The 144,179-nt window shown below is 42.5% G+C and overlaps 4 protein-coding genes across 14 annotated transcripts; 3 read left to right on the top strand and 1 right to left on the bottom strand.

The window, feature by feature from the left end:
* Positions 1–72,078: 72,078 nt before the first annotated feature.
* Positions 72,079–85,890, top strand: LOC115140272 (rab-like protein 6). Of its 3 annotated transcripts, none has more exons than XM_029678553.2 (17): positions 72,079–72,364; positions 72,981–73,474; positions 75,606–75,740; positions 76,284–76,331; positions 76,562–76,591; positions 77,398–77,450; positions 77,608–77,696; positions 78,122–78,262; positions 78,489–78,594; positions 78,801–78,904; positions 79,125–79,528; positions 80,341–80,488; positions 81,546–81,755; positions 82,260–82,575; positions 82,841–83,045; positions 83,332–83,387; positions 83,525–85,890. In XM_029678553.2, exons 2-17 carry the CDS (start codon positions 73,345–73,347, stop codon positions 83,723–83,725), a joined length of 2,376 nt encoding a protein of 791 aa, XP_029534413.1. In that variant the 5' UTR covers positions 72,079–72,364; positions 72,981–73,344; the 3' UTR covers positions 83,726–85,890. The 3 variants fall into 3 exon arrangements, with proteins under 3 accessions (XP_029534413.1, XP_029534414.1, XP_064882839.1); XM_065026767.1 differs by lacking the exon at positions 72,079–72,364 and adding an exon at positions 72,431–72,528; XM_029678554.2 differs by lacking the exon at positions 76,562–76,591.
* Positions 85,891–109,565: 23,675 nt separating this feature from the next.
* LOC115140271 (U3 small nucleolar ribonucleoprotein protein IMP4) lies at positions 109,566–112,735 on the top strand. The gene is made up of 9 exons (XM_029678550.2): positions 109,566–109,586; positions 109,951–110,059; positions 110,219–110,302; positions 110,454–110,563; positions 110,828–110,960; positions 111,275–111,429; positions 111,528–111,622; positions 111,733–111,806; positions 112,022–112,735. Exons 1-9 carry the CDS (start codon positions 109,581–109,583, stop codon positions 112,132–112,134), a joined length of 879 nt encoding a protein of 292 aa, XP_029534410.1. The 5' UTR covers positions 109,566–109,580; the 3' UTR covers positions 112,135–112,735.
* Positions 112,736–113,069: 334 nt separating this feature from the next.
* Positions 113,070–130,515, top strand: LOC115140270 (serine/threonine-protein kinase A-Raf-like). 4 transcript variants are annotated; one of them, XM_029678546.2, is made up of 16 exons: positions 113,070–113,172; positions 114,139–114,343; positions 114,703–114,806; positions 115,089–115,191; positions 115,408–115,562; positions 117,843–117,947; positions 118,859–119,003; positions 119,192–119,222; positions 119,329–119,453; positions 119,684–119,886; positions 120,086–120,262; positions 122,129–122,175; positions 124,028–124,146; positions 126,231–126,362; positions 126,603–126,737; positions 126,886–130,515. In XM_029678546.2, exons 2-16 carry the CDS (start codon positions 114,233–114,235, stop codon positions 127,024–127,026), a joined length of 1,833 nt encoding a protein of 610 aa, XP_029534406.2. In that variant the 5' UTR covers positions 113,070–113,172; positions 114,139–114,232; the 3' UTR covers positions 127,027–130,515. The 4 variants fall into 4 exon arrangements, with proteins under 4 accessions (XP_029534406.2, XP_029534409.2, XP_029534407.2 ...); XM_029678547.2 differs by lacking the exon at positions 113,070–113,172 and adding an exon at positions 113,180–113,200; XM_029678548.2 differs by lacking the exon at positions 113,070–113,172 and adding an exon at positions 113,880–113,901.
* A 3,715-nt stretch (positions 130,516–134,230) lies between these two features.
* On the bottom strand, positions 134,231–143,225 carry LOC115140269 (leukocyte surface antigen CD53-like). 6 transcript variants are annotated; one of them, XR_003865212.2, is made up of 9 exons: positions 143,087–143,225; positions 142,203–142,340; positions 141,395–141,478; positions 138,309–138,497; positions 137,846–137,920; positions 137,495–137,608; positions 137,124–137,263; positions 134,999–135,082; positions 134,231–134,661 (listed from the first exon to the last, which is right to left on the bottom strand). XR_003865212.2 is itself a non-coding variant. In XM_029678543.2 (9 exons), exons 3-9 carry the CDS (start codon positions 141,455–141,457, stop codon positions 134,593–134,595), a joined length of 687 nt encoding a protein of 228 aa, XP_029534403.1. In that variant the 5' UTR covers positions 141,458–141,478; positions 142,203–142,361; positions 143,087–143,220; the 3' UTR covers positions 134,231–134,592. The 6 variants fall into 6 exon arrangements, 5 of the variants coding, with proteins under 5 accessions (XP_029534403.1, XP_029534401.1, XP_064882838.1 ...); XM_029678543.2 differs by having other exon boundaries at positions 137,171–137,263; positions 142,203–142,361; positions 143,087–143,220; XM_029678541.2 differs by having other exon boundaries at positions 137,171–137,263; positions 143,087–143,220.
* Positions 143,226–144,179: the final 954 nt, after the last annotated feature.

Here is a 144,179-nt window from a genome sequence, read left to right as displayed (position 1 = left end):
TGCCCACAAATCTTCTATAAGATTGAGGTCAGGGCTTTGTGATGGCCACTCCAATACCTTGAGTTTGTTGTTCTTAAGCCATTTTGCCACAACTTTGGAAGTATGCTTGGGGTCATTGTTCATTTGGAAGACCCATTTGCGACCAAGCTTTAACTTCCTGAGTGATCTCTTGAGATATTGCTTCAATATATCCACATAATTTTCCTTCCTCATAAGGCCATCTATTTTGTGAAGTGCACCAGTCCCTCCTACAGCAAAGCGCCCCCACAACATGATGCTGCCACCCCCATGCTTCACGGTTGGGATGGTGTTCTTCGGCTTTCAAGCGTCCCCCTTTCTCCTCCAAACGTAACGATGGTCATTATGGCCAAACAGTTCTATTTTTGTTTCATCAGACCAGAGGACATTTCTCCCAAAAGTACGATCTTTGTCCCCCCCACATGCAATTGCAAACCGTAGTCTGGCTTTTTTTATGGCAGTTTTGGAGCAGTGACTTCTTCCTTTCTGAGCGGTCTTTCAGGTTATGTCGATATAGGACTCGTTTTACTGTGGATACTATTGTTTGTACAGATGAACGTGGTACCTTCAGCCGTTTGGAAATTGCTCACAAGGATGAACCAGACTTGTGAAGGTGTACAATGTTTTTCTGAGGTCTGGGCTGATTTCTTTTGATTTTCCTATGTCAAGCAAAGAGGCCCTGAGTTTGAAGGTAGGCCTTGAAATACATCCACAGGTACACCTCAAATTGACTCAAGTTATGTCAATTAGCCTATCAGAAGTTTCTAAAGCCATGACATAATTTTCTGGAATTTTCCAAGCTGTTTAAAGGCACAGTCAATTTAGTGTATGTAAACTTCTGACCCACTGGAATTGTGATATAGTTAATTATAAGTGAAATAATCTGTCTGTAAACACTTGTTGTAAAAATGACTTGTGTCATGCACAAAGTAGATGTCCTAACCGACTTGCAAAACTATAGTTTGTTAACAAGAAATTTGTGGAGTGGCTGAAAAACGAGTTTTAATGACTCCAAAGTGTATGTAAACTTCCGACTTCAACTGTATATCTTGAAAACTTCATTGATGAAATGCAAAACATGTTGGTACTGTACCAGCAGTGGACTAATGAAACAAATACCAAAAGATAGTTATTGAGTGGTATTGTCCTTTCATAATATCAGGGAGTATATTAAATACAGTACACTCAAAAAATTATGGGTTCAAAAGAGTTCTTCTAGGATCCTTAAAGTTCTTTGAAAACCTTCTGGTTCTTGGCACTGAAAATGGCCCCAAAAAGGTTCTTCCGAGAATCCCATAGGAGGTGGGGTTCGTCGAGGAACCTCATCAGTTGGTTGGGTTCTTGCAGGAACCTAACTGCCCAAACTGAAACATTTGGATTTGAATTTGAAAAGACACAAGTGCCAGCACCCAACTGAACAATGTAAAGATCTCCTCAATTTAAGGTATGGTTTGTCCCTTGATTGATCTAAATTCATATTGTTTTATGATGATACCATCCATCTTTTCATTTTTGTGCAAATCTTTCTAAAACAGAAAATGGACACAATTCAAGGGACTAAACTGCTCACTTTTGTGTCTATGTCTACAGGTATACAGACAAGGAGCCATACGAAGGTATGTCAATTGGTATTTGTATGTTATGCAGATCACATTTACCATCCTCCTTTTTTACCTTGTCAATGAATATCCCATAGGCCTCTAGATTTTGGACAGGGTTTGTGTATGAAAACCATTATCAAAACAGATTTTTTTTTCATTCACATTCACCACAGAAACAAGGTAAGAATACCGTTGTGTGCATATTTTGTTAATCATCTGTATAATTAAAATTATTTGGATTCACAGGCTTCACCCTCTCTACACCTCTGATGAATAAAATAGGAAACCTGTTCAATCACCATGCACTGCTAAATCATTCTGGCTATGGATACAGAGAACATCAACACATTAACATCAACACGCCAGAGGATATACCCTTTGGAGTTGGGGCTCTGCTGGGAGAACTCATATTTAGATTTTTTAAATTCTGCTTTGCCACTAAAATCATAATAAACACTGAAAACTAAAATATTGTGTTATTGTTATCCTTATTGTTATTATTATTATTAAGGTCCTTCGGGGACCCAATTAAGGAACCTTTAATTTTTAGTCTACATTTAAACGTCATTATATTATATCAAATTAAATCATTTTTATCCAATGTCCTTTTTGTACCTGTATGAGTTAGTGTTCTTTAAAGGTAAAGCAAAGACAGACCACACTGTTGGTTAGAGTTTTCTCATAAAGGGCCCACCCTATAAATGAATACCCCAGCTTGCTATGGTCCAGACAGAGCCAACATGCTGCACTGTAAGTACAGTACTGTATCTGAATTGAGGGAGGGTTCAGAGGGTTGGGAGGGTTGACAGGCAAGGCAGGGGAGAGGATTTACAAAGCTCTAGTCTCTGTGTTGGTTCTAATCTCTGAACCAGACCTCCAGCGGGCCACGGGTCAGGCACCTCCCACAGGCTGGGAGAACAGCCAGTATAGTTACAAAGTGGAACCTCTGGGTCTGAGTGTGTGTGTATGTGTATGTGGCGCCGGAAGAAATGGCACCAGTTTTACGGGCGCCCAACCGATTGTGCTATTATTACTATTGGTTAGAGCCTGTAAGCAAGCATTTCACTGTTGTATTCTGCGCACGTGACAAATAAACTTTAATTTGTCTGTCTGTCTGTCTGTCTGTCTGTCTGTCTGTCTGTCTGTCTGTCTGTCTGTCTGTCTGTCTGTCTGTCTGTCTGTCTGTCTGTCTGTCTGTCTGTCTGTCTGTCTGTCTGTCTGTCTGTCTGTCTGTGCATGTGTACGTGTAGGGATATCAGTGGGACATCCATTTAGGAGCCCTTGGAGCTCGTAATATCAAGATGATCTATGAGGGGATTTTCCTTCTCATGCAGTATAATCCCAAGGTCCCAGTGGAAATTGCTACTGGAGGTGCCTTTAATCCCATGCCTATTGGTCCCTGACAAACACATGTAAATAAGGAGATGCAACCCTCTGACCCCCCACACACACACACACATACACACACCCATACACACACACACCTCCTCCTGCCCCTTTCACTCCAGCAGGATGAAAGGATGAATGCATGTTTGACCGGCCATAATGAGATTGTGGCCGGAAGCATTGCAGAGAGAGGCTATAGCAGAACAGAGTGCAGTAATCCTGGTCATGCAAGGCTATGGTAGCATACCAAATGGCACCCTATTCCGTATACAGTGCACTACTTTGACCAGAGCCCTATGGGGCAAGGTAGGGAATAGAGTGCCATTTGGGACTTAGCCTATGAGAGTTAAAGTTAAAGGAGGTCTCGGTACAGTGGCACTGGGACAATGGGACTCCCTATTCCAGACAGCTGCCAACCCCCCCAACACTGCCACTGCTTTGTTCCACAGGCTTACACCCTGCTAGCCAGGACAGGGCTTCCCCAATCCAGTGATATCATCACACAGCTGATTGAAAACACAAAGGGCCTGCAAAAACATAGTGGCATCTGCGTCCTTGACTACAGTCAAGACGCCCATACACTACAATAAAGACGCCCATAGACTACAATAAAGATGCCAGAAGACTACAATAAAGACGCCAGAAGACTACAATAAAGATCCCTATAGACTACAGTAAAGACGCCAATAGAATACAATAAAGACGCCAGAAGACTACAATAAAGATGTCAATAGACTACAATAAAGACGCCAGAAGAATACAATAAAGACGCCAGAAGACTACAATAAAGACCCCCATAGACTACAGTAAAGACGCCAATAGACTACAATAACGACGCCAATAGAATACAATAAAGACGCCAGAAGACTACAATAAAGATGTCAATAGACTACAATAAAGACGCCAATAGACTACAATAAAGATGGCAATAGACTACAATAAAGATGGCAATAGACTACAATAAAGACGCCAATAGACTACAATAAAGACGCCAGAAGACTACAATAAAGATGCCAATAGACTACAATAAAGACGCCAATAGACTACAATAAAGACGTCAATAGACTACAATAAAGACGTCAATAGACTACAATAAAGACGCCAATAGACTACAATAAAGACATCAATAGACTACAATAAATACGTCAATAGACTACAATAAAGACGCCAATAGACTACAATAAAGACATCAATAGACTACAATAAAGATGCCAGAAGACTACAATAAAGACGCCAATACACTACAATAAAGACGCCAATAGACTACAATAAATTAGCCAGAAGACTACAATAAAGACGCCAGAAGACTACAATAAAGACACCAATAGACTACAATAAAAACGCCAATAGACTACAATTAAGACGCCAAAGATTACAATAAAGATTTCAATAGACTACAATAAAGACGCCAATAGACTACAATAAAGACGCCAATAGACTACAATAAATTAGCCAGAAGACTACAATAAAGATTTCAATAGACTACAATAAAGACGCCAATAGACTACAATAAGGATGCCAATAGACTACAATTAAGACGCCAGAAGATTACAATAAAGACGCCAATAGACTACAATAAAAATGCCAGAAGAATACAATAAAGACGCAAATAGACTACATTAAAGATGCCAAAAGACTACAATAAAGACGCTGATAGACTACAATATAGACGTCAACAGACTAGAATAAAGATGCCAATAGACTACAATAAAGACGTCAATAGACTACAATAAAGACGCCAATAGACTACAATAAATATGCCAGAAGACTACAATAAAGACGCCAGAAGATTACAATAAAGATTTCAATATACTACAATAAAGACGCCAATAGACTACAATAAAGACGCCAATAGACTACAATAAAGACGTCAATAGACTACAATAAAGACGCCAATAGACTACAATAAAAATGCCAGAAGAATACAATAAAGACGCAAATAGACTACATTAAAGATGCCAAAAGACTACAATAAAGACGCCAATAGACTACAATAAAGATGCCAGAAGACTACAATACAGACACCTGAAGACTACAATAAAGACGCCAGAAGACTACAATAAAGACGCCAGAATACTACAATAAAGATGCCAGAAAACTACAATAAACACGTCAGATATGAGATCTTGTAAAAGATCCTGCTTGGAGCCACGTCCCTTCAAAATACAGTGTGTCTCAAATGACACACTACCCCCTATATAGTGCACTACCCTTAACCAGGGCCTATACTTTGTATACTTATAGTGCACTTTTTTTGACCCAGGGCTCTGGTCAAAAGTAGTGCACTATATAACAGGTAGGGTGCCATTTGGGATGCGTGAATGAACTCCCCTCCTAAAAAGAGTATGGGATAGTAACTACAGGGCCAGATGGAAAAGGAATGGTGCTCAGCCTCAATTAGGTTGAGAGAGAGAGAGAGAGTCTCTCAGAGCCTTCACAGTCAGCCCAGTAACACCTCTCTCAGACCACAGTAAAATCACAGTGTATCTGAGAAGAGCAGAACCCAACCATGAAGCATCACGGCCCAATAAATTACATGGTACTAAACAGGCCTTTAGATGAAGTGCAAACAGTACAGACATCTATCAAAAAGCAATTAGTAGCCAAAAAATACAATCACTCCTGGACAACTTTTTAGACTTAACATTCTCCTTCAGCAATGAAGGTGTAAATTTGGCCTTTTGGAACATAAACTTTATATTTGACAAATGAGCCTCCTTGGCTAATCTAAAGAAGCATAAGAGCAAACCAGATATAACAGATAATGAAACATGATTTGATAATGATTGCAAAAATCTAAGAAAGTCATTGAGAAATACTGTATATCTAATCAAAAACACAGAGAACCAGACAACAAAAATCTACGCCTTCAATATGGGGAAACATTGAAGCAATACAAAAGGCCAAATTTACACCTACACTCGATCCCTCCGATGTCAACAACTACAGACCAGTATCCCTTCTTTCTTTTCTCTCCAAAACTCTTGAACGTGCCGTCCTTGGCCAGCTCTCCCGCTATCTCTCTCAGAATGACCTTCTTGATCCAAATCAGTCAGGTTTCAAGACTAGTCATTCAACTGAGACTGCTCTTCTCTGTATCACGGAGGCGCTCCGCACTGCTAAAGCTAACTCTCTCTCCTCTGCTCTCATCCTTCTAGACCTATCGGCTGCCTTCGATACTGTGAACCATCAGATCCTCCTCTCCACCCTCTCCGAGTTGGGCATCTCCGGCGCGGCCCACGCTTGGATTGCGTCCTACCTGACAGGTCGCTCCTACCAGGTGGCGTGGCGAGAATCCGTCTCCACACCACGTGCTCTCACCACTGGTGTCCCCCAGGGCTCTGTTCTAGGCCCTCTCCTATTCTCGCTATACACCAAGTCACTTGGCTCTGTCATAACCTCACATGGTCTCTCCTATCATTGCTATGCAGACGACACACAATTAATCTTCTCCTTTCCCCCTTCTGATGACCAGGTGGCGAATCGCATCTCTGCATGTCTGGCAGACATATCAGTGTGGATGACGGATCACCACCTCAAGCTGAACCTCGGCAAGACGGAGCTGCTCTTCCTCCCGGGAAGGACTGCCCGTTCCATGATCTCGCCATCACGGTTGACAACTCCATTGTGTCCTCCTCCCAGAGCGCTAAGAACCTTGGCGTGATCCTGGACAACACCCTGTCGTTCTCAACTAACATCAAGGCGGTGGCCCGTTCCTGTAGGTTCATGCTCTACAACATCCGCAGAGTACGACCCTGCCTCACACAGGAAGCGGCGCAGGTCCTAATCCAGGCACTTGTCATCTCCCGTCTGGATTACTGCAACTCGCTGTTGGCTGGGCTCCCTGCCTGTGCCATTAAACCCCTACAACTCATCCAGAACGCCGCAGCCCGTCTGGTGTTCAACCTTCCCAAGTTCTCTCACGTCACCCCGCTCCTCCGCTCTCTCCACTGGCTTCCAGTTGAAGCTCGCATCCGCTACAAGACCATGGTGCTTGCCTACGGAGCTGTGAGGGGAACGGCACCTCAGTACCTCCAGGCTCTGATCAGGCCCTCCACCCAAACAAGGGCACTGCGTTCATCCACCTCTGGCCTGCTCGCCTCCCTACCACTGAGGAAGTACAGTTCCCGCTCAGCCCAGTCAAAACTGTTCGCTGCTCTGGCCCCCCAATGGTGGAACAAACTCCCTCACGACGCCAGGACAGCGGAGTCAATCACCACCTTCCGGAGACACCTGAAACCCCACCTCTTTAAGGAATACCTAGGATAGGATAAAGTAATCCCTCTCACCCCCCCCCCCCCTTAAAATATTTAGATGCACTACTGTTCCACTGGATGTCATAAGGTGAATGCACCAATTTGTAAGTCGCTCTGGATAAGAGCGTCTGCTAAATGACTTAAATGTAAATGTACAAACACACCCTAATAACAAAAAAGGAACAGCACATTAGAAATCAGCTAGATGGAATTGATGAATCCATAGAATCAAACCATTTCTGGGAGAATTGGAATAAATTAAACAAACCTCATCCTGAGGAACTGGCTATCCAACATGGGGATATGTGGCGAAATCACTTTGCAAACCTCTACAGCAATATAACAAAGAGCCCAGAACAAAAATATATACAAGAAAAATTACAAATCCTTGAATCAGCAGTCAAAGACTATCAGAATCCTGTGGATACACCAATTACAGAATAATAATTATTGGGAAAAACTATGCACTCTCCAACCCAAAAATGCCTGTGGTGCTGATGGTATTTTAAATGAAATGATCAAATATACAGACCACAAATTCAAATTGGCTATACTCAAACTCTTCAACATCATCCTCACTGCAGGTATTTTCCCCGATATTTGGAACCAGGGATTTTAAAAAATGTGACAAATTTGACCCAAATAATTACAGAGAGAGAGGAGAGAGAGAGAGGAGAGAGAGAGAGAGAGAGAGAGAGAGGAGAGAGAGAGAGAGAGAGAGGGGAGAGAGGGGAGAGGAGAGAAAGAGAGAGAGAGGAGAGAGGAGAGAGAGAGAGAGAGAGAGAGAGAGAGAGAGAGAGAGAGAGAGAGAGAGAGAGAGAGAGAGAGAGGGAAAGGGAGAGGAGAGAGAGGGGGAGAGAGAGAGAGAGAGAGAGAGAGAGGAGAGGAGAGAGAGAGGAGAGAGAGAGAGAGAGAGAGAGAGAGAGAGAGAGAGAGGAGAGAGAGAGGGGTGAGAGAGAGAGGAGAGAGAGAGAGAGAGAGGAGAGAGAGAGAGGGTGAGAGAGAGGGGGGGAGAGAGGGGGAGAGGGGTGAGAGAGAGAGAGAGAGAGAGAGAGAGAGAGAGAGAGAGAGAGAGGGGAGAGAGAGAGAGAGAGAGAGAGAGAGAGGGGGTGAGAGAGGGGAGAGAGAGAGAGGGGTGAGAGAGAGAGAGAGAGAGAGAGAGAGAGGGGTGAGAGAGAGAGAGAGAGAGAGGGGGGGGTGGGGGGGGGAGAGAGAGAGAGAGAGAGAGAGAGAGAGATGATGGCGGGGGGGAGAGGAGAGGAGAGAGAGAGAGAGAGAGAGAGAGAGGAGAGAGAGGAGAGTGAGAGAGAAGAGAGAGGAGCGAGAGAGAGAGAGAGAGAGAGAGAGAGAGAGAGAGAGAGGTGAAGGTTGATCAGCAAAACTGATCTCCAAGTTCTCCAAGAGGTGCAGTACAGCAGGCAGCTGGTCTAATGATGTCCTCTGGGCCTTGGTCAAAAGTAGTGCACTATATAGGGTGCCATTTGAGATACAACCATTGCTTTCCTGTAGGATTTCTTCAATTTGCATAATATCTTATATAATATTGGCTTCCACTGCTGCTCGGTAGCGCAGGAGATGTAGGCTAACTATTTAAAGGCTAGAGAAGCCCGGCACACATCGAGTAATGATTTTGTTTAAGTATCAATCGTTCTGGGAACACAGGACAACATTTTCCCAAGACCTTTCCAAATAATTGGGCTCAAGTGCACATGGCAGATATGAGAAATTGGAGAACCAATAGCATTATGTCCAAATAGGGATCCAATCGATTGAGCAAATTTTCTCTGCAGAAAAAGTAAACTAGCTCATGGGAAAATCTATTTGATTTATTAGGATCCCCATTAGCCGACTCCAATGGCGACAGCTAGTCTAACTGGGGTCCAACATATAACCAAAAAGGACTTTACAGTGGATAGGTTACAGTATCTTCCAACTAAACCTGTTCAAGGACATATTACAAAATAAATACATATTGCAAAAGAGAAAGAGAGCTGGATTGCTGGTTATAGTTGTAGACAGAGCCATTCAATCACTGGCTTAGCAGATCTGTTTCTCAATGGAATCTTGCATTCATGAAGATGATTTGTGAACTGTTGATTGAACATTGTGCTTTTTTTGGATTCATTTTGACAAGATCGGCATATTATGACAACCTCACCATAACACTAGAAACAAATCTTACAAACACCTCCTGATCCTACCATATTGGATTTAAAGTTGAGATCCAACAGAGCATATACTTTGGGAAATAACCCTGGATTTCAATTCCCTGTCAGTACTATTCGTTTTCAAGAATTCTCCTTAATCCCAGAGGATTGGAACACAAAACCCCCACACTATCCTAGACCTAAGACATGAAAGGGAATGCAGGGAGGCAGATCAGGTTGCACCAGAGACCCAGACATTCAAGACTTTAAGACCTCCACATCAAGACAGGGTTGACCTCTGGAAGCAGGGAAAACACATGACATCATTCGTAATTACTCTTCCAGATTACAGTCCCGTTAAAACAGTTATCTGACCATTAGCAGTTTCAGATAATGTTGTCCGAGGGTAATAATACAGATAGGTACATTACCTGAGAGGGGGAGTTGATCCACAACCTGGTATCCCCACAGTATCAAAAGACTAGGGTATGTTGAACAGGCTTCATATACGCTTCCCACATTTTTTTCAACTGGTACCGGGGGACCTACAGATGGATTTTGTGAGGCCTGTGGGTGTCCTAGAGCAAAACAACCAACATGTACATGTTCGTGAGAGTCTCCCCTTTGCACATGGCGTGTAGCCCAAAAGGTTGGGATGCTACAGACAGAAGTTGGCAGATGGGCTGTACCAACTTCCGACAAGTCTGACACTTGTGGAGGTTGTAAAGCAAAACGGAGAACATCATTGTGTTTGTGAGAGTCTCGTCTTTCCATAGAGGTGATTTTCGGGATGTCTCATGGTCTGACAAACACCACTCTAGCTCTGTCACCTTTCACTGCAGATGCGGAAGTGCGATATAGGCATATGTGGTGGTTTGAGACACATCCAATGCAAAAAAACTCATTTCTGTAGCTTAAACGGACAGATTTTATGGGGATTGTTTTATTATGCTAATTAGATTTCCGTGGGGGCGCGGACATCAACCTTAGGGGGTTCATGTACAGTGTACCTGAACAGTGCTGAATGACACGGGTTGCTTCCCAAACGGCACCCTAATTCCTATATAGTGCCCTACTTTGGACCAGAGCCTTATAGAACCTGGTCAAAAGAAGTGCACGAAGAAAGGGAATCGGGTTCATTTGGGACGCATCGAGGGAACTGCCCCAGCCAGCCACTGGCCAGTCAGCCATAGAAGTTTGCGCTTAAGTTTGATAAATGGTAGCAATTAAACAGTCTAAGAGCACTGCAGATGTAATGAACACATTGGCCTAGGGTTCAAATTCATGGCACAGGGGAAGCTTTGAAAGTGGCCCCAGTTTTTGACAGTTCCTAATTCATATAAAGTATAAATGAGTATAAATGACTTGAAGGGCCAGACATTCAAATGGAGCTTTAATACTATTACTCCACCGTTTGACTCTAATAGTTGATGCAACACCATCAACATAGCCCAATTAGTATAACCATTATTAATGTGGCACTTTTATGTTGACACAGACTAGCCTGCACTTCATTAGCACGAATCAACTCTGGAATTACATGAATAAACATTCACAGATTCTATTCAATTATTCATCTTATGAAACTTTTGAGGCGTTAGCTGTTTTGTTGATAACAAATATATTCCAAAAAATAATTAAGCAGGTCTGACAATGATGGAAAAAAGGCCCTGGCACATAAATACTGAGGACCAACGAAGCAAAGTGTTTATAGAATCCTCTGTCATAATATGTGTAAGCAGTTGTCCTTACTCTTCAATAACACAGACCCCAAAGCAAATCAGGGGGAGAAAAATAGATTCATTCAAAGAGGAGATGTTATGCTGAGAGGTCCTCAGTGATTCTCCCCAGTGATTCTCTCCAGTAATTCTCTCCAGTGATTCTATCCAGTGATTCTATCCAGTGATTCTCTCCACAGAACAACCTGTGGTTGACCAATTAGAATTCCTTGCAATAAAACTGGGACAATGGCCAAATAGCAAGTATACGATTTCAGGTTCAATGTATAAACAATTTGGACCAATGAGAACTTAGCATGAAGCTATGAGTCCCGGACTGAAATTCCTCCCTTGTCTCTGACATCATCAATCCCCTATTACAGAAAAAACACTATTTCCATTGACCGTTAATACTCTATTGACTTTTAGTCCTCTTGACCTTTAGTACTCTGGAAGCACAAGCATTTCGCTACACTCGCATTAACTGCTAACCATGTGTATGTGACCAATAAAATGTGATTTGATTTGACCTCGTGTCCTCTGCGTTGTGTACATATCTTTGAAATATTCTTACACTCCCCCCCAAGACCATTTAAAAAAGTAATATACACTGCTCAAAGAAATAAAGGGAACACTAAAATAACACATCCTAGATCTGAATGAATGAAATAATCTTATTAAATACTTTTTTCTTTACATAGTTGAATGTGCTGACAACAAAATCACACAAAAAATATCAATGGAAATCAAATTTATCAACCCATGGAGGTCTGGATTTGGAGTCACACTCAAAATTAAAGTGGAAAACCACACTACAGGCTGATGCAACTTTGATGAAATGTCCTTAAAACAAGTATAAATGAGGCTCAGTAGTGTGTGTGGCCTCCACGTGCCTGTATGACCTCCCTACAACGCTTGGGCATGCTCCTGATGAGGTGGCGGATGGTCTCCTGAGGGATCTCTTCCCAGACCTGGACTAAAGCATCCGCCAACTCCTGGACAGTCTGTGGTGCAACATTGGTGGATGGAGTGAGACATGATGTCCCAGATGTGCTCAATTGAATTCAGTTCTGGGGAACGGGCGGGCCAGTCCATAGCATCAATGCCTTCCTCTTGCAGGAACTGCTGACACACTCCAGCCACATGAGGTCTAGCATTGTCTTGCATTAGGAGGAACCCAGGGCCAACCACACCCGCATATGATCTCACAAGGGGTCTGAGGATCTCATCTCGGTACCTAATGGCAGTCAGGCTACCTCTGGCGAGCACATAGAGGGCTGTGCGGCCCCCCAAAGAAATGCTACCCCACACCATGACTGACCCACCGCCAAACTGGTCATGCTGGAGGATGTTACAGGCAGCAGAACGTTCTCCATGGCGTCTCCAGACTGTCACGTCTGTCACATGTGCTCAGTGTGAACCTGCTTTCATCTGTGAAGAGCACAGGGCGCTAGTGGCGAATTTGTCAATCTTGGTGTTCTCTGGCAAATGCCAAACGTCGTGCACGGTGTTGGGCTGTAAGCACAACTCCCACCTGTGGACGTCGGGCCCTCATACCGCCCTCATGGAGTCTGTTTCTGACCGTTTGAGCAGACACATGCACATTTGTGGCCTGCTGGAGGTCATTTTGCAGGGCTCTAGCAGTGCTCCTCCTTGCACAAAGGCGGAGGTAGAGGTCCTGCTGCTGGGTTGTTGCCCTCCTACGGCCTCCTCCACGTCTTCTGATGTACTGGCCTGTCTCCTGGTAGCGCCTCCATGCTCTGGACACTACACTGACAGACACAGCAAACCTTGTTTCCACATCTCGCATTGATGTGCCATCCTGGATGAGCTGCACTACCTGAGCCACTTGTGTGGGTTGTAGACTCCATCTCATGCTACCACTAGAGTGAAAGCACCACCAGCATTCAAAAGTGACCAAAACATCAGCCAGGAAGCATAGGAACTGAGAAGTGGTCTGTGGTCCCCATCTGCAGAACCACTCCTTTATTGGGGGTGTCTTGCTAAATGCCTATAATTTCCACCTGTTGTCTATTCCATTTGCACAACAGCATGTGACATTTATTGTCAATCAGTGTTACTTCCTAAGTGGACAGTTTGATTTCACAGAAGTGTGATTGACTTGGAGTTATATTGTGTTGTTTAAGTGTCCCCTTTATTTTTTTGAGCAGTGTACTTAAAATCTATTTTTAGAAAACAATAAAAATAGACAGTATAAAAAACATTAGCAGTAACCAACAAATTATTTACATTAAACACCTTGCATATCTATAAAACACAAAGGGCATATTGTACTTGCTGTTAATATAATAATAAATAAGTATTAACAGGCATAATGATGATGTCCCTTACAATTCCTACCACATCCTGTATTAGGAGGAAACTCACAAAAGAAATTGTAGGTAGGCAGCCACCTCTCTGTGCTAGTGGTGGCTGTTTAGCAATCTGATGACCTTGAGAAAGAAACTGTTCTTCAATCTCTCTGTCTCAGCTCTCATGCACCTACTGTATACTGACCTCGCCTTCTGGATGGAAGCGGGGTGAACAGGTAGTGGCTCGGGTGGATATTGTCCTTGATGATATTTTTTGTCTTCCTGTGACATCGGTGTTATAGGTGTCCTGGAGGGCATGTAGTTTGCCCCCGGTGATGCGTTGTGTAGACCGTACCATCCTCTGGGTTTTCGATGACAAGCCAATTTTTTTCAGCCTCCTGAGGTTGAAGAGGCACTGTTGCTCCTTCTTCATCACACTGTCTGTGTGCGTGTACCATTTCAGTTTGTCGGTGATATGTGCACCGAGGAACTTAAAACTCTCCACGTTCTCCACTGCTGTCCCGTCAATGTGGATAGAGAGGGTGCTCCCTTTGCTGTTTCCTGAAGTCCACGATCATCTCTTTAGTTTTGCTGACATTGAGTGAGAGGTTATTTTCCTGACATCACACCCCGAGGGCCCTCACCTCCTCCCTGTAGGCTGTATTGTTGTTGTTGGTAATCAAGCCTACCGCTGTAGTGTCGTCCACAAACTTGATGATTCAGTTGGCCACGCAGTCATGGGTAAACAGGGAGTACAGGAGAGGGCTGAGAACGCACCCTTGTGGGGCCCCAGCGTTGAGGATCAGCGGTGTGGAGATGTTGTTTCCTACCTTCACCACTTGGGGGGGGGGGGGGGGGGCGGCCTGTCAGGAAATTCAGGACCCGGTTGCACAGGGCAGGGTTGATACCCAGGGTCTCAATCTTAATGATGAGTTTGGAGGGTACTATGGTGTTGAATGCTGAGCTGTAGTCAATGAACAGCATTCTTAAATAGGTATTCCTATGGGACAGGGCAGTGTAGGATAGGGCAGTGTGCAGTGTGATGGTGATTGCATCGTCTGTGGACCTATTGGGGCGGTAAGCAAATTGGAGTGGGTCTAGGGTAACAGGTAGGGTGGAGGTGATATGATCCTTGACTCGTCCCTCAAAGCACTTCATGATGACAGAAGTGAGTGCTACAGGGCAATAGTAATTGTGGAGACAGCAGACTGGGATAGGGATTGATTGAATGTCTGTAAAAAAAAACAGCCAGCTGGTCTGTGCATGCTCTGAGGACACGGCTAGGGATGCCATCTGTGCCGGCAGCCTTGCGAAGGTTAACAAGTTTAAATATTTTACTCACATCAGCCACGAACAAGGAGAGCCCACAGTCTTTGGTAGCGGGCCGTGTCGGTGGCACTGTATTGTCCTCAAAGCGCACAAAAAAGTTGTTTCATTTGTCTGGGAGCAAGACGTCCTATTGGCAAGGAAATAATTCACCAAGTCCTTTAAAAGTGACCAGCTCTTCCACACAAGTATCAAACCCATGTAGATAACTATTAGAACTTATGCTCTGGCACATAAATACTGAGAACAAACTCAGCAAAGTGTTAATAAAAACCTCTGTCATACCATGTAACACTTGGATGCATACAACATTACCATCACACATCATACAGTTATTTTAGCTAGATGTTCTGTAGAATTCAAACTGAGACTAGATTGAATAACATCCATTGGTATCTTATTGCAAGTGTTTGCAACGTACTACCCAGTGTGAGTTCCATCATCAATAACTCAGTCAGTTTCTGATTCAGAAAAAAATAGGAAATATCAGAAGACAGAGGGGATAACTTTGGTAATGATTGGAGTCATATTCATCTTCTCTCAGAAACTATTATGTTACACTCTCTCTCTCAACTGTGGGACAGACTATGTTTGTTCCCAGACTTTGGACTCTGACTCTTGCCGGCTTATAGTCATGTTACCTGATGAAAATGCTGTACAATACGATCTTACTGCCAGCTCTCCCAGTCCTCTGCCATGCCCTGATTCTATTATTACTGATGATATCTGGAAATGTGCATGTACACCCTGGCCCATCTACTGTTGCTAGCCCCAATTCTGACTTGTGCTCTGATATCTGCTTCACTAATTTCTGCTCTCGTAAAAGCCTGGGTTTTCTGCACGTTAACACTAGAAGCTTATTACATCAAATGTATCAATTGAAAGTGTGGGTTCACAGCTCCTATCCAGATGTGTTGGTCATTACTGAGACTTGGTTAAGAAAGAGCATTTTGAACACTGATGTTAACTTTTCTGGTTATAACCTTTTTCGGCAAGACAGATCTTCCAAAGGTGGTGGAGTGGCAATCTTTACCAAGGAACACCTTCAGTGCTCGGTTGTCTCCGCCAAGTCTGTCCCCAAACAATTTGATTTTCTGGATTTAATAAATCTTGTTGGGGATAGGGGGCAGTATTTTCACTTTGGATGAATTGCGTGCCCATAGTGAACTGCATCCTACTCTGTCCTAGATTGTGAATATATGCATATTATTATTACTATTGGATAGAAAACACTGAAGTTTCTAAAACTGTTTGAATTATGTCTGTGAGTATAACAGAGCTCATAGGGCAGGCAATCTTTCAAACAGGAAGTGAAATTCTGAATACATGTCTAATTTCTAGTCATCGCCTATCCACTTCCAAATAAGAAGTGGATAGGCCTTCCACTAGATGTCCTCATTCAGTAGAATGTGGAATGGAGCTTCTGGTGTGAACTTTGACCGAATGGAAGGGGAATAGTCACTGTCCCGACAGAATGCCATTTTCCTGTGGCGCATTTGTCTGTGGGTGTTACCATTGTTCCATTTGGCTGCAGATGAAAACGTATGCTCCGGTTGGAACGTTATTGGATATATATGAAAATAACATCCTGAAGATTGATGCTCTACTTAGTTTGACCAGTTTATTCGACCTGGAATATATCTTTTTGAAGTTTTCGTCCGAGTTTGCCTGGACCAGTGTCAGCTTTTGGGCACGGAGCTGAAAGTGCTAGCAAATGCAGCTAATTGGACACTAGTATTGGACATTATGGAACAAAACAACGATTTATTGTGGAACTAGGACTCCGTGCACTGCATTCTGATGAAAGATCATCAAAGGTAAGGGAATATTTATGATGTAATTTCGTATTTCTGTTGACTCCAACATGGTGGAGAAATACTTTTACGTCTGAGCGCTGTCTCAGATTATTGCATGGTAGGCTTTTTTCGTAACGTTTTAAAAAAATCTGACACAGCGGTTGCATTAAGAACCAGTGTATCTTTAATTATATGGAGAACATGTATCTTTAGTCAAAGTTTATGATGAGTATTTCTGTTATCTGGCGTAGCTTTCTATAATTCCTCCAGATATTTTGGAGGCATTTCTGAACATGGCGTCAATGTAAACCGAGATTTGCGGATATAAATATGCATATTATCGAACAAAACATTAATGTATTGTGTAACATGTCATATGAGTGTCATCTGATGAAGATTTTCAAAAGGTTAGTGATTCATTTTATCTCTAATCCTGCTTTTGTGACTCTATCTTTGGCTGGAAAAAATGGCTGTGTTTTTCCTTTGATTTGGTGGTGGTCTAACATAAATATATGTTGTGTTTTCGCTGTAAAACATTTCAAAAATCGGACATGATGGGTAGATGAACAAGATGTTTATCTTTCATTTGCTGTATTGGACTTGTTAATGTGTGAAAGTGAAATATTGCTAAAGAATATTTTTGAATTCCCTGCGCCACCTTTTCAGCTGAATGGGGGGGTGGAGTTCCCCTCGGGGATCGCATTGCCATAACAGGTTTTAAGCATTAAACTTTAAAATATCTCTTTGTTGACTGTCGCTGGGTGTTATCATCTACCATCAGCACCGGCCTGTACCCTAAATGCCCTGAGCTCTCTCCTGGCTCCTTACTCTAAGCCTTTGTCCTGTTAGGTGAATTAAACTGGGACATGTTTAAACCACCTGACCAAGTCCTAAAGCAATGGGACTTCCTAAATCTTTCGGAAGATTATTACCAATTACCAAGGTATGACTCCAAAAAGGCTACTCTCCTTGATGTTATCCTCGCAAACAATCCTGATAGGTATCAGTCTGGTGTTTTCTATAATGACCTTAGTGATCACTGTTTTACAGCCTGTGTTCGTAGTGGCTGCTCAAGTGAAACGTCCTGTCCTGATTTGTCATAGACGCTTGCTTAAAAACTTTAATGAGCAAGCCTTCCTTCATGACCTGGCCTCTGTAAATCGGTACAGTGGCTTGCGAAACTATTCACCCTCCTTGGCATTTTTACTATTTTGTTTCCTTACAACCTGGAATTAGAATAGATTTTTAGGGGGATTGTATCATTTGATTTACACAACATGCCTACCACTTTGAAAATGCAAAATCTTTTTTTTAATTGTGAAACAAACAACAAACAAGACAAATAACACAGAAAACTATTCCCCCCCGCCCCAAAGTCAATACTTTGTAGAGCCACCTTTTGCAGCAATTACAGCTTTAAGTATCTTGGGGTATGTCTCTATAAATTTGGCACATCTAGCAACTGGGATTTTTGCCCATTCTTCAAGGCAAAACTGCTTCAGCTCCTTCAAGTTGGATGGGTTCCGCTGGTGTTACAGCAATCTTTAAGTCATACCACAGATTCTCAATTGGATTGAGGTCTGGGCTTTGACTAGGCCATTCCAATACATTTAAATGTATCCCCTTAAATCACTCGAGTGTTGATTTAGCAGTATGCTTAGGGTCATTGTCCTGCTGGAAGGTGAACCTCCGTCCCAGTCTCAAATCTCTGGAAGACTGAAACAGGTTTCCCTCAAGAATTTCCCTGTATTTTGCGCCATCCATCATTCCTTCAATTCTGACCAGTTACCCAGTCCCTGCCAATGAAAAACATCCCCACAGCATGATACTGCCACGACCATGCTGGTGTTGGGTTTGCACCAGACATAGCTTTTTTCTTGATGGCCAAAAAGCTACATTTTAGTCTCATCTGACCAGAGTACCTTCTTCCATATGTTTGAAAAGTCTCCCACATACCTTTCTGCGAACACCAAACGTGTTTGCTTATTTTTTTATTTTAGCAATGGTTTTTCTGGCCACTCTTCCATAAAGCCCAGCTCTGTAGAGTATACAGCTTAAAGTGGTCCTATGGACAGATACTCCAATCTCCACTGTGGAGGTTTGCAGCTCCTTCAGGGTTATCTTTGGTCACTTTGTTGCCTCTCTGATTAATGTCCTCCTTGCCCGGCCCTCTCTTGGCAGGTTTGTTGTGGTGCCATATTTTCAATTTTTAAATAATGGATTTAATGGTGCTCCGTGGGATGTTCAAAGTTTCAGATATATTTTTATAACTCAACCCTGATCTGTACCTCTCCACAACTTTGTCCCTGACCTGTTTGGAGAGCTCCTTTGTCTTCATGGTGCCGCTTGCTTGGTGGTGCCCCTTGCTTAGTAGTGTTGCAGACTCTGGGGCTTTTCAGAACAGGTGTGTATATACTGAGATCATGTGACACTTAGATTGCACACAGGTGGGCTTTATTTAACTAATTATGTGACTTCTGAAGGTAATTGGTTGCACCAGATCTTATTTAGGGGCTTCATAGCAAATGGGGTGAATACATATGCACGCACCACTTTTCAGTTTTACATTTTTTTTAAACAAGTTATTTTTTTCATTTCACTTCACCAATTTGGAATATTTTGTGTATGTCCATTATATGAAATCCAAATAAAAATCAATTTATATTACAGGTTGTAATGCAACAAAATAGGAAAAACACCAAGGGGGTGAATACTTTTGCAAGGCACTGTATAGAATCAGCTTGATCCCCTCTGTCGAAGACGCTTGGACCATCTTTTTTGATATTTTCAGTGGTATTGTTATCAAACACGCCCCTATAAAGAAAATGAGGTTAAAATGTTTAAGCTGTCTCTCCTCTCTGGGGAGGTTCCCATTGCTTGGAAGGCAGCCAAGGGGGATATTTATTTTAAGGGGGAGATCAAGCTGATTCTAACTGTTATAGGCCAACTGACTGGCTTTCTTGATGTCTATAATATTCTCTCGGGTATGCAATCTGGTTTCTGCTCAGTTTATGGATGTGTCACTGCAACCTTATAGATCGTCAATGATGTAACCATTGCCCTTGATTCTAAGCAATGTTGTGCTGCTATCGTTAAAAAAAATTGATATGGTAGACCATTTCGTTCTTGTGGGCCGGCAAAGGATTATTTGTGTCTCTGGGGGTTTTTTGGCCTGGTTTGCTAACTACCTCTTTCAAAGAGTGCAGTGTATAAAATCAGAACATCTGCTGTCTCAGCCACTGCCTGTCACAAAGGGAGTACCCCAAGGCTTGATCCTAGGCCCCACGCCAATTTACATCAACAACATAGCTCAGGCAGTATGAAGCTCTCTCATTCATTCATATGCAGATGATACAGTCTTATACCCAGCTGGATTTTGTGTTAAACGCTCTACAACAAAGCTACATAGTGTCCAACAAGCTTTCTCTACCCTTAACCTTGTTCTGAACAACTCCAAAACAAAGGTAATGTGGTTTGGTAAGAAGAATGCCCATCTCCCCACTGGTATGATTACCATTTCTGAGGGTTTAGAGCTTGAGGTAGTCACCTCATACAAGTACTTGGGAGTATGGCTAGACAGTACACTGTCCTTCTCTCAGCACATATCAAAGCTGCAGGCTAAGGTTAAATCTAGACTTGGTTTCCTCTATCGTAATCGCTCCACTTTCACCCCTGCTGCCAAACTAACCCTGATTCAGATGACCATCCTACCAATGCTAGATTATGGAGACGTAATTTATAGAACAGCAGGTAAGGGTACTGTCGAGCGGCTAGATGTTCTTTACCATTCGGCCATAACATTTGCCACCAATGCTCCTTATAGGACACATCATTTCACTCTATACTCCTCTGTATACCCGTCGAAAGACCCACTGGTTAATGCTTATTTATGAAACCCTCTTAGGCCTCACTCCCCCCTATCTGATATACCTACTGCAACCCTCATCCTCCACATACAACACCCATTCTGCCAGTCACATTCTGTCAAATTTCCCCAAAACCCACACATCCCTGGATCGGTCCTCTTTTCAGTTCGCTGCAACTAGTGATTGGAAAGAGCTGTAAAAACACTCAAACTTGACAGTTTTATCTCCATCTTATCATTCAAAGACTCAATCATGGACAGTCTTCCTGACAGTTGTGGCTGCTTTGTGTGATGTATTGTTGTCTCTACCTTTTGCCATTTGTGCTGTTGTCTGTGCCCAATAATGTTTGTACCATGTTTTGTGCTGCTACCATGTTGTGTGGCTACCATGTTGTTGGCATGCTGTGTTGTTACCATGCTGTGTTGCATTGTGTTGCTGCCATGCTATGTTGTAATGTGTTGCTGCCATGCTGTGTTGTTGTCTTAAGTCTCTCTTTATGTAGTAGTATTGATGTGTCTCTCTTGCTGTGATGTGTGTTTTGTCCTATATTTATCCTATATTTTTTTATTTTAAATTTTAAAATCAAATCCAATCAAATTTGTTTTAGTCACATGCGCCGAATACAACAGGTGTAGAATTTACAGCGAAATGCTTACTTACGAGCCCCTAACCAACAATGCTGTAAAAAATAATACAAATAAGCATAAGAAATAAAAGTAACAAGTAATTAAAGAGCAGGAGGAAAATAACAATAAGATAGCGCCGACAGAGATGGTTGCCTAGCTTCAAGTCCTTAGGAAACTATGCAGTAAATAATTTTTATGTATTATTTCTTACATTGTTAGCCCAGAAAATCTTAAGTGTTATTACATACAGCTGGGAAGGACTATTTGATATAAGAACAGCGTCAACTTACCAACATTACGACCAGGAATACGACTTCCCTGAAGCAGATCCTTTGTTCGGACCTCCACCCTGGACATTGGATCTAATCCCAGAGGCCGACCCAAAACAACATCGTCGCCACAGGAGAGGCAGACGGAGAGGCCTCCTGGTCAGACTTAGAAGGTGAGCACACCATCCACCACTTCCGAGTATATTACTCCCCAATGTCCAGTCTCTAAACAACAAAGTGGATGAAATTAGGGCATGAGTTGCCTTCCAGAGAGACATCAGAGATTGTAACGTTCTCTGTTTCATGGAAACATGGCTCACTCGGGATATGTTGTCAGAGTCGGTACAGCCATCGGGTTTCTTCAAGCGTTACGCCGACAGAAACAAACATCTCTCTGGTAAGAAGAAGGGCGGGGGGTGTATGCCTCATGATTAACGACTCATGGTGTAATCATAACAACATACAGGAACTCAAGTCATTTTGTTCTCCCAAGATAATTCTCTTCGATTACAGTCACAGCAGTGTATATGCTGCTGTGTCTTGCTACCAGACAAATTAAACATCTTCTTTGCACTCTTTGAGGACAATATGTGCCACTGACACAGCCCACTGCCAAAGACTGGGCTCTCCTTCTACGTGGCCGATATGAGTAAAACATTTAAACTTGTTAACCTTTGCAAGGCTGTCTGCCCAGACGGCATCCCTAGCCGTGTCCTCAGAGCATGCCCAGACCAAATGGCTGGTGTGTTTATGGACATATTCAATCAATCCCTATCCCAGTCTGCTGTCCCCACATGCTTCAAGATGGCCACTACTATTCCTGTTCCCAAGAAAGTTAAGATAACTGAACTAAATTACTATCTCCCCGTAGCACTCACTTCTGTCATCATGAAGTGCTTTGAGAGACTAGTCAAGGATCATATCAACTCCACCCTACCTGATACCCTAGAATGCTGTTCATTGACTACAGCTCAGCATTCAACAACATAGTACCCTCCAAACTCATCATTAAGCTTGAGACCCTCGGTCTTGACCCCGCCCTGTGCAACTGGGACCTGGACTTTCTGATTTTTATTTTTTTTTTTTTATTTCACCTTTATTTAACCAGGTAGGCTAGTTGAGAACAAGTTCTCATTTGCAACTGCGACCTGGCCAAGATAAAGCATAGCAGTGTGAACAGACAACACAGAGTTACACATGGAATAAACAATTAACAAGTCAATAACACAGTAGAAAAAAAATGGGCAGTCTATATACAATGTGTGCAAAAGGCATGAGGAGGTAGGCGAATAATACAATTTTGCAGATTAACACTGGGGTGATAAATGATCAGATGGTCATGTACAGGTAGAGATATTGGTGTGCAAAAGAGCAGAAAAGTAAATAAATAAATAAATAAAAACAGTATAAAAACAGTATGGGAATGAGGTAGGTGAAAATGGGTGGGCTATTTACCAATAGACTATGTACAGCTGCAGCGATCGGTTAGCTGCTCGGATAGCTGATGTTTGAAGTTGGTGAGGGAGATAAAAGTCTCCAACTTCAGCGATTTTTGCAGTTCGTTCCAGTCACAGGCAGCAGAGTACTGGAACGAAAGGCGGCCAAATGAGGTGTTGGCTTTAGGGATGATCAGTGAGATACACCTGCTGGAGCGTGTGCTACGGATGGGTGTTGCCATCGTGACCAGTGAACTGAGATAAGGCGGAGCTTTACCTAGCATGGACTTGTAGATGACCTGGAGCCAGTGGGTCTGGCGACGAATATGTAGCGAGGGCCAGCCGACTAGAGCATACAAGTCGCAGTGGTGGGTGGTTTAAGGTGCTTTGGTGACAAAACGGATGGCACTATGATAGACTGCATCCAGTTTGCTGAGTAGAGTGTTGGAAGCCATTTTGTAGATGACATCGCCGAAATCGAGGATCGGTAGGATAGTCAGTTTTACTAGGGTAAGCTTGGCGGCGTGAGTGAAGGAGGCTTTGTTGCGGAATAGAAAGCCGACTCTTGATTTGATTTTCGATTGGAGATGTTTGATGTGAGTCTGGAAGGAGAGTTTGCAGTCTAGCCAGACACCTAGGTACTTATAGATGTCCACATATTCAAGGTCGGAACCATCCAGGGTGGTGATGCTAGTCGGGCATGCGGGTGCAGGCAGCGATCGGTTGAAAAGCATGCATTTGGTTTTACTCGCGTTTAAGAGCAGTTGGAGGCCACGGAAGGAGTGCTGTATGGCATTGAAGCTCGTTTGGAGGTTAGATAGCACAGTGTCCAATGACGGGCCGAAAGTATATAGAATGGTGTCGTCTGCGTAGAGGTGGATCAGGGAATCGCCCGCAGCAAGAGCAACATCATTGATATATACAGAGAAAAGAGTCGGCCCGAGAATTGAACCCTGTGGCACCCCCATAGAGACTGCCAGAGGACCGGACAGCATGCCCTCCGATTTGACACACTGAACTCTGTCTGCAAAGTAATTGGTGAACCAGGCAAGGCAGTCATCCGAGAAACCGAGGCTATTGAGTCTGCCGATAAGAATATGATGATTGACATAGTCGAAAGCCTTGGCGAGGTCGATGAAGACGGCTGCACAGTACTGTCTTTTATCGATGGCGGTTATGATATCGTTTAGTACCTTGAGCGTGGCTGAGGTGCACCCGTGACCGGCTCGGAAACCAGATTGCACAGCGGAGAAGGTACGGTGGGATTCGAGATGGTCAGTGACCTGTTTGTTGACTTGGCTTTCGAAGACCTTAGATAGGCAGGGCAGGATGGATATAGGTCTATAGCAGTTTGGGTCCAGGGGTCTCCCCCTTTGAAGAGGGGGATGACTGCGGCAGCTTTCAATCCTTGGGGATCTCAGACGATATGAAAGAGAGGTTGAACAGGCTGGTAATAGGGGTTGCGACAATGGCGGCAGATAGTTTCAGAAATAGAGGGTCCAGATTGTCAAGCCCAGCTGATTTGTACGGGTCTAGGTTTTGCAGCTCTTTCAGAACATCTGCTATCTGGATTTGGGTAAAGGAGAACCTGGAGAGGCTTGGGCGAGGAGCTGCGGGGGGGCGGAGCTGTTGGCCGAGGTTGGAGTAGCCAGGCGGAAGGCATGGCCAGCCGTTGAGAAGTGCTTATTGAAGCTTTCGATAATCATGGATTTATCGGTGGAGACAGTGTTACCTAGCCTCAGTGCAGTGGGCAGCTGGGAGGAGGTGCTCTTGTTCTCCATGGACTTCACAGTGTCCCAGAACTTTTGGAGTTGGAGCTACAGGATGCAAACTTCTGCCTGAAGAAGCTGGCCTTAGCTTTCCTGACTGACTGCGTGTATTGGTTCCTGACTTCCCTGAACAGTTGCATATCACGGGGGCCATTTGATGCTATTGCAGTCCGCCACAGGATGTTTTTGTGCTGGTCGAGGGCAGTCAGGTCTGGAGTGAACCAAGGGCTGTATCTGTTCTTGGTTCTGCATTTTTTGAACGGAGCATGCTTATCTAAAATGGTGAGGAAGTTACTTTTAAAGAATGACCAGGCATCCTCAACTGACGGGATGAGGTCAATGTCCTTCCAGGATACCCGGGCCAGGTCGATTAGAAAGGCCTGCTCACAGAAGTGTTTTAGGGAGCGTTTGACAGTGATGAGGGGTGGTCGTTTGACTGCGGCTCCGTGGCGGATACAGGCAATGAGGCAGTGATCGCTGAGATCCTGGTTGAAGACAGCGGAGGTGTATTTGGAGGGCCAGTTGGTCAGGATGACGGATGATGGGCCACCCCAGGTGATGAAGGTAGGACACAACATCTTCACCCCGCTGATCCTCAACACTGGGGCCCCACAAAGGTGCGTTCTCAGCCCTCTCCTGTACTCTCTGTTCACCAATGACTGCGTGGCCATGCACACCTCCAATTTAATCATCAAGTTTGCAGACGACACTACAGTGGTAGGCTTGACTACAGACAACGACAAGACAGCCTACAGTAGGAGGTGAGGGCCTTCAGAGGGTGGTGTCAGGAAAATGACCTCTGACTCAATGTCAACATAACAAAAGAGATGATCATGGACTTCAGCAAACAGTAGAGGGAGCACCCCCACATTGACGGGACAGTAGTGGAGAACGTGGAAAGTTTCAAGTTCCTCGGCGTACACATCACGGAGGTCATGCTGTAGGTCCACCCACCTACAGCATGGTGAAGATGATGCAACAGCGCCTCTTCATCCTCAGGAGGCTGAATAATTTTGGCTTGTCAGCTAAAACCCTCACAAACTTCTACAGATGCACAATTGAGAGCATCCTGTTGGGCTGTATCACCGCCTGGTACGGCAACTGCACCACTCTCAACCGCAAGGCTCTCCAGAGGGTAGTGCATCACCGGGGCAAACGACCTGTCCTCCAGGACACCTATAGCACCCGATGTCACAGGAAGGCCAAAAAGATCATCAAGGACATCAACCACCTGAGCAACTGCCTGTTCACCCCGCTATCATCCAGAAGGCGAGGTCAGTACAGGTGCATTAAAGCTGGGACCGAGAGACTGAAAAACAGCTTCTGTCTCAAGGCCATCAGACTATTAAGCAGTCATCACTAACATAGAGAGGCTGCTGCCAACATACAGACTCAAATCACTAGTCACTTTAAGTAATGCCACTTTAATAATGTTTACATATCCTACATTACTCATCTCATATGTATATACTGCGTTTTATAACATCTATTGCATCTTGCCTATGCCACACGGCCATCGCGCATCCATATATTTATATGTACATATTCTTATTCTATTCCCTTACATTTGTCTGTTTAAGGTAGTCGTTGTAAATTTGTTAGATTACTTGTTAGATATTCAAATCAAATCAAATTGTATTTGTCACATGAATACAACAGGTGTAGATCTTACAGTGAAATGCTTACTTACGAGCCCCTAACCAACAGTGCAGTTTTAAAAAATATGGATAAGAATATGAGATAAAAGTCTCAAGTAATTACAGAGCAGCAGTAAAAATTACAATTTATACAGGGGGGTGCCGGTACAGAGTCAATGTGTGGGGGCACATGTTAGTTGAGATAGTATGTACATGTTGGTGGTGTTATTAAAGTGACTATGCATAGATGACAACAGAGAGTGGCAGTAGTGTGGAGGCGGGGGCAACGCAAATAGTCTGGGTAGCCATTTGACTAGATGTTCAGGAGTCTTACGGCTTGGGGGTAGAATCTGTTCAGAAGCCTCTTGGACCTAGACTTGGCGCTCCGGTACCGCTTGCCCTGCAGTAGCAGAGAAAACAGTCCATGACTAGTGAGGCTGGAGTATATGACAATTTTTAGGGCTTCCTCCGACACCACTTGGTATAGAGTTCCTGGATGGCAGGAAGCTTTGCCCCATTGATGTACTGTGCTGTTTGCACTACTCTCTGTAGTGCCTTGCGGTCGGAGGCTGAGCAGTTGCCATACCAGGCAGTGAAGCAACCAGTCATGCTCTCGATGGTGCAGCAATAGAACCTTTTGAGGATCTGAGGATGCTTGCAACATCCTTTCAGTCTCCTGAGAGGGAATAGGTTCTGTCATTCCCTCTTCACGACTTGGTGTGCTTGGACCATGTTAGTTTGTTGGAGATGTGGACACCAAGGAACTTGAAGCTCTCAACATGCTCCACTACAGGCCCGTCGATGAGAGTGGGGCCATGCTCGTTCCTCTTTTTCCTGTAGTCCACAATCATCTCCTCTGTCTTGATCACGTTGAGGGAGAGGTTGTTGACCTTGAACCACACGGCCAGGTCTCTGACCTCCCTATAGGCTATCTCGTCGTTGTCGGTGATCAGGCCTACCACTGTTGTGCCATCGGCAAACTTATTGATGGTGTTGGACACGTGCCTGGCCGTGCAGTCATAAGCGAACAGGGAATACAGGAGGGGGCTGGGCACGCACCCCTGAGGAGCCTCTGTGTTGAGGATCAGCGTGGCGGATGTGTTGTTACATACCCTCACCACCTGGGGGCAGCCCGTCAGGAGGTCCAGGATCCAGTTGCAGAGGGATGTGTTTTGTCCCAGGGTCCTTAGCTTATTGATGAGCTATGAGGGCACTATGGTGTTGAACGCTGAGCTGTAGTCAATGAATAGCATTCTCACATAGGTGTTAATTTTGTCCAGGTGGGAAAGGGCAGTGTGGAGTGCAATAGAGTGGTATGCAAATTGGAGTGGGACTAGGGTTTCTGGTATGATGGTGTTAATGTGAGCCATGACCAGCCTTTCAGAGCACTTCATGGCTACAGACTGTGTGCTACGAGTCAGTAGTCATTTAGACAGGTTACCTTAGTGTTATTGGGCACAGGCACTATGGTGGTCTGCTTAAAACATGTTGGTATTACAGACTCAGACAAGGAGAGGTTGAAAATGTCAGTGAAGACACTTGGCAGTTGGTCAGCGCATGCTCGCAGTACACGTCCTGGTAATCCGTCTGGCCCTGCGGCCTGTTAACCTATTTAAAGGTCTTACTCACAACGGCTGCCGGAGAGCACGATCACACAGTCTTCCGAAACAGCTGGTGCTCTCATGCATATTTCAGTGATATTTGCCTCGAAGCGAGCATAGAAGTAGTTTAGCTCGTCCGGTGGGCTCATGTCACTGGGTAGCTCTCGGCTGTGCTTCCCTTTGTAGTCTGTAATGGTTTGCAAGCCCTGCCACATCCGACGAGCATCAGAGCAGGTGTAGAATGATTCGAGCTTAGTCCTGTATTGATGCTTTGCCTGTTTGATGGTTTGTCAGAGGGTGTAGCAGGATTTCTTATAAGCTCCCGGGTTAGAGTCCTGCTCCTTGAAAGCAGTAGGTCTAGCCTTTAGCTCAGTGCAGATATTGCCTGTAATCCATGGCTTCTGGATGGGGTATGTACGTACAGTCACTGTGGGGACGATATCATCGATGCACTTATTGATGAAGCCAATGACTGATGTGGTGTACCCCTCAATGCCATCGGGGGAATCCCTGAACATATTCCAGTCTGTGCTAGCAAAACAGTCCTGTAGCTTAGCATCTGTTTCATTTGACCACTTTTTTATTGATCGAGTCATTGGTGCTTCCTGCTTAAATTTTTGCTTGTAAGAGGGAATCAGGAGGATAGAATTGTGGTCAGATTTGTCAAATGGAGGGCAAGAGAGAGCTTTGTATGCATCTGTGTGTGGAATAAAGGTGGTCCAACGATTCTTTCCCTCTGGTTGCACATTTAACATTTGGTAAGATGGATTTAATTTACCCTGCATTAAAGTCCCCGGCCACTAGGAGCGCCACTTCTGGGTGAGCATTTTCCTGTTTGCTTATGGCGGAATACAGCTCATTGAGTGCGGACTTAGTGCCATCATCAGTCTGTGGTGGTATGTAGACAGCTACAAAAAATACAAATGAAAACTCTCTAGGTAGATAGTGTGGTCTACAGCTTATCATGAGATACTCTACCTCAGGTGAGCAAAATCTCAAGACTTCCGTGCACCAGCTGTTGTTTACAAAAATACATAGTCCACCGCCACTTGTCTTACCAGACACCGCTGTTCTATCCTGCCGATACAGTGTATAACCAGCCAGCTGTATGTTGGTAATGTCGTTGTTCAGCCACGACTCCGTGAAGCATTAAATATTACAGTTTTGAATGTCCCGTTGGTAGTTTAATCTGCCACGTAGGTCATCGATTTTATTTTTCAAAGATTGTACGTTTGATAGCAGAATGGAAGGTAGTGGGGGTTTATTAGATCGACTAGGAATTCTCAGAAGGCAGCCCTCACTCCGGACCCTTTTTCTCTGTCATCTCTTTACGCAAATGACGGGGATCTGGGCCTGTTCCCGGGAAAGCAGTATGTCATTCACGTTGGGCTCGTTAAAGTAAAAAAAGGATTCTGCCAGTTTGTGGTGAGTAATATCAGTTCTGATGTCCAGAAGTTATTTTCGGTCATAAGAGACGGTAGCAGCAACATTATGTACAAAATTAGTACAAAATAAGTTACAAAATAAGTTACAAACAACGCAAAGAAACAACAACCAAAATCCTGACCTTGAATCCGCAGGAATCCTTTTGCCTTTTGGTAGGCTGTCATTGTAAATAAGAATGTGTTCTTAACTGACTTGCCTTGTTAAATAAAGGTTAAATAATAAAAGTAAAAAATATAAAAACTCTCTCTCAAAGTAATGCCAGAAATAAGGACCTTAAAAGAATGTGTCAGCAGGAGAAATCTATCATGTCTGTATGTGTTTTTCTGCTCCATGTTGTACCATTACCAGCCTAAACAGAAGGCTGCTGTTGCTAAGAGTCACTTCACCACGCAACATTAAAGTTCAGAAAAAGGACAACAGAACGAGGCAATGGTGCGTTGTACTGAGTAGGTTCTAAATGACAACCTATTCCCCATTTGGCGCACTACCTCTGTCCAGGGCCAAATAGGTCACTCTGTAGGGAATAGGGTGCCATTTGGGACGCAATGATTGACTCGCCTCCTAAAAATAGTATGGGAGAGTAAGTAAGTAGCCTTGTCCCAGCCAGAATGGCAGGAGCCTAACTCCTGTTTCTGTAGCGTGAGGCAGCTTTAATATACAAGTACACCTCCTAGATACACTAGTCTATCACAGGGCCTTACCCGCAATCTATGTCCTTAATGCTGAGTGCCAAGCAGAGATACATCAGGTCCTAATTTTCTGGTATGCAATCTCAGAGCAAACGCTCTAACCACAAGGCCACTGTGTCAATCTTGTAAGTACAGTGCCAGTTGGAAAAGCGACGGCGTTCAGCCTCTGAAAGTTAAATTAATGACACAAGCGGATAACTGCTGTGTGTTGACATAATGAGATGCATCCTGAAGACGTCTCTTGGACTCTGCCCCTGACTGAAGTGTGGACTGTAAGATGTAATTACTGTCCACCATACAATCTTGGCCACTGGCGTCCTCAAAGAGCAATAGTCTCTTCTTTAGTTGCACTAGGAAAAGCCAAGAGCAAAATACAAAATAACTGCAATTTTACATATATAGCCACATTTTAGTTCTGACCTGAACTGTTCATGCTTCCCCAATGAGCTGTGGGTAATAATTCACCCAATTAAACCCCAGCTACTTTTCAGGACTTGTTCACATTGTTCACATTGACCCTTTGACCCTTGTCCCTCAGAGCTCCTTAGACCCATTGTTTCAGGGTGCCTGTAGGTTACCAGGGGTCAGTGACAGTTATGGTCACAGTTATATGGTTATGGGCAGGAGGAGCATGACTTTACTGACCTAACAAAAACTCCCCCTGTCCCAGCTTGGGCTTGTATGTATATGTGTGCAGAGCACTGCATGCAGACTTGAGACATAATGGTCTGTGTCCCAAATGGCACCCTATTCCCTACATAATGCACTGCTTTTGACCAGGACCCATAGGGCTCTGGTCAAAAGTTATGCACTATACAGGGAACAACATGCCATTTGGAACAGGCCCATCATGGTCTCCAACAGGAGCTGGAGGTTCCCTCAGCTGTAACCAGAGTGGATCCTGAGGATCCTCTGCAACAGGCCAGTCTTTGTGTGCTCACTGCTCGCCACAGTCTTGACCCTCTGACCTCTGGCCTGCCGGAAATCACCGGTATTAACTTGAGATGAGCTCACCCTCACTGTATGTTTGTTTAGAGCAATGTGCCATGCCACTGCACCTTTCAATCCCTTCTTTGTCCATCACTGTAATCCTGTACCGCTTTGTTCATTAGACTGATTGACCTAACAAGACCATAAAAAGTGGCTTTTCTCAATTAAAGTGAGGAAAATGACCATCTGAAGCTGTGGGAAAAAAACAGAACAAATAGAAATAGTCTCAGGAGCATAAAAGTGAAGCAGAAAATCTGTAGGTAAAGCATGTACTTTGATGTATCCTGATGTATGTGCTCACTTGTCTCAAATGACATCCTATTCCCTATATAGTGCACTATTTTTGACCATGGTCTATATGACTCTGGTCAAAAATAGTGTACTATATAGGGAATGGGGTGCTTTTTGGGACACAACCCGTGACTCTCTGATGTGCGCTAGTCTAGACTGACCATAATGTCCATAACTTCTCTGCCAAAGAGGATTTACCATTGTATAACTAGCTAAAGGGTTTTGGTGAAGCCATCAAAGCATATTTCATCCTCAGGGCTGGAAGCTAAACTGCTTAAAGTGAAGTGATATCTGTATGTTTTGTTCCCGACAGCACCCTGGAACAGAGAGAGAGGAATGACCACCTTGTCAGAGATTAAATATTCTGTGTGTGGAGCTCTCATTCCTTTATCATGTTCTGCCTCCTTTCTCCACCTCTCCTTGAGCCATCACTGGACTCCTGAGTCTGACATGGCACTGCTAGTGCTCTGTTCTGCATCCACACATTATGGCACCTAACCAAATCAAATGTGATTTGTCACATGCTTCGTAAACAAGGTGTAGACTAACAGTGAAATGCTTCCCAACAATGCAGAGAGAAAAATATGTAATAAATACACACTGAGTACTGATAACATGGCTATATACACAGGGTACCAGTACCAAGTCCATGTCCAGGGGTACGAGGTCATTGAGGTAGATATGTACATATAACTAGGAATAAAGTGACTAGGCAACAGGATTGATGCTAAACAGTAACAGCAGTGTGTGTGATGAGTCAAAAACAATGTTCAGAAGTGCCCATTCCATTTTAACACCCACACCCAGTGGAGTCAAAAACGTGATTTCCCTGTGTTTTATATACACTCACTGGCCAGTTTATTAGGTACCCACATCTAGTTCCGGGTCGGACCCTCCTTTGCCTCCAGAACAGTTGGAAACGTTCCACAGGAATGTTGGTCCAAGCTGACGCAACGGCATCACGCAGTTGCTGCAGATTGGACGACGGTGCATTCATGCTGCGAACAGCCCGTCCCATCTCATCCCAACCATGCGAACAGCCTGTTCCATCTCATCCAAAAGATATTGGGTTGAGGTCTGGGGACTGACCAGGCCACTCAAGTAAACTGAACTCGACGTCATGTTCCAGGCAACGTTTTCCCCTCCTCAATTGTCCAGTGTTGGTGATCGCATGCCCACTGGAGACGCTTCTTCCTGTTTTAGCTGATAGGAGTGGAACCCGGTGTGGGCGTCAGCTGCAATAGCCTAACCGTTAAAAGGATTGACGAGCTGTGCATTCCGAGATGGAGTTCTGCGCCATTAATTGTCTGTTTGTGGCATACCTGTTAGATTGCACGATTCTTGTCATTCTCCTTCGACCTCTCTCATCAACGAGCTGTTGTCGCCCACAGGACTGCGCTGACTGAATATTTTTGGTTTGTCGCACCATTCTCAGTAAATCCTAGACACTGTCGTGCGTGAAAAGCAGAGGAGGGTATCCTTTTCTGAGATACCGGATCTGGCGTGCCTGGCACCAACGATCATACCACGTTCAAAGTTGCTTAGGTCACTCATTTTGCCCATGTTAACGTTCAATTAAACAGTAACTGAATGCCTTGATGCAGGTCTGCCTGCTTTATATAGCAAGCCACGGCCACGTGACTCAATGTTGTAGGAGCGGTGTTGTACCTAATAAACTGGCTGGCGAGTGCATATTTCCACATTATGAGGTTGGAATAATACTATGAAATTGTGAAAATTAAAATAATGCCCCTTTAGTGTAAGAACTAAAGGTACTTAATTGTTACCCAGAAATTAATTAATATAGAGATAAAAATGGCTGCATTGGACCTTTAAGGACATGTGTGTTCATTTTGAAATACAAACACACATCTGTAGGGTGTAAAACACACAGGGTGCCTGCTGGAGAACAGCCACAGAGAAGGCAAAGGCCACATTAGATGACTAAACCCATATAACATGTTTAACATACCACTACATCAGAGTCAATAGGCCAGAATCCACTCAATGGAGCACCCATAGATATCCTATTAAATTACATATTCTAATTCTATGGAAACACCAACATCTGTGGTGCAGTCATCAGCTCCAAGCCGACCAGAGCAGAGTCCAGCAGACACGACGTCAATTGATGTTTAAAATGTGTAATAATGAGAATCCTACATGGGTTCGTCTGTATGCCTTTTTGAGGCCTAGGTTCTGCAGATGTTGGGAGGGAAACTCTTCATTTAGTTCCGTGGCGCTCCACATCAGCGCAGCCCTATCATCGAGAACATAAGCCCTCAAAAGAAAACAGTAGCCACTGACAAGAAAAACATGACCCTCGCGAGAGACCCTTATGCTTCGCAGGAGCACTGCTCCTGGAATGAAAATAAAGCCTGCATGTCAGAAAGTTTCAACTGTTCTGCCTGCGGCTAGAGAACCTGCTGTTTTCGACTCTCTCTCTCTCTCTCTCTCTCTCTCTACCAGACCTGCTGTCTCAACCTCTAAATGCTTGGCTATGAAAAGCCAACTGACATTTACTCCTGAGGTACTGACCTGTTGCACGCTCTACAACCACTTTGATTATTGTTTGACCCTGCTGGTCATCTATGAACGTTTGAACATCTTGAAGAACAATCTGGCCTAGAATGGCCATGTTCTCTTATAATCTCCACCCGGTACAGCCAGAAGACCATTGTCCACCCCTCAGAGCCTAGTTCCTCTCTAGGTTTTTTCCTAGATTCCTGCATTTCTAGGGAGTTTTTCCTAGCCACTGTGCTTCTACATCTGCATTGCTTACTGTTTGGGGTTTTAGGCTGTGTTTCTGTATAGCACTTTGTGAATACATTTGATTGATTGATTCTTTACAATGCCCCATTCATATTTTACCTTTGAACTGCGGCCGCATATTGCAAGCACCTTGAACACTTCTGCTTTCACACATTTCAGGTTAACTTCAATAAATCTTTGAGTAAATCTATACTCGAACAGGACAAAATTGGTCTCTGCATGCCAGTTGCAATCATGCCCATTGGAGCGTGTAGGAGCGTATCCCTGGGGTTTAAGTAATGATTCAAATCTTTCCTCAGGTATCAGCTACACGTAGTCACCGATTACTGCATGGTCGGAACTAGAAGCACAAGCATTTCACTACACTCGCATTAACATTTGCTAACCATGTGCATGTGACCAATCAAATTTGATTTGATTTGATACTTGTCCTGCAAATACCTCTTGTTTTGTTTTTGAACAGACAGAGAGGAGACACACACTGTCCCCTATTAATCATATTGTGGTATTCCTGTCAAACAGGTGTGTTCCCAAAGGACCAAGAGATAATTGGACGGGTCATTTCATATTTCATGTTAGCATGTCAGTTTTACTGTCCATGACACATGCCAAGCTCAACCATGTTCTGTTTTCAGCACATCTCCTCAAAGCCTTTGACCTGCGTACCATCTTCTTTCCCAACTTCAAACGAAACCTAGCTTAGGTTCAACAGCACAATCTAAAGTGGTCAGATTCATAAATCCGATGTGGCAGTCAGTGACTTCCTAATTCTGTCCTAAAAAGAATGTTCACTTGAAGAACATTAGCATTCCTCAAAGCCCATCCAAGACCCATACATTTTTCTAACAAAAATTGTCCATAATTCACCATCATTATTTTTCATTCACCGTGTTCATTTTACAGAGTAGCCTGTTCCACCTCTGGGCAGCTGAACTAACACATGCGCAGTACATTTGTTCAGCTATCGGAAAGAGGTGTCCAGAGAATCCAGTCACGCAGCCACTTTTATGACCATGTTGGCATGTGGTAGGTACCATTACAACTTTTTATTCATCCATATCTATTTACAGAAATAACAAACAATACCCAAACAAGGGAACACATTGTCTATTCGAATAAAATAACATTAATTCAAACCCCCTTTATTGAGAGACTATTTATTGTAGAGAAACATACATTTGCATAGCTACTAGTAACAGCAGGATCCATTTGGGATGTTGCCGGGCGTGTAATCAAATGAAAAATTGCTTTTGGGAGATCGAGCAGTTGCATCTCTCCAATGGCTCTGGATAGAAAGACAGACACTTTGTCATCACTAACCCAATGAGATGAGGTACCCATACAGAGGTAGTGTTGGACAACCCTGACAAGGGCAGCTTCAGTTGCTGCCGAATTGATAATCAATAGACGTCTTGCATTATGCGGCTACATTATTTTATTTTCAAACTAATCATAATCAACAACCAGATATCCGTCCTCAGCCATCCCTGCATGACACTGCCCTCCACAACCTGTCCTATCAGAGGAACGCACAGAAGATAAATGAAAAGACCCAGATCACTCTAACCCACTGGCCCCTCCTCCGTTTTACAGCCTCATACCAGTTACACCTACACCTGCTGGGACTGGGGTCGGTTGTTATTGGATGCCCAGCTTCTCCAGGGAACCAGGGCGATGTCAGAGACATTTGGCTCTCTCTCCTCAACCTGGGAACCCAGGAATTGAACCCTGACAGTGACCTAAGGCTAACCTTTCACCATCTGCTTGATTTGGCCATGGCCACATTGAGGAAGCAGTGAGCTGAGCTAACAGGGCATCGATGCAGTCTATTCCCTATATAGTGCACTACTTTTGAACAGGGCCCATAGGGATACGTTTCCAATACAGCAGTCTGGTCAAAAGTAGTGCAATAGATAGGGAATAGGGTGCCATTTCGGATGTAGACGGATGGGCAGAAAGCCTAGTCAGAAGAAGCAGGGTGTGAGTGAGATACTCCTCCTCCTCTGTTTTCACATAGTCTCATTAAGGCTCTGCTGGAGATAAGCTTACCCATGTGGTGTGAGGAAAAGGTACCTATTAACCCTAATATAACAACCAAAAATGTCTAAGAAACACAATAGGATGCTTATTCTGTCTCTGCATCTAATGGGATGCTCAGTCAGGTATATGTATAATACAATAGCAGTGTTGATGTTGTGGTGTGGTCATGGTAATGTTTTCCCAACTACAGAATATACAAGTAAGCAGCAGTTTGTGACCTCCAGACCTCCCATGAACACTGGGCTGTTTGTTCCACTCCAATATGCTCTATAACACAGTTAACTAGGGTTACCATGGGTGTGGAAGCAGTCTTTCATCTGTGTGTGTGTGTGTGTGTGTGTGTGTGTGTGTGTGTGTGTGTGTGTGTGTGTGTGTGTGTCAGACTAATGAAGGATATTAGGAGTGTGTACTCACCACATGATGATGTCTGGAAGTGAGCTCAGTTGAGCAGAATGTGTCTGATACTTGGCCATATACCACATCACCGCCGAGATGCCTTATTGCTATTATCAACTGGTTACCAACGTAATTAAAACATTAAAAATACATTTTTTGTCATACCTGTTGAATACAGTCTGATATACCATGGCTTTCAGACGTAAAGGATTCAGGGCTCAAACCACAGTTTATAAATATACCTAACAAAAATATAAATGCAACATGTAAAGTGTTGGTCCCATGTTTTATGATCTGAAATAAAAGGTTGCTGAAATTTTTCACACAAACAAAAATCTTCTTTCGCTCAAATTTTGTGCACAAATTTGTTTACATCCAGGTTAGTGATCATTTCTCCTTTGACAAAAATAATCCATCCACCTGACAGGTGTGGCATATCAAGAAGCTGATTAAACAGCATAATCATTACACAGGTGCACCTTGTGCCGGGGACAATAAATGGCCACTCTAAAATGTGCAGTTTTGTCAGACAAGACAATGCCACAGACGTCTCAAGTTTTGAGGGAGTGTGCAATTGGCATGCTGACTGCAGGAATGTCAAACAGAAGTGTTGCCAGATAATTGAATGTTAATTTTTCTACCATAAGACACCTCCAACGTCGTTTTAGAGAATTTGGCAGTACATCCAACCAGCCTCACAGCTGCAGACCAGATGTAACCTCGCCAGCCCATGACCTTCACATGACCTTCACATCTGGAATTTTCACCAGAGGGATCGTCTGAGTATTTCTGTCTGTAATAAAGCCCTTTTGTGGGGAAAAACTCATTCTGATTGGCTGGACCTGGTTCCCCAGTGGGTGGTCCTGGCTCCCAAGGGGTCCCAAGGGGCCCTTGCCAGTCATGTGAAATCCATAGATTTGGGCCTAATGAATTTGTTTAAATTGACTTACTTCCTTCTATGAACTGTAACTCAGGAAATTCTTAGAAATTCTTACACATTGCGTTTATATTTTTGTTAGATATATATATATATATACACACACACACACACACACACACACAGTACTAGTCACCTACTCATTCCAGGGTTTTTCTTTATTTTGACTATGTTCTACATTGCAGAATATTATTTAAGAAAACACTATGAAATAACACATATGGAATCATGTAGTAATCAAAAAAATTTAAACAAATCAAAATATTTTTTCGATTTTAGATTCTTCAAAGTAGCCACACTTTGCCTTGATGAAATCGTTACACTCTTGGCATTCTCTCAACCAGCTTCATGATGTAGTCACCTGGAATGCATTTCAATTAACAGATGTGCCTTGTTAACAGTTCATTTGAGAAATGTAGTTCCTTCTTAATGAGAAGTTTGATCCAATCAGTTGTGTTGTGACAAGGTAGGGGTGGAATACAGACGATAGCCCAATTTGGTGAAAGACCTAGTCCATATTATGGCAAGAATAGCTCAAATAAGCAAAGAGAAATGACAGTCCATCATTACTTTAAGACATGAAAGTCAGTCAATGCTGAAAATTTCATGAACTTCAAGTGCAGTCACAAAAACCATCAAGCGCTATGATGAAACTGGATCTCATGAAGACCACCACAGGAAAGGAAGACCCAGAGTTACCTCTGCCGCAGAGGATTCATTAGAGTTAACTGCACCTCAGATTGCAGCCCAAATAAATTATTCACAGAGATCAAGTAACAGACACACATTTTTGGTTCCAACCACAGTGTCTATGCTCTGGCCCCCCAATGGTGGAACAAACTCCCTCACGACGCCAGGACAGCGGAGTCAATCACCACCTTCCGGAGACACCTGAAACCCCACCTCTTTAAGGAATACCTAGGATAGGATAAAGTAATCCTTCTCACCCCCCCCCCCCTTAAAAGATTTAGATGCACTATTGTGAAGTGGCTGCTCCACTGGATGTCATAAGGTGAATGCACCAATTTGTAAGTCGCTCTGGATAAGAGCGTCTGCTAAATGACTTAAATGTCAAATGTAATGTAAATCTCAACATCAACTGCTCAGAGGAGACTGCATGAACCAGGCTTTCATGGTCAAACTGCTTCATGGTCAAACTGCTACACCAATAATAATAAGAGACTTGCTTGGGCCAAGAAACACGAGCAATGGACATAAGACATGTGGAAATCTGTCCTTTGGTTTGATGAGTTTGAGATTTTTGGTTCCAACCACAGTGTCTATGTGAGACGCAGAGTAGGTGAATGGATGATATCCGCATGTGTGGTTCCCACCATCAAGCACGGAGGAGGAGGTGTGATGGTGTGGGGCTGTTTTGCTGGTGACACTGTCTGTGATTTATTTAGAATTCAAGGCACACTTAATCAGTATGGATACCACAGCATTCTGCAGCGATACGCCATCCTATCTGGTTTGCACTTAGTGGGACTATTATTTGTTTTTCAACAGGACAATGACCCAACACACATCCAGGCTGTGAAAGGGCTACTTGACGAAGAAGGAGAGTGATGGAGTGCTGCATCAGATGACCTGTCCCTCACAATCAACTGACCTCAACACAATTGAGATGGTTTGGGATGATTTCGACGGCAGAGTGAAGGAAAAGCAGCCAACAAGGTATCATCATATGTGGGAACTCCTTCAAGACTGTTGGAAAAGCATTCCAGGTGAAGCTGGTTGAGAGAATGCCAAGACTGTGCAAAGCTGTCATCAAGGCAAAGGGTGGCTACTTTGTAGAATCTAAAATCTAAAATATATTTAGATTTGTTTGAACTTTTTTGGTTACTACATGATTTCATATGTGTTGTTTCATAGCTTTGATGTCTTCGCTATTATTCTACAGTTTAGAAAATTGTAAAAATAAAGAAAAATCATTGAGTAGGTAATCTAACACTTTTGACCAGTAATGTATATAGTTATATTCTATTATAATTAAATGTGAACAAGGTGGACGCCAGGGCGTTCTTTTCTCAGATATCAAGTGACCACTCTTGGTGAAGTTTTTTCAAACAGAAATTTGAATCCTGTAGCACAAACTCAAAAAAGTTATGGGATACTGTAAAGTCCATGGAGAATAATGTAAATGTAAATGTAATAAGATTGTAGCGGTATTTATTAGAGAGGGGTAAAGAAAGATTTTGTTCGGGCGCCAGGCAGGTATTAACCATGCCGAAAGGAAAAGAGTAGAATAGAGAGAGTACCACTACCAGACCCACACACATCAGCAGAAGAGACTGCCTAGAGTGTAGCCTGTTTACCAGATAGCCAGTGGAGAGAAAAAAGAATACACACCATATAAAACCCACATCACAGCACAGGGGTAACCCAAACACGAATACCTCATACAATAATACTAATACTAATAATGGCAGAGCAATTCAACAGCAACTTCATACAAGAACGAACCCAGTCATCAACATAGGATTTGCAATAATCTGTATTATTTTCTAGTGGGTGAGTGCAGAGGGTATGAATGGGGGGGTGTTCATCGACACAACAAAGGCCTTAAAAATGTCCACAGTCTTCTCGGCCACATGTCATTAGTACACCTCACCTCAATACAGTTCACATAACAATGCACAACTTGCAAGCAACCTCCCTTTTAACTAAAATGTCCATCAAAATACTTCTGGCAGGGCAATAATAGTCCAGCTCTAATGAACTTCAAGGGGAAGTGCATTTGAAAAATAGAGAGTCTGTTGCAGGGTAAAGCACTGGAACGAGAGGGAAGAGAAATAGAGAGAAAAAGAGAAATCTTAGCTGTGGTCTTCAGGCCTGCCGTGTACCGTCTGACTGTCCGATGGTTTGTATGTTAAAGCTTCGCAACAATGTTGCTACGAATCCATGCGATCCATAACGGGCGCGGTCCCAAACAAAAACAACCACGATCTAAAGCGATCACACCGATGATTGAGTTAACTACTTTATAAACTACAAACGCTGAAAACAAACAAAACTTCTGCAGCACAGCACACACAATCAAACTGTCGCGCCACCCAAGAGCTCCTCCCCAAAGAGCTGAACGAACTCTCTTTATCGCCTCCTTCCTTACTGCTCATGCGCTCTTAAAGTGGCAGTGCACGGTGAAGGCTCCGAGCAGATTTCGCCACACTCCTCCCCCCATGAAAAAACAATGCCTGTAGAAACAGAGATGATGCAGGCTTTGACAGGTTCATGTTCCTGCTACACAAAACCAGGGAAGTCCTCCTCATCAGAGTCCTCCACGAAGAGGTCCTGCAGGTGTTGCTTTTGCCTGCGATCCAGCTCTTCTGCCGTAGGGTAGCAGGGCTTTAGGTCAACAACATGCACTGTCCTGACATCTTCCCCAGTGTCCTCCAAACAGACCAAGTAGTTCACTGGTCCCAACTGCTGCACTACACGGTATGGACCTTTCCATCTCGAAGCTAGCTTGGCAGTGAACTTCTTAGATGCCTTTGACAGATGATGGGAACGTATCCAGACACGAGACTGGGGTGGAAAACACACGTCTCGTCTATGTTTGTCATAGTTTCTCAGCTGTCGTTGTTTGGCTTTGGTTTTGCTGGCCTCCACTCTGGCTAGCAAGGTGTGGTGGTGTTGTACGGCATCAAACGCTGGGCAGTCAGGTGAAACATTTGAACTTTGCAAGACCCTGTCCATCGGACCTTTTAGTGGTCTTCCCAGGTGGAGTTCGGCGGGAGTGACCCCAGAAGTCTCCTGCACGGCAGAGTTCAGTGCAAAGCGAAATTCAGGGAGATGCTGATCCCACCTTGTGTGCTGATCCCCCACGAATGAAGCAATCATCCCCTTCAGGGTTCGGTTTACCCTCTCGGTCAGGTTGGTCTGAGGATGATAGGCTGTGGTCAACTTGGCAATTACACCCCAGTAGGTACAGAGCTCTTTGTAGATTCCTGATATGAACTGTGGACCTCGGTCAGAGAGGATTTGGTCTGGAATTCCAAATCTGGTAAAAACCTCCCTTCGCAGAATTAGAGCAATGGCTGATGCAGTAGCTTTGCGGAGGGGAAACAACTCCACCCAGTGTGTGTAGTAGTCCACTACCACCAATAAAAATTCATTCCGGGTCCCCCGGCTGGGAGGAAAAGGTCCCATGAGGTCAATTCCCAACATTTCATTTGGATGGTTCACCACGGTCTGCTGCATTTTCCCGGCAGGTCGGCCAATGTCTGGTTTGTATTTCTGGCAGACTTCACACTGCCGTACAAACTTCCGGGTATCAACCCACATGCCGGGCCAGTAAACCACCTCTTGTAGTCTTCGATAAGTTTTAAAACGCCAAGATGGCCACTCATGGGATTGGCATGATAAGCTTGGATTATCTGGTCACACAATGTAGAGGGAATGAAGACGCGATAATGGGTGCTGTGTATTCCATCTCCTCTTGGAGTTTTTCGATACACTTTATCCTGAATTATGCTATACTTATCATTGAAGCGACTCTTGGAGTCTTCTTCAGACAGACTCTTGTGGATCGCCATGATGGCAGCATCCATCTGCTGTGCTCTCCATACACTCTCATCATCCAGAGGAAAGGAATCATCCAGACATTTAGCGGTAGTATACGTACTGCACAAGGGAGGACAAACATTGGCAGTCTCTGTAATCCGAGAAAGGGCATCTGGTACAACGTTCAGTTTTCCTTTGCGATACTCAATGATGAAGTCAAACTTCTGCAGTCTGATAGACCAGCGAATAAGACGGCTGTTGGTCTTGCCTGATGCCAGAACCCACTGCAGAGCAGCATGGTCTGTGACAACGGTGAAGATCTTTGCCTCCAAGTAGTAGCTCCATTTCTCCAAAGCCCACACCACAGCGAGGCACTCCCTTTCAGTCGTTGAATAATTCCTCTCGGCTGAATTAAGGGTGCGACTTGCATAGGCAAGAACTTCTGTTCCAAGTCCTGTTTGTTGAGCCAAGACTGCTCCAAGTCCTGTTTGACTTGCATCCGTGTACACAATGAAATGAGCATTCAGGTTAGGATGTCCAAGCACTGGAGGAGTAATTAGACTGTTTTTGAGTGCTTCAAATGCACTTTGGCATGCAGGGGTCCATTGGAATTTCACACCTTTCTTCTTAAGGTGGTTGAGGGGTTCAGCTACCTTTGAAAAATCAGGCACAAACCTGTGGTACCATCCAGCCATACCCAGAAACCGCTGAACAGCCTTGAGGGATGTGGGAATTGGGAATTCCTGCACAGCTGCAACTTTGGCTGGATCTGCATGGATACCTTCAGCATTAACCACATGACCAAGGAACTTGAGTTCTGGCAGACAGAAACGACACTTCTTCAAGTTCAAGGTCAAACCTGCAGCCTTTAGTCTGTCGAAGACGGACTGAATGTCTTGCAGATGATCCGCAACAGAGGAGGAGTAGATTATGATGTCATCCAGATACACGAGACAATTTCTACCCCTCAGATCTCCCAGGACAGTCTCCATCAACCGTTGGAAGGTTGCTGGAGCATTCTTCAAACCAAAAGGCATGACTTTGAAGGAGTACAAACCAGCAGGGGTGACAAAGGCAGTCTTGTCCTGACTAGCGGGATCCATTGACACCTGCCAATAGCCACTGTTCAGATCCAGATTACTAAAGATGGATGCTCCTGCCAGAGATTCCAGTATGTCATTTATGTTTGGTAGAGGGTAGGCATCACTTTCTGTTATGGCATTCGGCTTCCTGTAGTCCACACAGAATCGATATCCACCATCTTTCTTAGGAATCAGGACAACCGGAGAAGCCCATCCGGAAAAAGAAGGTTCCACAATTCCATTCTCCAACATGCTTTTGAGCTGTTCATTGAGAATTTCCAGTTTGGCGGGGGACAGCCTGTAGGGACGCTGCTTAATGGGGACCTCATGCCGGGTATAGATTTTGTGTTTGAAGACGGTTGTACGGCCGAGTGTAAGAGTACAGACCTCACTGTTCATGTCCAACATCTGGGAGAGCTGCCACCTTTCATCATCCGATAGACATGCCTGTTCCACCGCTTGCTTGATGTAGAAATCAGCATCCGGTTTGCTTTTGCTCTCGGATAGAAGGGGGGGTACGGCGGTAATCAGGGTGATAGTTGGGTTCTCAGACTTCACTAGTGGAACATGTTTTTGTCTTTCTCTCTTTATATTTTCTCTGTCTCTGACTTGACCTTGTCCGGACTCAGCATAATGTAGCAGGCTCCAACCTGAAATCAGTGCATTACCAGGTTGAAATGGATGAGGCTGGGAATAGTCAGAGTGTAGCCGATAGGAGGGTTCGGACATAGAGATGGTCAGTCCACTGAAGAACAGGAAGTCTAGGCCAAGGACTACAGCAAATGCAAGGCTTGAATCTGCAAGTATTGCCACAGGAAGGTTAATAGTCTCACCATGCAGTTTTATTATTATACTAATCCAGCCCAAGGGGGTGGTAGGTTCTCCATTGGCCAAGTACAATGGTCCCTCCTCCCATGTTCGTAGCTCCTCATGAGGTAATGCCATGTTCTGCCACAGGGCCTCTTGCATCAGGGTGTAAGATGCCCCTGTGTCGATTATGGCCTTCCCTCTCCAGTTCCTAACAGTCAGAGGAACCAATAGTTGTTGCGGAATAGGAATAAGACCGCTAGCTGTGCTGTCTAAATGCTTCATGGTGGGCATTAAGGCTGACCCAATTGTATGCAAGCCACCACGCCTGTGTAGACTTTCAGTCTTCGGTCCTTTCTGACCTTTTCCCGAATCCTGATGCTGGACATAGAGTGGGCAAGAATCTGGAGGATGTTGGACTTTACACCTCCAACACATAACTGGACTTTTGTCCTGGATCTTGGGTACAAATATCTGAGACGGTTTAGCCCCAGGAGAGTTATGGGTATACTGGGATGAGGGAACAGTGTTTTTAGTTTGGAGGTGGTGCTTCCAGTCCTTCTCAAATTGAGTCCCAAGACGCACCAGATCATCCACATTTTGCACACGTTCTCGAAGTTGACTAGCAAGGCGTGGAACCATGTTCTTAAGAAGGAGTTTGACCATCTCCTGCTCAGTAATGTCAGCCTTCCATCTCCTACATAGAACTCGATAGGAGAAGGCAAAGTCCCGTATTGGCTCTGCTTCCCCCTGGACTCTGTTACGAACACGTTCCGCCAGTTCATCCCCATAGTCCTCTGAGAGGAAGGCTAAGAGGAATATTTTTTGAAACTCCTCCCAGGTTGACACATGTTCACGGGCTATCTCCCACCAGTCTCTTGCTGTACCATGGAGAACACTGCGGAGGGTGGCAAGAACCTCCAAGTCAGTAAGGGGCCGGATAGAAAGAAAATCATTACACTTAGATAAAAAAAAACAGTGGATCAACATCATCTTCTGGACTGCCAAAAGTGGGGAAAAGTATTTTGATAGGGATGGAGCGCTCTATAGGAGGCATGACAGTGGCAGAGGGAGTTCTGTTGTTTAACAGTATCTTCAGAGGGGTTTTTGTAGTACTACCTGTTCCTATTCCCTTACTGGCCAAGCCAGTGGCAGAGGTAAAACCTGAGGGAGGTGCAGAAGATTTGTCCAGAAGGGAAAAGCACTGCATTACCTCCTGGTGCAGCCCTTCCAGTTGAAGGTCTGTGGCCTTCTGTGCTTTTTTTCATCTCATTAACGGTGTCCTTTTGAGTCTGTTCAATCAAAAATCGTAGTTCCCCTGTGAGAGAGTTCTTCATGTCCTCCATAACTTCCTTCAGATAAGAACACACTCCCTTCACAACAGAGGCTGACTCCTCTGCTCTCTGTTTTTGTTCCTCCTCAAGAAAGATTATGACTTGATGATGGTTAGTTTCCATTTGTGTTTTGAACCGGTGCAGTTTTCCTTGAATATCCTGCTTCAGAGAATCTTGTAAATATTTCTGTCTCTGAACAATTTGTTGTTGGTTTTCCTCCATTTGACAGGGAAGGTAATCCAACCTCCTCTGCACATCTGTCTGATGAGCCTCCATACATTCCCTGAGTTTGCGAATGGCATTCTCCTGCATTGTCAAACTATGATTGGTGTGTGTCCATTGATGTTCCAGTTGTCCAGTGATCACAGAGACACCTCTTCCAGTCTCTCTGGACAGGGTAACCGGAAGGGTTTGAGGGGAGGGTAATGGTGGAGATGTTATAGGTGAGCCAGAAGCCTGGGGATTAGGGGCAGTGCTATCCAACTCCATTAGTTCATCGAGTCCTTCCACAATGAAAGAATCCCGAACATGATTACCATCAGGTGTGTCCACATTGACACAGTATGGGGTTCCAACAAAAGACATGATTCAACCTTGTGTGGATGGTGTCATGGGTGTTTCTCTTCAAGTCCCTGTTCGGGCGCCAATTCTGTAGCGGTATTTATTAGAGAGGGGTAAAGAAAGATTTTGTTCGGGCGCCAGGCAGGTATTAACCATGCCGAAAGGAAAAGAGTAGAATAGAGAGAGTACCACTACCAGACCCACACACATCAGCAGAAGAGACTGCCTAGAGTGTAGCCTGTTTACCAGATAGCCAGTGGAGAGAAAAAGAATACACACCATATAAAACCCACATCACAGCACAGGGTAACCCAAACACGAATACCTCATACAATAATACTAATACTAATAATGGCAGAGCAATTCAACAGCAACTTCATACAAGAACGAACCCAGTCATCAACATAGGATTTGCAATAATCTGTATTATTTTCTAGTGGGTGAGTGCAGAGGGTATGAATGGGGGGGGGTGTTCATCGACACAACAAAGGCCTTAAAAATGTCCACAGTCTTCTCGGCCACATGTCATTAGTACACCTCACCTCAATACAGTTCACATAACAATGCACAACTTGCAAGCAACCTCCCTTTTAACTAAAATGTCCATCAAAATACTTCTGGCAGGGCAATAATAGTCCAGCTCTAATGAACTTCAAGGGGAAGTGCATTTGAAAAATAGAGAGTCTGTTGCAGGGTAAAGCACTGGAACGAGAGGGAAGAGAAATAGAGAGAAAAAGAGAAATCTTAGCTGTGGTCTTCAGGCCTGCCGTGTACCGTCTGACTGTCCGATGGTTTGTATGTTAAAGCTTCGCAACAATGTTGCTACGAATCCATGCGATCCATAACGGGCGCGGTCCCAAACAAAAACAACCACGATCTAAAGCGATCACACCGATGATTGAGTTAACTACTTTATAAACTACAAACGCTGAAAACAAACAAAACTTCTGCAGCACAGCACACACAATCAAACTGTCGCGCCACCCAAGAGCTCCTCCCCAAAGAGCTGAACGAACTCTCTTTATCGCCTCCTTCCTTACTGCTCATGCGCTCTTAAAGTGGCAGTGCACGGTGAAGGCTCCGAGCAGATTTCGCCACAAGATCACCTCCTCCCAGCTGCCCATTGCACTGAGGCTAGGAAACACTGTCACCACCGATAAATCCACTATAATTGAGAATTTCCCATGCTTTCCACCTGGCTACCCCTACCCCGGTCAACTGCCCTGAACCCACCACAGCAACTCTCCCAAGCCTCCCCTATTTCTCCTTCACCCAAATCCAGATAGCTGATGTTCTGAAAGAGCTGCAAAATCTGGATCCCGGGCAAGACAATCTGGTCCCTCTCTTTCTAAAATGATCTGCCGAAATTGTTGCAACCCCTATTACTAGCCTGTTCAACCTCTCTTTCGTATTGTCTGAGATTCCCAAAGATTGGAAAGCTGCCGCGATCACCCCCCTCTTCAAAGGGGGAGACACTCTAGACGCAAACTACTACAGACCTATATCTAGCCTACCCTGCCTTTCTAAGGTCTTTGAAAGCCAAGTTAACAAACAGATTACCAACCATTTCGAATCTCACCATATCTTCTCTGCTATGCAATCTGGTTTCAGAGCTGGTCATGGGTGCACCTCAGCCACGCTCAAGGTCCTAAACGATATCATAACCGCCATCGATAAGAGACATTACTGTGCAGCCGTATTCATCGACCTGGCCAAGGCTTTCGACTGTCAATCACAACATTCTTAACGGCAGACTCAACAGCCATGGTTTCTCAAATGACTGCCTCGCCTGGTTCACTACCTACTTCTCTGATAGAGTTCAGTGTGTCAAATCGGAGGGCCTGTTGTCCGGACCTCTGCAGTCTTGATGGGGGTGCCCCAGGGTTCAATTCTCGGGGTGACTCTCTTCTCTGAATACATTCATTATGTAGCTCTTGCTGCTGGTGATTTTCTGATCCACCTCTACGAAGACGACACCATTCTGTATACTTCTGGCCCCTCTTTGGGCACTGTGTTAACTAACCTCCAACTCTCCTTACGTGGCTGCTCTTAAATGCAAGTAAAACTAAATGTATGCTCTTCAACCAATCGCTGCCCGCACCTGCCCGTCCGTCCAGTATCACTACTCTGGACGCTTCTGACTTAGAGTATGTAGACACCTACAAATACCTAGGTGTCTGAATAGACTGTAAACTCTCCTTCTAGACTCACATTAAGCATCTCCAAAACTAAATTAAATCTAGAATCGGCTTAATATTTCGCAAAAAAGCGTCCTTCGATCATGCTGCCAAACATACCCTCGTAAAATTGACCATCCTACCGATCCTAGACTTCGGCGATGTAATTTACAAAATAGTCTCTAACACTCTACTCAACAAATTGGATGCAGTCTATCACAGTGCCATCCGTTTTGTCACCAAAGCCCCATATACTACCCACCACTGCGATCTGTACGCTCTCGTTGGCTGGCCCTCGCTTCATACTCATCGCCAAACCCACTGGCTCCAGGTCATCTAGAAGTCTTTTCTAGGTAAAGCCCCGCATTATCTCAGCTCACTGGTCACTATAGCTGCACCCACCAGTAGCACGCGCTCCAGCAGGTATATCTCACTGGTCACCCCCAAAGCCAATTCCTCCTTTGGCTGCCTTTCCTTACAGTTCTCTGCTGCCAATGACTGGAACGAACTGCAAAAATCACTGAAGCTGGAGACTCATATCTTCCTCAATAGCTTTAAGCACCAGCTGGCAAAGCGTCTCACAGATCACTGCACCTGTACATAGCCCATCTGTAAATAGCCCATTCAATCTACCTCATCCCCATACTGTATTTATTTATTTATCTTACTCCTTTGCACCACATTATCTCTACTTGCACTTGCACATTCATCTTCTGCACAGTGTTTAATTGGTATATTGTAATTACTTTGCCACCATGGCCTATTTATTGCCTTACCTCCCTTACCTCATCTGCACACACTGTATATAGACTTTCTCTGCTGTATTATTGACTGTAAGTTGTTTTCTTCCATGTGTAACTCAATGTTGTTGTATGTGTCGAACTGCTTTGCTTTATCTTGACCAGGTCGCAGTTGTAAATGAGAACTTGTTCCCAACTAGCCTACCTGGTTAAATAAAGGTGAATTATTTAAAAAAAATATTTAAAAAATAAATAAATTAGAAGTGAAGTGTTTGACTTGCTCATTTTAGAACTGTCACAAATGTTCTACCTCAGCAGGTAGAAAGTGAGGTGCTGGTAAGAACAGATATAGTGCTGATCAAAGTCAGGGTGTGTGTGTGAGGGAGGAAGCCTCTCTCAGCAGGCCTTCTGGCGTAATTGTGAGCTCACTGCAGGTACACACCCTGAGAGCCGCACAGCCACACAGCCGTTCAAAACCTTCCCCAGGTACCTTCAGGCGTTTGTAAATTTCTCCCAAGGATGAACCAGACTTGTGGAGGTCTACAATTCTTTTTCTGAGGTCTTGAATGATTGTTTTTGATTTTCCCATGATGTCAAACAACGAGGCACTGAGTTTGAAGGTAGGCCTTGAAATATATCCACAGATATACTTCCAATTGACTCAAATGATGTCAATTAGCCTGTCAGAAGCTTCTAAAGCCATGACATAATTTTCTGGAATTTTCCAAGCTGTGTAAAGGCACAGTCAACTTAGTGTATGTAAATGTCTGACCCGCTGGAATTGTGATACAGTGAGCTATAAGTGAAATAATCTTTCTTTAAACATTTGTTGGAAAAATGACTGTGTCATGCACAAACTACAGTTTGTTAAGAATAAATTTGTGGAGTGGTTGAAAAACAAGTTTTAATGACTCTAACCTAAGTGTATGTAAACTTCCGACTTCAACTGTAGGTGTGTAGTGTTCCAAAATAAACATTTAAACTGTGGGCTTTGCCTGGGTGCACGGCTTGCAATAGGACAGCATGTAAAGTATAAGTCACATATCTGGCCCTTAATATAAATCAACTCAGCAGAGCTCCTGACGGGTCAGGCACTGTTGACCATTTACAGTGAGAAGGTTGCTTGTGTACCTTTCAGTAGAAACCTGAGAGCTCTCCTTGAAGACCTTCTCTCTACTCCTAGACAGGGAGGAAACCAGAACAGAGCGTGACAGCACGGAAACTATAGACACAGAGGAAGTGGTCAGAGTGAGATCATTATGGGAGATGGATGGGATGCTGCTGGGCACTCTTCCCCTATGGCTGTGTGCCAAATGGCACCCTATTCCTTATTTAGTACTCTGGTCAAAAGAAGAGCACTATAAAAGGGAATATGTTGCCATTTGGGATGTTGAAAATGTCTCATCCGGCCTGTAGGCCTATGGACCTAAAGCTGAGGAGACACGGAGGCTGAAAGACGGAAAAAAGGTCTCTGTCAGACAATGGGTAACTATCCACAAGGCACCATGTCTATGGGCTAACCCACGCTCTATGTCACACATATGTGGAAGTAAAATTAGTGCAAGTCTGCCCTCTACTGAAACACATGAAGCAGTTATCTCCTACTCCATGGAGCACAGAGGATACAAAAAGCTATATCCACAGTGGACCCTAGCAAACTGTTTAACTTCCCTCACACCAAAGTACTAGTCCCCTACTTTGCTATGATGAACACACCTGGACTGCATCCCAAATGGCACCCTATTCTCTTATTAGTGCACTGTATAGGGAATTGGGTACCATTTGGGACATTACCCTGACGTACAGTATGGTTACCCTGATATTTCTGCTCCCTCAGAGGTCTCTCAGGATTTACAGTAAAACGTGTCTGTCTGTGTGTGTCCAAATCTCACCCCCACTCTGTTGTAACTACACAATGACACTGGGTACGTTGTTGAAATCCCTCAGTGTATTTATTTTGTTTATCCCTGAATTACACCTCATCTCCCAGTTATAGTACTCACTGCATGCTGACAACATTATACAGTAGGTGTAGATCACAATAACCTCATCCTCTGTTTAGGAGAATCAGTCAATATAACATTTACATTCAATCCCATAACTCACCATTGATAACAGTCAATAACTGTTGCATAACTTTAAATATATTTATTTTAATGGTTTTCAAACAGGAAGAAAACTCTTCATGCACTTCCCATCTTATATTTTGAACTCTTCTGATGTTGAATATTTATACCAGAAGCCAGGTATACAGGCTACCTTTACAATTATGTGCTTGTGTGGAAAATCATGGGCTTATTCATAAAGATGTGGGCTAATGTTTCAGCATCCTTAACCTACCCTTATCTTTTCTCCTGAGTCGCTGGTCATTTCCTCTATTTCCTCTAATCCCTGCAATGCATACTCAACGTGGACACTGTTTTTGAACCTCTGCATTCAAAACATCGCCTTGAACCTTTGACCCTCTCAAAGGAAAATGTATAAATATGCTGTTGGCTGAGCCCATAGACACAATGTAGGGGCTAGGATCTCATTTGGGACACATCCTATGCCTTTTTCATAGTGCTTTATAGTATTTGCATAGCCTTACATATGCATGTTAAGGGATTCAAACGTTGTTATTCAACAAACAATTGTATAACTAAAATAGTAACACTTTTAAAAAAGTACCCTTATTTACCTAGGCAAGTCAGTTAAGAAAATATTCTTATTTACAATGACAGCCTACAACGGCCAATCCCGGAAGACGTTGGGCCAATTGTGCGCCACCCTATGGGACTCCCAAACATGACGGGTTGTGATACAGTCTGGATACAACCTGTAATATTATTATTACTGCTGTGCTCATGACAAGAACATTGGCGAACAGACGTGGATGATTACTTTGCTTACTTGCTCTTTTAACTACTTACTGCCAAATTCGGTGATTTGATTGCTAAGATATTAGTTAATCCATTCAATGGCTACAGTAGTATAAAACCTTCCACAACCCCTTCATATAGTAATGACATTTACATCTTCTTGCTGCTGCGAATGTTAAGTAACAGCCACACATCTTAAATTGTAGGCTATAGACTTACCTTTAGGAAAAGTCTGTCAGGAGCTCTAAGGTAGATCTTTACCAGATGTCGGAAAACATTCAATGAGAACCACTGTTAGCTGTTCTGAGAAATGAGGAGCCAGAGATATTTACACGGCAGCAGTGATGTAGAATAACCTGGTGCCATCTTGGATGGGATTTCTATACAAGGGAGTCATTATGTGTGGAACATGAAAGGAAAGAAGCTTTGACAGAACCTCTGCTTATCCAACAGAGTTTAGACATTCTCTCACACACGTAGTTATGTCAGACACACACCGTATAGACCTAAAGCCTAAACCACAGAGGCTGATGTAAGAGTGAGCTCTGGGATAGACACCACAGTGGGAGACTTCTCTACAGCACCATTCCACATTTCCTTTGTCATATCTGAAGGACTATGGATGAGTGTGACCTGAGAGAGAAGGGGGGGGGGGCAGAGCAGACTGCTATAGTACGTAAGGAACAAACAGATCATATAAAAGGAAAATGTTCTAGTGCCCCTTTATTTTCATCCATCACATTAGCCAGAATGTTTCCTATAAGTTCCATGTTCTTTCATTGGCAATGGAATTTTCTATTAATAAAATACAATTTGTTAATCAATTTATTTTCTTCTCAAAACTTGTCAGGTCTCTGATGTAACACAATTGTCCTTTTCCTGAGAAAGGTGTAATTGCGAACTGCAATACGGGGCTGTAAAGGTTTTCCTCCTCTTCGTCTGAAGAGGAGGTGTAGCAAGGATTGGACCAAGATGCGGCGTGGTAAGTGTCCATGGTTGTTTATTTAAAAACATGAACTGAACACTCAATGAATACAAAACAATAAACGTGAACAAAACCGAAACAGTACCGTGTGGCGAACAAACACAGAAACAATCACCCACAAACACACAGTGAAACCCAGGCTACCTAAGTATGATTCTCAATCAGAGACAACTAATGACACCTGCCTCTGATTGAGAACCATACTAGGCCGAAACATAGAAATTCCCAAAACCTAGAAAAACAAACATAGACAACCCACCCAACTCACGCCCTGACCATACTAAACAAATACAAAACAAAGGAAATTAAGGTCAGAACGTGACAGTACCCCCCCCCAAAGGTGCGGACTCCGGCCGCAAAACCTTGACCTACAGGGGAGGGTCTGGGTGGGCGTCTGTCCCCGGTGGCGGTTCTGGCGCGGGACGCGGACCCCACTTCAACATTGTCTTAGTCCGCCTTATTGTCCGCCTCCGTGGCTTTCTCACCATGGCCACCCCTCTCAATGACCCCACTGGACAGAGGGGCTGAGGGGCTCTGGCGCCTCTGGGCTGAGGGGCTCTGGCGCCTCTGGGCTGAGGGGCTCTGGCGCCTCTGGGCTGAGGGGCTCTGGCGCCTCTGGGCTGAGGGGCTCCGGCGCCTCTGGGCTGAGGGGCTCCGGCGCCGGACAGGCGGGACGCTCCGGCAGCGGCGCCGGACAGGCGGGACCACCTGCAGGGAGGAGACAGAGAGACAGCCTGGTGCGTGGGGCTGCCACAGGAAACACCAGGCTGGGGAGACCTTCAGGAGGCTTGGTGTTAGGAGGAGCCTGAAGGACCGGGCTGTGGGGGAGCACTGGAGCTCTGGTGTGCAACCTTGGCACCACTTCCCCAGGCTGGACAACTACTCTAGCCCGGACCCTCCAGAGTGGAGGCACAGGTTGAACCGGGCTGTGGGTAAGCACGGGAGATCTAGTGCTTACTACACGCACCTCTCCCTTTGGCTCCACTCCCACATTTGCCCGGCACGAGCGGAGCGCAGGCAGAGGACGCACTGCACCCTCCCAGCGCCCCGGTGACACAGCACGCAGAGCCGGCGCAGGATAACCTAGACCAAAACTGCGTACCGGCGACCAGACCCGCTGAGCAGGCACCATACGCCCTGGCTCAATGCCCACACTCGCATGGCACTTTCGGGGGGCTGCCCTATAGCGCACCGGGCTATGGGCACGCACTGGCGACACCGTGCACTTAACCGCATAACACGGTGACTGACCAGTAATGCGCTACTTATAATAAGCACGAGGAGTGAGCTCAGGTCTGCTACCTGGCTTAGTACCACACCTCGTCTGCCCCCCCCCAAAACTTTTTTGGGGCTGCCTCTCGTACCTGTCGCGCTGCCTCCCCACATCGCCGGCTCCTCTCTCCGGCTGCCTCCGCTCTCCTAGCTGCCTCCACCTGTTCCCATGGAAGGTGATCCTTTCCCGCCAGGATCTCCTCCCAGGTGTAGCAACCCTTGCCGTCCAATACATCCTCCCATGTCCATTCCTCCTGTGATGCTGGCCGCTGTTGTTGCTGCTGCTGCTGTCGTCGCTGCGGTTTTTTACCACGCCGCTCGGTCCTTGGTTGGGTGGGTGATTCTGTAAAGGTTTTCCTCCTCTTCGTCTGAAGAGGAGGTGTAGCAAGGATCGGACCAAGATGCGGCGTGGTAAGTGTCCATGGTTGTTTATTTAAAAACATGAACTGAACACTCAATGAATACAAAACAATAAACGTGAACAAAACCGAAACAGTACCGTGTGGCGAACAGACACGGAAACAATCACCCACAAACACACAGTGAAACCCAGGCTACCTAAGTATGTTTCTCAATCAGAGACAACTAATGACACCTGCCTCTGATTGAGAACCATACTAGGCCGAAACATAGAAATTCCCAAAACCTAGAAAAACAAACATAGACAACCCACCCAACTCACGCCCTGACCATACTAAATAAATACAAAACAAAGGAAATTAAGGTCAGAACGTGACAGGGGCGTTCCTGCATGTGGGCATTCCAGCATCTGCAGGAACCCCTCTTTATACTTCTATTGGTCCATTTTTAAGCTATTACTCAGGTACACAGGCAGGAGGCAGGGGCACTCAAGTACAGTAGGTGGCGGTAATGCACCATGACGTTGGATGCCAACCGCTGATAAACCCCACAGAATAAGAGGAGGTGGTGACAATGATAACTAGCTAGATAGGCCACATGGTAGACAGTGTCCTTCGCCCCTGCCAGTGCTTTCCAGCAGTTCTGTTAATGAAGGCGAGGGCAGGTGTTCAGCAGGCAGAGCGAAGGACACTAGGACTCTGGTACAAAGCAGGCAGTAGGCAATGTCCTTCGCCCCCGAAAAACTCAGTTAATAGTTTTATTTCCCTTTTGACCCACATTTTAAATTGCATAGACAATCAGGGGAAATCCATAATATCTAAAGTGTCACACAAGAATGAGGATGGTGTGCTCGAAGGGGGGCCTTCATGCAGAAACCAAGGGGATGCTGATGCAGGAATGCTGATGCAAGGAACGCCCCGATTTCTGGCCCGCAATCACACACTATACACACTAAAAAGATGGGCCTGGCTGACAAGGACTATTTCCTCACCTTATTCTCCTTGTGGTAATCCATAGTTGTTGGTTATTTACCAGATAACAACAAGTGAAAATGAAACAAGGACTGAAGCAAAAGACTCCTTATTTTACTCAACAAGAGATTGAAATAAAGGGTGTTACTTTGAAAAGATGGGCCTGGCTGAAAATACATTCAGGGGAAAGGATCCACACAGGATGATTATCTTTCTCTTTATTTACATTGCTGGCTGCCTTGTTTAACACAAATATAGGACATTGAATGCTACCTGAATTGACTCAGAAAAGTAACATATGTAGGCCTTCAATATCACAGGGGACACTACCCCTCAACACACCCTGTAGCTCTTCTGAAGTCCAATCTCGTATACCCAAATACTTCTCTGCAGCTGCCACCACAACATCTATTCTCTGTGATTTACGTTCCATTTCTGCAGTACAGTTGATAACCATTGCTATGAATGCTAGGAAGCCAACCTTACTGAAGCATAACTCACTCGTTGCCCTATCCATCTGTGCTGGCACAAATCTATTACTCATTGGGATCGTCTCAGGATCCCTCACCCTTGACCCATCCTCCTCCACTTTCTTTCACTGCATCAGAATATGTCAGCCTCTGCACTATTCTGACTCTGGCCGCTTCAACCAGCCTCTCTCGCACCGGACACTTCTGATTCCCAGCAACATGAGCCCCCGTAAAGATGACCCACACAACTTTATCCACAAAACTACACAATCCTTTGTCCCATTCCCTCCTGCACACTTCCCACATCTTGGAAGCTCCCTCCTACACACTATTGCAATATGACCATAATTTTTTCACCTGAAACAGAGCAGTGGAATCGGCACAAAAGCTCTAACAGGATATCTGAGATATCCTAACATGACTTTGTCTGATAGAGACGCTGACTCTGACCATTTCCAACCATCTGCCATACACTCCAACTGAGCCTAGCAAGATCCTATTGCCACGTTCTAGAATGTATTTGCATATTTCCTTTAGGGAACGCCGACTCTGAAGTACCCATGTGCAATAACTCAATTCGCCCTTGTGTAACAGCTGTCCAGCGAAGACAAGATGTCTGGTCTTGGCACCAGTGTAACAGATGAGATTGTATTTCTTAACTCTCTTGCATTGTGTTTTTAAAGAAAGGCTGTCCAGCTAGCTTTTGAGGTGGCGCGATTGGCTAAGACACTTGAGGGAGGACAGTCACGTGTGTTTGTGAGGCAGAGGTCCCGAATTTGCGCCAGGTATGGGCTGAATCAGGAGGAAGTGGTACTCGCTAAGCAAGCAGCTTGACGTCCTTTACACCCCCAATATTTAACAGGTACCATACACATCAGGACATGTAAATAGTGAACTCAGTACACATCGTAAATATGAAAAAATAATACAGTAATTCAGTGGGCAATCTCCCCCTATCTGCAAGCATAGCCAATGACTTAACACCTTATTGATATGTAAATTCAACCCACCCATTAGGAAAACATTAACATCAAATGCGCAGGGGATTGTGGGAAGGTGAGTGGCGCGAACCCTTCTAGCAGAGCAATAGAAAAGAGGTAATCTCTGCTCTACTTTATACAAATTGCATGTGGCCACCCCTGCCATTAACCATTCAGGCAAGGAGCACATGATTGCTTGAAAATCTTCCGTTCATGAAACATAGTTCCGCAAGTCATTTAGTTCCGGGCAAGCACAAACAAAAAATATGGAAGAAAGCCAACCATCGCTGTGTTTGGTTCTCCAATTCTATTTGATTTTGCTTTGCTAGAATACAGAGACAAAATCATAATGCCTGATTGGAGACATTGTTGTTTTGAGATTTGTTGTTCTGCTAGCTAGCTATGAACATCAAGCAACCAAAACCTCAAAACTGAGATCAAGACACCATTTGTGAATGTGTTCAGTAAATAAAATGAAATTTGCATACCAAAGGATAGAAATCACCAGTAAATTATACACTAAGCATGCATTTCCCATGTAATATGCTACCAATTGCAATATGGTTTTCTTATCATTATGATTTTGGTTCTTTGATGATACTTGTGTCATGACATTGATGATTATAGCTCACTTCCAGTTAAATGCATAGGCCTTTATGTAAAGGAAATCGTGGCTTTGACTTAAAAACATTGTTGTGAAAATCTCTTTACCCACCATCAACACCAGCATCTCTGCAATCCTCCTCCATGCCATTGACCTTCTGATTTTGTCTCTGTATTCTAAAATCATTCTCAGCAAACAAACAAGGTAGAATTACAATCCTCCTCCATGCCATTGACCTTCTGATTTTGTCTCTGTATTCTAAAATCATTCTCAGCAAACAAACAAGGTAGAATTACAATCCTCCTCCATGCCATTGACCTTCTGATTTTGTCTCTGTATTCTAAAATCATTCTCAGCAAACAAACAAGGTAGAATTACAATCCTCCTCCATGCCATTGACCTTCTGATTTTGTCTCTGTATTCTAAAATCATTCTCAGCAAACAAACAAGGTAGAATTACAATCCTCCTCCATGCCATTGACCTTCTGATTTTGTCTCTGTATTCTAAAATCATTCTCAGCAAACAAACAAGGTAGAATTACAATCCTCCTCCATGCCATTGACCTTCTGATTTTGTCTCTGTATTCTAAAATCATTCTCAGCAAACAAACAAGGTAGAATTACAATCCTCCTCCATGCCATTGACCTTCTGATTTTGTCTCTGTATTCTAAAATCATTCTCAGCAAACAAACAAGGTAGAATTACAACGCTCCCCATGCCAAATTATTTTCATTTTTTGTCATTTTTTATTAGCATACAAATTGCCAGGACAGTAGTCTAACTAGAATACAAGGGTTGGATTTCCACTCAACAATTTCATGTGAGAAAAATCATGTAGAAAATGTGGCTGATGGTTAGCCTCATATACATGATCTACTCATAGAATTTTAAATTGAGAACATATCAATATCCAAATGATTTGTGAGTTTAGATTCTCTGCTTCAGATGTACAATGACAAGGGGCACATTGATTGCACATGCCCATCAGGCAAATTATGCCATCATATGATAGGCCGATGGCTGCATTGGGGATGCATGACATTATGATATAATGCAAAATGGGTTCACATGGCTGATAACCTGAGACAAAGTGACAATCAAATAAAATCAATTGGACAGCCCACAACTGGAAAGAAATGCTGTTCATTTGAGAAAGCAACACAGAAATAGACAAATTAGAGACAGATCCCCTTCACACCTTTTTATTGCAGAATTGTGATATGTGCTGAATGAACATTAACATTAGTTCATCCTGAATAATGTTTAAGGTAACAATTAAAATAAGTTTAAACTCTTCACTTCAATTAATCAACATTAAATTAATCAAAATATAATTTCAAAATCTACAAATAATCTAAATTGTTTGTAAATGTTGGACATCTTAGTACAGTGGGGCAAAAAAGTATTTTGTCAGCCACCAATTGTGCAAGTTCTCCCACTTAAAAAGATGAGAGAGGCCTGTAATTGTCATCATAGGTACACTTCAACTATGACAGACAAAATTAGAAAAAAATTCCAGAAAATCACATTGTAGGACTTTTAATGAATTTATTTGCAAACTATGGTGGAAAATATGTATTTGGTCAATAACAAAAGTTTATCTCAATACTTTGTTGGCAATGACTCCAAGCTTGGTATAGTGCTGCAGGGACGGGTGTCCTTCTGGAAGGTTCTTCCATCACCTCCCTGACCACGGCCCCTCATCATCTCCCTGACCACGATTCTTCTCCCCCGATTGCTCAGTTTGGCTGGGCGGCCAGCTCCAGGAAGAGTCTTCGTGGTTCCGAACTTCTTCCATTTAAGAATGATGGAGGCCACTGTGTTATTGGTGAACTTAAACTCTGCAGAAATTTTTCGGTAGCCTTCCCCAGATTTGTGCCCTGACACAATCCTGTCTTGGAGCTCTAAGGACATTTCCTTTGACCTCATGCTTGGTTTTTGCTCTGACATGCACTGTCAACTGTGGGACGTTATATAGACAGGTGTGTGCCTTTCCAATCAATTGAATTTACCATAGGTAGACTCCAGTCAAGATTTTGAAACATCTCAAGGATGATCAACGGAAACAGCACCTGAGCTCCATTTCGAGTTTCATAGCAAAGGGTCTAAAATTGTATTTAAATAAAAAGTATGTTTTTCTTTTTAATACATTTGCAAAAATGTCTCAAATGTTTATTATTTGTAATTATGGGGTATTGTGTGTAGATTGATGAGGAAAAAATATGTTTAATCAATTTTAAAATAAGGCTGTAACCTAAAAAAATGTGGAAAAAGTGAAGGGGTCTGAATACTTTTTTTCTGAATACTGCATAGTATGAAAAGTTGGTTAGCTACAGTAGCTAGCTAGCTAGCTAGCAAGCAGCTCATTAGCCTACAGTGGCCTGCTGTAGCTAGCTAGCTAATAATACATCGTTGTTTAACATTTTAAACACATGTATTTACTTAATTACTTGAATAGGTTCACACCTACGCCCACGAAGCGGACAATCTTTTGGAGTAAAGAGCTGTCAAGTGGAGGCACCGCTTCTGGTCGAAACGTACCATAAGGACACATCTGCGCCCTAATTTATAACCATTGCATACATTTCTCACAAAATTTCTGCATGCACTATTTGTGAAAATTCTGCTCACATACAAAAATATTGAGATTTACCCTGGTATTGCACAATCCTCACACTGCCTAATGACCCTCTCCTGTCCCAGTGGTAAGTACACTGTGGGCTACACTGGGAGCAGTGACATCCAAGCATCCAATAAAACCTCAAACGTGTGTGGTAACCTTTTAAACAATGGCCAAAATGCTGCCAGACCCCTGGTTGAGTGGTGCGTACCCCGTCATGTAATCCCTGCCTTTTGCTGACATATGCCAGAGAAATAGCCTCCACAATACAGTGGAGGGGAAGGTGGCACCATCAATTCCCACATGAAATAGCTGCCATATACACCTTCAGAGTGGAGAATGAACAGCCCAGCTTGAAAATCCCCTGTAGGAACATTCAAATGTCAAACGGAGAGCTCTGAAAAGGAACAATTCCTCCATTTTGGCACCAAAGCTCGAAAGCCTGCCACTTATACCCATACGACCCTCTCATGGATGGTGCCCTTGTAGATTGTATTATAGCAATAACGTTCAGAGGTAAATCCCTTGCCATCAGATTGGACCTTTCAGGGGCCAAGCTCACAGACTCAAAATCTCCGGCCATAGGTGCCAGACCTAAAAGGCTATGATCTCAACGAAACCAAGGTAATTTGGGCCAACGGGGAGCCACAGAAATCAACGACAAGCCCTTCCGATGCACCCTCAAGCGTGGCCTGAATCAGGTTCACAGGGGGAAACGCGTAAAGGAAGATCCGAGGCCATTGGTGTGCAAGAGCAGCCGTTACCTATGTCGGCCCTGCCGAACATTTCCCATTTCTGGGAGACCCCCAAGAACGCAGGGAATGTGCCAAGGATTTAAGGGGGAGAGACCGCAACACTCCTTGTCTGTTGACGAGGGTTGCGTACAACATATAACCTGCTGTGCAACATGTAGCCTACTGTTCTAACAAGGACTGCTGTTGTATAACATGTAAACACCTGGATATTCACACATCAGGAATAAATACATTGCCATAGTGAGAGAGAAATAGAAGCCCAAGGCACTTCAAAGGCAACTCCGCCACTTTAACCTCAAGTTCATTATCTCCAGCTCCAAACCAGTGTCTACATACAGTATGTGAAAACAGTGCATTTCTATATAACATTAAAAAGTTCTACCCGATGGCATCATTAGATGTGATAAGATCAGGAGGAGCAGGGGCAGGAGTATGATGGAGCAAGGGAGGAGGGGAGAAGGGCAAGACCCTAGGGGCAGAGTTGATGCCGGTGGAGCCCCTAACTCAGGTGAGGAGAGATAGAGGTTGATGATGGGAGATTTGTTACAGTTATACTATTAAATTGTTCTTTATTAGGATTGCCATGACAACAGCTAGTCTACCTTGGGTCCATACACACACAAAGATAAAATACAATTATAGACATTAAGTTACTGTATACGCCTATTGATTTCAGTGTTGAACCTATTTTGTCCTGTCCACATCTTTGAGAGATAGCTTTATGCTGTTTGGAACAGTGTTCGAGGCCACGATGATCGACAGAAAGATTGGCGACAAACCCATCAGCTTTTTGGTAAGTACTGATTCCCATCCATTGAAATGAATAATTTACCATGCATATTGTATACCTCAGTGCAACAGTCAGCTGGTCATTATGTGTTCTTTGTCATCTTTATTCTATTCCTCTATTCAATTATACCCCCCCGCTGGACCCCGAGGACCCAAAACCTGGCTCCTGGCAGTCTACATGCCAATCCACCACACCCCCAAAGGAACCTGTCATCAACGACCAAAACTAGTATTAGTGTTGATTCTAGTATTAGTGTTGATTTGATTCTGATGTAGACGTAGGGGCTGATCTCCTGGACACAGATCTTAAGCCTATTCCTGGACTAAAAAGCTATCTCAACATCTTAATAGAGTACATGCTTATTTAGTCTAAAGCATCAAAATCATAGTAGTCACATACTGTACGTAGAACATTTCTATTTTGACTCCAGGCACTACATCTGCCTCCTGGCACTACATATATGTGCCCATCCAGCAGCAGAAGCCGGTGTCTATGTGATGAGCTTCTGGGAGGATCGGACCAACCTCCTTCACAGATCTAACCTGCTGGAGAACATCGCTGTCATGTTTGTACGTAATGTCCTCCTTGTTAGCCTGAGTCTATTTCTGCTCCCTTGCCGACTCCTTATGGAGAGCAGATACTGACTGGCACACAGGCTACATTGGTGCACCGTTACATGGCATTACAAACGTAATTTACCTTCACCCTACTTGAGTGGGGAGCTCAGTAGGCAAAATGGTTGAAGTGATGTATTTTCCCACTGGGATGTCTTTGAATTGATATCCCCATGTCAAACAGGAAGAAGGCGTGGCTAAGGCAGGTGAAACTGAACAAGCTGTCAGATCCAGGAACAGAAGCTCTGATTCGACGCGTCTTTCAAGAATTTATTATGGACGCCAGGTAGGTAACCTACACACAACAACCAAACTGATAAGAGTCACAACATTGTCTGTATATTGTGCAAGTGTGTATAATAGCCATTCAACCTGGTGCGTGTGTGTGCGCGATCTGTTTCACTTATAGGAGCTTCATATCCCCAGATCCTCAAAACATTCTACAGCTGCACCATCGAGAGCATCCTGACCGGTTGCATCACCGCCTGGTATGGCAACTGCTCGTCATCTGACCGTAAGGTGCTACAGAGGGTAGTGCGAACGGCCAAGTACATCACTGGGGCCAAGCTTCCTGCCATCCAGGACCTATACAATAGGCGGTGTCAGAGGAAAGCCCATAAAATTGTCAGAGACTCCAGTCACCCAAGTTAGACTGTTCTCTGCTACCGCACGGTAAGCTGTACCGGAGCGCCAAGTCTAGGACGAAAAGGCTCCTCAACAGCATCTACCCCCAAGCCATAAGACTGCTGAACAATTAATCAAATCAAACTATATTCATAGTTATTTTAATGTATTTTAATGTTTGATTAAGGCTAGTCCAATTCTTTAACGTTGATTTTTGGTTGAGATGGAGACGTGAATCCAACATACAGTATTTCATTATTAACGTGAAGATTACATTTGAAATTAACCAAAGCTTGAAACCCTAGACCTATATGTAGTGTCTATTTATTTATTTTACCCTGGGTTGAATTTAAAACAATACAGTGCCTTCAGAAAGTATTCATACCCTTTAACTTTTCACATTTTTGTTACAGCCTGAATTAAAAATGGATTATTCTGCGCAGGCTTCCTTCTTTTCCCTCTGTCAATTAGGTTAGTATTGTGGAATAACTACAATGTCGTTGATTCATCCTGAGTGTTCTCCTACCACAGCCATTAAACTCTGTAACTGTTTTAAAGTCACCATTGGCCTCATGGTGAGGTCCCTGAGCAGTTTCCTTCCTCTCCAGCAACTGAGTTAGGAAGGATGCCTTTGTGGTGACTGAGTGTATTGATACACCATCCAAAATGTAATTAATAACTTCACCATGCTCAATGGGATATTCAATGTTTTTTACTTATCTACCAATAGGTGCCCTTCTCTGCGAGGCATTGGAAAACCTCATTGGTCTTTGTTGTTGGTCCCTCAGTCTGCTTGACTGAGGGACCTTACAGATAATGGTGTGTGGTACAGAGATGATAGTCAAACACTATTATTTCAATCCATGCAACTTATGTGACTTGTTAAGCACATTTTTACTCCTGAACTTATTTAGACTTGTCATGACAAAGGGGTTGAATACTTATTGACTCAAGATGTTTCAGCTTTCATTTAATGAATTTGAATAAAATAAAATAAATAAAAAACATAATTCGGCATGAACATTATGGATATTGTGTGTACACCAGTGACAACAAAATCTAAATTCCAGCTATTTTAAATTAAGGCTGTAACACAACAAAATGTGGAAAAAGTCAAGAGGTGTGAATTCTATCTAACGGCACTGTAGCTGTTGATGACTTCGCAAATGTTATATAGGCCTAAATAGTAGCATTGATGATTTATGACTTTAGAGTATGGTTACATTTAATTTGCTCTTTAGACTGGTTGGTTATTTGGCAACAACCAGCGCATGCGCAACTATGGGGCAAAACAGACTGGGTTGGCTTAGAATGTTGACAACTTGTAAACTATATTTTGTCTCCAATGTATATTGAAAACATAAATAAATGTGCACAGTGAGCACTTGTCTGACTGACTGACTGGCAGATCCTGGCAGACTGGCGGATCCTGGCTGACTGGCAGTTCTGGTGGATCCTGGCTTACTGGCGGATCCTGGCACACTGGCGGATCCTGGCGGATCCTGGCACACTGGCGGATCCTGGCCGACTGGCAGATCCTGGCCGACTGGCAGATCCTGGCAGTTCTGGCGGATCCTGGCAGTTCTGGCGGATCCTGGCAGTTCTGGCGGATCCTGGCAGACTGGCGGATCCTGGCAGACTGGCGGATCCTGGCTGACTGGCACTTCTGGCGGATCCTGGCTGACTGGCGGATCCTGGCTGAATGGCGGATCTAACTGATCCTGGCTGACTGGCAGATCCTGGCCGACTGGCGGATCCTGGCTGACTGGCAGATCCTGGCCGACTGGCAGTTCTGGCAGATCCTGGCTGACTGGCACTTCTGGTGGATCCTGGCTGACTGGTGGATCCTGGCAGATCCTGGCTGAATGGCGGATCTAACTGATCCTGGCTGACTGGCAGATCCTGGCCGACTGGCGGATCCTGGCCGATCCTGGCAGACTGGCGGATCCTGGCTGACTGGCGGATCCTGGCTGACTGGCGGATCCTGGCTGACTGGCAGTTCTGGCGGATCCTGGCTGACTGGCAGATCCTTGCCGACTGGCAGATCCTGGCAGTTCTGGCGGATCCTGGCAGACTGGCAGTTCTGGCGGATCCTGGCAGACTGGCGGATCCTGGCAGACTGGCGGATCCTGGCAGACTGGCAGTTCTGGCAGATCCTGGCTGACTGGCAGTTCTGGCAGATCCTGGCTGACTGGCGGATCCTGGCTGAATGGCGGATCTAACTGATCCTGGCTGACTGGCAGATCCTGGACGACTGGCAGTTCTGGCAGATCCTGGCTGACTGGCAGTTCTGGCAGATCCTGGCTGACTGGCACTTCCGGTAGATCCTGGCTGACTGGTGGATCCTGGCAGACTGGCGGCTCCTGGCTGAATGGCGGATCTAACTGATCCTGGCTGACTGGCAGATCCTGGCGGATCCTGGCAGACTGGCGGATCCTGGCTGACTGGCGGATCCTGGCTGACTGGCGGATCCTGGCTGACTGGCAGTTCTGGCGGATCCTGGCTGACTGGTAGTTCTGGCGGATCCTGGCGGTACTGGCGGCGCTGGGCAGACTGGCGGCACTGGCGGCGCTGGGCAGACTGGCGGCGCTGGGCAGACTGGCGGCACTGGCGGCGCTGGGCAGACTGGCGGCACTGGCGGCGCTGGGCAGACTGGCGGCACTGGCGGCGCTGGGCAGACTAGTAGCTCAGACGGCGCTGGGCAGACTGGCGGCACTGGCGGCGATGGACTGAGGAGCACTGGTGCCTCTGGAATGAGGGGCTCTGGCGCCTCTGGCATGAGGGGCGGTAGCTCTGACAGCGCCGGACAGGCGGGAGACTCTGGCTGCGCTGGAGAGGAGGAAGGCTCCGGCAGCGCTGGACAGGCGGGACGCACTGTAGGCCTGATGCGTGGTGCTGGCACTGGTATGCCGTGCATACTATGCCAAACCAACAGCTTTCTTTCTACTCTGTCCAATACATCCTCCACACTCTCAGACTCAGCACTCTGCTTCGCCGACAGCTCCAATTCCATCCATGGCTCCGCCCAGGGTCCTTTTCCGTCAAGGATCTCCTCCCAAGTCCATTTATCCAAATAGTGCAGCCTCTCCCACTGCTGCTGCTGCCTCTGTTGCTTCTCCTGCTGCTGCCTTTGCTGCTGCTGCTGTTGCTCCTGCTGCACCTGTCGCTTCTCCTGCTGCTGCTGTTGCTGCTGCCTCTGTTTACCACGCCGCTTGGTCCTTGGTTGGTGGGTGATTCTGTAAGGGTTTTCTTCTGGTGAAAGAGAGGCGGACCAAAATGCAGCGTGGTGGTTATTCATGTTTTTAATACAGACGACTGACTATACATGAACACACTATCCAAAACAAGAAAAGTGAAAACCTAAACAGTCCTATCTGGTGCAAACACAGAGACAGGAACAATCACCCACAAAACCCAACACAAAACAGGCTACCTAAATATGGTTCCCAATCAGAGACAATGACTAACACCTGCCTCTGATTGAGAACCATATCAGGCCAAACATAGAAATAGACAAACCAGACACACAACATAGAATGCCCACCCAGCTCACGTCCTGACCAACACTAAAACAAGGAAAACACATACGAACGATGGACAGAACGTGACAGGTTCCCCATGAGCCAAGGCAGCAGCTATTCTTCCTGGTATCCAGCAACATTAAGGCAGTTATACAATTGAAAATATTACATAACATAACATTTCCTAACACATTTCTCAACACATTAAAGTGTGTCACCTCAAGCCACTACTCTATTACCACATACGGTGCATTCGTAAAGTATTCAGAACCTTTCACTTTTTCCACATTTTTTTACATTACAGTCTTATTCTAAAAGGGATTAAATTGTTTTTTTCTCATCAATCTACACACAATACCCCATAATGACAAAGCATTTGTCATTTACATAAGTATTCAGACCCTTTACTCAGGACTTTGTTGAAGCACCTATGGCAGCAATTACAGCCTGAAGTCTTCTTGTGTATGACGCTACAAGCTTGGAACACCTATATTTGGGGAGTTTCTCCCATTCTTCTCTGCAGATCCTCTCAATCTCTGTCAGGTTGGATGGGGAGTAATGCTGCACAGCTATTTTCAGGTCTCTCCAGAGGTGTTCAGACCTTTATGGTGGCCACTCCACCATAAAGGTCTGACTGGTGGAATGCTGCAGAGATGGTTGTCCTTCTGAAAGGTTCTCCCATCTCCACAGAGGATCTCTGTAGCTCTGTCAAAGTGACCCTCAGGTTCTTGCTCAGTTTGCCAGGAAGAGTCTTGGTGGTTCCAAACTTCTTATTTTTAAGAATAATGGAGGCCACTGTGTTCTTGGGGACCTTCAAAGCTGAATACCTTTTTTGGTACTGTTCCCCAGATCTGAACCTTGACACAATCCTGTCTCGGAGCTCTAAGGACAATTTCTTCAACCTCATGTCTTGTTTTTTGCTCTGACATGCACTCTCAACTGTGGGACCTTAAATAGACAGGTGTCTGCCTTTCCAAATCATGTCAAATCAATGTAATTTACCACAGGTGGACTCCAATCAAGTTGTAGAAACATCTCAAGGATGATCAATCGAGGTCTGAATTCCTTCCAGTGTATCTAAAATACAAAATCCATCTGTACATGTGTGGAGAGTGCATGTCTTATCATGCATGTAAGCGTGTTTCTGTGCCTGTGTGTCTCTTCACAGTTGCTGTTGTTCCATAAGGTATATTTGTATCTGTTTTTTAAATCTGAAAAAAATTGTAAGAACATAGAATATGGGATTGATTTTAATGAATTAATTTGATTTATATTATGTTGTTTCTAATCCAAGAAAAATTTAAAACGAAATCCTCCATTAGGAAAATATGGCACTGTTAAATACTGTCAAACTTAAATAGAAACTGCTATAAATAAACCATCATACCTTCTTGACACAGTTGGCCACAGCCCAAACAAATATTTCTCAAAACAGTTATATTGCTCTCATCGAAATAAGCTTAAACAGCATTGATTAGGGCCCTTGGGAAACACTGACTGAAACATTGGTTCCTTCCATACCCTGTCACAAGTGTTAATATTGTAGCAATGTTAACCCAACACCTAGCAACCTTGTCAAGAGGTTTTGACCTCTTGGTGTACCGGTTAATGAGTTGGCTTTAAAGTGGCTGGACCCGGGTTTGAGTCCCGGTCAGGGCTAGATTTGTGTCAAAAGTGGGATGGCAGGTGTGAGGCCATCGGAACTCATGGCTCGGATGTGTGAGGGGGCTTAGGTTAGTTGAAGTGTGGGGATGTGCCTTCCCGTTCAGAGAGGGCAGTGTAGTGATCCTCGCTATATGAGCCACATTACAATTCCCACCATTTGGGTTAATCCTATTGGCGTGATGAGTAGGGTTTTGCCTTTCATGCTAGAGACCCAAATTCAGTTCCCTGACCCACCGTTCACTACAATATATAGCTCAGTGGTTATATAAGTTATATTTTTTAGATAAAAGTATACTAAATATAATCACGTCATCAAATAACTGATTAAAACATGCTATTTTGCAATGAAGGTCTACAGTAGCCTCAACAACACTCTGTAAGGTAGCACCATGGTGTAGCCGGAGGACAGCTAGCTTCCGTCCTCCTCTGGGTACATTGACTTCAATACAAAACCTAGGAGGCTCATGGTTCTCACCCCCTTCCATAGACTTACACAGTAATTATGACAGTTTCCGGAGGATGTCCTCCAACCTATCAGGGCTCTTGCAGCATGAACTGACATGTTGTCCACCCCATTGTTTTTTTTTCAGAGAATGAATCTAGTACTGAAAGCATAAGCTACTGCTAGCTAGCACGCAGTGTATAAAATGTGGTGAGTAGTTGACTCAAAGAGAGAGAAATACAATAGTTGAACAGTTTTGAACAAATTAATTTCTTCCAAAATGAAGGAGATGCAAGAGAGAAATAGAGAAAGATATTGTCATTTTTGTTCACTTTCACTTACTTGGCAAGCAAATGCAGCTAGCTAGTTTAGCCTACTGAAACACCCTGCTCAAACAGAGGGATGTTATTTTAGCTAGATGGCTATGACTTTCCAACACAACACTGGAACTCTTCGAAGTCATGGTAAGCTTTTGGTATTGATAATTTATTGCCACCAGAGCCCGCTGGTGTAACTGCTTACTGACTGTACACTAACCTTACTGCATGATGGGTTACCTAACGCGTTAGTTCTATTAGCTATGCTGACTATGACGTTACTTTAGCTAATATGGTGACAACGATGTAGGCTGTGTGTAGCGGTTTGGCTTGGAAAGGTTTTTCAGCCTGGTCACACAAAGCTGATGTGTTGTGCATTGAAGTCCACAAATGAAGGGAAGAGAAGGAATACAACATGGCTGCTATGAAATGGAAACTCTGTTTACGCATGATCAGGGGTGTACTCATTCTGCAGATTCTGTTGAAAAACGTTTCTTAAACGGAAGCAAACGGAACAAAACGTGGATAAAGTTACCTGAATTTGTCCAATATTTGTCTTGTTTGCAACTGTTGGACTAATGATTACACCCTATATCAGCTAGATGCAGGCAAGAGTGTGCAAGGCGGTCAACTTGATTACAAATTTGTTGCTGGACTTGTGTGCACTTAAGTTGTAAACTTTCATTCATAGGCTAGATTGTAGCAACCTCATGATGCGTATAGGGACATTTTGAGTATCATGTTGTAGCCTAAGCTTATCGCTGTTACATTGAATGGAATAGGAATGAGAGTCATCCAATAGGCTGTAATAGAAATAAGGCCATGCTCGTGAAAAAATGAAATTCTCCCTCATCATAAACGTCACTGACTGTCACTGGTTCCCAAGTATTCCCACGCATATTAAAGAGACACGTGATCATATACAAATGTAAGCAAGGTTTGAAATGATTATGTTTTAGTCAAATTATATCTGTTTGGAACTCTTTACGGTCAACAAATGATTTGTAATTCTGTTCTGGCCCCCGACCATCTGCTCAAGAAAAAAATGGGCTAAATCTAGTTGATGATCCTGGCGCTAGGGGGAGTAAAATAAAATACAAGCTAGCTTGAGGGAGCAAGTACCCGTGGTACAACCAATATTGTAAACCATTGGGTACAACCAAAGATTATGGATATACTGACACCCTAACAATGGGAGTTGTCCACAAAGTCCTTTCTTTGGGTTGGTAGAAACATCAAATTTTTGTAATCCTTTTAAAAATATTCAATGAGGGTTGTTGATGTCAACCTGTATTCAATGGAGAAAGAGGCTATGCTACTAGCTTTCATCCCATGACAATGCATAGCCATCTCAAGACAACTCTGATATAAAGAGTTTTTTCTCAAAGTTGCGGGATGTCACGTATCCTACTCATACTGAACAAAAAAATTAACTCAACATGCAACAATTCAAATATTTTACTAAGTTACAGATCATATATTGGGGCGGCAGGGTAGCCTAGTGGTTAGAGCGTTGGACTAGTAACCGGAAGGTTGCAAGTTCAAACCCCCGAGCTGACAAGGTACAAATCTGTCTCTAAACAGGCAGTTAACCCACTGTTCCTAGGCTGTCATTGAAAATAAGAATTTGTTCTTAACTGAATTGCCTAGTTAAATAAAGGTAATATATAAAATCAGTCAATTGAATTGAATTGAATTGAATTGAATTGAATTAAATTAATCTGACTGGGTTTCACATGACTGGGAATACAGATATGCATCTGTTGGTCACAGATACCTTAAAAGTAGGGTGTGGATCAGAAAACTACTCAGTATCTGGTGTGACCACCATTTGCCTCATGCAACACATCTCCTTTCCATAGAGTTGATCAGGATATTGATTGTGGCCTGTGGAATGTTATCCCACTCCTCTTCAATGGCTGTGAAAAGTTGCTGGATATTGGTGTGAACTGGAACACGCTGCTGTACACATCTATCCAGTGCATGCCAAACATGCTCTATGGGTGACATGTCTGGTGAGTATGCAGGCCATGGAAGAACTGGAACATTTTCAGCTTCCAGGAATTGTGTACAGATCCTTGCGACATGGGGCCATGCATTATCATGCTGAAACATGAGGTGATAGCGGTGGATGAATGACTCAACAATGGGCCTCAGGATCTTGTCACGGTATCAATTCAATTCAAGGGCTTTATTGGCATGGGAAACATGTGTTAACATTGCCAAAGCAAGTGAGGTAGACAACATACAAAGTGAATATATAAAGTGAAAAACAACAAAAATTAACAGTAAACATTACACATACAGAAGTTTCAAAACAGTAAAGACATTACAAATGTCATATTATATATATATATACAATGTACAAATAGTTAAAGGACACAAGATAAAATGAATAAGCATAAATATGGGTTGTATTTACAATGGTGTTTGTTCTTCACTGGTTGCCCTTTTCTCGTGGCAACAGGTCACAAATATTGCTGCTGTGATAGCACACTGTGGAATTTCACCCAAAAGATATGGGAGTTTTTCAAAATTGGATTTGTTTTCGAATTCTTTGTGGATCTGTGTAATCTGGGGAAATGTGTCTCTCTAATATGGTCATACATTGGGCAGGAGGTTAGGAAGTGCAGCTCAGTTTCCACCTCATTTTGTGGGCAGTGAGCACATAGCCTGTCTTCTCTTGAGAGCCATGTCTGCCTACGGCGGCCTTTCTCAATAGCAAGGCTATGCTCACTGAGTCTGTACATAGTCAAAGCTTTCCTTAATTTTGGGTCAGTCACAGTGGTCAGGTATTCTGCCGCTGTGTACTCTCTGTGTAGGGCCAAATAGCATTCTAGTTTGCTCTGTTTTTTTGTTAATTCTTTCCAATGTGTTAAGTAATTATCTTTTTGTTTTCTCATGATTTGGTTGGGTCTAATTGTGCTGTTGTCCTGGGGCTCTGTAGGGTGTGTTTGTGTTTGTGAACAGAGCCCCAGGACCAGCTTGCTTAGGGGACTCTTCTCCAGGTTCATCTCTCTGTAGGTGATGGCTTTGTTATGGAAGGTTTGTGAATCGCTTCCTTTTAGGTGGTTGTAGAATTTAACGGCTCTTTTCTGGATTTTGATAATTAGTGGGTATCGGCCTAATTCTGCTCTGCATGCATTATTTGGTGTTTTACGTTGTACACGGAGGATATTTTTGCAGAATTCTGCGTGCAGAGTCTCAATTTGGTGTTTGTCCCATTTTGTGAAGTCTTGGTTGGTATCTCTGTGCATTCAAATTGCCATCGATAAAATGCAATTTTGTTCGTTGTCCATAGCTTATGCCTTTCAACACTCTCATACCATAACCCCACCGCCACCATGGGGCACTCTGTTCACAAGGTTAACATCAGCACACCGGCATACACATGGTCTGCTTTGAAATAAATAAGCTTTTTGTGCATATGAAAAATGTTTGGCCTCTTTTATTTCAGCTCATGAAACATGGGACCAACACTTTACACGTTGCGTTTATATTTTTGTTCACTATATCAGAAGACTCGTACTAAGCATTACGAAAATTATATTCAATCAAATTAACCTCACGTAAAAATAAGTAATTCATTTTTTTGTTGACCAATTTCAACACTCTCTCGTTGACCTCATTGCTTGGTGGGTGAAAAACAACGAAAAACGCCGCCTGCTGGAGGAAGATAGATTTCCCACCGAGTTGGGCCTCTCTTCCTCTTCCTCTCTGGTACAACCCACTGAGCAACCACTGGCCGATTCTGTTGCCAAACGTTTCTTAAACATAAGTAAACGAATTTGTCCAATAGAAAACTCTCTTTTTAGTTACAAAACGAAGTTATTTTGACTAATGATTCCACCTCAGGGAGCAAGCTGTTCAGTGCTAAGGAATGTGTAACGTTAGCGTCTTTCACATTTATCAAGAGCTGGATTTTTGAAATAACCATGTCACGTTTGCTAACGTTACATTGAAGAATACTTGGATTGCCGGTGGGTATTTTTCAGGACATCAGCACTGCCAATTTACCTTGCTAGCTAGCAGTAACATTGGTTAACGGTACCTTATCGTGATGCTAACTAGCGTTAGCCAGCCACATCGTCAATATAAACTAGCCAGCTAGTATTTACTATTAGTAATGGCAGCAGATGTACAGGTGAGCGTGTGACCATATCAGGTGCAATTGCAAAAACGTCGATGAAATAGCGAATATGAACAGAGGGAATATCTGATAGCTACTCAGTATCTGGTGTGACCACCATTTGCTGAGTTACTGTAGACCAGCATCACTAGCTTGCGAGCTAATTTGTTAGCTATCCCCAGACTGTCTGCCGGCTAGCTAGCTAACTGTTACAACGTATCAGCTGACGATGCCCACGAAGAATAGTTAGCAATGCTGGTATTAACGTTACTGACAATCGTTTAGAAATATGCTGGTGTTTATGAACTAGTATTTAGCTCATTTGAAAAATCATAATTTTCAAGAAGCAGTTTTCCTGGTTCTCCCCAATAAGCTAGTTCACGTTAGCTAGCTAGCTAAGTAGGCTACTGGAGGAAATTATACATGAATAAGTAGTTAAAATTGTTTCTGTGGTTTCTTTCTGGCAGGTGATGGTAACCTAAGACAACATGAGAGAAGAAACGGCTGATCAAGCTAACGTTATTGTCTGCCCTTGAGAGAGATTTGCGGGAATCCTTTTAGTAGAAAACTGGTCCTAACGAACTTGAAATATGCAAGCATAGCCACCTGGCAATAACGTTACATTCTTCCAGATGGGGTGTAGTGCTACTTCTGTGTACCACAGTAATGCAGTGCTACTTTGACAATTTGGATTGATAGCTTAGGCCTACTTGTGTTGATCAGATCATCATCCAATATAACACAATTTCCATCATTTTGGGGGTTCTGTCAAACATTACTGTATTTCACACATTTCTTACTGAGGGTTAGTAAAATCAGCTTCCTGTCGAGATGTTTTCAGCTCTGAAGAAGCTAGTTGGTTCTGAACCAGGCCTGCCGAGGGACAAGAACATCCCCGCTGGTATGCAGTCCATGAATCATAGTTTACAGAGACGCTTTGCCAAAGGAGTACAGTACAACAGTAAGTTGTGTATTTTTTTATGCATATAGCATTATATGATATAATTAACAGTACCAGTCACAAGTTTGGACACCTACTCATTCAACGTTTTTACTTTGATTTTACTATTTTCTACATATGTTAGAATAATATTGAATACAACAAAACTTTTAAATAATAGTAACCAAAAAAAGTGTTCAACAAATCCAAATATATTTTAGATTCTAAGTAGCCATCCTTTGCCTTGATGACAGCTTTGCACATTCTTGGCAATTTCTCAACTAGCTTCATGAGGAAGGCTTTTCCAACAGTCTTGAAGGAGTTCCCACATATGCTGAGCACTTGTTCACTGCTTTTCCTTCACTCTGTGGTCCAACTCATCCCAAACTATCTCAATTAGGTTGAGGTCAGGGGATTGTGGAGACCAGGTCATCTGATGCAGCACTTCTTCACTCTCCTTGGTCAAATAGCCCTTGAGGTGTGTTTTGGGTCATTGTCTTGTTGATAAACAAATGATAGTCCCACTAAGCACTCTCACGTCACTCCGCTCTCTCCACTGGCTTCCAGTTGAAGCTCGCATCCGCTACAAGACCATGGTGCTTGCCTACGGAGCTGTGAGGGGAACGGCACCTCAGTACCTCCAGGCTCTGATCAGGCCCTACACCCAAACAAGGGCACTGCGTTCATCCACCTCTGGCCTGCTCGCCTCCCTACCACTGAGGAAGTACAGTTCCCGCGCAGCCCAGTCAAAACTGTTCGCTGCTCTGGCCCCCCAATGGTGGAACAAACTCCCTCACGACGCCAGGACAGCGGAGTCAATCACCACCTTCCGGAGACACCTGAAACCCCACCTCTTTCAGGAATACCTAGGATAGGATAAAGTAATCCTTCTCACCCCCCCTTAAAAGATTTAGATGCACTATTGTAAAGTGGCTGTTCCACTGGATGTCTTAAGGTGAACGCACCAATTTGTAAGTCGCTCTGGATAAGAGCGTCTGCTAAATGACTTAAATGTAAATGTAAGCACAAACCAGATGGGATGGCATATCGCTGCAGAATGCTGTGGTAGCCATGCTGGTTAAGTCTGCCTTGAATTCTAAATAAATCACAGACCGTGTCACCAGCAAAGCACCATCACACCTCCTCCTCCATGCTTCACGGTGGGAACCACACATGCGGGGATCATCCGTTTACCTACTCTGCATCTCACAAAGACACGGCGGTTGGGACCAAAAATCTCAAATTTGGACTCATCAGACCAAAGGACAAATTTCCACCAGTCTAATGTCCATTGCTCATGTTTCTTGGCCCAAGCAATGCTCTTCTTCCTTTGCATAAATTCAACCATGAAGGCCTGAGTCTCCTCTGAACAGTTGATGTTGAGATGTGTCTCTTACTTGAACTCTGAAGCATTTATTTGGGCTGCAACCAGCAGTTAACTCTAATGAACGTATCCTCTGCAGCAGCGGTAACTCTGGGTCTTCCTTTCCTGTGGCGGTCCTCATGAGAGCCAGTTTCATCATAGCGCTTGATGGTTTTTGATACTACACTTGAAGAAACTTTCAAAGTTCATGACATTTTCCAGATTGACTGACCTTCATGTCTGAAAGTAATGATGGACTGTCATTTCGCTTTGCTTATTTGACCTGTTTTTGCCATAATATGGACTTGGTCTTTTACCAAATAGGGGTATCGGCTGTATACCACTCCTACCTTGTCACAACACAACAAATTGGTTCAAACACATTAAGAAGGAAAGAAATTCCATAAATTAACTTTTAAGAGCGTCTGCTAAATGACGTAAATGTAAATGAGAAGGCACCCCTGTTAATTGAAATGCATTCTAGGTGACTACCTCAAGAAGCTAGTTGAGAGAATGCCAAGCGTGTGCAAAGCGGTCATCAAGGAAAATGGTGGCTACTTTGAAGAATCTCATATAAAATATATTTTTTAACACTTTTGGTTGTTACATGATTCCATATGTGTTATGTATTATTTCATAGTTTTGATGTCTTCACTATTATTCTACAATGTAAAAATAAAGAAAAACCATTGAATGAGTAGGTGTGTCAACTTTTGACTGGTACTGTAGGTTACTGTACATATATTAAGAGGTAGGCTAGTCATTCTTTGTTTTATTATTTCTCACAAGTGAAAATAGTTATCCGTGGAGACAGAAATACTGGAAAGAGCACTCTATGGCATCGACTGCAAGGAAAGAAATTCACGGATGACTACGTCCCCACTCAAGAGATCCAGGCAACCAGCATCCATTGGAACTACAAAAGTAAGAGAACTGGGATTCTACACTTTACTTCACACCTTGATCAACGCTTTTAGTCCTATATTTTTTTTATTGACTCCTGGCTAAAACCTATCTCTAATCCTGCCAACAATATATACTTATGAAGTTTACTTTTCCTACTTCTGCAACTGTAATTCACAGTTGAACATGGCACATATAAAGGTAAATAATATCCATTTAAGCCTACTATGTTTGAGAAATAATATTGCGTAGTTAGCTAGATCAGTAGTTTTGCCTACAAGTGTTTTGTGGCATTAGTGGGGTAGTGAAAACAATCTCTAGTGTACATCCAGACCACAGTAGGCCTATTCCCTCAAACAATTTCCCTCCTCAGACCGTGTGATTAATAAAGAGGCCCATGGGTAATGATGCAATTCCACCTGTAGTACAGAAACAACTTTTTCCAGCTTGCCTTTCCCAGCTATCATATGTGCGCACAGAGCCTTGGGATACATAGTAGTTTGTGCTTTAGTATGTGAGGCTTTGTCAGTTGAGGCTTGTGATGACTGTTTCTCTGTATCTCAGCCACTGATGACGTGGTCAAGGTGGAGGTGTGGGACGTGGTGGATAAAGGTGAGTGTGATGACTTTGTTGGGTGAATGTATGTGACTCATGAGTCAATCAGTTGATAGCTACTGTTTCTACTGATGTATTAGTGTCCATGTATTATCCCATTGTCCATCCATACTTTTACCATTTTTTTTGTTCAGAAATGTTTATACATAAATCTTGTTTCTGTGTCATTTTTTTCTCCTCGCAATATTAATGTTGTTTTTCTTGCTCCTCTTTTGCACTTGCCTCAGGCCAAAAATACCCTCTCCCTGAGGGTGTAGGTGAGAGTCACTGTGTGCACTGATGTAGGATCTTAATTTGATCTCCCTGTTACAGGAGAACTTTCCTGCAATGCAAAAACATGTAGTGTGTTTAAGGATTAAAAATGCTTCTGAAGATTGTAATTTCCACTTTTTTTTCCCCTAACGAAAAATCTATCATACCCTACAAAAATGTCCATCAATTATAATCCACATACAATCTCCATTTGCTGTTGCTGCAGGATTATTCTCCTGCTGTAGCAAACTGGCTCAAATTAAGATCCTGCATCTGTTTTCCTAGAAATTAGTTGCTTATGTGCACTGGGTTTGTCCCTCTTGTGAAGGTTGGTCGTTACTTAGTTTGCAGTGTGGCTGAAATAAAAAGATTGCTCATTGCTTGCAAGAAAATGACTGTTTGACTACTTTGTATGCTATAACCTGGAGCTACTGTCTCTTTTTAAAAGAAGAGAATTGAGTATGTGTTTGCCAGTAATAACATAAGAGCTTTTCTGCTTCTGGCAATCCTGTATTTGTTGCACTTAGCAGACGGTAAAGCTAGAAATAAAGGAATTCACATTTTTGTTTTAAAATAATGCCATGTTTAATCATACTGTATGTATATGGTTCATAGAAATAGAATCACTAGAACTGGAATAGCCCCTCTGACTGTATTACAGACTCATTGATTTGAATGAGGATGCCCGTTCAAGGGATTTTATTTCTATGACATGGCTTTCTCGCGTTGTAATGCTTGACAGCAATAGTTCAATGTAATGTCCAGTTTAATGTTTTGAATTGCAGCTTCTTGACATTCTGCTTTCTCACAGGCCGAGGTAAAAAACGAGGGGACACTTTGAAAGTGGAGAATGAACCCCAAGAGGTGACTATCACGTTTAAGATTCCTCTATTTGGCTTATCTAACGAGTCCCACTGGGGAGCTTTTTGTATAGTAGCTAGTAAGTGGTAAACAAAGGTCACATTCTCATAAGACTCATTTATTTTCAATTATCTAAATAATAACAATTGATTTGTTATAGTCTGACGAGGTGGCCTTGGATGCAGAGTTCCTTGACGTTTACAAGAACTGCAACGGTGTGATCATGATGTTTGACATCACCAAGCAATGGTCAGTCTGTGTTGTGCATTATAGAACAGTCCAGTACATTAGTTACAAGGTTTACATTAAATGGCAGATATTCAAGTAGAATTTAGGAGACCATAGGCCCCTGGTGAAAAGTAGTGCACAACATAGGCAATAGGGGGACATTTGGGATGGAGCCATGGTTCAATTAATAAATCAATGAACTCTAATGGAACATGCATGGGGGATTAGATCTCAGTAAGGTGGTGTGTGGCCATGAACCACTTAGCCCACAGTCGCTGGCAGGCATCTGACTCAGCTTAGCTTCAAAGTCAGAACAGTGAAACAGATTACCATTGTATTTACTTTGAACTTGGCCAAGTATGGGGAGACACACATATTTGTAATTCCTCACATAGGGAGAAACAATAGCTATAAGTTTGTTTTATTCTTTTTTTATGACGTTGCAGGACATTCAACTACATCCTGAGAGAACTACCCAAAGTACCCACTCATGTTCCAGTCTGTGTCCTAGGCAACCACAGGGACATGGGTGACCACCGTGTCATCCTACCTGATGACATCCGCCATGTTATTGCTAATCTCAATAGGTAGTTAACTGAACTCCCTGTTTTAGTCTTATTTGGGTTGCAAAGATTTTTTCCCCCAAAAAAGTCCTGGTTTTCCTGAAATCGGGAGGGAATAAGAACAAAATCCTGGATCCCCCAACCAAGATTTTTGGAACACTTGGGAAATTGGGGAATGTTGCCTACATTTTGCAACAATTACAAGTAGTCATAAGCTGTGTCTATATACTTGACTGATGGTTTCTTGCAGACCCATGGGTTCCTCCTATATTCACTACGCTGAAGCCTCTATGAAGAATGGATTTGGCTTGAAATATTTACACCGATTTTTCAACATCCCTTTCCTGCAACTGCAGGTTAGTTCTAGCTTTTACTACATTGTATTATGAAATATAACCATCTTGTGAATTTCATGGAGGTCATGAAATCACATCAGAAATACAGCAGGCACAGACTAAGTACTAACCACTCCCTGTGAAAGGGTTTCTGAGAGTGCTTGTGAAAGGAGAATTAGTGCTCTGGTTCATGGTCAGTCATTCCAAGCCTCTGTTGATTTTTACAGAGGGAGACTCTGTTACGGCAGCTCGAGACCAACCAGTTAGACATGGACGCCACTCTGGAGGAGCTCTGCGTGCAGCAGGAGACTGAGGATCAAAACTATGAAATGTAATATGATATTTTTACTCTGTATTAGTTTGTTTGGTGTGTTCAGTGATATTTATACTTTATCAGTTTTTGGCATGTACACTGATTATCACAATGTGTATTTGCTTTGATAGCAGTGTATTTGTGTTCTTTAACACTTATAGCAAATGTTTTAATGTTTCTGTCCTTGATGCAGCACTGATTTGCCAATACTAACAACACAGCACCCATTGTTTTGCAGTTTCTTGGAGAATACGGAGACCCGCAATAAAGGCTATGGTTCACCTTGTCCAGCCAACGGTCAGAGCCCTTGCTCGGGCTCCCAATCCCCCATCGTCCCTCCAAGTGGGGCCTCCACTGGCAGCTCTAGCCCTGGGACCCCTCAGCAGCCACCCATCGCTGCCCAGGTCCCTAGCCTCCAGTCTCTCTCGCCTTCTCCCTCTCCTCCACCTCCTGCCTTGCCAGCCGGGATGGTTTCCCCCACCACTGAGCCTCAGTCCCCCACTCTGACGCAGGCTCGGAGTCCTGATCATCTTAGACCATCACCATCCTCCCCTGCCCAGGCACCGCCTCCTCAGAAACGTGGCCTCATCTCACGTCTCTTTGGCTCCGCCCCTGCCCCAGAAGTCCCTGCAGCCATGCCAGGTAAGTAGTCGCTGCATCAGTATTTGACTATTTCCATAACAAACACACACTGCACTGACGAATGGACAGAAGCACTGAGTGGCCACGGAATGCTAGCGATCACCTGTATGGTGTGGGAATTTAACATGTAGAATCATCTGGAAATTAACAGAAAATGACAGACAATGTTCTGTTCAATGGCAATAGGATGGCCAAACACAGCTTTTAACCGTTTGTTGTCAGTGTGTTTTGTCCAATATTGTATCCAAAAAGCTTAGGAAAGGACTAAGCTATGCATGTAAAACCTGTGTGTACTAGACCAGGAAGTAGTCACAGGAAATCTTTGTGAATGATTGATTGGATTTTTGTGAAGTATTTGTAAGGACCATTGCACTGCTTGGCACTAGAATCTCATCTGAGGGGATTAATAAAAAATAAAAAACTGAATTAAGGAAAACTGCATGCTAGAACCTTCCATATGGTAACCGCCAGATTCTTTTTGACAGTTTTACAGAACAACACTTTGTATTGAAGGAGGTAACATTGATCTTTTAGCCCAATACAGTTTAGCAGGTTTTAAGCATTCTGTTTGCTCTAGATTCTCCCCTCATTTGTGCTGGGTTGTTTTCATGTATTGCTGGTAAAAACATGGATTCTGAGGTGAGTTATCACTGTACCAATATCAGTGTAAGTCTGTGGTGTTAAAGGATAAAATGATCAATCCCTAATGGCACCCTATTCCCTAATAGGTCAAAAGTAGTGGACTAAATAGGGGATATGATGCCATTTACGCATCAAGGCTCTTTTGATCACTGTTTTGTCTCTGTCTGCAGAGCCAGAGCCTTCCCCTGTGTGTCCTGCTAAAGTTCAGAGTGTGGATGACTTTGTGCCAGACGAGGGTCTGGATAAAAGCTTCCTGGAGGACAGCTTCCCCTCTAAAGTCAAGGTCCCCCAGCCAGCACCTGCACTGGACAGTGACAGGTAAGCAGTAGCAGAGTTCTTACTTTCACAGATGAGAATGTGTCCCTGGCCATAGAAATAAGAATAAATAGAATGGGCTTGGAACTTCTAACCTTGGCAATTTGACTGGTAAACTCGTGGGTACACTCGCAATGTCTTCCTGGTATTGTTATGTAATAATTTCCATGGTAATGTAGAATGTTCATTCAAATGATGCTTCCTGATATGGCTCATGCAATGGAGTGTATTTTCTTGTAATGTCATTTTAGTTGATTCATCAAATCACAGCACAGATTGATCATTACACTTCCTGCTTTTACTTCCTGCTTTGCTCCTAAGGCACACTCGCGATGGCCGCCAGGTCACCCTTTATGCCAACATTGACTTGAATGGACACAACCTTTCTATTTATTCTTATTTATATGTCCCTATATGCATCTTAAATGGCACCCCATTCCCATAGGGCTCTGGCGAAAATGTGTGCACTATATAAGGAATAAGGTGCCATTTTGTATGTAGGGCCTGTCTATATTTGGATGGGACGTTAAACGGGTGTCCTGACTCTCTGAGGTCATTAAAGATCCCATGGCACTTATCGTAAGAATAGGGGTGTTAACCCCGGTGTCATGGCTAAATTCCCTATCTGGCCCTCAAACCATCATGGCCACCTAATCATCCCCAGTTTATAGTTGGCTCATTCATCCCTCTCCCCTGTAACTATTCCTCAGGTCGTTGCTGTAAATGACAATGTCAGTCAACTTACCTGGTAAAATAACGGTAAAATAAAAAAATTGCCACTAGTTCTTTCCTTCCCTACTGGATAAAAAATGTCTACTGTAAGTTAACAGTACGCAGTACCATCTGGGAGAAGCCATCTGTGGTGAGAGTTTTCAGATGGCTCTATTTACTCAACGCTTCCTTTGAAATAGAATGTGGAGGAGGATTTAAGAATCACCAACAATGTTTTAGTTGGAGATGAGAGAACACTGGAATGCCTCTACCATTCTGCTCTGTCTAAAATACATATATTTAAAAAGGCGAAAATAAAAACGTTAGATGCTCTGTTGTGTGTCCCCAGTGAGGGAGAAGACAGAGGGAACCCTATGGTGGCAGGTTATCAGGATGAACTAGACCCAGATGACAAAGAGCTGCCCCAGCCCAGCACCCTTGGCCTTCTCACCAGTAAAGACTTCACCATGTCCAGCGATGAGGAGGAAGCACCCCCACCACCAGCAGCACCCGCTGCCGCGCAGGATGACCACCTTGACCGTGAATCAGAGCTGAAAAAGTAAGCCCCAAATAAATGTCCAGCATATCCGTTAATGTAGTCTGCTTTCTGTTTTACGCCCCTCTTATATCGTTCATATTTGTTAATGTAGTCTCCTTTCTGTTTTACACCCCTCTTATATCGTTCATATTTGTTAATGTAGTCTCCTTTCTGTTTTACACCCCTCTTATATCGTTCATATTTGTTAATGTAGTCTCCTTTTTGTTTTACACCCCTCTTATATCGTTCATATCTGTTAATGTAGTCTCCTTTTTGTTTTACACCCCTCTTATATCGTTCATATCTGTTAATGTAGTCTCCTTTTTGTTTTACACCCCTCTTATATCGTTCATATCTGTTAATGTAGTCTCCTTTTTGTTTTACACCCCTCTTATATCGTTCATATTTGTTAATGTAGTCTCCTTTCTGTTTTACGCCCCTCTTATATCGTTCATATTTGTTAATGTAGTGTAATTTATAGTAATAATTAGTGTTTGTAAGTGGTATTTTTGTTTTCCATTTTAGACCGGGCACTGAGTCCATAATGCCCCATGCCATGGAGCCTCAAGCTCCGGAGCCTTTGACTCCTGCTTCCCAGCTCCTGGAGAACACTGTCCTCTTGGAGGCAGAGCCAATCTCCCTCACCATGATCCCTGCAGTAGCCCTGGAGCAGCCAGGCCCCCAGCCAGGCCCACCCAGAGCAAAGAAGGGGGGAAGCCCTGGGGTGGAGGGTTCAGACTCTGACCCAGAGGCCCCTGTTGCTGAACAGATGCTTTCCTTCATCATGGATGATCCTGATTTTGAGTCTGAGCAGGAGGTGGTCATCCAGAAGATAACTAAGGTAGCTATGGCAAAAGGATGTTATTTAGGGTTGTAAGCTACAATTCATCATGGTTAGATTGAGTAGTTGTCAACCTATAGGAATTACTTTCCTGGTAAAATATGTAGTGCTGCATTTGTGAAATATTTATTTTATACATTTGGGTGTAATACACATTTTCAATAAATTATTTGATTGTTATTTTATGTTAGGATACATGGTTAAAATCTATATGTGAAGTCTGAACTTGTGGGATATCATTATTTCCCTCTGCATCCATCCACAGGAGGTTTTCCCAGTCAGGGATGAAGTACTATCTGATCTGGAGCTGTCAGATGATGACATCCTTCCAGCCGTTCTGATCCCTGAGCCCCTGAAGGCCACGCCGGTCCTGAAGCCCTCCTTTAAGAGCAAGAACGAGACAGACCTGTTTGGCTTGGGCTTCACTGAGGAGGCCCCCAGAGCCAAGGACAGCAGTGAGGACCTAGAAGGCAAGTCCACTGCCACAAATATATCGAGAACAGGGTCGTATTCATCAGTGCATACTGTATTAAAATGTTTTGCAACGTAAAAAGAAAAAAAGTGTCTTATTGGACAAGAGTTAAGGTAGTTCTACCCTGTTTCAGTCCATTTTCTTCCATTTGTTATCTAATGAATATGACCCAGTACCATAGAATAGTACCGTAGCACATGACCGAGAACAATACCAAAGTGTATCACATTATGAAACAAAATTGCTTTGTATTTATTGCTCAAATTATACAAAATGCTTTTCAGAGAAGGAAAGCAAACACTCCTCAAAAGAAAAGAAGAAAAAGAAGAAAAACAAAGAGGTAAGGGAGTGGATGTCTTTTCAGATGGTTATCATGTCAAGTGAAGTGGCGAGTGTTTACTGTATACAGCATAGTAGACATACATTTGGAGAAGAAAAAAAATCTGACATTCTGTGAAATTATTCCTTTTTTCTTAGGAGGAGGAGAAGAGCAGCAAGAAGAAGCATAGAAAGGACAAGAAAAAAGAGAAAGATGAGACAGGAACAGGAGATGACAAAGAGAAGAAAAAGAAGAAATCTCGGACCAAGAAAACCGGGGATGTGGATGACTTGGAGGATTTCTTGGCCGGAGGGGAGGGGTCAGAAAATCGAGAGGGTGGAGACTATGAAGAACTCTAGAACCCAAGTACTCCTTTTTTGGAACTTGACTCTGAAGAGCTGCAGAACCCAACTTGTCATTTGAAACCTTTTGTTTCCTAGAACCAGATTCATTTGTGCACAAGCAGCATCGCAAGCCATAACCATTGTCATGCTCACCCATTCCCAGGTAAAAACCTAGACTCTGTGGTGGCTGTGTGTTGCATTGATATTATTTCCCATGAGCACTACTGATGACATCACCCTCTTGACCTTTGGATGAGATGAGAAACAGGAAGGAGACTTACACCCAAAGATCAAGGAGCCACTAAGGAAAGATTTTACTTTTTTATTTTCTGAACATTTAACCTAACATTTGTATTTGCTTACGGTTTTTCCTTTTAACTTTTTAAAAGATGCCAACCTAAAGTGAACCACTCCAAAAGGGCTAGGCAGGGCTAACATGTTTTTGTCTGAATGTCCTCTATTTCCTATAATAATTGCTTGACTGATTGGCAGTGTAGATATTACATCGTGGAGCCTTTTCAAGGTAGATGGTCATATTTCACATATTGAAGATTGCCCTCTTATTTTGATCCACTGGTTGTGTTTCTCTGACTCAGTGATGTAATGGTTGTTGGAAGTTGTGCTGCTTTAATCTAGCCTAAAGAACTGCTATCTCTGTTTATATGATAATGCACTCCCTCAAAATGGAACAGGTTCCCCAATGCACCATTTTACAGCTAAACTGACCGTAGTTTTATTTTGTCTACATCCCAAATGCACCCTTTTCCCTATATAGGGTGGTATTTTTCACTAGGGGCCATAGGGCTCTGATCAAAAGTAATGCACTATATAGGGAATAGGGTGCCATTTAGGACGCTGGCTTTGTCACCTTTAGCGCCTCAGTACACATTTTCAGTGTGTTTTCCTTATTTGCCTTAAAAGGAAGTTGCATACAAACACCAACCAAGTGTTCTTACTGTAAGTCAATTGAACTGCATCCGAACTGACAGGAAGTAGCATCAGACAGATGTCCGGTGCCTTCGATAGGTGAACTGTAACGTACCATATGTGTACTTTGAATTAGAGCCAGTACCACAACTTTGGCAGCCCAACACACAATATATGGAAATGTTTGCTTTTATTCAGAGCTGCTGCTTGGACCTTGGATTGGAATCATGTTTTATATTGTAAAGACAATAACAATTCATGAATAATTGAAGAAGTAATAAACTGCCTACACAAATAAGGCAAAACAAACAATTAATTGTTACTTCTTAAATGTTCTGCATTTCAAAAGTCCTATTATTTTAACTAAGCATTACTGTCTCGTTTTGAAATTCATTTGAAATATTAATTTTTGCAATGGCTGTTTTTCTTGGAGATATTTCAAAAGCAGCCTACTAACATTGAATGCAGCTTTTTATGGCCTGAAACATGTCGACAACAGTAGTGCTTCATTAATACTACTCTCATCAAAGTTATTTACCTTCACCAATTTTTTATTACGAGGAAATACAAATGGGATTGTTTCATACTAAGATTACAACCAGGTCATATGTATGTCACCTGGTTTGTCTGAAATACAAAGGGTTCTATTGGCTACTCCAAATTTGTAGATCTCCCATGTGTTGGTTGGTGTGCTACATCAGGTTGAATAGTTGCATCACAAAAAGTAACGAGTAATTCCAATCTGTTTACCTTGCGAAGACCACCATGCTATTCTGTAATGACAGACACCCATCAATTTAATTAAGAGCAGCATGCACTCATATGCATATCAGACAAGGAAATAAATGCAAGTGTTATTCAGGAATGACATACATTTTATTTCCACAATGTTACAAGGTATGTTTTTTAACTTACAGACTTTTAGATGTTACATTTGTCAGTTTACAGTGCGCTCTTACTGGTCTGATATCAAAATGAAATGTAAAATTTATGTTTTAAAATTTGAAACATTGCATTGATCTTAAATACTGTGTGATCTGCTTACTTGTTTGTAGTTGTCATTGGGTTGTTCATAGCAAAATGCTAAAAGCACAGTTCCAATTGAAGCATGAGACTTATGTTGTGCAATAACAAAATAATGTATTGAAAGGAACAATTTGTATATTTATTTTCATCCCATGAAATGTTTCCATATTCTCACTGGATGTGAACCTGTGTTTGGTTTGTCTAATAAATGCAAACTTATTTCTTCATCGATGGCGTTTCATTTTTACTGCTTTGAAAATAATGAATGCTATTGCGAACAACAACAAAACAAATATAATCAGCACTTAGCTCTTGTTACCACCAGGGAGCAGAGTAACTTTTCTTGACATTTAGTTATTCAGATGAAAGTGAAGTACAGGATAGGCTATGTGTATATTAAAATTAAATACAATGGCTTTAGATTCGAATAAGTTACAAGTTTGTAACTTTAAAAAGCAGTGATGCATGTCTTATTTTGTAGAATTTAAACGACCCTCCCCATTCTGGGAAAATATGATTTGTCACCCCCCAATATATCACTTTAAACATAACTATGTAATCACACTAACATTAATAATATGCAATGAAAGCACTTGTGCTGATTATAGACACATAATAGCGCGTTTTTAAGTTTCAAAAGATTGCGACCCCACCCTTTGCCTCAATGGTTTCATCCACTGCCCCCACCCCTCAGCAGTGGCACATGATGCAGGTACTGTGCATGTGTGGGAATCTGACAGTCTGTCCTTGGTGGCTGACCTCCAGTAAGTAGTTCAAACAAAGGATATGTTAGATTTCTTTACTTCTACCACGCAATACAATAAAACACAACCGTCATCAGTCTTCATTTTCGCTGCATTGAATTACAGGTCACTCTTTATGTTAGCTAGCTACAGTAACATCAACCAGTCTTTTCAACTGTTTGAATTCGAGTCAATGAAGCAAGCAATGCAATGTGTAGTGTGCCTTAGCTGGCAAGGTGACAGAGTGTTAGTGTCTAGTTACCGTCTGAAAGGCACTCAATGCACGTAACTAACGTGAGGTTAATCCAGTCAAACACACCATAGCGATTTTGTTTTATGTTGGCAGGGTTCACACACACAATAGCTGAATTTTCAGAGCTAGCGAGCAAACCGATGGAACAAACTAAAGCAAACATTAGCTAGCAAGCACCTATTCCATATCTTTGCTATCGTCAGTTTATTCCAAGATCAGCATGCAGCTGTAGTGCTTCGAAGTCCCTGTGATAAGGTTAGCGATAAACTGAACAGAACTACACTCTTCTACCATTGTCTTAAATATATTTAATGGTCTCGTTGCAAAAGCTAAATTGTCGCTAGGGGACTTCGAAGCACCTGTGTGGCGATCTTGGAGTAAACTGACGATAGCAAAGATAGCAAACACCACAGAAACAGAATTGGTGCTCGCTAGCTCTACAAATTCATCTATTGTGGTAAGCCAGCCAGTATAAAAAGAAAACAAACTATATTAAAATTACAAAAGGTTGCAGCTTATGTTGTGTAAATGAACTCATACAGCTGTCAACCCTTGTCACTGCAATCCGTTTCACATTTGCCAGCTGACTAGTGTTAGTAATTAGATATGTAGAAGGGTGAGCCGGTCAAGGATCAATTCAGAAAGAGTGGTAAATTGTATGACAAGCATATGTATGACAAGAGTGAAGATATCTGGTACAGCGTAATTACGGCTCTTCCGTTAGCTCGCATAGAACAGCAGGAAAAGAGGCCGTTAACAGTCAGCACACCCCTTATATGTGGAACAGAAAGTAGGTTGATTCTAGAAGATCGGATCTTTGGATTGGTTCAGGCTGGGTGTAGTCTGTAGTCTTCCGCCATTGGCTCAGTTGTCTGTCCGTCATCGTAGAATCCTCTTCGGGCACACAATGTTCGGCTAGAAGGGAGATTATGTGTGTGCGCTGGTTTGGCAGTTAGTGTGTAATGTGGGAGCTATCCTGTAGGGGACCCCACAGGCTTTACTGTGAGTTGTATCAATGTAATAGCAATAGGTTGGTCACCTGCATAAGAAATAGCATTTCTTTACAAAACCCTCTCTTCACGTCTCACCAGAGACGTGACACAACCTAACTAGATCCAGATACAAAGAGAAACTTCTCCCAAAGGGACTATAAAATAAGGCACGGTATTAAACAGAAATAGATATATATGTATTACCATCATGTTCTCCATTCAATCCCACTATGTACTAAGTTGGCTACCAGCCACCTAGGAACTTACAACCCTCATTTAACAGAGCGGAGAACAACAGCTCAAAATAAAAGTAAAATGATTGTCCACATAAGCCAACTTTTTCCCGCAGGAAAAAGTTGTGATTCCCTCTCTTCACATCTCCTAAGAGATGTGATATAGTCCAGATACATTACTCCAAGCAAAAACGAAAACATAATCCAAAAAGGAAAAATAGCCTAAACTAGGTAAGTCTATACGGAAATGGCCCACAAAGAAAAATAATTTCCCCCTCTTCCCATCCCAGATGGGACACGACATACAATGGAGAAGCTTAATCAATAAAAGCAACTAGATCCCCCTCTTCCAACTCGGGCCTTAGATATAACTCTAGTAGTGAGTGAGCGAAATACATGGAATGCAGCAGCAGCCACACAACACTAAAATGGCTGCAAAAACTGAAAGATGGGTCTCATGCTCCATACCGTTATCTCGCACCTGGCTCCTGTTATCTAACAAAAGACCGCTTGTTCTCGCAACCCCACGCTCTGAATGTGCCCTCCCTTCTGTATTTTTCCAGCATGAGAAAGTTCCATGGCCCTGATACTTTTAACAATGTTTCAAATCAGCTAGGTAGCATAACACATACATACATCCACACAAGGCAACAGCAGATAATATTCAATCATATATATGGTAATGGCTATAATGTAAAATAACCCCAAGGGTGTGAACAAAAACTCAGCAATGAATCATATAACAGTTACAAAGTTTAAACTACCTTCATGTCAAAAGAGAACAGCTCATTCAAAAACAGAACAAAAGAAAATAGTGTGAAATTTAAGTCCCCCTTTTGACACCCGCTAGGGTGTCACTCATTTTCCTTTATTTCAGCAGTCATAGTATTTCATGAAAATAATAAAAAGTTTATTATTAATAACAAGTGATATATGCCTTTGTTGTATGCTTTTGTTTCCCCCTTTTGTCACCCACAAGGGTGTCACTTATCAAAAACAGGATAAAACTTTATTGTTATTGACATGTAAGATGTAGGATAAAACTTTGGTCATGGAAAACAGAGTAAAGAATTATTAGAAACCATCTGGTCCTCTCAGCTACTCCTATCCTGTACCAGGTGGGCTCCTTGCCACCCAGGGACTCTAAACCTTCACAACAGGGAGAACAAACATACTGGAAAGAAAACCTATCATAAAAATGTATAACAAGGAACTGTTCGCTCAATAAAAACTCCCTTATAACACCACCTTCCGGAGACACCTGAAACCCCACCTCTGGAATACCTAGGAGAAAAATAATCCCTATTAAAAGATTTAGATGCTACTGTTCCACTGGATGTCATAAGGTGAATGCACCAAAATAAGAGCGTATGACTTAAATGTAAATGTAAATGTGTAAAATTATTCTACTACCTCACCCACAGCATACCATGTGTCATCCTCAGTCAGTCCCATCCTCCCTGAAAGCATGCTTCAGTATCGGCATCGCCAACTGGAGCATCAAGCAAAGGCATCATGCCTGAAGCCTTCACCACATCTGTAACAGACTTCTTAAAACACGGTATGATGCAAGCAGCACATCACATCAATAACAAATAATACAAGAATTAGGGTCAGAAATCCAGTAACCATCATACCAGTGTACTTACCAAACCAGGCCAAGAGAACAGACTCCTCCACCCCCCCGTGGACCTCATCTTAGCAGATAGTGCATCAAGCCCGCCTTAGATATACTACCATCTGGACTGGTATTATTAGGAATATACGTGCAACATTGTTCACCGAACATCTTGCAGACGTCCCCTGACTGGCAAGAAGCATATCCCAGGCAAGTCTATTCTGTCTGGAAACCCCAAATGTGGCCTCAAGCTGTTCAGACATACCAGTGAGTGCATCACGGAGTAATTCACAAAACGCTGTTGATTATAGTAGATATAATTAATCCATGCAGTCTGTCTAGCATCCACCATGGCTGGACCTATAGTCGGTAGTAAGTGCCAGAGTCCATCATTCCTACCCAAGGCCTGAAACTCATGAGGAACCCCCACTGGCACTCCCAACAGGTTAGTGTGTATGTCAACTACATCCTCTGTCCATGGAGCACTACATCTATGTCTCCCATGGGATGGAATGTTTTCAGGTCCCCTGGATACAGAACCCAACAGCTGTTCAGCAGCAACATCAACAATGGTCAGTGGAATTATCAAACTGGTCAGACCACACGTACCTTGCCATTCTCCTCTAAGAATGGGTCTCAGCACTCTTTTGGCTCCACACATCCACCACACATCAGCCAGACCACTAGTTTGGTTTAGGCCTGTAACTGGCCAAGTGGAATTAATGGTTATGTTACTACTGCAATCAGCTTCAGGCAATCTCCCATAATCAATGCCATTACCTGTACCCGTGATGCACTCGTAATTGCCCCCATATGCCTCAACACCCCAAGAGGCCCGATGAGGAGGTACTGCAGGAAACACAAGGCTCAAAGAGGAACAGAGGGTTGAATTGGGCTTAACCTGGTAAAAACTTCTCAGAATACACAACCACCCCTCTCCTTCTCCTACAGCAAATGGGTGTGTAGCCAGAACAGGTCTAGCATGACTACAAATAATGCAGTCCTTTCTTCTCAGGGTTTTAGCTGTGTACCTCATATAAGACAGCCACAAATTGTCCCTACCATCAAAACCAGTCTCAGTTCCTAATTGATCAATAGCCGAATAGTCTCTAACATTAATTACCTGAATGGTATTTTTAACACAGTGGTGGTAGAGGAGTGTGTCCGGTTACCTCTGGTCTTGGCAGTACCTTAATAGAAAACACACCCATCATGTCTGTCCTCGTCCTTTGTAGTCCGAGGGTGTGAGTGCCTGCATCAGAGAGCTTAATAGTTTTGATGGTTAGTAGGATTTCATCACCTTTACAAAGTTCAACATTGCTCCCAGGATTCCCCATATCATGGAAAACCTATCCTCCTTTGTGGGATCCCCCATGCTATAAGGATACCCTCTTCTCCAATCCTAGAACTGTCCGAAATCGGTTATCATGTAATCTCTACTCTAACTTCCTGTCTACCCAGATCTAGGGATCTCTTATGCTTATTTTGGAACAAAATACACATCACTTAGCCAGAGCCAGACACATCTTCACTTCTATGAACAAAAACAGGGGTGATAGGACAGGGAGGGTTACTTCATTCGAGAGATGGCCCCCGGAATTCTGTTAATTCCAGTTCTTCTCCCGAACTCTGTTTATTGTCCGACAGTGAAAAAGTGTCTTACCCTCCCGCCGTGCGATATGAATCTGGGTAGCTCTTTCAGCTAGCTGTCACCAGGGGTCTTCTATGGTCCCCAAGCCTCTGGGACTGGATTGAGTGACTTCACCTGTAGTTCACCTGTAATGCATAAAATCCTGGACATACAGGCTTGGTTAACAAACAATTTCTCATATGTTTTATCTGATTATATCTTTAACTTCTATGCCCAATTGTTAGCTTACATTTTTTTAAATTATTAGTTTCTTATCCAATAGGCCCCATCCTATCCTAGACCACAATTTACCCATCCCCCTTTTGATACCTGGCTCTGCCCAGGTATCAACCTTACCTACTCTAAATAATGACTTAGGTAAGATTAGTATATTATCCTTATGTCTGACATCCTCATAAAGGAGCCCCTTTTAGTTTTCCACATGTCCAATTCTCCCTTGGGCGTCAATCCAGTACCAATTCCCTGTCAAGTTTCTTATCTACTTAAGAACTATCTGCGCTACTTATATATTTTCTTAAATATATATTTACCAATTTAAACCTTTTCTCTCATATCTCTCAAATACCACTAAGCTTCTAACTGTTTGACTTTATCTAAAATCATGTCTATGAGTGTCAATCTCTAAAGTCCTTACATTTCCTTAATCAACCTAACAATAATCCTAAATCATCACAGATGTCCTATATACCTGTTAAATTTAATACTATTTTTTTTTAAACTCCTAATAGTCAAAAAATTCAAAACAAATGCTTATCATATCAAAATCCTTCCTTCAAGGACCCTCAGTATTCTATCTGACAATAACATGAATTTAATATATGTTGCAAAGTGCAGAATTCCTTATCTACAGTAATTTATCACCACTAAGAACTGAAACTTATTTTTCTATGTAATTCCCTGCCCTATTGGCTTAATATATCTCCTATCCCAACCTTAATGTATCTTATCTTCCCCTATTTATTCTCAATGATAAATAGGATTATTTTTTCTCTGTTAATAGCCCATTCAAAAACTTCACAGCTAATGTTGTAAAACAGAATCCTGAACCACTTTCTCATTTGCAGTTCAAACAATAATTCTAACCTCCTAACCTAAACTCCTTTATAATGAATTTACCTTAAAACTAGTAACTCAATATGACCACATTCATTATACCAATGACTCTCCCCTAAGGCTGATCAGACCTTAGAAGACAGTCATGATAAGGTCAATAAGTCAACCCACCCATTTATAGTCCAGTTCTATACTACATTAGACATATTAAAGAACCCTTTATCCTTAAAATCTAAATTCACTTGTGTAATTTAAAACTCATAAAATAAAAACTCATAAAGTTCCATATTTGAGCGTGCCTCTTTAAAATACCTTTGCACCAAAACAAATAGTCCTAACAAATGTTTTATATGTATATATTTGCAAACCTTAATGATTAATCAAAACTTCCAGGCCTTTCCAATTTGGTCGTTTATGGCCTCATTCTCCCCAAGATTATAACCCCTGATATTTAATAAAAATAACGTATTTTCCCTTGGCTCCTTCAACTCACATTTACATCTCAATAAAACAAAACACCATCTGCGTGTTCCTCAAGGAAAAACAACTTGCCCCTGTTACGTATGTCTACGTATCAAGGGAAATGCTCAAATAACCAAATTCAACCTAGCTAGTTTACCAAAACATGTACAATTATGTTTTACTATAGAGGTTGCTTTTCACCATTAATACCCTGACACCGTTCCACATAATGGAAACAGTGCTCAAATTCACTGGTGTTATTTAAACGATCAAACCAAGAATCAATAACCATCAGAATCCATTATCACGATGTTTTATGATTCAGACATTCAATCTATCTTTCTCATGGCCTAATTACAGTCCAAATAAACGCCACAAATCAATGATACCCACCCAGCGAATCAGCTGCTAGTTTTTAGCATCTTTCCTGACGATTTACATACTCCTTTTAAAAATGTATTTCGAAATGTTTATCAACTTCTGAAAAGTGACTCAACAATAATGCACGCATTTCCTTCTAAAAGACACTAACCATTTTCTCCGTCACCCCCAGTCAAGACATCATTTCCGTGGCGACGGAAACCTCGCGAGGGATGTCATCAACAAGCGCTCAATCTTGACTCATTTCGCAACGATTTTCAACTCATTGTAAATAATGGTTGGCTGTCTGCAACAACAGTATTTCGGGTTCGATAAACCAAACCTAATTTATCACATCTGTTGAATCCTGAATTAGAGTTTACAACATCAATCAACATCTCTCAATTGGCTAATCTTATAAAAACATTTCGATGGACACAAATCTATCGTAATTGTTCCCCCGTTATTATTCAGAATTAATTTGATTTAAGTTACTGTCTCGTCTTTGAATTAGCATTTTAATTACGACTCTTTTCCCAATGTATTATTCCCAACAAATCATTTAGTGAACAGACATCGTCTTGCATCAAAATCTCCGTTCTTATATTAAGTTGAATGAATTAGTCTTTCAATTTGAACCAAACAAACTATTTAAAAAGTTCAGTTTATATCTTATACCAATACTAGTGACTATAACTTTCTCTGCAAAACAATTAGTTTAATTACAACCAAAAACTCAGACATATATAATTATTTTGTACACCTCAGCTGGGAACCGAACCCTGGCCTCCCGCGTGGCAGGCGAGAATTCTACCACTGAACCACCAATGCTATGGAACTGAGATTCTCCGCAAATAGACCCAATTTACAGTTATCTGTATTTGTTACTCCGGCATCTGAACAACAGAAAATAGCACTAATTTAAACGCCCAAAGTTTTCCCTCAATTAGGATTCTCATTAATCTCGCTCCCTTCGTATCTGACCCTTCTTTCTTAAATACGTGATTTTTGTTCTTTTCTGCCTCTTTCTCTCTAGCTTCCTGCAACGTCTCTCTTAACCCACATTCCATTGTTTTCAGCTGGACCCCGGATGGCGGTCCCCCTCCTAAATGACCTTCTTGTGTCCATTTTAGCTTTAATCCCTCCCAAACTTTCTTCATGTGCTTCCATTGTTCCTTTCCCCCTGATCTATATTCTATTTTTTGTTCTAGGAACTCATTAAACCTCAGCTTTGGAGTATTGGGGGTCACCATTGTGAATTTGCTTTAATCGTAATTTAATTTAATTCAATCGGAATTTAATCGTAGTTTTAATCGTGGGAATCGAATACATCGTGGGAATTCTCTCCTTCTATCTGAATATAGTTAGCATATACTTCGCCCGACGTTGATTAATACCCACGATGTATTCGAAGAGACACTGCTGCTCGTGCTCTGTCTTATCTCTGAGCTTCTCCTTAGTATGTTTTAGTTCGAGAAAAAACGAATGGGTTGGTATAGCATTTGTGGAGCGCACAACCAAGGGATCTATTCGACTATTTAGTCTCAATATTTAAATATTATATTCAGATATTATTTCAATTATACATCAGTCATTTTGTTCCTGATTATACAATTAACACAGAAGTCATAGGTACATACAACATAGAAGTTTCGGATTTATCCAATAACCCTTATTATAATTCTATCTCTCTCTCTATGTAACCACCAACAATCTTAATGGAAACAATTACAACCACATTGCATTTTAATATAAACAGTTACAAATAGACAAAACAAGACAAAACATACAAATACAGGTTATATCTCTGACCCCTATCAGTCGACCCCTATCAGACCGGACTAAGCGGATTTACTGGATAAAATTCAACTCTAGAATCCAATTCTATCCCCTACTGACCCCTATCGAACTGACCCCTATCAGAATTAAAATACACGTTATCTCTCTGACCCCTGAAAGCCGACCCCAATCAGACCGAACTAAGTGGATTTACTGGATAGAATTCAATTTTATCCCCTACTGACCCCTATCAAGCTGACCCCTATCAGAATTAAAATACATGTCCGACCCCTATCGGAACTAAATTTATATATGTCCGACCCCTATCGGAACTATCCAGGCCTCAAAGTGATCTCTCATCAATTGAAAGCTATCAGACTGTGCTGACCGGGTCACGGGACAAAATTACAATTTATCCCCTCGGCGCCAGATTTAATGAATAGTAATTAACTATCCCCTTACTGATATCTCATCAATGATTTATATCACCCCGGCCGTCGCCGGTTTGTTACCACATATGTTCACTTCACTGTTCTTTCGACTCGTCAGCAAATTATAAATTTACACAAGAATTCATACTTACTCGGAAATACTGATCAAAATTTAGACAGACTATACGACAATATGCAAAGTTTGATTTAACAGGTTTTGCTTACCTTATTTATGGTGCACCATTAGATCAGTTTCCCGAGTTGAGCAGAATTGTTGTCCACCCCCCGAAAATCTTCACCCGTCCTTCTTGAATCGTCCTTTCACCCGCTCACCCCCTCTCTCACACCCAATCAGCTCACTTCGACTGGACCGTTAGTTAACTATCCTCTGCTTACCAAGTTCTGTTAGTAATTAGATATGTAGATGGGTGAGCCGGTCAAGGATCGATTCAGACAAAGTGGTAAATTGTATGACAAGCGACAGTTTATTCAGAGTGAAGATATCTGGTACAGCGTAATTACGGCTCTTCCGTTAGCTCGCATAGAACAGCAGGAAAAGAGGCCGTTAACAGTCAGCACACCCCTTATATGTGGAACAGAAAGTAGGTTGATTCTAGAAGATCGGATCTTTGGATTGGTTCAGGCTGGGTGTAGTCTGTAGTCTTCCGCCATTGGCTCAGTTGTCTGTCCGTCATCGTAGAATCCTCTTCGGGCACACAATGTTCGGCTAGAAGGGAGATTATGTGTGTGCGCTGGTTTGGCAGTTAGTGTGTAATGTGGGAGCTATCCTGTAGGGGACCCCACAGGCTTTACTGTGAGTTGTATCAATGTAATAGCAATAGGTTGGTCACCTGCATAAGAAATAGCATTTCTTTACACTAGCTAGCAACCTGGTAGATCGAATCCCATTATAGAATGATAGAAGCTCATCTGTAAATAACCTGCACACTGTATGTATATATGTGTGTGTAGTCAGCCAGGTAGAAAAATGGCAGAAAAAAGATGGGCATCAGAGCATTTTTCAGTACACCAAAACACAAAGTAAGAACCACAGTAGTCTTAATATCTCAAAGACTAGTTGTGTTCATAAGTTAATAAGAAAGAAATGAAATGCTAATGGGAATGTTTCATAATGATGTCATTAGGCAGAGCAGGCAACAGATGGCACACAGACAGCAGAGCTGTTCTCTCTTTTTCTCTCGGTTCTCTCTTTTTTAGACTTGTAAAATAGGGACATCATTGGACAATGCCATGGATACCCACACTCAGAACCCAAATGTTGGGATAATGCAATTGTATTGCCGTTGTGATTGTGTAGTTTTGGGTACCGGTAGTTAGGAGTATGGCAAACGCCTTATTTATTTTCTAGGAGACAGACTGCGAGTGAGTGAGGGTAGTGAAAGAGAAAGAGCAAGGGAGAGAGACTTCAGATGACAGTGTCACAGCCACGGCAGGACCAGGTGTCAACCTTGTTGCCAGCAGCACCAGTATAGGGGACAGTGGCACAGCATTGTCCAGTTACCTCAGTGATGGCACAAAACCATATCAGCCACACCCACAATTTATAGAACCGCAAACTCTTGCCAACAGTGTGTTGACGTTTCAAGAGAGATGGTTTTGCGATTTCCTCTGGCCACATCATAATCCATCAATAAAAGGAGTGTTGTGTTTTCACTGTAGCCAAGGGTTTTCAAGCCAGCCATCTTTTGGCCAAAGAGCGGATGCTGCCTTCATTAGTGCAGGATTTAGGAACTGGAGAAGAGCCATTGTAAAATTCACAGCACATCAAAACTTCCAAACCCACCACCACTTTGTAACTGTAACAGCACACCAGCTAAATCCAGTGCCCAGTTATCCAGCGCGTGGGGTAAACAGCAGGAAGACGCAAGGCATTGCTTGATGAAAATTATTAGTTCGGTGCGGCATGCAGCAAGACGGGGACAAGCCTTTAGAGGCCACACGGATGACGGTTGGAATTTATACCAGATTTTGAAACTTAGGGCAGAAGAGGATGATCCCATTTTACTGAAGTGGTTAACAGCGTACCACAATGTACACTGGCCCCAAAGCACAGAATTAAATTCTGAACATCATGGCCAATACAGTCATTCGAGGCATTGCAGCTGAGATTAGGTCTCTTCGAATTTGTACAATTTTCAGTAATTGTTGATGGTACTCAAGATGTCTGGTGCTAAACAGGAGATTGTCTGCCTGCGTTATGTTTACCATGACCGTGTCCCTCACAAGGAGTTTATTGGGCTATACAGGGTGTCGGAGACAACAGGCGAGGGCATTGCGAAATTGCAACTGATGTGTTGTTGAGGCTCAATTTGCCCATGTCTGGTTTACGTGGGCAGAGTTATGATGGTGCCTCAAACATGGCAGGAAAATAGACAGGTGCACAGGCAATTGTGAGGAGGCGGCAGCCATTAGCCCTCTATGTGCATTGTGGAGCACACTGTGTAAATCTGATTACACAGGCTGGCTGCTCAGCCTCCCCACTGATCCCCACTGATAGGTGTCCTCTATCAATCAAATGTATTCATAAAGCCGTTTTTACATCAGCCGATGTCACAGTCATGAAAGTTTAAGAGCATGTTTGAATCAATTGCCACGTCCAAAGATACACATCTGACCACCCTGAAACCCCTATGTCCAACAAGGTGGACTGTGCGGAATACTGCTATTAGAGCTGTGCTAGGGCAGTATGAGCGGGTACAAAGCAGCCTAGAGGAGATGGCAAAAACTGCATCCAAGACAGCTTCAACTGCCAGTGGCTTATTTGAGCACTTCAGCAAAGGCAAGACTGTTGGGCCTCACACTTGCCTCTGCTGTTCTTGGAGAGCTTGAATGCCTAAACATTTCACTGCAGAAGGAAACTCAGTCTGTCTCTGGTATGCAGGCTGCAGTCGACTGTGTGTGGTCACCTCTTAGGGGAAAGAGAAAAGGCGAAAGCTTCCTTGCACTGTATGAGAAAGCAACAAAATTGAATGACTCCATTGAATTCATTGAGACACACTCAAGACGATTTGCTGGCAAAGCAGTGGATGAATTTGGGCAGAATCTTTTTAAGTGTTGGATTGTGTGAAGGTTCAGTTTGGCGACCGTTTTGACCAGGACAGTCTAAACGTCCTGCAAAAGTTGGAAAGAGCTCTTCTCACGGGGGAGTTGGATGAGCCTCTATATCAGTACCCTGAGCTGAACATAGATTCTCTTTCAGTGCAGTTGCCTCTCTTTTGCAACAAATACCCCTGTAGCAGCAGTGGAGAGGCAGCAGAGGATCTCAGGAGGCTTCCAGTGGAGGTGCAGGGGTTGTTTGACCAAGTTGAGGTGCTGATCAGAATTTTGTTTGTAGTGCCAGTGTCTTCATGTGAGGCTGAGAGGAGTTTCAATGCACTCCGCAGGTTGGAGACTTGGCTATGGGCTAGCATGGGCCAAGAGAGACTGAACAGCGTAGTTGTCTGTAATGTACATAAAGACAGGATGGACAGTCTCAAGAGGGAAAATATCTGCAAGCAATTTGTTGGATCCATTGAAACCTGCAAACATATGTTTGCTTCTTTTGTTCATTAGTTCAGTAGTGGGTATAGCAGTGGATCTCAATCTTTTTTGGGTACAGGAACTCCTTCATATTTTGAGGCAAGGCAGGCAAGGTTTTGAGTGGTCTTCAGGGACCCCCGCCCCTTCTATATTATATGTAAAGTTACTGGAAACGTTCATAACATTTTTTATTTCACGGACCCCTTGCAATTACACAAGGGACCCGTAGGGGTCCACGGACCCTGATTGAGAACCCCTGGTGTATAGTAAGATAAACTTTTTCAGGACCCTGTCTTTCAAAGATAATTCAAAAAAATCCAATTAACTTCAGATCTTCATTGTGAAGGGTTTAAACACTGTTTCCCATGCTTGTTCAATGAACCATAAACAATTAATGAACATGCACCTGTGGTCTTTAAGACACTAACAGCTTACAGACGGTAGGCAATTAAGGTCACAGTTATGAAAATTTAGGACACTAAAGAGGCCTATCTACTGACTCTGAAAAACACAAAAAAAAGATATCCTGAGTCCCTACTCATCTGCGTGAGGACTACAAGTTTATCAGGATGAACTAGACCACGCTGATATATATATATATATATATATATATATATATATATATATATATGTAACAGTATAACTTTAGACTGTCCCCTCGCCCATACCCTGGCGCGAACCAGGGATCCTCTGCACACATCAACAACTGACACCCACGAAGCATCGTTACCCATCGCTCCACAAAAGCCGCGGCCCTTGCAGAGCAAGGGGAACTACTACTTCAAGGTCTCAGAGCAAGTGATGTCACCGATTGAAACGCTATTTAGCGCGCCCCACCGCTAACCGTTTCACATCCGTTACACTCACCCCCCTTTTGACCTCCTCCTTTTTCCGCAGCAACCAGTGATCCGGGTCAACAGCATCAATGTAACAGTATAACTTTAGACCGTCCCCTCGCCCATATCTGGGCGCGAACCAGGGACTCTCTGCACACATCAACAACTGACACCCACGAAGCATCGTTACCCATCGCTCCACAAAAGCCGCGGCCCTTGCAGAGCAAGGGGAACTACTACTTCAAGGTCTCAGAGCAAGTGACGTCACCGATTGAAACGCTACCACCTAAGCTAGCCGTTTCACATCCGTTACATATATATATATATATCTGAAGGGGTCCGTAGCCATGAAGTGCTTTGAAAGGTTGGTAATGGCTCACATAAACACCATTATCCCAGAAACCATAGACCCACTCCAATTTGCATACCACACAAACAGATCCACAGATGATGCAATCTCTATTGCACACCACACTGCCCTTTCCCACCTGGACAAAAGGAACACTTATGTGAGAATGCTATTCCTTGACTACAGCTCAGCATTCAACACCATAGTACCCTCAAAGCTCATCACTAAGCTAAGGATCCTGGGACTAAACACCTCTGCATCTAGATCCTGGACTTCCTGACGGGCCGCCCCCAGGTGGTGAGGGTAGGTAGCAACACATCTGCCACGCTGATCCTCAACACTAGAGCTCCACAGGGGTGCGTGCTCAGTCCCCTCCTGTCCTACCTGTTCACCCATGACTGCATGGCCAGGCACAACTCCAAAACCATCATTAAGTTTGCAGACGACACAACAGTGGTAGGCCTGATCACAGACAACGACGAGACAGCCTATAGGGAGGAGGTCAGAGACCTGGCCATGTGGTGCCAGAATAACAACCTATCCCTCAATTTAGCCAAGACTAAGGAGATGATTGTGGACTACAGGAAAAGGAGGACTGAGCACGCACCCATTCTCATCGACGGGGCTGTAGTGGAGCAGGTTGAGAGCTTCAAGTTCCTCAGTGTCTACATCAACAACAAACTAACATGATCCAAACACACCAAGACAGTCGTGAAGAGGGCACGACAAAGCCTATTCCCCCTCAGGAAACTAAAAAGATTTGGCATGGGTCCTGAGATCCTCAAAAGGTTCTACAGCTGCAACATCGAGAGCATGACTGGTTGCATCACTGCCTGGTATGGCAATTGCTCGGCCTCTGACCGCAAGGCACTACAGAGGGTAGTGCATACGACCCAGTACATCACTGGGGCTAAGCTGCCTGCCATCCAGGACCTCTACACCAGGCGGTTTCAGGGGAAGGCCCTAAAAATGGTCAAAGACCCCAGCCATAGACTGTTCTCTCTACTACCACATAGCAAGCGGTACCGGAGTGACAAGTCTTGGAGAAAAAGGCTTCTCAACAGTTTTTACCCCCAAGCCATAAGACTACTGAACAGGTAATCAAACCTGCAAATCTATTTGCATTGTGTTCCCCCCACAACCCTCTTTTTCCGCTGCTGCTACTCTCTGTTTATCATATATGCATAGTCACTTTACCTATACATTCATGTACATACTACCTCAATTGGGCCGACTAACCAGTGCTCCCGCACATTGGCTAACCGGGCTATCTGCATTGTGTCCCACCACCCGCCATCTCCTCTTTTACGCTACTGCTACGCTCTGTTTATCATATATGCATAGTCACTTTAACTATACATTCATTTACATACTACCTCAATTGGCCCGACCAACCAGTGCTCCCGCACATTGGCTAACCGGGCTATCTGCATTGTGTCCCACCACCCGCCATCTCCTCTTTTACGCTACTGCTACTCTCTGTTCATCATATATGCATAGTCACTTTAACCATATCTACATGTACATATTACCTCAATCAGCCTGACTAACCGGTATGTATGTGGCCTCGCTACTTTTATAGCCTCGCTACTGTATATAGCCTGTTTTTGTACTGTTTCTTTTCTTTACTTACCTATTGTTTACACATTTTTTGCACTATTGGTGGTTAGAGCCTGTAAGTAAGCATTTCACTGTAAGGTCTACATCTGTTGTATTCAGTGCACGTGACAAATAAACTTTGATTTGATTTGGCCCATTTGAGTGGTCTTATTTTGATGAATTGTATTTCTGAAGAACATAGGAAGATTGCAGTGAGCCTCAATAGAATCCGAACAACAGAAGTTTTGTGTTTTGAACTTTTGAGTAGATCAACCGTCAAAGGAGTCATCTCAGGGGTGACAACTGATGTTCAGGTTGAATACCTGAAGATAATTCCTGGTGTGGTTGGTGCACAGCGTCTGACCCGATGGGTGAATGGAGAAAAATAAATACAAGTCTGTCGGTCCTGTTGTTTTTTGATAAAGGGCAAATACCTATGCATGTGAAGCTTGGTTATATAAGATACGCTGTAAGAGCTTTCGCCCCCAAAGCATTGCAGTGTAAGAATTGTAAAGGATTTGGCCATGTTTCATGTGTGTGCAGACAGACCAAGTATATTGAAGAATGGTGTGTAGAAGGACGACGGTGTTGCAATTGTGATGAGAGATATGATCCCGAGTTCCTGGATTGCCCTGTAAAGGAGGTTGAGGTGGCAAAATTTAGAGCGTTCAATTGAATATCCTATGCGGAGGCAATTAAAATATTTGAGAAAACAAAATATGCTAGGGAAGATATGGTAGTGGACGCACCTTAGCCTGTAATAAATGTTTGCTGCCAGTCAAAAGATACCCTGCTTGTTAAAAAGGTGGATTATGTGGCGTTCATTGCCACAGTTATAAACTGTACGGCACAAGTCTCAAAGAAGTCTACGAAACTGGACAGTATTGTGACTGCGGCAGAAAGGTTTTTTTGGGTCTTAAAGATTTTGCAATGGGTACTGGCGCCACAAGAACCACCCTCCCAGATTCCCCTTAGTTTATATTTTATGTATTTTATTTATGGTAGTATTTGTATTCATTTTGTTGGTATTTTGTTGCATTTTGGGGAATCCTGTTTCCATTCCGCACAGTAGGTGGCAGGATGCCCCATTAACTTGTGCGATCGCCAATATACTGAAGAAGAAGAAAGGTCTGCTATTAAGCTTTTTCTTGTGCTTTTATTTTGAGATTTGCTATGTGCAATTATGTCAATGTGCAGTTCTAAGGAGCGTCTGTGCGAGCTGGTGAGAATACGAGAACATTTAAAACCCTTCCATACGGTTGTATTGGGGCAAGTATGCAAAAACAACAGCTGGAGGGAGATATCACGAAATTTGAACACCGATATTAATATCAAAGAAACATGTAGAAGGATTCCTGACCCAATATTAATATCAAAGAAACATGTAGAAGGATTCCTGACCCGATATTAATATCAAAGAAACATGTAGAAGGATTCCTGACCCGATATTAATATCAAAGAAACATGTAGAAGGATTCCTGACCCGATATTAATATCAAAGAAACATGGAGAAGTATTCCCGACCCGATATTAATATCAAAGAAACATAGAGAAGGATTCCGGACCCGATATTAATATCAAAGAAACATGGAGAAGGATTCCGGACCTGGTATTAATATCAAAGAAACATGTAGAAGGATTCCGGACCCGATATTAATATCAAAGAAACATGGAGAAGGATTCCAGACCCGATATTAATATCAAAGAAACATGGAGAAGGATTCCGGACCCGATATTAATATCAAAGAAACATGGAGAAGGATTCCGGACCCGATATTAATATCAAAGAAACATGGAGAAGGATTCCGGACCCGATATTAATATCAAAGAAACATGGAGAAGGATTCCGGACCCGATATTAATATCAAATAAACATAGAGAAGGATTCCGGACCCGATATTATTATCAAAGAAACATAGAGAAGGATTCCGGACCCGATATTAATATCAAAGAAACTTGGAGAAGGATTCCGGACCCGATATTAATATCAAAGTAACATGGAGAAGGATTCCGAACCCGATATTAATATCAAAGAAACATGGAGAAGGATTCCGGACCCGATATTAATATCAAAGAAACATGGAGAAGGATTCCGGACCCGATATTAATATCAAAGAAACATGGAGAAGGATTCCGGACCCGTTATTAATATCAAAGAAACACGGAGAAGGATTCCGGACCCGATATTAATATCAAAGAAACATGGAGAAGGATTTAGGACCCGATATTAATATCAAAGAAACATGGAGAAGGATTCCGGACCCGATATTAATATCAAAGAAACATGGAGAAGTATTCCCGACCCGATATTAATATCAAAGAAACATGGAGAAGGAATCCGGACCCGTTCGCAATCTGAAAAAGGTGAAGGAGACGAGGAGTGGGGCTGCCGCTCGTGTGTGTCCCGCCAATTGTCTGACAACTGGATTAGCTTCGTGTTCACGTGAAACACCGTCAGACATCAATATGCCAGATATGGTATATTCTCGTCATGATATCTTATGTTTAGCCGACCTAGTTAGAACATGAGGAATCAGCTCTTTTCTGTATGGAATAAATTGTTAGTGGGAAATATTCAGAGCCTGTGTTGTCAAATCATAATGAATAGCAGGGTTAGTTCAAACATCTGAAAACAGACAGTGTGATAATTAGATTGAGATGTTTATTAAATCAGTTATTTTGTGTAAACATTTTATCTCAAAGGAGCCCATGGAGATGTTTTAAGATTGTGTGCATTGTATTCTAATGTATTCATAATCTGCTTGTAGGTTTGGGAGGGGCTGGTGTTTTGGACAAAGCAGAGCCCTGAGGGCCTATCTACAGGTGGTTCATCGCCTCCTGATTCTTCACCTCCCGGCCCCTTTCCCCAATGCCCTTCTCACCAACACCCAACGTACTGTCCAGGCGCGCCCTTGCTCTCTGCCCTGCAACTCATCAACCTCCGCTCCATCTTCCTGACCCAGCTCCAATGGCCAACTGAGGAAGACAGCTGAGGATCCTTTGGACACTGACATTATGCAGCAGGTGGATGACTTAAAGAAACGGCAACAGGAGTTACAGAAACGGCAGCAGTGTCCAGCAATGGCCATCTTCGATGTCATGGTACCATGGATGGTATTTATTCCAGCTGATCAATGTCTCCCGTTTGTCAGGGACGTGATGATGTACTTTCACATCAATCAGTACAGTGTCCGCCCCATCCGCTCTCGAGTGATACAGAGCCCTCTGTCTCACTCCAAAAACGTGTGTTGTGTGCTTTTTTTCTTATTCACACGTAAGGGTGGTGGGTAATTTACAGGTTTTTTTGCATGATTTTTTATATTGACTGAGGAAATAATTATTGTTACTGGTGTTTACTTTGTTTTTTCTCTTATTTCCCCTTTCACCACACTTTTACCCTGTGTTTTACTTATCACTCTTTTCCTCTTGAGATAGTAAATAAATATCTAAAAGGTCTGCAAATGTATTTGCACTTGTGGCAGAAAATATTACTGTTTTGAATCAATCACTCAGTAAACTTGTACTACTTTGTAGATTAGGTTAATGTCTTGGGGGGGTCTGTCCTTATTGTCTACAGTTGGACACTCAATCTCACCCATGTACTATAGCAGCAAGGTCTCCACTGAAAGGCCACTACACATAACAAGGTCTAGCCTCCAAAGAATATGAAAAGCTAAAACAAGGATGAAGTGACTGTCATTATTGTAGTCTTTGTTGTGATTTGTAAAGTGTGAATAAGAAGAACAGGAAAACCATTTTGTGTAGCTCAACATGACAGACATCAACCAAAATAAGAGAATGTATGTAAACACGTTTTCCAATCCACACTCCCAACATTTACATGTTTTTTGGTCCAGGGAGCTGTCTTCACTCTCCTGGACACAGGTCCCCAGTGGTTATGGAGTGGTCAACAAACATGGGGTGGATGTACTGTGTTGATGACTGTGTTGTCAATGTCTAGTGTCTGTGGTGCAGGTAATTGTGGAGGGCCATGCAGGCCTTCACAATGGTCTCAGCTTTCTATAGGATCCTTGCGTCTTGTAGCAAGGATCCCAAAGCAGTTCTCTGAAATTCTTCTGGTTCTTGTGTGGCAGTAGCTGTAGATCTTAGTGTCATCAAGGCCAGAAGACCCTTTGAATAAAATAAGCATTTCCATTAGTATTGAACAGGAATATGAAGGCTATCGATGTACTGTAACAACTGTGTAGCATATGCTTTGGACATAGGCCCTTATTCTCTTACTAAGATGCTTGATCACTTTTATGCATATCATTACAATGTCTATATTGGTATAATTTTCAGAAATGTATATAGTCACATGTATTTAATGTTTATTACCTGGATATGGTTGCATCAGGTTTACCCTCAGAGGGAATGCCTCGCATCCCACAAAGACATAAGGGCTTGGTGTTTGGGTCCCCAGCCATCACTCTGGCATTGGTAGCAGCAGCTGGCCTGCAATGAGTGGGGAGCCAAAATTGCTAGACTGACATGTAACTAGCTAGCTACTAGTATTTGTAAACAGGCATGTTGTCTTTAGCTACAGTAAAAAAGAGTGCCTCGGCCCCTCTAGCTTGGTAAACTATTCTGGCTCCTCAAGCCCCTAGTGGATATACACTACACAAGGTGGACTTCCTCTCTGCGTGGAACGCAACGAAAAGAGTCCGCTGCCCCCAAAAATCCCACTCCACCCATGTGCACGCAAGTAGATCAAAATCAAATCAAATCAAATTTGATTTGTCACATACACATGGTTAGCAGATGTTAATGCGAGTGTAGCGAAATGCTTGTGCTTCTAGTTCCGGCAATGCAGTGATAACCAACAAGTAATCTAACTAACAATTCCAAAACTACTGTCTTATACACAGTGTAAGGGGATAAAGAATATGTACATAAGGATATATGAATGAGTGATGGTACAGAGCAGCATACAGTAGATGGTATCGAGTACAGTATATACATATGAGATGAGTATGTAGACAAAGTAAACAAAGTGGCATAGTTAAAGTGGCTAGTGATACATGTATTACATAAGGATGCAGTCGATGATGTAGAGTACAGGATATACGTATGCATATGAGATGAATAATGTAGGGTAAGTAACATTATATAAGGTAGCATTGTTTAAAGTGGCTAGTGATATATTTACATCATTTCCCATCAATTCCCATTATTAAAGTGGCTGGAGTTGGGTCAGTGTCAATGACAGTGTGTTGGCAACAGCCACTCAATGTTAGTGGTGGCTGTTTAACAGTCTGATGGCCTTGAGATAGAAGCTGTTTTTCAGTCTCTCGGTCCCAGCTTTGATGCACCTGTACTGACCTCGCCTTCTGGATGATAGCGGGGTGTACAGGCAGTGGTTCGGGTGGTTGATGTCCTTGATGATCTTTATGGCCTTCCTGTAACATCGGGTGGTGTAGGTGTCCTGGAGGGCAGGTAGTTTGCCCCGGTGATGCGTTGTGCAGACCTCACTACCCTCTGGAGAGCCTTACGGTTGAGGGCGGAGCAGTTGCCGTACCAGGCGGTGATACAGCCCGCCAGGATGCTCTCGATTGTGCATCTGTAGAAGTTTGTGAGTGCTTTTGGTGACAAGCCGAATTTCTTCAGCCTCCTGAGGTTGAAGAGGCGCTGCTGCGCCTTCTTCACGACGCTGTCAGTGTGAGTGGACCAATTCAGTTTGTCTGTGATGTGTATGCCGAGGAACTTAAAACTTGCTACCCTCTCCACTACTGTTCCATCGATGTGGATAGGGGTGTTCCCTCTGCTGTTTCCTGAAGTCCACAATCATCTCCTTAGTTTTGTTGACGTTGAGTGTGAGGTTATTTTCCTGACACCACACTCCGAGGGCCCTCACCTCCTCCCTGTAGGCCGTCTCGTCGTTGTTGGTAATCAAGCCTACCACTGTTGTGTCGTCCGCAAACTTGATGATTGAGTTGGAGCGTGCGTGGCCACGCAGTCGTGGGTGAACAGGGAGTACAGGAGAGGGCTCAGAACGCACCCTTGTGGGGCCCCGTGTTGAGGATCAGCGGGGAGGAGATGTTGTTGCCTACCCTCACCACCTGGGGGCGGCCCGTCAGGAAGTCCAGTACCCAGTTGCACAGGGCGGGTCGAGACCCAGGGTCTCGAGCTTGATGACGAGCTTGGAGGGTACTATGGTGTTGAATGCCGAGCTGTAGTCGATGAACAGCATTCTCACATAGGTATTCCTCTTGTCCAGATGGGTTAGGGCAGTGTGCAGTGTGGTTGAGATTGCATCGTCTGTGGACCTATTTGGGCGGTAAGCAAATTGGAGTGGGTCTAGGGTGTCAGGTAGGGTGGAGGTGATATGGTCCTTGACTAGTCTCTCAAAGCACTTCATGATGACGGAAGTGAGTGCTACGGGGCGGTAGTCGTTTAGCTCAGTTACCTTAGCTTTCTTGGGAACAGGAACAGAGTGGAGCTTCGAGCGGCCTTATATATATGCGGATTGAGACCCAGCCCATGCAAAAAAACATCGCTAGTTTACACTAACAGATTTTGATGAGGATTATTGTATTATGTTACTTATATTGACGCACAGGTGCGTCAACAGACTCTTAAGGATTTAAACTGGTACTGGTTACCTTCAGACGAGTCCATGGAGTGGTCATATTAGTTTGTAGGCCAAACCGTTCGTAAGCTACATAGCTAATTTTCTAATTGTACTTGTAGGCGTAGACCTATCAAGACATCAGTTCAAGAAAAGTTATTTTGAATTTCCCGTCTTAAATATCACAACCAAATCAAATTTGTCACATGTGCCAAATACAACAGGTGTAGGAAGACCTTACCATGAAATGCTTACTTACGAGCCCTTAACCCTTAACCAACAATGCAGTTCAAGAAATAGAGTTAAGAAAATATTTACTAAATAAACTAAAGTAAAAAATGTAAGAAAAAGTAACACAATAAAATAACAATAACGAGGCTATATAAAGGCGGTACCGGTACCGAGTCAATGTGCGGTGGTACAGGTTAGTCGAGGTACATTTGTACATGTAGGTAGGGGTAAAGTGACTATGCATAGATAATAAACAGGGAGTAGCAGCAGTGTAAAAACAAAGGGGGGTGTCAATGTTGTTGGCTATTTGATTAAATGTTCAGCAGTCTTGTGGGTTGGGGGTAGAATCTGTTAGCATGTGAATGGCAGTAGAATTAAACTAGTTACGCATCCCAAATTGTTTCATAAAGTATATTTAATTGTTTATTTGAGTCATCTTTAACTTTTCTATTTTGAAAACAGCTGACAGTGTTTTGTAACATTGTAACAAACACTTAAATAAAGTTTTGAATATCAGTTCACTCAAAACAATATTCACTCTGTAAAACAATTTTTTTGTTGCTATGCCTTCATTTAGCTTTGGTTATTGAAATATATCCTTGGTCAGATCAAAAACAGCAAATGTTCAAAACAAATACACAAAAAAGTCTCAAGCACGTTTTTAAAGCATATCTGGACCTTACCTCCAAGCCAGAACAACACTGTAGTCAGTAGAATCATTTATGTTGTTGAATGTTGAATGTTCAAAATATGAGGTAAAACTGAGCAGAAGGTCGTTTTGTCAGCGTATGTCAGTGTCTGAGAGGGGCATGTCAGAAAATGGCCAACCAAATATATCGAGCCTAATAGAGAGAGCGCTTGTTTTCTTCTTCTTGTTTTTGCATATTTGGGTTGATTTAATCACATTGAATCATATAATTAAAAGTTGTGAATGTTTAATAGGCAAATATAGGATAGCTTAGTACACATTTAGAAATGTGAATGGAAGCTGTCTTGATATCTGTGAAAATAAAAAACAGCTAATGACTCAAATATGCGAACGTTAAATGCTAATGAATTTCCAATATTTGGTTCAATCAATGTTTCTTATGGCTTGTACCTGGGACTTTTATTTTTCGATTGCGCGAACGTGTAATCTAGCTAGACAGTTTTGCTCACTGCCATTGGCTGTTGGCGTATCCAATGAAAAAGTGTGTTGGTGTCTTCCTTACAGCCTCCCATGCGTGTGAGTGTTAGCAAAGCAACACAATGGTAAATTTACTGAACATTTGTTTAGCTTTTAATAATCTCATATTTGCTTAAAACATCAGATTATTTCCGACTCCAGTGTAGAAATTAAACAAATATTTTGATGTCGGACTCTGTTTAAACGTTGCTGATCCAGGTTACCATGCTGGCTAGCTTCTTAGCGTTAGCTAGCTAGCTAGTTTGCTAGCCAAACACAGCCAAGTGGACAAGATTTTATTAGACTGATCTTGGTTGGTTTTATTTATGTTACATGAGTTTAATGGATAGCCACTATGTTGATTTATGCCTGGTGTTTTAATTTAGCGTTCAACTGTACATGGTGTGTTTTTGTCTGATTGTAGCTTCGCCGAGAGACGAGACTGAGACGGGAGTATCTGTATAGGAAGGCCCAGGAGGACAGAGTGCGGACTATTGAGGAGAAGAAACAGAAGCTGAAATCTGCTCTTGATGGTGAGGATTGCATGTAATTCAGAAGATTGGGTGAATGATGAACAATCTGAAATGTTTTGATACTTTTTTAGGATGGCAATAGGCATGGCCTTAAAAATAAGTGACATTTTGGGTAACGTTTGTTAGTTCCGAGACTTTGACTCTTCTTTTTTTTCGCAGACAATCGTCTCATCCCTACGGAGGTTCGCAGAGAAGCAGTAGAGTTACAGAAATTGCTGGAGTATGACGATGAGGGAGCTGAAGGTTTGTTCCATAGAAATAGAATGACATTCTCCATATAATTCTGTTTTTTTACACACATCAGGTTCTGCATCTGCACATACACTGTAAATATTATATCGCTCGTGACAACGAGCAAACCAGTGACTGACTGGGACCTTCTCTGCGTGTGCAGGTGTCAGCTCTCACATGGATGATGAATATAAATGGGCTGGAGTGGAGGATCCAAAGGTCATGGTCACAACGTCAAGAGACCCCAGCTCTCGACTCAAGATGTTTGTCAAAGTCTGTCCCCATTATATGTCTCAGGATATTGGCCCTATCTCAATTTGTCTTTCCTTGATTCCTTGCATCCTCTTTACTCACCTCCTAAAAAGGCTTTGGAGAATATAGGAGGCAAGGAGATAGGATTAAGGAATCGTAGAAAGGTTAATTGAGAGATGCCTTCTTGTTAAATGTCTGTCCTCTGCCCAATCTCTAACACAAAGTATGTTTACAGTAATGACATCTCTTCAATTGTGCCTGGTGTGTAACTTTTGCTGTTGACAGGAGGTGAAGCTGATCTTTCCAGGGGCTCAGCGTATGAACAGGGGAGGTCATGAGATCAATGCTCTGGTACAAGCCTGTAAAGCCAACAATGTTACAGACCTGGTCATTGTTCATGAAACCAGAGGACAGCCAGGTAAGCCCATCCATAACCAACACCAAATCCTCTCAATTAAGTATCATAGCCCTGCACTAATATTTCTCTAGGTTTAATAATATTAGGTGTTTGTTTAATGCGAACAAAGGTTGTAATTATCCAGTCTGTTTGTGCTATATCGTGCTATTTCCTTGTCACTCCTTGACATGTTTGGCTTCAAAAGAACAGCAATAGTGTAGGCAAGAGTGCACAAATGGATCTGGGTAGACTATAATGACTATTTCCAAGTATAAAAACACTGCATTGAGGTAACCTTAAAATAACTACTTTTATATTGCCTGTGGTATTAATAGATGCCCTGGTGGTGTGCCACCTACCTTTTGGACCAACTGCATACTTCACCCTTTACAATGTGGTAATGAGACATGATGTGCCGGACATTGAAACCATGTCTGAGGCCTACCCCCACCTCATCTTTCACAACTTCTCCTCACGACTTGGCCAGAGGGTGAGTCTTGACACTTAACAATTCTTAATAAATGTTTAGACTTATTATTTGAGTAATGTATGCAAATGTTTGACACTGACTAAGTAAATCTCAATCAGGTTTCCAATATCCTCAAGTATTTGTTCCCAGTGCCTAAAGAGGACAGTAGACGAGTTATCACATTTGCCAACCAGGAGGATTTTATATCTTTCAGGTGAGTGTGCTTTGGATGAGCTATTTGGGAAAATGTACCTTGTGTTTTTCTGATTTAATATTCTAGGCTCAGACTTATTCACTTAAAGTAAGGACCTATTTTCATTGCAGACATCACACTTATAAGAAAACGGACCACAAGAACGTTGAGTTGTCAGAAGTTGGGCCCAGATTTGAAATGAAATGTAAGTGCAATGTTTTCCCTTTCTCATCATTAGCAACATCAAAGGAGGTTTTTTTTTTTACAAGGTGGAATTTTGTGTTGTGTTTTACCCTTTCTTGCACTGCAGCCCATAAACCATTTGTGTATCTTCCTCTTGTGTGTGTTGATGATGTACACACGTCATTATAATTGTTATATTAAACACTAGTGCTTTAACAACTGTTTTTCCGTCTGTAGTGTACATGATCAAGCTTGGTACCCTGGAGAATGAGGCTACCGCGGACGTTGAATGGCGCCACCACTCGTACACACACACTGCCAAAAAGAGGAAGTTTCTCAGCGTGGAGTAGGCTCAACCTGTATGCCCCTTTCATGGACCGCTCATGGCAAAAGCAGCCCAACCACATGGTTGCATAATGCTGTGTTAAGTTTTACACATCATTCCTTCGGATATGTATTTCATGTTAATATGGTGTTAAACTGCATGTTTCTTTGTCATGCCTAGTAGGCATGTCTGTTTGCTTTAGTCAACTTTTCTTAAATGTATAATAGCCATGGTAAACCTTCCAGAGAATGAAAAAGACAGCATTTCAATATTTAAAAAAAAAATGGATATTTAATACAATGAGTTCTGTCAACAAAATGATTGACAATAATAACCACAAGAAATGTTCACTGGTACACAAGTTTATAGAAAGACACACATTTGGGCTCCTGAGTTGCGCAGCGGTCTAAGGCACTGCAGTCTCTGGTTCAAATCCAGGCTGCATCACATCCAGCCGTGATTGGGAGTCCCATTGGGCGGTGCAAAATTGGCGCAGCATGGTAAATAAGCATTTGTTCTTAACTGACTTGCCTAGTTAAATAAAAAAGAAATATGTACTGTAACTGAGCTAGTGACTTGCGAAGAGATGATCAACATGTGAAAATAAAAGCAGTCCCAGGTTTTAATCTTGTTTTTACTTGCTCATATGATACAAACTACTTTACTGCAAAAAAAATCTGGATCATACATACTGTACATTTGCTTTATCACAGAATGAGGCCCAACCACTATTTATTGCATGTAGCTATTTAAAATTAATAGTTATGGATGTGCCATTTAATATGGTAGATTCAGATGTAACAATGTTCCCCCCAGATATTTAATAGGTCAACTGAATCATATCCTCGTCGTTTGTTTGTAGTTTACTGTAACATAAGTTTGTAGAATGTTAACTTTTTTTGCATTATGTTTACTTGTAACACCCGCCCCATTGTTATATTATGTTATCCAATGAGCGAGTGTACATGTGAGAATTGACCAATAGGGAGCGCGCATCACGGAGGTGTTCCGCTTTCCAAGAGATTCTACTTCTGATGAAGAGCATTCAAGATGGCTCCTTCAGGTAAGACTATTCCAAAACCAAATTTGCGGTTAGTTGTTTATGAATGACTCGTTTTGCAATGGTACTGAATTGCCGATTATGAATTAAGCAGTTGCTTATGTTATTACGTAAATTAGAGTGAAAGAAGCTTTTCGTTACTTGATAGTATCAGACAGCAAAAGTAGCAACCTAACGCGCTAGCTAGCTAATCCCTTTCCGCCTCATGAAAGCACTCGAACGTGAAAAAAACACCTGACAGGAATTAAGAAACTATTTATAACAGCCTCGTCGACGTGGTATTGTCATTCCGTCAAAATAATATAAACGAATTGCAAGCCTCAGTGGTAGTTATGCTGAGAGAAATATGGCTACCAAAATGTGGAAATGTCATATTGCTAAACAGTCATATCATTACTATATGCTAAGCTAGGGTAGCTACGTAATTACCTTGCCAACGACTTTAGCTATAACATTTGTAGCTTTACAAAGCCAACAAGGCTCCTACGGTACTTGACAGCAATAATGCAATTTCGCGTGCACATTAACGTTAAATGTCTAGCTGTGAGTCAAAGTGCAGCGAGACATGCTGTAGTAATGAACGTTAACTAGCAATGTCTAGGCTGCGTAAAGTTGCCTATGAAGTTAGCTAGCTGGTTAGTAAGTTTAACTAGTTAGTGTCAAAGTAGTAATCATCCATGATAAATCAAATTTGTTCGAGCCATTGACAACCTACACCAACTCAGCTGTTTGGTACAAGCAACCCTTTTTAGACTGTTTTTACTGTGAGAAGCTATTTTTTGGAGTTGTAAAAATGAGGCCTCTTCTGTGTATTTAGCAGTTCTTTACCTAGTTTACACAATGTTGTATAATCCTTGCAAGTTGCAACATACGTAGTCAATCTATGTTCATAATTGTGGGCACATTTGTCTCACTCGTTTGATTGAATTCAGATGGATCGTAGCTAATTCGTAGCACTGTCTGTTCCAGGTAAGGGCTCACTCCCCCGGATCCCCAGTGCATGAAGTTCGCCTGCGGTTGAAGCATCTCAGTGCTGCCTCCCCTGCTCCTCCTGCCTTTCATCATGTCCTCCAACTCCTCCTCTTGCTCCTCCTCTGGTGAGACCAGTCCAGAGGATGTGCCCCGAGGTGGCGGCACCATCCGTGTCTACCTCCCCAATAAACAGAGGACTGTGGTAAGACTTTCACAATAATCTTTTGGCCATTTATATTACATGAAAAATTGTATTATTTTCAACACTAATGATTCACGACTGCATCAATGACTAACTCCTAGCAGACAGTTGGTGTTGTCCCAGCTGGTGCCTAAGGCCCAGTTCCAATCTATTTCTTATCATAAAACGCATGATTTACCATAGAGATCCAAATAATTCACTGTGAATATGTAACTCACACAATTTCATAACTGTAAATGAAGTTGGTGCTGTATTTTATTATGTGAAAGTAGTTCTCTTTCTCTGACACAACAAGCCACTTGCACACCCTACTTGAAATTGCTAAACTACATGAAACTCCCTACTGTTTGTGTCTGCAGGTGAATGTTCGCCCTGGCCAGACTGTTTATGACAGTTTGGATAAAGCCCTTAAAGTGAGGGGCCTGAGCCAGGACTGTTGCGCAGTGTTTCGACTCCTAGAGGGGTAAGTGTCTGCCCTAGCCCATTTTAATATCTTGTTTTGCACCATCTCCATTTTTAAGCATCTTTCTTGTCTGATCTGGCAAGGTGTGTGTACAGTTCAATAAGTAAAAGGTTCATAGCAGTGTCTGTTTACGAAATAATCTGTAAGTGGTTCATTGTTGATGCGTCTTAACCCCAAGATACATTTCTGGCAACATTTCTTTCATGGTAATACAGTTTTCTGATAAATAAAAATGATTTAATTATTTTAATTTTTTATCTGACCCCCCCCTCTCCCCCACAGTCGCAAGAGACTAACTGATTGGAACACTGACATCACCCCGCTGGTAGGAGAAGAGCTGCTTGTAGATGTGTTGGATGATGTCCCTCTCGCCATGCATAACTTTGTAAGTAGCTCTTGTAAATGTTTCACCTTTGCATTTGTGTATTGTAAGGCAACACTTCTTTTTCCAGAAGTGGTTAACACCACCACCTTCTGCACACATGTACAGACTGTGTGGGTTAGTATAGCAAACTTACCACTACTTTGTCACAACTCTCACCTCACTTTCTCTTCAACTGAAATGTCTGACAAATATACTTTCACATTATTTTTATTGCAGGTACGGAAAACCTTCTTCAAGTTGGCCTATTGTGACTTCTGCCACAAGTTTCTGTTCAACGGCTTCAGATGTCAGACATGTGGCTACAAGTTTCACCAGCACTGCAGCAGCAAAGTTCCCACTGTGTGTGTGGACATGGACACTATGACAAAACGGTGAGTCTGTCGAGGACAGGGTTCTAAATTAGCATTTTTCATTGGTAGCACTAGTTTTCCCACAACAAATCTAGGAGTGCCAGAAGATATATTTTTTATATTAGCTTTCTATATTGTGTAAAAGCACAACCTAGTGAGATGGCATTACATAGACAATTCTACCCTGTCTCTTTAAGCACGTTAAGTTTGTGAGTGACGACATGCAAGAGATCACTCATTCATTCATTGCTATGATCAGTGGTCTTCTAAAGAAGCTGAGCTTTTTCCTTTCTTTTTGTGCCCCCAAATGTTTTGATGTACTGGTAAAGTAACCAGGTTGTTAGCTAATTGGGTAACCTGGCTGAACAAGGTGTAAACGAATGCCCATGAGTGGTTTGGGAACGACTCGTGATAGTTTTTAGGCCCTGTTCATAAACCAACTTTTTGGTCCACCAACCACTATGGCAGTTATATGAAAATAACTACTAGCCACTCAGAATTCTTACCAGTCAATACATTTATTCGCCATAACAACACAAGAAACAAACGTTTTGGATTTCCCCTTTTTTTTCTCTTTTTTTTTCTCTTTCTTCCCCCTTCTGGTTTTCATGCTTAAAAATCTCACTTTTCATATCAAACAACATTTCGATAACAATGATTAAACCACATCAGCAGACCACAATAAAATATTTTGGCAGGTATAGTTGCCCTTTAATTTCAATTACGCACCTCAAGAGACTGGTGTTTGGCTGACGGTGTTTCTGTACTGCATGTGGAATAGAGTTTGCAAAACAAAAGACTACCCGATTCATACAAATCATGATATATCATTCCCCAAGTTTTTTGGGGAAGCCTTGAAAAATAAGTTTTGCCAGCACATTGGTAGACGCAGGCATTCACATGCCATGACTTCTTCAGAAAGTTGCAAGAAATACAAATCACTGAAGCAGTCTTTATTATTATTTACATGTAGGCTTTGGATTAAACAAATTAATCTGTGCTTGCTTTTTTCTCTAGGGGACTTGGAAACATCTGCACACTGAACCCTACCATTACAGCAATTCTCTGGATGTTTATTTTTATTACATGTTTTGTCTCACTGGTGCTCCCAAAATAATATGTAATGTCACACAGCAAAATATCTAGGAGCATATTATTATTTATTTATTATTAAAACGTTTTTTTTTTTTTTTTAAAACCTTTATTTAAAACTTGGCAAGTCAGTTAAGAACAAATTCTTATTTTCAATGACTGCCTAGGAACAGTGGGTTAACTACCTGTTCAGGGGCAGAACGACATTTGTACCTTGTCAGCTCGGGGATTTGAACTTGCAACCTTTCGGTTACTAGTCCAACGCTCTACCCACTAGGCTACCCTGCCGCCCCATATTGCGATCCAAAGGGTTGTACTTTAGAGCCCTGGTCGAAGACATGGAGACGGAATGGGGATACTGTTCTAGATTGTATGTAACAACATTGTATGTAACATTTACACGGGTTGCTTCCTTGTGGGGCTATAGAGCATTTCATCCCTTTGGGCTAAACTGTTTAGGATAGATGGCTGTCCCCCTCTGTTTACGCTGTTGAATTTATCTCCCAGGGATGACTTGGCCTACAGGTCATGATTAATTATTGTGAGGATCTAGATTAGACTACATTTATTGCACATACACCCCCCCCCCCCGCCTTTTTAAAACATTTTACATAGAGCACGTACATGCTTAAAACAAATTGAGGGTACATTATGTTTAGGGGTAATTTAGAGTGGTTCACATAGGGAGGAGGGGGGCGGGCAATGTGGGTTTCCTTGTGGGTCCAGCCTTTTTTGTTTCACATCCATGGGCTTACTAACACTAAAGATAAAAGGCAATGCTAGCTATTTTGTCTTGGCATTTGAAAGGCCCAAACTATCCTATAATAAACGTTCCAGCTTTCTTGATATCCTAATAAGAAACCATGTTGATATAGCGATGACCCAAGAAACACACCTGCTCCAAAAGCACTCGCATAAAATAGAGCACCATTTGTACAAAAGGCTGCTTTTTCATTAGCCAAATCAAAATGAGTATATTGTCACGACTGAATTTCTGTAGTTCCACCCCACCCGCCCTTCAAAAAGACCGAACTAAATAAAAAGTTGGTCACAAACTAAAATAATCAAATCCCATATTGTTCTCCATGCATTTTGTTGTGCAATGTCACCAATATCACTTCATATTTGTTTTACTGTTAGCATTGTGTGACTGGAACAGCTCTTTACCCTCTGCTTACCCTCTGTGTGTGTACTGTACCTTATTTCCAGGTTCACACCTAATCCCTGCACAGATGAGTACCCTCAGATATCCATACTGTTGCCAGACAACTCCATATCCCAGAGCGACATAGCCTTAACCCCAGATTCTTCTGGGTAAGTGGATCTGAACCATAGTCACATGCGTCCCAAAGGACACCCTATTCCCTATATCAGGGATGGGCAACTTTGATGGGGGTGGGGGCCACAAAAAAATCTGAACTCATGAGAGATCGCAGTGACTCGTGGGTCTGCATACCCATACCCACACATGCAGTCAGAGCTGGCCCTAGCCTTTTGGGGGCCCTAAGTGACATTCTGTTGGGAGGGTCCCCCCCACATTACAAGCAAAACATGTTTTGCGGCCCCCCTCTTGACAGCGGATAATTATTTTTAGAGTTAATTTCCTGCAATTCTACACATTTTGCCATGGGGCGGAGTGAAGATTTAGACATTTTATAACACATTTCATGCATTTCTACTCATTTTGCCCTAGGGTGTAGAGAAATGTTTGCAGTTTTGATTGTCTGAGTGAGAGGGACTAACAAAATTAAATAATTTGACCATGGTTACTAAAAGTTTAGATGGCTGGTTAAACTACTCTAAAAAATGTAGCTGACATAGCCTAATTGAGTGACTGACATAACAAGAGAAACTGATGATGCAATGCCAAATTTTGAAATTGTACCTTTTTATTCTAAGTCAGTAAGTTGACACCGACTGAATTTTTATAAATTTTGTTCTTGGGAAAAATGCTCTGCGGGCCATGCCTTATATAGTGCACTACTTATCCCATAGGTCTCTGGTCAGAAGTAGTACACTACTTATCCCATAGGTCTCTGGTCAGAAGTAGTGCACTACTTATCCCCTAGGACTCTGGTCAGAAGTAGTGCACTTTAAAGGGAATAGTGTGCCATTTAGGATGCAGTCACAGAAACCATATGGTATTGGTGCCCCCTCAAATGGATAACCGTAACTCTTCAGAAATGAACCGAACCTGTTCTGTTGTGCCCCTTTGTGTCTTGTAGGCATGGACTTCTGTCCCCGACCTCTGCCTTCCTGTTTCCCCAGCCAGTTGGAGATGGACCATCCCTACAGAGGCATCGGTCCACCTCCACCCCCAACGTCCACATGGTCAGCACTGTGGGCCCTGCCGGAGTCAGCATCATAGAGGTGAGACAGTCACTCCTACAACACAGGGTTTACAAAACAAATTCATTAGTCTATTTGTTACAGTGAACCATGGAAATGTGTCTTCTGCTTATTTCTCAACCCCTACAATAGCATACATCACACACAGTGGCCATCAATGTGTCTGTGAATGTTTCATTAATATTAGACAATGTGTTTGTCCTTTTTAGGAGGCGTTAAAAATACAAAACAATACAATGGGTGAGATTTCAAATCTGATTTCTTTATCCTTACTCATGTCTTTGAGATTATTTTGCACTTGCTCATTTGTTTCATAATCTGCTCATTTGAATACTGTTATTTACAGGTCCTGAACCCTCATCCAAACCCTCCACCAGCCCCCCCTCCCTGGAATCCCCTGGCAGGAGACCCCCTAAATCTCCCTCAGAGCACAAAGAGCGCAAGCCCTCATCTGACGACAAAAAGAAAGTGGTAAGTAAAGTTTAGATTTGCCGGCGCTACTAAAACCCTTCCATGGAATCAGGATCTCATCTGAGTGGAAAAAGGTTCTGGCATCATTTGTTGCAGTCTTTTTGGGAGATGCCGTCATTATCTTTTCTTTTTTTAGAAAGTGGTATTTTTCTGAGACTGAACCCTTGGTGCTCCTTGTTAATTAGTGATGGATGTTGTTGAAAATGGTGTTAAGTAAAAGTGTGTTTCAGCACCGTGGCGGTTATAGAGACTCAAGTTACTACTGGGAGGTCCACTCACGAGAAGTCACCATGCAGAAAAGGATAGGTGCAGGGTCCTTTGGGACTGTTTTCAAGGGAAAGTGGCATGGAGATGTGGCCATCAAGATCCTCAAAGTGACAGAGCCAACACCTGAGCAGCTGCAGGCTTTTAAAAATGAAATGCAAGTCCTAAGGTGAGTATTGTACCTGCCCTCTTCTTACATTGACAAATTAATTCATGTTTTTTGGGGGGGGGGTATTGATATAAGGCACATTACTTGATGATGGTGCTGTATTGCAATTTATGTAGCTGTTTTTACTGAAACTGACCTACCATGAGTTAACATGAGTATTGTGTGTTGTGACTGATATTGGTGTGTGTCCCCCCTGCAGAAAGACACGCCACGTCAACATTCTGCTGTTTATGGGCTTTATGACTAAGCCTAACTTTGCCATCATCACACAGTGGTGTGAGGGCAGCAGCCTGTACCGTCATCTGCATGTCTCCGAGACCAAGTTTGAAACCATGCGCCGCATCGACGTTGCCAGGCAGACAGCACAGGGCATGGAGTAAGCTATTTCACTTTAAACACTTATTAAAGTGGCAATCCATTTTTATTTTAAATTCATGATATACAGTTGAAGTTTACATACACCTTAGCCAAATACATTTCAACTCAGTTTTTCACAATTCCTGACATTTAATCCTAGTAAAATGTCCCTGTCTTAGGTCAGTTAGGATCACCAGTTTATTTTAAGAATGCGAAATGTCAGAATAATAGTAGAGAATGATTGATTTATTTCATCACATTCCCAGTGGGTCAGAAGTTTACATACACTCTGTACTTGGTAGCTTTGCCTTAAACAATTTAAACTTGGGTCAAACGTTTCGGGTAGCCTTCCACAAGCTTCCCACAATAAGTTGGGTAAATTTTGGCCCATTCTTCCTGACAGAGCTGGTGTAACGGAGTCAGGTTTGTAGGCCTCCTTGCTCACACACGCTTTTTCAGTTCTGCCACAAATCTTCTACAGGATTGAGGTCAGGGCTTTGTGATGGACACTCCAATACCTTGACTTTGCCCTCCTTAAGCCATTTTGCCACAACTTTGGAAGTATGCTTGGGGTCATTTTCCATTTGGAAGACCCATTTGCGACCAAGCTTTAACTTCCTGACTGATGTCATGAGATGTTGCTTCAATATATCCACATCATTTTCCTACCTCATGATGCAATCTATTTTGTGAAGTGCACCAATCCCTCCTGCAGCAAAGCACCCTCACAACATGATGCTGCCACCCACGTGCTTCACGGTTGGGATGGTGTTCTTCGGCTTGCAAGCCTCTCCCTTTTTCCTGCAAAAATAACAATGGTTATTATGGCCAAACAGTTCTATTCTTGTTTCATCAGACCAGAGGACATTTCTCCAAAAAGTATGATCTTTGTCCCCATGTGCAGTTGCAAACCGTAGTCTGACATTTTTATGGCGGTTTTGGAGCAGTGGCTTTTTCCTTGCTGAGTGTCTTTTCAGGTTATGCTGATATTGGACTCATTTTACTGTGGCTATAGATACATTTGTACCTGTTTCCTCCAGCATCTTCACAAGGTCCTTTGCTGTTGTTCTGGGATTGATTTTCACTTTTCGCACCAAAATACGGTCATCTCTAGGAGACAACGCATCTCCTTCCTGAGCGGTATGACTGCTGTGTGGTCCCATGGTTTTTATACTTGCGTACTATTGTTTGTACAGATGAACGTGGTACCTTCAGGCATTTGGAAATAGCTTCCAAGGATGAACCAAACTTGTGGAGGTCTACAATTTTTTTTATTCTGAGGTCTTGGCTGATTTCTTTTGATTTTCTCATGATGTCAAGCAAAGAGGCACTGAGTTTGAAGGTTGGCCTTGAAATACAGCCACAGGTAAACCTTCAATTGACTCAAATGATGTCAATTAACCTATCAGAAGCTTCTAAAGCCATGACATCATTTTCTGGAATTTTCCAAGCTGTTTAAAGGCACAGTCAACTTAGTGTTTAAACTTCTGACCCACTGGAATTGTGATGAAGTGAATAATAAGTGAAATAATCTGTCTGTAAACAATTGTTGGAAAATGTACTTGTGTCATGCACAATGTAGATATCCTAAACGACTGGCCAAAACTATAGTTTCTTAACAAGAAATTTGTGGAGTGGTTGAAAAACCAAGTTTTAATGACTAACCAAAGTGTATGTTAACTTCCGATTTCAACTGTATAGCTATTGATTCTTTTAGAATATAACTTAAATGCCTCATGAGCTTTGTTCAACTGTCTTTATCACAACACATGGTGCTTTTGAAAAGTATTAACATGCAGTATGTTCTTTTTTAGCTTATCTGCTTTTGTATTTACTTTATGTATACATTTAGAAATAACACAGGCTTTTTTCTTATTTTTTTCAGTTATCTTCATGCCAAGAATATAATTCATCGAGACCTGAAATCAAACAGTATCCTTTCTTGAGCTGGGCTTTTACTTCTGAAGATGAATTTGCACTGAACAAAAAATATAAATGCAACATGTAAAGGGTCCCATGTTTCATGAGCTGAAATAAAAGAGCCCAGAAATGTCCCATACGCACAAAAAGCTTATTTCTCTCAAATTTTGTGCATAAATTTGTTTACATCCCTGTTAGTGAGCACTTCTCCTTTGCCAAGATAATCCATCCACCTAACAGGTGTGGCATATCAAGCTGATTATACAGGTGCACCCTGTGCTAGGGACAATTAAAAGGACACTGTAAAATGTGCAGCTTTTGTCACACGTCACAATGACAGAGGTCTCATATTTTGAGGGAGCGTGCAATTGGCATGCTGACTGCAGTAATGTCCACCAGAGCTGTTGCCAGAGAATTTACTTTTAATTTCTCTACCACAACATCGTTTTAGAGAATTTGCCGGTACGTCCAACCGGCCTCACAACTGCAGACCATGTGTGGGCGAACGGTTTGCTGTTGTGAACAGAGTGCCCCATGGTGGGGTTAGGGTTACGAACACAATTGTATTTTATCGATGGAAATTTGAATGTACAGAGATACCGTGGCACGATCCTGACACCTATTGTCATGCCATTCATCCGCCGCCATCACCTCATGTTTCAGCATGATAATGCACAGCCCCATGTCACAAGGATCTGTATACAATTCCTGGAAGCTGAAAATGTCCCAGTTTTTCCATGGCATACTCGCCTGACATGTCACACATTGAGCATGTTTGGGATGCTCTGGGTCTGTGTGACAGCGTGTTCCAGTTCCTGCAAATATCCAGGAACTTTGCACAGCCATTGAAGGGGAATGGGACAACATTCCAAAGGCCGCAATCAACAGCCTGATCAACTCTATGCAAAGGAGATGTTGCATTAGTCAAATGATCACACCAGATACTGACTGGTTTTCTGATCCACACCCCTAACTTCTTTTCTTTTTTTTCTTTTTTTAAGGTATTTGTGACCAACAGATGCATATCTGTATTCCCAGTCATGTGAAATCCATAGATTAGGGACTAATGAATTTATTTCATTTGACTGATTTCCTTATTTGATCTGTAACTCATAACAATTTAAAAGATTTTACTATGTTGCGTTTTATAATTTGAATCAGTGTAGATTATATGGATAGGGAGGACCTGATCTTAGATCAGCAGTCCTACTCTAAGACTCTTTATGAATACGGGCCATGAGTTTGGATTTGTGGTGTGCTTAACACTGTCTGGTGAGGATCTGTCAGTTCTAGTGTAGGCCTATGTGGTTGGTTAGAAGCCAATGATCAATGACCACAGAAGCATTTTTGAGCACCCTATTTATTTGTGTGTTTTGTCTGTGTTCAGTGCTGTGTTCACCACTGATATTAATATTTTTATGGACTGTATGTGTTCATTTGTGAAATCTTTGCATCATGAGTTTAGTGCTTATATTGCTTGGTGTCAGATTTTTTTTTTTTAAGCTTCAAACTGTGCCAGCGTATCTTGTCGTCTTCCTCTTTTTAAATGCGAAGTAGCCTTTAAAACACATTATTTCTGGCAAATCAAACATTCATGGAGATGAATTAGAACAAATGTATTAACTTATCGTATTTGTCAAAATGAAACAAAATGTATCAAATGTTTGTCAGAGAAAGATGCCCACCACCAGTATCACTTGAGGCTAAAGCTTGTGTCCAAATCTAGATCACTTTTGTAGAATGCTATCAATTTCAAGTCTATTTAGTCATTTTGAAGGTTGTATTAAAATCATCAGTGTGATTTTTCTTTTCCAAATGTATATACCTACCTACCTGCTGCCATGTTCCTGAGCTCTGTTGTCAGACATCTTCCTCCATGAGGGCTGGACTGTGAAGATCGGAGACTTTGGGCTGGCCACAGTGAAGTCTCGATGGAGTGGCTCCGAGCAGGTAGAACAGCCTAGCGGTTCCATTCTGTGGATGGTAAGTTCCTTGCACCCCTGGGTTGCATTAATTTACAGCACAGTGTCTCATTGAACAAGTTCAGGCAGTCTGTTTCAGGCCTTTTTCTTCCATTTGGTATCTAGAAATACATCCTAGATATCACTGGCTGATAGTGGGGGTAGCATCATTTCACATCAACTGTCAAACTACATTTAGCAATGTGTAATTTGTAATGTCTGAGTGTTCCTGGAGAGTTTAGAGGGGTTGTATTTTTCATGCGTGATTAATCTTTCAGTATAAGACCGCAGTTGTAACATCTTAAACAGGGTGTCTGCGGGTCCTTAAAGTGTTTGTCTTAATTAAATTAATCTGATTTAAAGGCCTTAAGTCTTACAATGTCTTCAATTCAGTTTTCAAAGGTCTTAAAAAATACAACGCCGATAAGCAAACAGTTTCTGTTATATTGTGCAGCTGCTTAATTGTTGCCACCACGGTAATATATATATATATTTTTTTAGGCACACTTTGAGGCACACTTTCAAGATGTTACAGAGCTTATCTATCTGCATGTGCTCGTTTTGTGCATGTGCAAGTCGAGCTGTTGCAGAGAGAGAAAAGTGGTCTTCACAATTTAAGACAACAGTAACTAGAACTGGGACACTTAACTGAGAATTAGACACCGACATTGCCCTCTTACCGAAGTAATTTTGATTATGTCTATAATTTCGGTGATTAGGCTAAACATCGTTCCTGCAGATTTTTGGGGGTTCTAAAACAAATTTTTGTTCAACCGTAATGTGCATTAACCAGGGTTCCTACGGTCATGAAAATCCTAGAAAAGTCATGACATCTTGAAATTGTGTTTTCCAGGCCTGAAAAAGGTTTGGAAAATTATAACATCCTAAAAGTTTTGGAAAGGTCATGGAAATTAATTTAATATATTTAGGCACAGTTTAAAGATTTTGTCAGTCAAATAAAAAAATCTACATATCCACCAGGATCGGAATGACACTTCAGCTCGTTTGTTTGCTCGCATCACCTGCATGTGTGCAAGACGAGTGGGTCAGACGTTTCAGCAGCAGGTGGGCCTAGCCTATAAAATATGATGGAGAACAAACTAGTAACCAAAACAAAACATATCTTGTACCTTCTAGTTAACTGTTTAGATATTATTAGAATGTATTAATATTTTCGTCGTGACCCCAAAAACGTACCACTGACACTCGCGAACAAGTCCATACAAAGTGGATTTACTTTTTTTAACAATTCATTTAACAAGTATTATTATGAATGGGGGAGTGCCTTGCGCAACAGCAGGAGATGGTACATGGGATCAAAGAGCAGCCTCCCAGTGTCAATACCATATTATGCATACTTTTTTGGAAATTTGGTTAGAAGTAATGGAAAAGCAATTCCATTCCATCTGTCAATGTGTATGGATCTGGATTAACCTGCTTCCTGCAATGAAAGTCACTGCCCTGTCTCTGTTTCGCTGCCTCTCCCTCTCCCCTTTGCACATGAAGTGAAGGTAGAGATGCTTTCTGATAAGTACAAGCATACTGACAGTTGGGCAATATTTTCAAAATGTATTTGTGGGAAAGACTGTTTTTAAAACTACTGTTAAGAGGACAGTCTCAGCTTTATGTTAGTATAACAGTTAGGGTTGTTGCTATAATCGGAGGTATCGTGGCAAGTACACAAAACATGACACGAACTGAATTTCCTGAACTTGTGAATACAATTTGTATTGCTCTGTGTGCAGTTTGAGGAAAGTTGCTAACTAGCGTTGGCGCAATGACTATAAGTCTATAGGTATCTAATCGTCTCAAACCAATCAGAGTATCAAAGCCAATGACAAATTTTCAAACTGCCGCTTTACCCACGTGTGTTCCGGCTCTGGCCCAACCCATTAGTTCCTGGTCCAGTCAGACAGCCCGAATGTCTTCGCATTTGGTGAAGAGTCAGGGATGTACTCCAATCCAGAATCATTGCAGAGGAGAAACTGGGTAGCCAGGCAAATGGAAAAAGTCTTAGTCTTAAATGAATCTTCATGGAACAGATCAAATAAAATGTTTGTGCTTGAATCAGCTGTCCAACGATATGTGTGCGTTTTCTGTTTTTAGGCTCCTGAGGTGATCCGGATGCAGGACACCAACCCTTATACGTTTCAGTCAGACGTGTATGGCTACGGGGTGGTTCTGTTTGAGCTGATGTCAGGGACTCTGCCTTATTCCCAGATCAACAACAGAGACCAGGTGAAACGATTATAATGGCAATGAAATTGTTATAATTTTACAATAAAACATAAATATAAAATGAGACTACCGAGAGGAGGATGGGAGCGGTTTACCTCTTAATACAGATACGAAGGGTGCAGCTGACGTATGCTATTTAAGATCATTCACATTCAAACGTCTCGTACATAAGAACTGATACTGTTGTATATTCTATTCCCAACAAGAGACATACATTTACCAACCTGTCTTTCCTCTTAGATACTCTTTATGGTTGGGCGAGGCTATTTGTCTCCAGACCTCAGTTTGCTGTCCAGTAGCTCACCCAAATCAATGAAGAGGCTCATCATTGACTGCCTGAAGTTCAAACGTGATGAGAGGCCCCTCTTTCCACAGGTGAGAGAGCACTGCCAAAGCATTTAAAGTCAACAACGGGGTATTTTCCTCTTTACATACAGTTCTCTTTGTTTTATCCATCTCCGCCTCCTTGGTTCAAATGTGAGTATCTTTCCAATTCTACAATGTTTACTTTGTTTCTCCTCAGATCATGTTAGGCATTGAGCAGGTCCAGGACCTGTTACCAAAAATCGAGCGGAGTGCCTCAGAGCCCTCCCTCCACAGGGCTGTGCATGCAGAGGAACTGAACCCACTCCTGTTCAACACCACTCGGCTGATGCCCATTTGAGCCCTGACCTGCCAGGCCCCCAGTCCCAGAAGCCATCTGTCTGTCCCTCTGTCTGAGCGAGTAAGAAGAAGAGACCATTACTGATGCAACCGATGGCTGCATTATTCCCATAAGAGAGAGTGTACTGACAGCTGCCCATCCCAACACCCCAGAGGCTACGTACCAAATGGCACCCTATTCCCTACATGGTGCACTACTTTTTACCCGATCCCTATGGGACACTATAAGACTGCCATTTGGGACACAACCCAGCGTTCCCCTTCCTCTGGCACTGGTTGGGGCTCCTCCCACAGACACCACCACCAACATATATAACCCCTCGTCATGCAGACACTCTCCATCACAACTCCCTGAGCCCTCACTCTCCCTACTCCACTTTAAAATGCACAGCTCCCCTCCTTTCCTCCTGCTCACAGGCCTACACAAACTGGAACTGCAGAACACACGCTAGCCTGGCCATGTCAGACCCCCTACATTCCTATACTGTAACTGTACATGCGTGGCTATGGATTTCTCAAGGCTGCTTTTGGGGGGAAGGGACACCAGACTTTTTTTTTTTTTGTTGTATCATCTTGAAGTCGGCGTTCTGAGATTAAGTGCAAGCGATGGAAGAAGTGCTTGCAAAACAACAGCAAACTGAGAAGTGAATTTCACTTGGGTTTTATGACCATATTTTAAGTTATTGGTCCTTCCGGTCCCGTAACGGTTTTGGTAAATTAGTGTTGTCAATGCGTTGTTAGAATATGAAGATGAATAAGTTGTATTGCTGCTATACAACATGGATCGATATGCCACTAAGACCAGCAGTTTGGAAGCCGTGAACTGCAGTGTCATATGGGTACAGCAACATTTTGGAATGCACAGAAGGGTCGTATTCATTAGTGCACACCATGACATAGTGCATAGTGCAAGTCGTTCTTATTGGACAAGGTAAGGTAGTCCCTTCATCTTTCAGTCTGTTTTCTTCTGTTTGGTGCCTAATGAATACGACCCAGACATGTTCAATCCTGTGCATTTTTTCCATTAAATACATATATCATGGCTACGGGGTGGTTCCGGTAGGTTAGTTCAGCCCAGAGAGCTTCTGTATGACCATGAAACCTGTAGTCTTAACAGATGAGTAAAGAGTGTTCTCCATGATTTACATGCTTACAGTCTGCTTGACTCTCCAATGCACCATGGGGCAGCACTTGTGCTAGCTTTGACTAATCTAGTTAAAACAAGCTGCCTTACTTGTACAGATTTCTTGCTCATTGTAACACTACGGTTATGGCTGTGGTTGAAGTGAAAAGTAGTCTCTTCCGTGGATGTTTTTGGTTTAGTTTAAAATGTGCTAGTCATTATCAATCATGTGACCTAGTTTGACGTCTGATTCCTACTTTCAATTTAACCTTTGTTTTTGGAACAGTTAAAAACAAATACAAGCCATATTTTTGAGTAGCTTAAACACTTTGGAAAATAGTTGCTGTTAAATCAATAATTTATCCTGTTCCTCCTTCCTATTGCTGTTTGATTGCGGGCTGCTACTTCAATTGAGCGTTGTAACTAGTGAAAGGTGGTTGCTTACTTGGTTTGCATTAGCAGTGATAGCCTATTAGTTTCCAGCTTCTTTCAGTGAAAGTGCATTGATTGTTATTTTGAGAGGCTTTTTCAATTGATGCTAAGTAGATGGCTCCATGGTGCAATGGGGTGGGGATGGCAGTTATTTGGCTGAATACTGGTTACAAAAGAGGCAGATTTGAATCATCATTGTAAACGTCTTTTATTTTAACTAACCGTAACTGTGATCTTAACCCATAAAGGGGTCTGTTTTTGGTGTTATGTATGCTCGCAATGGACAGTACAGGGGTGTGATTTCTTGATGCTGTATTTGATGTGATCAATTTAAACAAGTGCAGATTCTATCATGGGTCGATGGTTACTCAACAAACATAACTGACAGCTTTTATAAAAACAGATGATATACAGGTTTTTAACCTAGATTCTTTAGAGGGGCTGGGCACCCTATTTTGTTTCCTCATTCCAATGAGGTTGGTGGTTATGATTGGGTTGTATGAATAGGTTTGGCTTGGGGATTTTGGTAGAAAAGGGTTGGAAAAGATTTCTCATCTTATTTATTAATGTTATTGTCATTACATAAAGCAGTGTGATGGATCTGCTGTCTTGGACCTTTTGGTGGATTCAATATTTACTGAGTGATAAGATCACTCTTTACAGCATTTAAATCATGGATGGTTTGGGTTCTCTCTAACTTAACGAAATGTCCTTTCTAGTCATGGTACTGTCTCAAACTATTCTAATTGAGCTTCAGATTTATGATACTCTGTGTCATGCAGGTGTATTTATTTGGCTTTTGATTACAACATTTTCTTTTGCAACTGTTACTTGGCCACAGTGAGTAATTTACTGGGGTGGAATAATGTTGTATACACCCACTATACTGCATATACAGTGTCCTCTTGGGCCACTGGGCTACATTGTCATACCCAGAAATCCCGGTTGGCATATTCCCAGAATGAGCAGGAAATCCGGAATCCTCTAACTAGGATTTCTGGAAAACGCAAACTTTTGGTAAATTAGAATTTTGCAACCATACCCTCCTCTGATTAGACCAGTAAACATGGAATGTGTCATTAAAATGGCATGTACTGTTATTATTGCAATATGCAGCAAAATAAAGAAAAAACCACGGAACACTGTTTTTAAGGCGTTGTACATCAAACATTACTTTTGTCTTGTAGGTCATAAGTAATTGAATAGCCCAAAGGCTGAATGAAACATATCTTTCCAAATGAAATCCCTTTTTATAGACATTTTATTTCTTATTGTCCTGTGTGTTTAGAGATGTCCATAATGCAGGAATAGTCTAGCATCTTACGTTTGGTGGCATTGCTTTACCATAATGTAAGTCGGTCGGTTTCTGCTGAAGTAATTAGTAAACGTGTTTGTCACTGAGGGACTCTGGCGAGCTCTTTTTTTTTTTTTTTTTTTTGTGACTTCCCCATTAGTTTATTCTGTTTTATGTTTGCAGAAAGGAGGACAAAAGTGCCACATTTACTGGAATCTTGTACAAACTAAATAAAGAAATTGACCTCTCCTGAAATGGACTGTTCTAAAGGCATGACGTCACATTGAAGATACCACTTACTGTGCTTCAGACACATGGTAATTCCAGGGGCGCATGGCAGAGAAACCGGACTGTCATATTTGACCAGAAAATATAATTAACGAACTCTGTAGTTTTGCATATCTCTAGGTGAATTTAAATAATTGTGTGTATAGTTTGAGGTATCAGGGGTGTTCAGTTTGCAATAAATAGTATATTCTGCTGTGTACAGTAAAACATTTTAAATGACAAAATTGTACTTGTTTCTTTTTTGTGATGGTTTCAAAAAAGAACAATTATTTTAAAATTTAAAGGAGATCTTAGGTTTGTCTTAAAATATTGATGCAGGATTTTATTCTTTAAATAAAACTGTGGAATACTTATTGAATGCTTAAATGTCTGTTTTTATTCTTTACTTAAAAGGCCCAGTGCTTGCCAAACATCTCATTCCAAAATTATAGGCATTAATATGGAGTTGGTCCCCCTTTGCTGCAAAAACCCCCTCCACTCTTCTGGGATGGCTTTCCACTAGATGTTGGAACATTGTTGCGGGGACTTACTTCCATTCAGCCAAAGATTTCCCTAAGGGGCCTAGCCAGAACCATGAAAAACAGTCTCGGACCATTTTTCCTTCTCCACCGAACTTTACAGTTGGCACTATGCATTGGGGCAGATGGTGTTCTCCTGGCATTCGCCAAAGACAAATCTAGTTGTCGGACTGCCAGATGAAGTGTGATTCATCACTCCAGAGTCCAATGTTGGCGAGCTTTACACCACTCCAGCTGACGCTTCGCAGTGCGCATGATGAGCTTAGGCTTGTGTCCGGCTGCTATGCCATGGAAACCTATTTCATGAAGCTCCCAACTAACATTTATTGTGCTGATGTTGCTTCCAGAGGCAGTTTGGAACTCGTAATGAGTGTCTACACCCATTCTGTACACTTGTGTGGCTTACCGCTTCGTGGCCATTGTTGCTCTTAAATGTTTCCACACAATAACAGCACTTACAGTTGACCGAGGGAGCTCGAGTAGGGCAGAAATTTGACGAACTGACTTGTTGGAAGGGTGGCATCCTATGACTGCCACGTTGAAAGTCACTGAGCTCTTCAGTAAGGCCATTCTACTGCCAATGTTTGGCTACAGAGATTGCATGGCTGTGTGCTTGATTTTATACACCTGCCAGCAATGGGTGTGGCTGAAATGGCCAAACCCACAAATTAAGGGGTGTCAACATTTTCTATAAACAGTTTATTTGGAAAGTATTCGAACCCTTTCACTTTTTCCAAATTTTGTTTACGTTACAGCCTTATTCTAAAATTAAGCACATGTTTTTCCTCGTCAATCTACACACAATATCCCATAATGACAGCAAAAACAGGTTTTTAGAATGTTTGCAAATGTATTAAAATAAAAAATAGACCATACACAAGTATTCAGACCCGTTGCTATGAGACTCAAAATTGAGCTCAGGTACGTCCTGTTTCCATTGATCATCCTTGAGATGTTTCTACAAGTTGGAGTCCACCTGTGGTAATTTCAATTGATTGGACATGATTTGGAAAGGCACACACCTGTCTATATAAGGTCCCAAGGTCCCGTGCATGTCAGAGAAAAAAAAGTAAACCATGAGGTAGGAGTTGTCTGTAGAGCGCCGTGACAGAATTGGGTCAAGGCACAGGTCTGGGGAAGGGTACCAAAATATTTCTGCAGCATTGAAGGTCCCCCAAGAACACAGTGGCCTCCATCATTCTTAAATGGAAGAAGTTTGGAACCACAAAGACTCTTCCTAGAACTGGCCGCCTGGCCAAACTGAGAAATCGGTGGAGAAAGATCTAGGTCAGGGAGGTGACCAAGAACCCAATGGTTACTCTGATAGAGCTACAGAGTTGCTCTGTGGAGATGGGAGAATCTTCCAGAAGGACAACCATCTCTTCAGGCTTTTATGGTAGAGTGGCCAGACGGAAGCCACTCCTTTGTAAAACGCACATGACAGCCCTCTTGGAGTTTGCCAAAAGGCACCTAAAGGATTCTCCGACCATATGATACAAGGTTCTCTGTTCTGATGAAACCAAGATTAAACTCTTTGTCATGAATGCCAAGCATCACGTCTGGAGGACACCTGGCACCATCCTTATGGTGAAGCATGTTGGTGGCAGTAGCATGCTGTGGGGATGTTTTTCAGCGGCAGGGACTGGCAGACGAGTCAGGATCGAGGGAAGATGAACGGTGCAAAGTACAGAGAGATCCTTGATGAAAACCTGCTCCAGAGCGCTCAGGACCTCCGACTGGGGCGAAGGTTCACCTTCCAACAGGACAACGACTCAAGTACGCAGCGAAGACAATGCAGGAGTGGCTTCGGGACAAGTCTCTGAATGTCCTTGAGTGGCCCAGCCAGAGAGCCTGCTCCCCATCTAACCTGACAGAGCTTGAGAGGATCTGCAGAGAACAATGGGAGAAGCTCCAAAAATACAGGTGCCAATCTTGTAGCGTCATACCCAAGAAGACTTGAGGCAGTAATTTTTTTGCCAAAGGTGCTTGAACTAAGTACTGAGTAAAGGGTCTGAATACCTACCTATTTATTTCAGTTTTTTTATTTAGCTATTTTATCATTCTAAAATAAGTCTGTGGAAAAAGTCAAGGGGTCTGAATACTTTCTGAATATAGGGAATTTCTGTATCGTGTATTTCCACAATGGGTTTGGATTAATATTGTGAAAATTATGATACTGCCCTTATAGTGTAAGAACTGTTTGAAAATAATGCCTGATATTTCCGCATGTTGTTGGGATGGAGTTTTATGCCTGCCTGTTGACCGGTCTCTTAATTGATTAGTTAATAAACCAATAAGAAAGAGTTTCAAACCTCTCTGCCAATAACAGGTAGTTTTCATTTTTTTTCTCCAAAATTCTGATTGAGATATTGCTATATGTGCTAAGAAGCTTTTGTTTTTTATGAAAAATATATCACAGTAAGGTTGTGATATTTTCCACAGAAATGATTTGATATTGAGTTAAAAACATCTGCATTGGACCTTTAATGCATAGGCTACCTTCAAGTTTATTTGCAAATGTACCTGCAAGATGTTGCATATGGTTCTCTCACCTCAAGTTAAATATATCCCACCCCAGGATTGGGAAAAAATGTAAAGTGTTGGTCCCATGTTAATGTGATGAAATAAAAAATCCCTGAAATGTTCCATATGCACAAAAGCTTATTTTGCTAAAATGTGCACAAATTTGTTTACATTCTTGTTAGTGAGTATTTGTCCTTTGCCAAGATAATCCATCCACCTAACAGGTGTGGCATATCAAGAAGCTGATAAAACAGCATGATCATTACACAGGTGCACCTTGTGCTCGGGACAATAAAAGGCCACTGAAATGTGCAGTTTTGTCACACAACACAATGTCACAGATGTCTCAAGTTTTGAGGGAGCATGTAACTGTCATGCTGACTGCAGGAATGTCCACCAGAGTTGTTGCCTGATAATTGAATGTTCATTTCTCTACCATAAGCTGCATCCACAGAAGAGTATTTCTGTATGTAATAAGGCCCTTTTGAGTGGAAAAAAAATAATTCTGATTGGCTGGGCCTGGCTCCCCAGTGGGTGGGCCTATGCTCCCCATGGCTGCACCCCTGCCTGTCATGTGAAATCCATAGATTAGAGACTAATGAATTTCTTTCAATTGACTTATTTCCTAATATAAACTGTAACTCAGTAAAAACTTAATTGTTACATTTATATTTTTGTACCGTATATTAAGGTGGTGTGAAAAACTTCATCATCCTTTATTTCCTTATTACAAACACAAACAACCCAGCCCAAAAAATGTGGTTTCGTTTTCACTCAGAGGACTTTTAACAAAGGCTCCTTTTATCTGACTTCATCGCCCTCGTTGTTATATTGTGAAACCACCAGCTACATCAGATAAGCTAAAAATAGTGGTTATATGAACACTCACAAAGCAGGTTGAAAGTTAGTGACAGGAAACCATGTGATGTTGAGAAGCAGCTGTCACAAATAACATAAGTAACTACACAGTCAGTCACTGCGTAGTTACAAAGATCGAAAAGTAATTTCAGTCAGGTTCATTGTGGGGTTAAAATGAAATAACAGCTCAATGTTTATTGAATTATTTGGGTTGTTTACAAAATGTGTCAGTACAGTCACGGTATCAATAGTATTACATAGCATTCAAAAGTGCAGGTAGGTAGCCTAGCTGTTAAGAAGACAAAAAGGACACTGGTTCGAACCCACAAACTGACTAGGTGAAAACTCTGTCGATGTGCTCTTGAGCAAATTGCTCCTGTAAGTCATTCTGGATAAGAGTGTCTGCTAAATGACTAAAATGTAAAAAAGTGCCCGCCTTTTAGCATGTAATGAAATGAAACATCATAGAGAGCATGAACCGAGAGGGGATTATTTTACAAAAAACAAACATAAAAATAAACACTGTTTTCATCATTTGTAGCTGAGTCCAGACTGGCTTATGTGGCAGAACAGAGTCACGGAAAAACACATGCCCAGGACCTACCAACATAGAAAAAAAATTGATGTGTTAGCCTATATGGTGTTCTGATGGAGTTTTCATTTCCATCTAATACATGTTTAAAAACTCATGCAACAGCCTCCCAAATGGCCGTACATAGTGCATGGGCTTATCTGGTCAAAATGAGTTCACACTGCATTATATAGGGAATAGGGTGCCATTTGGGACACAATACATATATCTTAGAAGCTATACATGATGATTGATACATATAGTTGACAGTTTATCATGGTCAAGAATAAGACATGTTTGTCATGTGAATGTGGATAAACCCATCACTCACCCCCTGTATTAACAAGTATGGGAAGATGACCATACCTCAATAATGCAGAGCACAATCACAGCAACTCCAGTGGCTAGGGAGTTCCCCTCAAACCAGGCCTTCAATTTATTGTAACAACCCTGAGTTGAAGAAGAGAAAACATTGCTGAGTGACAGCTATATATTTTTTTACGCACAGTAGCAGTCAAATGTTTGGACACACCTAGTCATTACACGGTTTTTCTTTATTTTTACTATTTTCTCCATTGTAGAATAATAGTGAAGACATCAGAACTATTAAATAACACATATGGAATCATGTAGCCACCCTTTGCCTTGATGACAGCTTTGCACACGCTTGGCATTCTCTCAACTAGCTTCATGAGTTAGTCACCTGGAATGCTTTTCCAATAGGAGTTCCCACATATGCTAAGCATTTGTTGGGTGCTTTTCCTTCACTCTGTGGTCCAATTCATCCCAAACCACCTCAATTGGGTTGAGGTCGGGTGATTGTGGAGGCAAGGTCGGGTGATTGTGGAGGCAAGGTCATCTGATGCAGCATTCCATCACTCTCCTTCTGACAGCTGATGCTTAAAGTAGGGCGGCAGGGTAGCCTAGTGGTTAGGACTAGTAACCGGAAGGTTGCAAATCTGTCGTTCTGCCCCTGAACAGGCAGTTAACCCACTGTTCCTAGGCCGTCATTGAAAATAAGAATTTGTTCTTAACTGACTTGCCTAGTTAAATAAAGGTAAAATAAAAAAATGTAAAAAGTTAGAGAGGGAGATCACCTTCAGAGATTTTTGCAATTCATTCCAGTCATTGGCAGCAGAGAACTGGAAGGAAAGGCGGCCAAAGAAAGTGTTGGCTTTGGGGATGCCCAGTGAGATATACCTGCTGGAGTGCGTGCTACGGGTGGGTGTTGCTATGGTGACCAGTGAGCTGAGATAAGGTGGGGCTTTACCTAGCAAAGTCTTATAGATGACCTGGAGCCAGTGGGATTTGTGACGGATGTGTAGTGAGGGCCAGCCAACGAGAGCATAGAGGTCGCAGTGGTGGGTAGTATATGGGGCTTTGGTGATAAAATGAATGACACTGATAGACTCATCCAATTTTCTGAGTAGAGTGTTGGGGGCTATTTTGTAAATGACATTGCCGAAGTCAAGGATCTGTCGGATAGACCGTTTTACGAGGGTATGTTTGGCAGCATGGGTGAAGGAGGCTTTGTTGCGAAATAGGAAGCCGATTCTAGATTTCATTTTGGATTGGAGATGCTTAATGTGAGTCTGGAAGGAGAGATTACAGTCTAACCAGACACCTAGGTATTTGTAGTCGTCCACATATTCTAGGTCAGAACCGTCCAGAGTAGTGATGCTAGTCGGGCGGGAGCGTGTGGGCAGCAATCAGTTGAAGAGCATGCATTTAGTTTTACTAGCATTTAAAAGCAGGAACGGAAGGAGTGTTGTATGGCATTGAAGCTCGTTTGGAGGTTTGTTAGCACAGTGTCCAAAGAAGGGCCAGATGTATACAGAATGGTGTCGTCTGCGTAGAGGTGGATCGGAGAATCACCAGCAGCAAGAGCAACATCATTGATATATACAGAGGAAATAGTCAGCCCGAGAATTGAGCTCTGTGGCACCCCCATAGAGACTGCCAGAGGTCCGGACAACAGGCCCTCCGATTTGACACACTGAACTCTATCAGAGAAGTAGTTGGTGAACCAGGCGAGGCAGTCATTTGAGAAGCTAAGGCTATTGAGTATGCCGATAAGAATGCGGTGATTGACAGAGTCGAAAGCTTTGGCCAGGTCAATGAAGACACCTGCACAGTACTGTCTTTTATCGATGGCGGTTATGATATCGTTTAGGACCTTGAACATGACTGAGGTGCACCCGTGACCAGCTCGGAAACCATATTGCATAGTGGAGAAGGTACGGTGGGATTCGAAATGGTCGTTTATTAACTTGGCTTTCAAAGATTTTAGAAAGGCAGGGTAGGATGCATATAGGTCTATAACAGTTTAGGTCTAAGGTGTCTCCCCCTTTGAAGAGGGGAAGACCATTATGTGGTACCATTCCATTTCAATTCCAGTCAACTCAGAAAGTAAACCAAAATTCTAATTCCAATTCAAAATGTTCATCATTGAAAAGCATTGAAGGGAATTGTAAATGGAATTTCAGTGTACTTCCTGAATTGACCCCAAGCCTGGCAGCATATCTCTTTCCAGTATACCGGCTGATTGATGTCACATTGGGTCTTGGAGCAGCAGGACGCAGGCACTTTATCCTTCCAGTCACTTGAGTTATGGACCCCACAGCACTGGAACTACATGTATGTAATAGAATTAAACATGACAAAAGCAGTGTTATCAACACATGAAACAACATCACATTTCCACTCACTTTTGTTCACATGCCTGGGAGGGCTAAAGAGGGAGTATACATGTTTCATTGTAAAGTCTCAGTGTCTCCGTATAAGACCTGGTCATATAGTACATAGGGTACCATTTGGGACGCACACTAAATGTTTCTTATATATTTCACAGCACATGCTCACCATGGTCTGAATGATGTCCCAGTCGCCCTTGCTCATTGATGAATTCCCACCTTTAGCTGTTTCCCTGGACTTCTCCAGACTGTCTGTGAGATCCCTCTGTAGGAAGCTGTCAATCTAAGCACACACATTAATTACTTTGCAGTATGAACATCTCATAAAACACTACCTGATTATCTCCTGTCATCTTTGAGCTTTCCTCACAACAATGGCCCTCTATCAATCCCTGACGTTCCTCATGTAAATTAGTAATGTATTAAAGTTCTCTTCTTCATTTCAATTTCTGTCACCCCTCTCAAACCTCCTCCCAACATCCCAGTGCCCACATCCCAGTGCCCTTCTGCTATATCTTACCTTGCTCTCATATAAAAGCAGTAGAAAGGCTGCAGTCAGCTCCACCAACATCAGAATGAACAGCAGGATGAAAAACTGAAAATCAAGAAAGTACAAGTGTTTGTAAGTCATTTTAATTTAAGCAAAGACAGTGAATGATCACCACCTGGGCAAAAACAGGTTGAATCAATGTTATTTCCACTTCATTTCAACCCAAAAATTCAATGTGATGACATTGAATCAATGTGGAAAACTGATTGGATTTGAAAAAATGAATCAACATCAGGGAATTTTGTCTTTTTTTCACCCAACTTTTAACTTAAATCCAACGACAGGGTGACATTGTTGGATGATTTCATGTTGAATTCATGTTAGACAACTCAACCAAATGTAAATCAAAACTAGATGTTGAACTGATGTCTGCCCAGTGGGATGAGACCAATGTCTCTAAAAAATATGAAATTATGTCAAATGTGAGACCTACAGTGACAAGGAGGCAGCGGTTCTCTTTCAGGGCCCCCAGGAACCCCAGGAAGGACACACAGGTCATGATGATGCCGGTGATGAAGAGCATGTTGGCAATGTTCAGGGAGGACAGGGATGGGATGAGAGATGACACCTTAGAGTTCATCATCATGAACACTCCAAAACCAAACCCTGCAGTTCCACAGATCTGACAAGAACCAAACACAACAGCATGTGTTCAACATACAGTACCAGTCAAAAGTTTGGACAAACCTACTCATTAAAGGGTTTTTCCTTTACTTCATTATTTTCTATATTTTAGAATAGTAGTGAAGACATCCAAACTATGAAATAACACATATGGAATAATGTAGTACCAAAAAACTGTTAAACAAATCAAAATATATGTTATATTTGAGATTCCTCAAAGAAGCCACCCTTTGCCTTGATGTCAGCTTTGCACACTCTTGGCATTCTCTCAACCAGCTTCATGAGGTAGTCACCTGGAATGCATTTCAATTAACAGGTGTATCTTATTTTCTTCTCAATGCGTTTGAGCCAATCAGTTGTGTTGTGACAAGGTAGGGGTGGTGTACAGGAGACAGGCCTATTTGGTAAAAGACCAAGTCCATATTATGGCAAGAACAGCTCAAGTAAGCAAAGAGAAACAACAGTCCATCATTGCTTAAGACATGAAGGTCAGTCAATACGGAACATTTCAAGAACTTTGAAAGTTTCTTCAAGTGCAGTCACAAAAACCATCAAGCGCTATGATGAAACTGCCTCTCATGAGGATCACCACAGGAAAGGAAGACCCAGAGTTACCTCTGATGCAGAGGATAAGTTCATTAAGAGTTACCAGCCTTAGAAATTGCAGCCCAAATAAATGCTTCACAAGAGGTCAAGTAACAGACACATCTCAAGATCAGCTGTTCAGAGGAGACTGCGTGAATCAGGCCTTCATGGTCGAATTGCTGAAAAGAAACCACTATTAAAGGACACCAATAAGAAGAGACTTGCATGGGACAAGAAACATGAGCAATGAACATTAGACCGGTGGAAATCTGTCCTTTGGTTTGATCAGTCCAAATGTCTGATTTTTGGTTTCAACTGCCATGTCTTTGTGAGACGCAGAGTAGGTGAACGGATAATCTCCGGATGTGTGGTTCCCACTGTGCAGCATGGAGGAGGAGGTGTGATGGTGGTGTGGGTGTGCTATTTAGAATTCAAGGCACACTTAACCAGTATGGCTACCACAGCATTCTTGCAGCGATACACCATCCGATCTGATTTGCACATAGTTGGAATGTCATTTGTTTTTCAACAGGACAATGACCCAACAGACCTTCAGCTTGTTTAAAGGCTATTGACCAAGAAGGAGAGTGATGGAGCGCTGTATCAGATGACCTGGCCTCCACAATCACCCGACCTCAACCCAATTGAAATGGTTTCGGATGGGTTAGACCGCAGAGTGAAGGAAAAGCAGCCAACAATGGCTCAGCATATGTGGGAACTCCTTCAAGACCGTTGCAAAAGCATTCCAGATGAAGCTGGTTGAAAAAATGTCAAGAGTGTGCAAAGCTCAAGGCAAAGGGGGGCTAATTGAAGAATCTCAAATATAAAATACATTTTGATTTGTTTAACAATTTTTTGGTTACTGCATGATTCCATATGTTATTTCATAGTTTTGATGTCTTAATTGTTATTCTACAATGTAGAATAATCTGTGCAAATATATCCTCCAAACACTGGCTTCGAGGAAATAATCACTTTAATACAACGGGTTACCAACATATTTTCATTAAAAATGTTATTTTGATGAATTTATTCATACTATTTCATCCTTACACAAGATATAGTCCTGACACAAATCTAGGGTTGCTACCCAATTTATTTACCTTTATTTAACTAGGCAAGTCAGTTAAGAACAAATTCTTATTTTCAATGACGGCCTAGGAACAGTGGGTTAACTGCCTGCTCAGGGGCAGAACGACAGATTTGTACCTTGTCAGCTCGGGGGTTTGAACTTGCAACCTTCCGGTTACTAGTCTAACGCTCTAACCACTAGGCTACCCTGCTGCCCAAGCCGGCTGGTCGTTTGTTCTATCGTTTCGGGTGGCTAGAGACGCGACCCAGCCATCCAGTCATTTTGTTTTGTATCTATGGACGCAACCCAGTCGTTCAGTCTTTTTGTTCTGTATCTATGGACGCGACCCAGTTGTTCAGTCTTTTTGTTCTGTATCTATGGACGCGACCCAGTCGTTCAGTCTTTTTGTTCTGTATCTATGGATGCGACCCAGTCGTTCAGTCTTTTTGTTCTGTATTTATGGACGCAACCCAGTTGTTCGTTGTAAATGTTCCATTGCCATACTGGCTGGCAATGTTCTTATCCATTGCTTACTCGCTAGCCAACTACGGCTAACAATCACATCAAAAAGTGCATCCAGAATAACAGCAAAGAAACCGTATTTGCATTTGTTTAAGCTGTTTTCTAGTGACATTTATTTAAATACACAATAACAATTATCTAATGAGGCGCCATTTCACCTGGCATAGAAAATGTGCTCTCTAGTCAGGGCACTATTGTTCAAAGGAGCTGGCCAACAACAAGCTGGAAAGACTGCAAGCTAGCTGCATTTCGTTTCGTTTGACCTTTTTTCAATTGACATTTCTGTGTATATATACATTAAATAAATACCGGCTGATTCATGATTTCAACTGGTTGAGAAACGCTGTCCGCTGTCGTCACGACACGTTCATTACTATGTGACAGCTGGAGATGGAATTTGAATATTGAAGCAACGTTGCAAATGTCGGAGAGACAGACAGCAAGTTGTATACTAATCTCCGCTTTTGAAAACCAAATGTTAGTCTAAAAAAAGTGGAACAGAGTAAATAGGCATTTTAAAGTCATAGATTTAGCCGGTGGTAAAGTGTGGAATAGACACCAGCTGGAATGCGGTTTTAACCAATCAGCATTCAGGATTAGACCCACTCGTTGTACAAATTGTGATAAATGGACACTGAAATATTGAACATGTTTTTTTTTATCTCATTGAGGGAAGGAAGGGTAGAAGGTAACAGATGGATGTTTGGGATACGTACAAAGCACAAGAAGTTAACCACACACATGGTGTATTTCAAGCACTTGAGGCAATTTTGAGCCATTTCCCAGAAGTGCGTTCAGACCTGAAAAAACAAAACAAGAGACAGATAAACACACAGTGTGCCAACAGATCAATGAAAAGTGTGTCTTTAACACAGAAACCATCAGTGAAAACAGCAACATACAATCCCACACAAATGCTCAGCAAAGATTGTTTAAAAACTGTGAGGACACCTCTGAGTCAGATTTGTATTTTGATCATCCAAAGAAATTAGAAGGAGCATGGTACCATTGTCTGAGACTGAGTAGTGAGGCCATCAAGTGTCACACAGTATGAGGAAATGAGCCTGCTTTATCTGGTTTCCTGTGTATAATAATTCCTTTAAATTTACCCAGGGGACCAGGCTGGTTTTTATCATAGTTTTTACACTGATGTTAATTAAGACCAAGACAGCTTGATATCGATTTAGTCTTTGAGGAAATATCTGTGTAAGTAAACCAACATCATAACAATATTTAATTCATCTGCGGGATGAATGTGGGTAGATTTGTACACCTTCTTCAGGTTAATATACTGAACAAAAAAATAAATGCAACATGGAACAATTTCAACGATTTTACTGAATTCCAGTCCACATGAGGAAATCAGTCAACTGAAATAAATTCATTAGGCCCTAATCTATGGATTTCACATGACTTGAAGGGGCACAGCCATGGGTGGTCATAGGCCCACCCACTAGAGAGCCAGGCCCAGCCAATCAGAATATGTTTTTCCCCACTAAAGGGCTTTATTACAGACAGAAATACTTCTCAGTTTCATCAGTTGCCTGGGTGGCTGGTCTCAGATGAACCCGCAGGTGAAGAAGCCGGATGTGGAGGTCCTGGGCTGGCGTGGATACACGTGGTTGGCGGTTGTGAGGGCGGTTGAAAGTACTGCCAAATTCTCTAAAAAGATGTTGGAGGTGGCTTATGGCAGAGAAATTAACATTCAATTCTCTGGCAACAGCTCTGGTGCACATTCATGTAGTCAGCATGCCAGTTGCACGCTCCCTCAAAACTTGAGAAAAATAAGCTTTTTGTGCGTATGGAAAATTTCTGGGATCTTTTATTTAATCTAATGAAACATGGGACCAACACAACATGTTGCGTTGATATTTTTGTTCAGTAATGTGTCCAACCCAATATCACCCTCATCCTCTGAAACCATGCTGTGTCTGTAATTGATAAACATATTGAAATGAAAATGTCAAATTTTAAATGTACTTCATTTCCTCCTTGACATTCAAGCTAATTTCAATTACTGCCAAATGACCTCTAAGAGCCTAAGAAACCCCAAACTACCCTACCTTTCTTGTTAAACCACATTTATAAAATGTCTTCAAATAGATGTTTTCAATCATACTGACAACATTACATTTTAGATTGTTCTCAGACAAGGTTTAATAATTTATAGTTACTCTCTCTTTATAAACCCATGACCAATGTTTCTTATCCCTTGGTTAGCTATGTCTATTAGATCAATAGACTCATGCAGTAAGTCACTCATAACAATCAAAATACAATCAAATGTCCTCCCTGTTTTATAACCAACTTTCAATTAAAGATGATGACATTGAGACGTCATTAAATTCCTGTGAGAATGGTATCGATTGAGCTTTAGTGAATTAAGAAAATGTCAACCTTGTGCTTACCTTGTCAGTTGAAATAGTGATACAAGTGTAACTCAAGCACAATACCCCCTACAATACATTGTTTAGAGGATGCACTGCTCCTTTCACTTTACCGTACTGGTACTTTACATTCTTATTAGACTCTGAAGGCAAGGGGTTTGTCAGTTCATTCTACTTCCTCATTCTGGGGCACACTGGGACAAATCTATACTGAGAACTTGTGCCAAAACTAGCAAAAGGAAACACACAAGGTCAAAAGCTGTGGTAACCATTTTCTACCAGTGGAGGGGAATTTGGCACCTATGTTTTCAACTATAAATAACCAATGATCAAAAAATATTTTCTGAAGTAAAAACTGACTCATTGTTGTTTCAGTCATGCCTACTCTGTAAGAGTGAAAATGTGCTATGCACATCCACATTTTGAAAGGTAATCAATGGTTTAATACACAGGTAGGAGCAGTCAAAAATGTAGATTATTATTGTTTACATACATTTTTTTCTGTAAGTTTGAAACAACCCCTATAACATATATATATTAGTATATATATATATATTATATATTAGTCTCTCAGGTGAGATTCATCCAGAATGAAATCAAAACATGAAAATACAGAATGATACCTGAAAATGGCTCAGTCTCAATGGCAACTGTTCTTGTCAGATGCTTGGTCATTATGTTAAGTACTCATAACATAACTTCTCTCAAAAAAGGTACCCGATTGCTTTGTGTTCTATTTACAGACAGTGAATGAGATCCTGTATTGCGTAATAAGCCAGTTGAAAGTCATGGGTTCTTCTTTTACTTGTAACCATATCCATTACGACTGAAGTGTCAGAAGATGGGGACGGTGAAACACAGGCAAATCAACAGCAAACAATAACAGAAACATGTTTTGGATGCATAGTCAGGACATTTGAACTAAGACCACAGTCCTATAGACTGAGGAAGAGGAAACAGGCTAAGTAGAATGAAGAAGATGGTGAGAATCACATTGGCATCCTATTCCCTATATATAGTGCACTACTTTTGACCAGGGTCAATAGGGCTTTAGTCAAAAGTAGTGTACTATATTGGAAATAGGGTGCCGTTTGGGACACACACACATTGATCC

This window comes from Oncorhynchus nerka, linkage group LG13 (genome assembly GCF_034236695.1).
Source record: "Oncorhynchus nerka isolate Pitt River linkage group LG13, Oner_Uvic_2.0, whole genome shotgun sequence".
In the NCBI taxonomy this organism is placed as follows: Eukaryota; Metazoa; Chordata; class Actinopteri; order Salmoniformes; family Salmonidae; genus Oncorhynchus; species Oncorhynchus nerka.
This window is presented reverse-complemented; position numbering and strand designations above follow the sequence as displayed.

Excerpts from the sequence above, each read along its gene's own strand:
- LOC115140272 (XM_029678553.2), top strand. The coding sequence starts at position 73,345 with ATGTTTTCAGCTCTGAAGAAGCTAGTTGGTTCTGAACCAGGCCTGCCG. Across the intron at positions 77,451-77,607 it reads TGGAGAATGAACCCCAAGAG|TCTGACGAGGTGGCCTTGGA; the intron begins GTGACTATCACG and ends GATTTGTTATAG. Across the intron at positions 78,905-79,124 it reads GAGGATCAAAACTATGAAAT|TTTCTTGGAGAATACGGAGA; the intron begins GTAATATGATAT and ends ATTGTTTTGCAG.
- LOC115140271 (XM_029678550.2), top strand. Across the intron at positions 110,303-110,453 it reads TGACGATGAGGGAGCTGAAG|GTGTCAGCTCTCACATGGAT; the intron begins GTTTGTTCCATA and ends CTGCGTGTGCAG. Across the intron at positions 111,430-111,527 it reads CCTCACGACTTGGCCAGAGG|GTTTCCAATATCCTCAAGTA; the intron begins GTGAGTCTTGAC and ends AATCTCAATCAG.
- LOC115140270 (XM_029678546.2), top strand. The coding sequence starts at position 114,233 with ATGTCCTCCAACTCCTCCTCTTGCTCCTCCTCTGGTGAGACCAGTCCA. Across the intron at positions 119,004-119,191 it reads CCGGAGTCAGCATCATAGAG|GAGGCGTTAAAAATACAAAA; the intron begins GTGAGACAGTCA and ends TGTCCTTTTTAG. Across the intron at positions 122,176-124,027 it reads TCGAGACCTGAAATCAAACA|ACATCTTCCTCCATGAGGGC; the intron begins GTATCCTTTCTT and ends CTCTGTTGTCAG.
- LOC115140269 (XM_029678543.2), bottom strand. The coding sequence starts at position 141,457 with ATGGCTCAAAATTGCCTCAAGTGCTTGAAATACACCATGTGTGTGGTT. Across the intron at positions 137,264-137,494 it reads GGGACATCATTCAGACCATG|TTCCAGTGCTGTGGGGTCCA; the intron begins GTGAGCATGTGC and ends ACATACATGTAG. Across the intron at positions 135,083-137,170 it reads AATGTGACATCAATCAGCCG|GGTTGTTACAATAAATTGAA; the intron begins GTATACTGGAAA and ends TCTTCAACTCAG.